This window comes from Geotrypetes seraphini, chromosome 6, assembly GCF_902459505.1.
Source record: "Geotrypetes seraphini chromosome 6, aGeoSer1.1, whole genome shotgun sequence".
NCBI lineage: Eukaryota > Metazoa > Chordata > Amphibia > Gymnophiona > Dermophiidae > Geotrypetes > Geotrypetes seraphini.
In genome coordinates, this window is record NC_047089.1 from 10000779 (window position 1) to 10144957 (window position 144179).

The 144179-nt window shown below is 44.4% G+C and overlaps 3 protein-coding genes across 5 annotated transcripts in view; 1 reads left to right on the forward strand and 2 right to left on the reverse strand.

Annotated features, from left to right (window-relative positions):
• Positions 1-546: 546 nt before the first annotated feature.
• Positions 547-88965, forward strand: P4HA3 (prolyl 4-hydroxylase subunit alpha 3). Its single transcript, XM_033947531.1, has 13 exons — positions 547-773; positions 7633-7775; positions 14616-14839; positions 23540-23689; positions 30858-30909; positions 35071-35225; positions 44797-44973; positions 56478-56542; positions 62497-62656; positions 73742-73804; positions 75960-76028; positions 82662-82758; positions 87736-88965. The coding sequence occupies exons 1-13, from the start codon at positions 601-603 to the stop codon at positions 87804-87806; spliced, it is 1599 nt and encodes a 532-aa protein (XP_033803422.1). The 5' UTR covers positions 547-600; the 3' UTR covers positions 87807-88965.
• A 7497-nt stretch (positions 88966-96462) lies between these two features.
• LOC117362113 lies at positions 96463-104893 on the reverse strand. Of its 2 annotated transcripts, none has more exons than XM_033947946.1 (3): positions 99541-104893; positions 99032-99175; positions 96463-98966 (listed from the first exon to the last, which is right to left on the reverse strand). In XM_033947946.1, the coding sequence occupies exons 1-3, from the start codon at positions 100253-100255 to the stop codon at positions 96571-96573; spliced, it is 3255 nt and encodes a 1084-aa protein (XP_033803837.1). In that variant the 5' UTR covers positions 100256-104893; the 3' UTR covers positions 96463-96570. The 2 variants fall into 2 exon arrangements, with proteins under 2 accessions (XP_033803837.1, XP_033803836.1); XM_033947945.1 differs by having other exon boundaries at positions 99008-99175.
• A 257-nt stretch (positions 104894-105150) lies between these two features.
• PPME1 (protein phosphatase methylesterase 1) overlaps positions 105151-144179 on the reverse strand; it is a 71185-nt gene continuing 32156 nt past the window's right edge. Inside the window, exons 7-14 of one of the 2 annotated variants that reach the window (XM_033947948.1) lie at positions 140627-140717; positions 138095-138160; positions 134648-134774; positions 121242-121365; positions 118288-118332; positions 115946-116010; positions 107312-107379; positions 105151-107096 (exon numbers count right to left, since the gene is read on the reverse strand). In XM_033947948.1, the coding sequence (XP_033803839.1) occupies positions 107078-107096; positions 107312-107379; positions 115946-116010; positions 118288-118332; positions 121242-121365; positions 134648-134774; positions 138095-138160; positions 140627-140717 (605 nt within the window). In that variant the 3' untranslated portion in view covers positions 105151-107077. Of the gene's footprint in view, positions 107097-107311; positions 107380-115945; positions 116011-118287; positions 118333-121241; positions 121372-134647; positions 134775-138094; positions 138161-140626; positions 140718-144179 lie in introns of both variants that reach the window. The other variant, XM_033947947.1, reaches the window with a different exon arrangement.

Here is a 144179-nt window from a genome sequence, read left to right on the forward strand (position 1 = left end):
GACGGGGACAGAGAGGATCCTGGCGGGGACGGAGAGGATCCTATGGGTCGGGTGGGGACAGAGAGGATCCTGGCGGGGATGGGTGGGGACGGAGAGAACCCTGATGGGGACGGGTGGGATCGGAGAGGATCCTGGCGGGGACGGAGAGGATCCTGGTGGGGACGGAGATGATCCTGGCAGGGACGGGTGGGGACGGAGAGCATCCTGGCGAGGACGGGTGGGGATAGAGAGGATCCTGGCGGGGACAGGTGGGGACGGAGAGGATCCTGGTGGGGATGGGTGGGATTTCTGTCCCCATGCAACTCTCTAGTTTGAAACCTAGGAACAGTTAATACCAATGGGCTTCTCCATTGCCATAGTGGCTATAACTGGAATGCCTTTCTAAAGCACTAGTTTTGCCGGTGTTTCTCCACTTTTCCCTGCTTAGAACTCCTTTTTCGAGCCCAGACGGAGTGTGCACTGCAGCCCTAGCAGCTTGTCTCTTCTTTCAAGGGAGGGGGAGGAGGAGGAGACCCGAGAGATGGGCCCTCCCAGAGCCAACCCTCCTCCAGCAGTCTGAGAGCCATCTGCATCGCCTGGTGGCCAAGTCCCCGCTCGGGGATGCCCCTGCTGCCCTCCCTGCTGGCCCTGGGCTTTCTGCTGAGGTGGAGCCGGGCCGACGTGTTCACCTCCATGGCCAGTGTCCGGCAGGCGCTGGCCACCGAGCGGGAGCTGCTGAACCACCTGCACGCCTACATCCAGGCGGAGAGCGTCCGGCTGGGCGACCTACACAGGTAACCGCGAGCCTTCCGGGCAGAGTTCTTTTCCTGAAGAAAACGATTTGCTCCGCTCTGCCCCCCTGTGGTGGTGGTGGGGGATGCGCGAATTCACCGCCTTTTGAACGTGCAAAGAACAAGGGTAAAAGCCCTGAGCTGTTAAAAGCTGCGATTTTTGCTTCTTTCTCCTAGTCCCAGGTCGCCTTTCTTTTTTGCATGCTTGCTGCCAAAATGGAATTTGATTTCTCACTTATTAACGCTTTCTTTTCAGGAGGGACTGGGTGAAATAACTGAGTTTTCTAATGGCATCAAAAAATCTTCCCGGAGGATCACTTTGGCATGTGATTTCCAACAGCCAGCTGGGCAGTGCCTTACTGTAGGGCAGGGGTGTCAAAGTCCCTCCTCCAGGGCCGCAATCCAGTTGGGTTTTCAGGATTTCCCCAATGAATATCCATGAAATCTATTTGCATGCACATTTAGTGGGGAAATCCTGAAAACCTGACTGGATTGCGGCCCTGGAGGAGGGACTTTGACACCCCTGCTGTAGGGCAAAATAAGATAACGGATTTTTAAAACTGCTGAGGGGCCCTTGTTCTAAGCCCTAATGTGGGTTTAGGTGCTGAGAAAGGCTTAGTGCGTGTGCAATTTTGCCCTCTAGGAACCAATCTGACCCATTTGAGCCCTTCAACATTGACCTGACTTCAGACAATGATGAAACCAAAATAGAAGACCCCAAAAGCAGCAGCAGTCGGTACCAGACCCTGTGTGTCAGTGTGCCCTCAGAAACTGTCTTGCCAGAGGCCACAGAGAGGGAGGGGGCAGGGCCTTTGCACATTCATTGACTCACAAATAGAGAATGACACGGGGGCAAATTTTTCCCCATCCCTGCGAGTTCTTTTCCTATGTCTGCCCCATTCCTACAAGCTCAGTCCTCATCTGCACAAACTTCAAATGCTGTAACATCATACATAGCGACATTCTATGTTTTTATTATTGAAACCGCGATTTCAGGGCTTGGAGCAGGCAAGCAGCGATTCCCAGTGATTTCTCCATGCATGTGGAGGAAGCCTTTCTCTCTATGGATGCTGGAAAGCAGCGATTTTCAGAGTGAATGGTAAGCGATAAACTTTTTTATCGGTATATGTTCTAAATTCTGGACAAAAGCCAGCCCCCTTATATAGGGAATTTGGCATCTTAAACACAAATGGATCAAATGAATACATAAAAATAGATTCATTATTACAGATACCTAGGTTAGTTTACTCTTCCACAATGCTCTCCTTCACCCCTTTGACCATCTGGAGGTCTAGTATTTATTAGGGTTGTAAACCAGCCACTACCCAAGATACAAGTGACTTATGTTTTTCCTCTCCAGAAGGACAGTGAAATGCAGATTCAGCAAAGAGGTCATACATAGTGTATGTAGTTAATGATCTTACTAGTTCCAGAAGCATCCTAGCTTAATACTAGAGATGTATTAATAAGAATATTTCAAAGGTGGGATTTTTCAAGTTCCACAGTTTCACCAAATAAAGCCGGTCCCTCTGGGTGGATAATTCTGAAATAAAATAATCTATAATTGGCTCACTGTTTTAATCCTCGGAAAGAATGTTAGGGCTTGAAGGAATAAGAACATAAGAGTTGCCTCCGCTGGGTCAGACCAGAGGTCCACCGCGCCCAGCAGTCCGCACCCGCGGCGGCCCATCAGGTCCACAACCTTTTAAGTGGTTCCTGCCTTTTCCTATAACCTATCTCTAAATCTATCTGTACCCTCTAATTCTATCTGTACCCCTCAATCCCCTTATCCTTCAGGAATTTATCTAAACCTTCCTTGAACCCCCATAGTGTGCCCTGCCCTATCACAACCTCCGGGAGCGCATTCCATGTGTCCACCACCCTCTGGGTAAAGAAGAACTTCCTAGCGTTTGTTCTAAACCTGTCCCCTCTCAATTTCTCCGAGTGCCCCCTTGTACTTGTTGTTCCCCACAGTCTGAAGAATCTGTCCCTGTCTACCTTCTCTATGCCCTTCAGGATTTTGAAGGTTTCTATCATGTCTCCTCTAAGTCTCCGCTTCTCCAGGGAGAAGAGCCCCAGCTTTTCTAACCTGTAGAATAAGAACCTATTCCAAATGCTGTGAATAGACGGACATCAGTATGAGCTCTCGAGATATGAATGTGAGATTTATGAGCTCAGGTAGCAACTCACAGGTGACCAGCACCAGACATAAGTCTAAATGAGAGCTGAAAGTGCAAACCATGCAAATCAAATGCTGAATAAGTTCAAGGTCAAACATTCGTGCCAGGGAGAAAAATTCTATTATTGAAACTAGTATTTTAGCCCGTTACATTAATGGATGCTAGAAGTCTGGTCGGCTCTCGTAGTCCCTTGCCGCCGCCCCCCCCTTCCCTTCCCGCGGTCCCGACTCCAAACCTGCCAACTCCAGCAGCATCTTCTACGGCCCCGAAGCAGTGTGTGTAGAGTGATGCAGACGCTGCTGGAGTCGGCAGGTTTGGAGTCGGGACCGCGTGAAGGGAAGGGGGGGGCGGCAAGGCGAAGAGCTTACTTTTAGCAGAGTAAGGAGTCCAGCGCTGGCGGCCAGTCATGCCGGCGAGTGTAGTTAGATGCGGTAAGGCTGGGGACCCACGCATGCGCACTCCTGCCACCAAGGACCTACATCTCACGGAACAGGGAAAATGGAACACGCAGGTGGGAGTGCGCATGCGCGGCTAGGGTTTTATTATATAGGATTACGTTCTATATCTGTTATCTATAACCATTCCAATCTAAAGTGCTAGTGCTATGAATGTAATGCAATTAACCGAGGATGTACAATAGTATAGAAAAGTATCAAAGAACCCCTCAAAATGCCCTAGAATTTATATATAATATCCAAAAATTCATAAAAATTGTGAACAGATAAATATCAGTGTTTACATAAGAAAGTGCATAGTGTATGAAGAAAAACTTCCAAAATATTTGTTGTGTTAAAAATTCATGAAAACTCCTATAAATAAATAAGTAATTCATGAAAACCACATATAGATAAATATTCAAAAGACACCTATCGCAGAAAGTTGAAAATGGTGCTAAAAAGAGTATAAAAGAGTATGAATAGAAAGAAAGTAGAAATCCTAATTAGGATCCATATTTCTACCAGACAAATTCATGTTGCTTCCTAACCCTTCCTATAATGTTCATAACAATTCAATGTAATAATTCTGAGCCAGTGCAAGTTACGATATATATTCATGTCATCTGATAATGCCTTATGGACATGGGGGAAGCTGAGGCCAGAACACGCTCTCCTGGCTGCTCCTCTATGATGAGGACACAGAGAAATCGCAGCCAGGTCTGAGCTCATATCTTTATTGCAGCAGCCTAGGGGTCAGCCGGAAGCGTCTATGAGCTGTGAGTTAGAAATGTCCAACTGGATGAAACGGAGCTCTCCTCGCCTCCAGCTCACTTAACCCAAGTGAAATGATAGTAAAGAAACGTGGAAAGACCTCCAAACTGCCTGTAGCTTCACTAGCTGCCTCATGAATATGATTTTGTAGGGGTTTTTTTTTTGTCTTAAAATCCAATAAAGATACTTGAAAAAAAAAAAAATTTCACATAACCAGCAAAAGCTGAATAGTTAGCAGCCACTCATTCAAGTCCTTTCTGGATTCTTAGGTAGCATATTGCCTGGTTTTCACACCAGCGGTCACTAGTTCCTCGGTAGGGAAGAAAGCCAAATATCACCAGTTGGCATCATTCTCCTCTGAATTTCCACACTTCCTCTCCTGTCCCCTCAAACAGCCTGTCCCAGTTCTTCAAAGCAATGTTTCTCAACCCGGTCTCGGAGGCGCAATGAACCTGTGAGATTTAGGCATGCATTTTCTTGTATGACGCAGTTAAGCTCTGGAATAGAGAATGACGTAGGAACAAAGCTTGTCCCTATTCTCGCAAGCTCTGTCCAGGGCAGGATTAACTAATAGGCCGAGTAGGCACGTGCCTAGGGCCCGAAATGGTCAGGGGGGCCCAATGAAGGAGGGCATCAACATTGTTTTTTCCAAACGGTGATGGGCCCCTCCAGCATCGATCAGCAACGCGGCCCCCCCGCCCCCATCGACGGAAAGTAAGACAAGCAAGTAATGCGGGTAAACCTTAGTTAGGACCAAGGCGGAACGTGATTTGGGGGTGATCATTAGCGAAGACATGAAGACTGCCAATCAAGTGGAGAAGGCTTCATCAAAGGCAAGACAAATGATGGGTTGCATCCGAAGAAGTTTTATCAGCCGGAAGCCCGAAGTTATAATGCCATTGTACAGATCCATGGTGAGGCCTCATCTGGAGTATTGTGTACAATTCTGGAGGCCACATTACCAAAAGGACGTACTGAGAGTTGAGTCGGTTCAGAGAATGGCCACCAGGATGGTCTCGGGACTCAAAGACCTCCCGTATGAGGGAAGGCTGAATAAATTGCAGCTATACTCACTCGAAGAACGTAGAGAGAGAGGAGACATGATAGAGACGTTTAAATATATCACCGGCCGTATTGAGGTGGAGGATGATATCTTCTTTTTTAAAGGCCCCTCTGCCACAAGAGGCCATCCGCTGAAAATCAGGGGTGGGAAATTTCATGGCGACACCAGGAAGTTCTTTCTTCACCGAAAGGGTGGTCGATCGTTGGAATGAACTTCCACCTCAGGTGATTCAGGCCAGCAACGTGAAGGATTTTAAAAGGAAATGGGATACACATGTGGGATCTCTAGGGGGGTAAATTCAAGGGGGTAGGGTTGTTGGAGTGGGCAGACTTGATGGGCTGTGGCCCTTTTCTGCCGTCATCTTCTATGTTTCTATGTAAGAAAGACAATGGAACTGTAATTGTACAAGCGGTGCTGCTTGCCCAAAGCTTCCCTCTGACGCAGTTTTCTGTTTCCGCCTGGGCGCATGGTGGGGTGGGGTGGGGAACGGGGCCCAGTGTACTTGTGTGCCTAGGGGCCCTCGAAGAATTAATCCTGCCCTGGCTCTGTCCCCGTCCTCACAGGCTCCATCTCTGTCTCCACCCTGTCCCCACGAGCTCTGTCCCTATTTGCACAAGCCTCAAACACTTATTATTTTATATCTAAATCTTTTTATTAAAGTATAAAAAGGGACAATATTCTCTACAAGTGTTTATAAATCACAAATAGAGCCTTCCATTTCTTTCTGGTTTTGGTACAACCTTCCCAAAGATTCAGTTGCCTATGTTTTTACATCATCTGGGAAGGGAAATTGGATTGTTTTTCGGACATGGGTGTAGAAGAGAACCTAAACTGTATGGTGGATGAACAGGAAAATAAGTGTCTATGAAATGCTCCTTGATGCCAGCAACAATGGATGAATCTGTTGCAGTAACAGTAAGATGCTTGAGCAGCTGGGTACATGATGGAAGGACCTTGCAGATAATAATAATAATAATAATAACAGTTTATATACCGCAATACCGTTAAGTTCTATGTGGTTTACAATAGATTAAGCGAGGTACAAATTGATTGAATTTAAGAGGGGGGAAGAGGAGAGTTAATAGGACCGGAAATGCGTTGTTGAGAAGAAAGAGATTAATAGGACAGAGGAATCACTATGGAGGAGAAAGAAGATGGCAGACAAGACACAAATGATGTCATTTAAAAGTCATTTATTGAAATCCAAAAACAGTTGTTTTTTTTAATCATTGAATTCAGTTGTCTAAGATGTGTTACGTTTTTACTTATTGATATTAGTCTCAAGTTTTTAGAGAATGAGATGGGGACAAAGTTTGTCCATGTCCTCGTGGGTCTCTGTCCCTGTCCCCATCCCCACGGGCTCTGTCACTGTTCTTGTCTCCACCTTGCGGGTACCCGTACCCGTGTCATTCTCTGCTCTGGAACTCTACCGTTAGAAGTAAAACTAGAGCCTTCATATCTTAGATTCCCAAAATTAGTAAAGACTTTCTAGAAAATGCACTATTTCATCATGACACAAGCAAACTCACTTGCAGACATTTTTCATATTGGGTTTTATTGGTTTTTGTTTTTGTTTCCATATGCTCACGCTGTTCCTCCAAGCGGTCTTCCGCGTCGCATACCCGCTGTCCCAGCTCTTCCATTTCACCTCGTAGGTCTGCCGCCAGGTTAATGAGCTCCTCTTGCACTGTTTTGATATCCGCTCTGATCTCACACATCATCACTCGGACCTCTCCCATTGGGTCCAGCGGGGGCTGCGGAGTGGAATTTATCTCTGGGCCTACCGCCAGCCCCTATGCTGCGTCCCGGTGGGCCTCAAGCTCCGCCTATGAGGAGCACACTTGAGTACTTGGAGAGTAAGCAAAGTCTCATAGCGTCATGCGCTTCCACATGAACCTCTGTTGCCGCCACTCACCATGTCTATAGCTGTGCCTGCCTATTGCTGTCTTTTGAGCAGAGTTTCACCACTGGTCCTGATATACAGATGGACTGGACCCAACAAGGTCCGTGTTTCGAAGAAACACTCCTTCCTCAGGGGTCCCTTCTGGTGGCACGTGATATGTCAGAAAACCAAATTGGATCAAAAAAACACAAGAAAGAACAGGCTTGAAATATCCTGTCTAAATCGATGCACTGTGAGCCATCTGTATATCAGGACCAGTTTTTTGGATGCGTTTATTCATGTTGTGTTGCATATGTTTTAAGACTTTTGTATTATAAATAAATTCCTGCATCCCGTACAATGTCCTGCAGCTTTGTTTTTGTTTTGTGTTTTTGGAGGGTTTTTTGTTTGGTTTTCCTTATTCTTATGTTTTTCAGGACATTATTTCTGCCCCACTTTCTTGCATTTATTTTGATATATAAGCAAGAGGGTTGGTGATGGCCATTTTTTCTCTTCTGATGGTTTTCAGGTTTTATGAAAAGGTAAACATCGCCCACCAAGAGGCTGGGACCAGCATGACAAACCCTATACTGGCATACACCCTGATAAAGAGGCTGCAGTCGGAGTGGATGAACATAGCATACAGCGTGGAGAGCAGTGAAAATGTCCAAGGTGAGGGTGTTAGAAAGGTTTATTCAGGGGGGGGGACGTTATCAAGTTACATTACAGCTGTAACTGATGTTATTTGCCTCTTAATGGGTGTTAAATCATCCCAACACTGGTTGTGACGCCATATTGTAGTTTTTTTTTTAAGGTTACCATGGAGCAAATTGTAATGAGATGCAAATACATATAAAATAGCTCATTGCTATTTAAATTCTATGCCAACAGGAGAGCCCCTCGCCTTGGGATTTAAACAAAACAACAAGGAAAGACCAGGGGGATGTCTTGACAACCCAAAAAAGTCTTTATTAGAAACAGTAGGTCCCAACAAGGATCCCAGTTTCGGCATGTGGAAGACGCCTTCTTCAGGGGACACTTTGCTGAAACGATGCAGGTTCAAAAAAGCTTGAGCAGCGTCAAGCATAGCACGGTTTTTACTGCTCAAGCTTTTTTGAACCTGCATCGTTTCAGCAAAGTGTCCCCTGAAGAAGGCGTCTTCCACATGCCGAAACTGGGATCCTTGTTGGGTCCTACTGTTTCTAATAAAGACTTTTGGGGGATGTCAAGAAAGACATCCCCCTGGTCTTTCCTTGTTGTTTTGTTTAAATTCTATAACACGGTTGAACATCGCAAGCCACGATATAGCCAGAAAAAAAAGGAAGTGTGTTTATTTTAATGTGCTGGAAGCATCACTCAGAAATGGCTGCCGGAAAAGATCAACGCTAAGCTTGATTCTATTCAGGACGCGTGCCCTTTACAGAATCACGCTTAGCAACAATTCCTTTGCCCTAATTTTGGACACCAGACTTACGCCTGCTGATACCCAATGTAAAAGCCAGCACACGAGTTGGACGCTGACCCATTATTCTGTGACATAGCATAACATAACCTTTTATTTATATACCGCGATGCACCATTAAGTTTGATGCGGTTTACAGGGTTATCCCAAGGCTGGTCATGGACCAGCATTTGTTACAAGTTGGGGGCACTAAGAGGAACAGGAGGCCAGGAACTGAGCATAGATGGCGGAGAAAGGGAGGAGCGGGTCAACGCGCAGCTTTTCGGAACACCCTGACACGCCCATGCTCTACTTGTGGTCACACCCCCTTTGGAGTTGCACACTTTGGGATTTGGGTGCCAAGCAGTACAGAATGGCATGCAGCCAGATGTGTGTGTGCGTAGATCCTAATTGGTGCAAATTAATGCAACTAATTGGCTGCCAATTGTTGCTCGTTAGCCAATTAGGTTGTGTGTGTATCTCGAGATCGCGTCCAAATCTGAGTGCCATATATAGACTCTGGGGGTTAGCACACAAAATTGCACACGTAGCTTATACAATATTGGAAGACACATGTGCAACTTATTTGGTAAATTAGGTGCTGACTGTTACTAATAACCAATTCCTGGTGATAAATGGCGTTATACTGGTGCTAATTGTTAGTAATTTGGAGTTAGTTCTATCCTATAAACCAGTGGTCTCAAAGTCGCGACCCAGGGGCCACATGCGGCCCGCCAGGTACTATTTTGAGGCCCTCGATATGTTTATCATAATCACAAAAGTAAAACAAAAGAGTTTCTTGATCATATGTCTCTTTAGCCGTAAATGACAATATTATTATTAAGACTTAGCCAAAAGGAAAGATTTATAAACTATAAAGAGTTTTACCTCATTTCTTTAATAAGACATGAGCTATTTTTTCTGAGGCCCTCCAAGTACCTACAAATCCCAAATGTGGCTCTGCAAAGGGTTGGAGTTGGAGACCACTGCTATAAACATGGCACTCAATGTCTATAGTGGGAGAGGCGTGGGCAGGATAGGGGAGTGCCAAACACTTATGCAGGTCCTAACCTACCCCTCCTTTACTAACCCATAGCATGGGTTTTAGCGCCAGCAGCAGAGGTAACTGCTCCGATGCTCATAGGAATTCCTATGCATAATACCCCGAACAAAATAACCCTGACCAAATGGTCTTGTACCAAAATAGCCCGTGTTGGGTCCTTATGTTGTACATTGTCTACATATGAGTACAGCTGCCCTACTTTTTTGGACTTTTTAGGACATACTTTTCTGTATTCATCCAGGTACCGTTCCAGGTATGCATTCTTCGTGTTGTGGTTTGTTTTCCCCTCTCTTTTGAATTTACAAATCAGCCCTTGACATTTCTTCTCTCTCCATGCCTGCCATCTAGCTTCTCTATCTGTCCTGTCCAGCATCTCTCCTCTTAATGTCCCTATCCGCCCCTTTTCCAGCATTACCCTGGGTCCCTGTCTCTATTCCTACTCCATGCCCAGTCTCTATTCCTATCCTGTCTCTATTCCTATATCCTGTCTCTATTCCTACTCTTGTCTGCGCCCTGTCCCTCCCCCTATCTCTTCTCTTCCTCCCACTCCCCAGGTCCAGCATTTTCCCTCTCTGTTCACTAACCTCCCCTCTCCCGTGGTACCTCTCTGGTTGCAGCAACTCTTCCTCGATTGCCCCTGCCTAAGGCCAGCCCTGAGCAAGTAGAGAATGACACGGTGACAAAATTCATCACCGTTCCCGTCCCCGCGGATAACCACGGGAAATAATCCCTTGTCATTTTCTAGTGTCTATTTCAACCTCAATCCTTCTACACCAGCATTCTTCAGAGAAAAGCTTGTGGGTCAGTGGTTGTGGCCATTCATACTCTGATTCTTTCCTCTCTCCTTAAAGAATGACATGAAGATGGTTTCCCGCGGTTATCCGCGGGGACGGGAACGGTGATGAATTTTGTCACCGTGTCATTCTCAGCTCACAGTGGCAGCATCATGGGTAAAAAGAGTCAGAGGGTCAAATTGAGGGCAAGTCCTTTTGCAGGGGCAGTGGCGTAGCTGGGGATATTGGTGCTCGGGGCGGTGGCACCCGGCATCACTGTGCCATGCGCCACCCCCATACTGTGTGCCCCCACCCTCGTGTACTTCTTGGAATATTCGCCTGTGCAAGCATCATTTTCCACCTTCTGCTTGCACTGGCCTTGGCTCCCTTCTGATGTCATGTCCTGGAACTCCCAGCTGCTTGCACTGGTGAACATTTTAACGGGGAGGGGGGCATAGGTCTTCCCTACCCCCACCTTTTACTGTGCCACTGGTCAGGGGCTCATTTGTCAGGGCTATTTTGACCTGTTATCACTTGATAGCTTCCCCGTAGAGATCCCGAGCGTTGCAAGAATATGCGTCCGTGTACTCCAAGAACATCAAACACGAAATGGAGATCCAGTGACCCAGCGGGAGTTAGCCCTGATCTTAAGTGGCAGCTCCCAGAGAGGAGCTGCAAAACCAGAGCTGCCAACGTACCCAGTTCCAAGTGGGGGAATCGCAGGCCAGCCCTGGATGTCCCAGTGCATTTTGAGACCTGCAGCACTGATTTCAGTTGGTAGAATTAGACACTGCTGTTTTGGGTTATAAATTCAAAACTCCAGACTAGCCCAAATAGCCTCCCTCTTAGAACTGTGTAACTTGGCAGCTCTACAAGACTAATGTTTGATGCGCTCTATTATCTTCAATATGGAATCGCTCAGATACTTGAACACTTCATTAATCACAGCTGAATGCTGAAGTAGTTCTAAAGAATGCCAGACTAGGTCACCTCGGAAGGTTTAGCTAGCCCGGCATCCTGTCTCGATCAGCGGCAAGCAGCATGCACTGAAATGAACTGTGCAAGAAACCAGGCATTTGTAGAATGATTCAGCCCGGTCTTTCCCCTCTTACTTCATTCGTGGGGATGGAGATCTGCATCCACTCCTTTTTCCCACTAATCCTGGCAGATACGAGAGAGGAAGTGGTTTAAATAGACGCTCTTATGAATAAAAATACAAGCGCTGCAGTTCCTGCTTTAAAGTGGGTTGGGTTAGGACTTAAAATCAGAAAATAATATTAAAAATTGAACTAAGGCCAGTACTAGGGAGACTTGCACGGTCTGTGTCTGTGTATGGCCGTTTGGTGGAGGATGGGCTGGGGAGGGCTTCAATGGCTGGGAGGGTGTAGATGGGCTGGAGTAAGTCTTAACAGAGATTTCGGCAGTTGGAACCCAAGCACAGTACCGGGTAAAGCTTTGGATTCTTGCCCAGAAATAGCTAAGAAAAAAAATTTAAATGGAATCAGGTTGGGCAGACTGGATGGACCATTTGGGTCTTTATCTGCCGTCATCGACTATATGTTACTATGAGAGAGAAAAAGAAAAAGACAGAGAAAGACAAAAAGAGAGAAAGACAAAGAAAGAGAGAGTGAGAGAAAGAAAGAGAGCTAGAAAGAGAGAGAGAGAAAGACAAAGAAAGAAAGAGTGAGAGAAAGACAGAGAGAGAAAGACAAAGAAAGAGAGAGAAAGACAAAGAAAGTGAGAAAGAAAGAGAGAGCTAGAAAGAGAGAAAGAGAGAAAGACAAAGAAAGAAAGAGTGAGAGAAAGAAAGAGAGAGAAAGACAAAGAATGAAAGAGTGAGAGAAAGAAAGAGAGAGAAAGACAAAGAATGAAAGAGTGAGAGAAAGAAAGAGAGAAAGACAAAGAAAGAGAGAGTGAGAGAAAGAAAGAGAGCTAGAAAGAGAGAGAGAGAAAGACAAAGAAAGAAAGAGTGAGAGAAAGACAGAGAGAGAAAGACGAAGAAAGAGAGAGTGAGAGAAAGAAAGAGAGCTAGAAAGAGAGAGAGAGAAAGACAAAGAAAGAAAGAGTGAGAGAAAGACAGAGAGAGAAAGACAAAGAAAGAGAGAGAAAGACAAAGAAAGTGAGAAAGAAAGAGAGAGCTAGAAAGAGAGAAAGAGAGAAAGACAAAGAAAGAAAGAGTGAGAGAAAGAAAGAGAGAGAAAGACAAAGAATGAAAGAGTGAGAGAAAGAAAGAGAGAGAAAGACAAAGAATGAAAGAGTGAGAGAAAGAAAGAGAGAAAGACAAAGAAAGAGAGAGTGAGAGAAAGAAAGAGAGCTAGAAAGAGAGAGAGAGAAAGACAAAGAAAGAAAGAGTGAGAGAAAGACAGAGAGAGAAAGACAAAGAAAGAGAGAGTGAGAGAAAGAAAGAGAGCTAGAAAGAGAGAGCTAGAAAGAGAGAAAGAGAGAAAGACAAAGAAAGAAAGAGTGAGAGAAAGAAAGAGAGAGAAAGACAAAGAAAGAGAGAGCTAGAAAGAGAGAAAGAGAGAAAGACAAAGAAAGAAAGAGTGAGAGAAAGAAAGAGAGAGAAAGACAAAGAAAGAAAGAGTGAGAGAAAGAAAGAGAGAGAAAGACAAAGAAAGAGAGAAAGAAAGAGAGAGCTAGAAAGAGAGAAAGACAAAGAAAGAAAGAGTGAGAGAAAGAAAGAGAGAGAAAGACAAAGAAAGAAAGAGTGAGAGAAAGAAAGAGAGAGAAAGACAAAGAAAGAGAGAAAGAAAGAGAGAGCTAGAAAGAGAGAAAGACAAAGAAAGAAAGAGTGAGAGAAAGAAAGAGAGAGAAAGACAAAGAAAGAAAGAGTGAGAGAAAGAAAGAGAGAGAGAGAAAGACAAAGAAAGAGAGAAAGAAAGAGAGAGCTAGAAAGAGAGAGAGAGAGAAAGACAAAGAAAGAAAGAGTGAGAGAAAGAAAGAGAGAGAAAGACAAAGAAAGAGAGAGAGAGGAAGAGAGCGAGAAAGGGAAAGAAAAAGATAGAGAAAGACAAAGAAAGAAAGAGAGAGGAGAGGAAAACGGTGACTGAGTTCAAAGAAGCGTGGGATGAACACAGAGGATCTAGAATCAGAAAAGAATAGTAAAAATTGAACTAAGGCTGGTACTGGGCAGACTTGCACGGTCCGTGTCTGTATATGGCCGTTTGGTGGGGGATGGGCTGTGGAGGGCTTCAGTGGCTGGGAGGGTGTAGATGGGCTGGAGTAGGTTTTAACAGAGATTTCAGCAGTTGGAACCCAAGCACAGTACCGGGTAAAGCTTTGGATTCTTGCCCAGAAATAGCTAAGAAGAAAAAATTAAAAAAAATTTAAATTGAATCAGGTTGGGCAGACTGGTTGGACCATTCGGGTCTTTATCTGCCGTCATCTACTATATGTTTTAGAAAAAACAAAAAACATACTATATGTTTTTTACTGGGTAGAGCAGGGAAGCCAGGCTTCAATTTCTGTGTCTGCCTCTAACACTAATGTTCTCGACGCTTTGTGCGTTGGAGCACTTACCTCACCGGCCTGCGCTAAAAACCTCTAGCGTAGCTTGATAAGGGGGGGGGGTGGAAGGGGTAAACGTTATGCCCTTTATTAATGGAAAAGACAAAATTCAACATTCAAACATAAAAGAAAAACTCTCAGGTGCATCACCATCCAAAGTTTTAAAAACCAAACGACAAAGTCCACCCGTGGCTATGCCACTGCTGAACATACCGTATTATCTCGTGTATAATGCGCACTTATTTTCCATCCAAAGATAACTGGGCTCGGTCAGAAGGTGTTGAATTACTTTAACGTTTGTAATTTATAGAATATAATGTCTAGAACTCGTATATAATACTTACAGTGTTCCGAATTTAAATTCCCTATCCAGTAATCGTAGCACTTGTCAAAGATTTAACATATATAGCTTATGCTGTGCCGCATTTACATTTAAGGGACATCGACAGTTATGCCTGCATATTATACATAGGTATACAGTTTTTTGTATTACGTTATTTTTTAAAAGTCTGGGTGCACATTATACATGAGATAATACGGTAATTGCCAATATAGAATTTGCACTTAGCGTGTATTATCCCTGTGCCCTGTGAGACACCCTCTGAGCACCTATATATCAGCATACAGTTATACAATTACCCTCACATGGCTGAATACATATCACAAAACTGCAGATATTCAGTTGCCCAATAAAAGTGATCCTTGCTCTTGCTCTTTTGACTTTGCAGTATTTCAGAATGGCTTCAAGAAAGTAGAAGGGGACCTGCTCACAGCTGAGGACCTGGCGGGAGCTGCTCTGGCTCTCATGAGGCTTCAGGATGTGTACTCTCTGAGCGTGAAGGGCCTGGCGCATGGACTGTTCCAAAGAGACCTACAGGCGGACCACCCTGACGTTTACAGACCAGACTGGCTCAGCTCCATGTCCGCCGATGACTGCTTCCATATTGGGAAGGTAATTCCAGATTCTAAAGAAGTCACAGAGAAATGAGCAGTGAAGGAGAGCAGAGCTGAACAACAGGAGCCAGGTGACAAATGTATTCTATAAATTCACAAGGACAAATGTATCTAAGGGACCCTACACAGTACTGTGTTTTGGCGAAAAATACAGCTGCCTCAGGGGTCAAAACACTCTGTAAAACAAATACCGGTAGTACAAATATATTCATAAAAGAGAAGCAAATATTAAAACATTAAATTAAAACAAGCAAATAAATGAATACTTTGGTTTTGGAATGGGACGATTCATTGTGGGACATTTCAACACGGCCGCGATGAATTGTGCCCCAGTGCCTCTATTCCTCTCCGCCCCCCTTTTCCTCCCATCCCGCTGATGCCTCTTCGCCTCTCTGCCCCCCCTCCTCCCCCACACATACCTCTTCAAAAGTTTACCGGTGCATCTTCCACCTCCTGCTCAATTACCACGCCGATTAAGCCAATTAAAAAAAATTAAATTTGGTGTGGATCCCGAACTTAGGTATTTCTAGGCAGCCGCGATCAGGACGCCATTCATAGAATATGAATGTAAGAACTTTCTATGAATAGTTTTACTATTTGTTCCATTCCACTGAAAGTTTTTAAGATCATTACAAGACCATCAAATGATCATGCCAACTGTTCCTGGTGCTCATTGGGATTCCAAGTTTTATTTAAAATTTGATATACCCCTTTAAAGAAATTGTCTAAGTGGTGTACAAGGTTATAACTATTAAAATCAAAGGGGAACACAATAAGACGTAAGTGACATATTGAAACAAAAGGGATTGGGGGAGAAGTACAATTGTGATAGGAGAGAGAGAGACAGAAAAGGTCAGCACAGAAGGAAGGGGATATGCTCTGCCTTCTTCCTAAGGTCTAGCGTCATTAAAGAGGAAAGTTTTTAGGTATTTCCTCCTGGAGACGTGAGGGCAAGGAGTTCCACAGTGTCGATGCTGTAATGGAGAAAATCTTCTTTCTGGTGGTATCGTAGAATAGATGTTGCGGGGAAGGAATAACCAGAAGGTGCTGGTTACCTGATCGAAGTGTTCTAGTTGGACAGTGTGGGATGAGAAGTCTGTCTATAATGTTAGTTTGGCTTTGTAGATGAGTAGTAGGATTTTATATGCAACTCGATGTGTAATCGGGAGACAATGTGATTTATAAGGAGTGGGGTAACGGTCAAATTTTTTTGCATTATGGATTAATTTCACCGCCGTGTGTTCAATAATTTGTAATATTCTTATTTATTTTTGAGTGATTCCTGGGTACAGGGAGTTGCAATAGTCAAGTTGTAGAATATTAAGAGACTAGTCTTTAAGCCTGTTAGAGTAGATGTGTGTGTGTGTCTGTCTGTCTTTCTTTCTCTCTCTATCTTTCCTCGGCTGTCCACCACTACCCCTTCCCTGCTCCCCCTGTCCAGCAATAGCCCTTCTCCCTTCGTTTTATCTCCCCCCTGTCCAACAGCACCTCTTCCCTGCTCCCTAATACCTGCTTCCAAACCGCTGTTCCTACCCTCCCTCCATCCTGGCTTCCTGGTCTCTTCTGGCCCACCGGCACGAACCGCTGCCGCCGCCGCTGCTCTTCATTCGTGTCTGCTCTCCTCTTCAAAGCCCGCCTCTATTTCTGTCTGTCTGTCAATGTCCCTGCCTGCTGTCTGTCTGTTTATCGTGCCCCTTCTCCCACCTCTTTTTTTTTTTAAATCACATCTATACAGAGAAGGGCAACCAGCGCACAGTAACCACCACAAGATAGAGGAAACCGCCACACGCGCACTCGTACCAAACTGTCATGCACGCACGTGCCGAACGCACGCGCACCGCACGCTCTAACATTTCTCTGTCGCAGGCTGTAACATTTCTCGGCCACGGAGCTACGGATCACAGAGGCAGGGATCACGCAGGTAGGAGTGTGCACATGCGCTTAGGGTTTTATTATTAGTGATGAGGGATCTAGTAAACTCGTAACTGATCTGATTCTTAATAGAGAATGACACGGTGACAAAATTCATCACCGTCCCCGTCCCCGCGGATAACCGCGGGAAACCATCTTCATGTCATTCTTTAAGGAGAGAGGGAAGAATCAGAGTACGAATGGCCACAACCACTGACCCACAAGCTTTGCTTTGAAGAATGCTGGTGTAGAAGGACAGAGGATGAAATAGACACTAGAAAATGACATGGGATTATTTCCCGCGGTTATCCGCGGGGACGGGAACGGTGATGAATTTTGTCACCGTGTCATTCTCTAATTCTTAATTTATAAAAACATTTCCTGACCACTGAACTTATCTGTTGATGGAAGGATAGTTCGTCATCGATAATAACTCCAAGAATCTTTGTAGGAAGAGGAATGGATTTAAGACAGATGGGGGAGCCAAGGGTTTTATTTTTATTGGCCGAGATTTGATTTAGAGGGGTTTAGGAAGAGTGTATTTGTGGTGAGCCATTGTGTGATCTGTTCTAATTTATTGTTTATGTTCTAAATGTCTTGAGGGTCTGTTTGGGTCTATTGGATATCATCGGCATAACTGAGTACTGTAAAACCGATTGATTGAGCATGGATCACTCCTACTAGGTGGAATTTTTTGGCCAAAATTATTTGGGCTGAGGTGGCATTGAAAATGTTTAAGATTTTGTTGAAGATGTATTTTTTGAATTGGCATTTAATATTCAGTCCAATATAGAATGGAAGCATGTAGAGATATACCTATATATATATTTTTTTTATTTTTCCCTTCCCCTTTGCATGAATGATGTAGGTCTTTGCTATTCTGTCTTATGGTGTTCTTTCCTGTTTATGAATTTTGTTTTTATTTTGTAAACCGCCTGTATTCTGGCGGGCTAGGCGGTATCAAATTTTAAATAAACTGGATCGGCAGCATGGAATGTTGCTACTTCTTGGGTTTTGGCCAGGTACTAGGGACCTGGATTGGCCACCGTGAGAACGTGTTACTGGGCTTGATGGACCATTGGTCTGACCCAGTATGGCTGTTCTTATGCTCTTACGTGAGCCAAGTATAGGACAATCAAGCCATTGTGACATCACTGCTGAGGTTGGCTCTGAGGCATTGTGGAATGAGGCATTATGACATCACAGTCTCAGCTCTGGAATGTTGCTCTCATTGGGGTTCCGGAATCTTATTATTCTTTGAGTTGCTGGAATGTTGCTACTCTTTGGGTTTTGGCCAGGTACTAGGGACCTAGATTGGCCACCGTGAGAACGGGCTACTGAGCTTGTTGGACCATTGGTCTGACCCAGTATGGCTGTTCTTATGCTCTTACGTGAGCCAAGTATAGGACAATCAAGCCATTGTGACATCACTGCTGAGGTTGGCTCTGAGGCACTGTGGAATGAGGCATTATGACATCACAATCTCAGCTCTTGAATGTTGCTCTTATTGGGGTTCTGGAATCTTGCTACTCCTTGGGTTTTGGCCAGGTACTAGTGACCTGGATTGGCCACCGTGAGAACGTGTTACTGGGCTTGATGGACCATTGGTCTGACTCAGTATGGCTGTTCTTATGCTCTTACGTGAGCCAAGTATAGGACAATCAAGCCATTGTGACATCACTGCTGAGGTTGGCTCTGAGGCACTGTGGAATGAGGCATTATGACATCACAATCTCAGCTCTGGAACATTGCTACTCCTTGGGTTTTGGTCAGGTACTAGGGGCCTGGATTGGCCACCGTGAGAACGGGCTATTGAGCTTGAGGGACCATTGGTCTGACCCACGAAGGCTATTCTTATATTCTTAACTGTACACTGTAGAGCATAGGTGTCGGAACGGGGGAGATCCAAAGATTGTCGGTCTCTGTTCGGTGCCCGCCCTCCCACCGGTTTCCCCGGCATTATACTTTAAATCTTCAGGCAGTTGCCATGTAGTGTCAACGAGCAGGCCTGCCCTGGAACCCTTCATTCTACTTCCGGGAGAAGGCCTGCTCACTGATGCTGTGTGGCAGCTGCCCTAAGATTTAAAAGTACAGCGCTGGGAAGGAGGTGGATAGGGGAGTTGGGAGCTGGGGAGAGGATGCGTCTTAGGACTCTGCTGGGGCTAAGGCGGAGCTCCTGGCCCCCCCACTCAACCAAATAGTGTTCTAAGACCTATGCTGTAGAGTATAAGGGAGGGGCTGCCCTAGAAGCCATTATAGAATGGGCTCTTGCCACATAGCATCCCCTGAAAGGGGGCCCTCGGTTATTAAATGGCTCCCTTTGTTTTCCCCATACAGAAGCCTAGAGTTTGAAGGCCACGTATACATGCTGGCATTGAGCAAGAAAAGTCATACCATCAGAAAGCAAAACTCTCCGAAAGCTCTGAGAATTATTGGCTTTACATTCCAGAAAGACTGAAATACGAGTCAAGTAGGGAGAGTTTTGGCAGGAATGTGCCTTGTCATTAATTTCTTGCAGCCTTCTTGGCATCGATTATGCTGCTATGACGTGTTTTCCCATCACAATCCTGGCTGTGAAGGGCTGGAAGACAGTAGCATATATGGGTGCAAAGATTCAAATTTGTGTGTGTGTGTGTGTGTGCGCGTGCTCGTGCAGTGGTGTAGTAAGGGGGATGGACCACCCCAGGTGCTATCTTTGGTGGGGGGGGGGGGCACCAGCACCTCTCCTCCTCGGTCCTTTCCCACCCCTCCCCCACTGCACACGCACCTTTCCTCCCCCACCCCGCGCCTCTGACTCTTCGCCAGCACGAGCAGAAGCGCCAAGCTGCTGCTCGCACCAGATTCGGCTCTCCCTCTGAAGTCACTTCCTGGTCGCGTGACTAGAAAGTGACATCACAGGGAAAGCCGAGGCCGGCACGGACAGCAGGATGGAGATGCTGCTGGTGCCGGTGAAGATAAAAAGGTACCGGGGGGGGGGGGGGGGAGAATGGGCGCATGGCAGAGAAGAGTGGAATGCTCTGCCACAGCAACTCCGATTCGAACATCAACTTGATAAATTCAAGATAAGCCTGAAGACTTTCTTATTTAGCGACGCCTTCTCCTGTATTTAGAGACACCTTTTTCTTACGTGTTTTATATATTTTATTTAAATTTTTTTTTTTTTCTTTTTTCTTTCTCTTTTTTCTCTTTCTTCTCATTCTTTTCTATCTTTTTCTTTCCTTATTCAGCAAACCGCTTTTATAAAGCGATCCCGCCCCATATGTTTTACCCTCTCCCCTCTTTCTCCATTCTTCTTTTAACATGTAACTCTCCCCCCCCATCTCCCTTTTTCCCACACTTTCATGTCTGTCCTGTTTATGTCCTTGGTGTGCACTTTCATTATTTTTTAATTATTTATCTTTTAAAATTTTTATTGTAAACCGTTCAGATACTTGCTGATGGTCGGTATATTAAAACTCAATAAACTTGAAACTAGTGTGGGGGCGCCACCACACCGGGTGTCTCCCACCCTCGCTGCACCACTGTGTGTGTGGGTACACCGACAATTGCGCCCAGGATAATCGCGCGCCAACAATTCTGCCTCGTCAAATGCGCACACCAAGAAGTGCGGCACATTAAAACATTCACTTGCTATCTGGTGCTAGGCTAAGGTTTACATGATGATTATGGGAACCCTTTTCGGGTAAACCTTACCCTAACACTAGATAGCAACTGAATGCTTTAAGTGTAGTGGGGGGGTCCCCCAACCCCCCCCTAAAGAGGTAAAAATGGTCGGGTCTCAGGCAGTGTGCGCTGGTACGCAAATGTCCTTCGCGCGATTGTCGGCGCACCATTGTCCTGTGTGCGTCTGACAGGTCACCTAAACATTTTAGGAACACATTTGAAGGTAATGCGTTACAAGGGGAAAACATTTAGGAACGTATGACTGCGGAAATCAATAAAGATATTGAAACAAACAAAAAAAAAAAATCCCGAATATACAGCTGCTCAGTATCTAAACAGCAAAGTAGATACTCCTGTATTTAGGGGATAATTTTATAAAAAGGCACCTAAGTCAATAACACATGTAATACGTTATGTTATTTGTAGTCTTATATCAAGTTTCAAGTTTATGTAAAATATTTGATTTAATCGCAAAATCCAAATCCAATGCGATTTACATTTAGTTAAAAATTAGGTTAAAATAAAAATAAAAAAAACCCCAGGACAATTAGTACTAATTTTAATAAAATAATACGTTTGAGAAAGGGAGGCGAAAAAAAAGTGGCCATACAAGAAGCAACAAACCGCTATGTAAAATCAGTAAGTAAACGGAGAAGGAACAATAAGCCACAGTGGTTTACTGCGGAGATCTCAGACCTGATCAAGGAGAAGAAAAAAGCATTCATCTCTTACAAACAATCAGGGAAGCAGGACTCTAGAGCAGACTACCTGGCCAAATCAAAAGCCGTCAAAACAGCAGTCAGGGAGGCTAAATTCCTCATGGAGGAGTCTCTAGCAAGATAAATCCTTCTTCAGGTATATCAGTGATAGAAGAAAAAACTCAGGCGGGATTGTACGTCTTAGGAATCCAGATGGAGACTATGTGGAAAAGGATTCGGAAAAAGCCCAACTATTAAATGAATACTTCTGCTCAGTCTTCACCCGAGAAGCGCCAGGGCTCGGCCCTCAGCTACACACAAGGGTTGGCTCAGTTGACCCGTTTAGTAACTTTGAGTTTACGCCCAGCAGTGTCTACGGTGAGCTGTCAAAGCTCAAGGTTAACAAAGCAATGGGGCCGGACAACCTGCACCCCAGGGTGCTTAGGGAGCTGAGTGATGTCTTGGCGGAGCCACTGTCCACGCTCTTCAACCTCTCCCTTAGTACAGGCAGCGTCCCGTTGGACTGGAGGACGGCTAACGTCATTCCACTGCACAAGAAAGGCTCAAAGATGGAGACAGCAAACTACAGACCAGTGAGTCTAACATCGATAGTGAGCAAACTAATGGAAACTCTAATCAAACACCAATTAGATAAGATCCTGGATGAGGAGAATCTACGGGATCCCCGACAACATGGATTTACTAAGGGGAGATCCTGCCAATCCAACCTGATCAGCTTCTTTGATTGGGTGACAGGGAAGCTGGATATTGGGGAGTCCCTGGACATCGTGTACCTGGACTTTAGCAAAGCATTCGATAGCGTACCACACCGCAGGTTACTGAGCAAGATGAGTTCTATAGGATTAGGTAACACATTGACGAAATGGGTTGGGAGCTGGCTTGGAGGTAGGCTCCAAAGGGTGGTGGTGAACGGCACCCCCTCCGAAATGACGGAGGTGATTAGTGGAGTACCACAGGGCTCAGTCTTGGGCCCAATCCTATTCAACATCTTTATAAGAGACTTGGCAGAAGGGCTTCGAGGTAAAATAACATTATTCGCCGATGACGCCAAACTGAGTAATGTAGTGGGCAAATGCACAACAGACGAAGATTCAATGCCCGACAACATGATGCACGACCTACTCCTACTGGAGCGATGGTCTAGGACATGGCAACTCAACTTCAATGCCAAAAAATGCAAAGTTATGCACCTGGGCAGCCAGAATCCATGCAAGTCTTATACCCTTAATGGCGAGATCCTAGCAAAAACGGTAGCAGAACGAGACTTGGGGGTAATCGTCAGTGAGGACATGAAGTCTGCCAATCAAGTGGAGCAGGCTTCGTCCAAGGCAAGACAAATCATGGGCTGCATACGAAGGGGTTTCGTCAGTCGTAAGGCGGAAGTCATTATGCCATTGTATAGATCCATAGTGAGGCCCCACCTGGAATACTGTGTGCAATTCTGGAGGCCGCATTATCGCAAGGATGTGCTGAGACTGGAGTCGGTGCAAAGAATGGCCACCCGGATGGTCTCGGGACTCAAGGATCTACCATACGAAAAACGGCTTGACAAATTACAGCTATACTCGCTCGAGGAGCGCAGAGAGAGGGGAGACATGATTGTGACGTTCAAGTATCTTACGGGCCGCATCGAGGCGGAGGAAGATATCTTCTTTTTCAAGGGTCCCACGACAACAAGAGGGCATCCGTTGAAAATCAGGGGCGGGAAACTACGAGGTGACACCAGGAAATTCTTTTTCACTGAAAGAGTGGTTGATCGTTGGAATAGTCTTCCACTACAGGTGATTGAGGCCAGCAGCGTGCCTGATTTTAAGGCCAAATGGGATCGGCACATGGGATCTATTCACAGGGCAAAGGTAGGGGAGGGACATTAAGGTGGGCAGACTAGATGGGCCGTGGGCCCTTATCTGCCGTCTATTTCTATGTTTCTAAATACAATTCAAAAACAAATAAAAAGGGATAGGTAATGAAACAAGAGGTTAGGGAACGTTGCCCACTTAATTTTCACTTGGCAGTGTCCCTAGTCCAATGTCAAATCATAAAATTTAAATGAATCAGTTCCATTCCAAGCCAACTTTTTAGGAGACTTTTAAACTTGCTGAGTAATTTTTCTTCTAAATTCTGTATTCTAAATTCGCCGGCTGTCCAGCCCTCTTCACCGTAACATGCTAATATTATGTTTCTCACTAATTGTACTCTGTAATCACTGTATTTCGCTGATTGTGCAGCTTAGAAGTCGCAAGATTGTGGCGGGATAGAAAAAATAAAGTTTTTGTTGTTGATCGGGAGCGAATTCTAAATTTGAGGGTCTGTAACAGAAAAAATCACATCCCTCCCTGAATAAATCCTCTGAGGTGGAGTTTTTTCCATTCACTTAAAACTAATTGGCTACTTGGTCTTCTCAGGTGGCCTATGAGAATGAGGACTATTACCATTCAATAGCGTGGCTAGAGGAGGCTGTCGGCCTTTTCCGAAGCTCCTATGGAAGCTGGCTTACAGAAAATGAGGGAAGCCTGGAAGATGCCCTGGACTATCTGGCCTTTTCTTACTTCAAAGTAAGTATGAAAATCATGAGGATGGGCAATGAATGGAATTAATAATAATAATTTTGTTTCTTGTATGCCGCCCTGCCATTAGTTCTAGGCGGTTCACAACAGTAGATAAATCGTATACACATTTCTATAGGCAGAATTATACATCATGGTTAAAATACAACTTAGGCAAACACAGGAAACGTAAAAAAAGTTCTTCTGAACCAGATATAAGAAGCACCTTTAACTTTGGACTATTTAAGCAACAGTTCACTAGCAGCGTAGCAGGTTCTCTGAAGCAGCCAGGATTGGCGAAACGCGTCAGAACCTCGCCGGGTCAACGCTACCTGAACCCACTTAGATAAGTTCTCATTATTATATTTTTTGAACTCAAACTCATAGAATTCATATAGTAGTTGGAGAATATCCACTTTATTGGACATTTAAGGACATTTAACTCGAGTGTTTCTCAACAAGCACTCTCTATTACCTTTTTACTCAAAATGGTGCAATGATTGATTCTATAAAAAACGCCTTTTAGGGGTTTGTACCCCAAATTGAAGTTTTTTTCCATCTTGGATTCTGAGCACATTTACTCGTTTAAAAAGGTATTTAAAGTAGCCTGTTCCTTTACTAGTTGTTTGCCTATTCAGATATTTTGGGAACAAACCTTTTTTTGAAATTTATCCCAGTTGTATATATTGGATAAAATACAACTTAAACATACAAGTATTAATATCTTGATTAAAATGCAACCTAATTGTAAAGAAAAATTTACAAACACGGCATGATAAAATCATTCAAAAGCTTGAAGATCAACATTCTTCATTGTCAAACAGAGGAGATTTTCATAATTTCCTAAATATAGGATAAGAATACGCCTGAGCAATCAACGGGCTTATCCAGGAATCCGCTATCCCCGCCTGATATTCTAAAGTCCTATCAAAGAATGTTTTCTAGCGACGACCCCGAAGGGTGAGGAAAATAAGCGTGCCCGAATTCCTGGTCTGCTTTTTTGAATGAAACAATTTCAGATATGATACCAAATAAGAGGGTAGTAGTCCGAAAAGGGCTTTATAACAAACACACCCGAATTTAAAAACACAGGAGTGGGACTTGTATACCACCTTTTGTGGTTACACATTCAAAGCAGAATCTTACCATGCAGAGCCAGATGGAGACTGTGGTCCGTAAGGGTTTCCGAGCACTCAGAAATTATTTTGATTTTTCAGCTTTCAAGATTCTGGTGCAGACTTTGGTTCTCAGTCATTTGGATTATTGCAATATCATCTACTTGGCAAATACCAAGAAAAATCGAATTAGGTTGCAAATAATCTCAAATACACTTCTCCCTCCGTATTCGCAGTTATAGGGGATTAACAGACTTGTGAATACAAAAAAAAACGTGAATAACTTTTTCATATGTTATTCGCTGTTTTCTATTAAAAACCATCGTGAATAGGGTGAAACCGCGAATAACATGGTGGGAGACCTGGCCTGTTCCTGAAGGAGAGGCAAAGTATGGTGAAGAAAGTGCCGGGCATCGGCGATTTTCTCAGTAAGCGCTTGGAATTGGCAATTTCTCTATGCAAGCTGACGTCATTTGGGGGGAGGAGCCAGCAAGCTAAAAACCGTGAATAATCGAAACCGCGATTGCTGAATCCGCGAATGCGGAGGGAGAAGTGTACTGCGGTTAGGCTCATTTATGGATTGAGGCAACATGACCATGTCACACATTGTTATCATGAATTGCATTAGTTGTTCATGGAGGCACGAATTCTTTTTAAATTGGGATGTCTTTAGCTTTATAACAAACACACCCTTGTGGTCTGTGGCTAATGTGGGCATTCCCTGGCTGAATTTGCTGTAATACAGTGTCTGGCATTGACTGGGATGGAGAGCATTTTGTTCCAACTGTCATTTTTTTTGACAGCTCGAAGTGTGTGCGAACCTTGGCAGACGCTGCGGCATTTGCTTAGGCTTTGAATAAATTGGTGAAAATTGTTTAATTTCTTCCACAAGGTACGATATATTTTTGCTTGACATGTCCTCTTGTGACGTGTCTTGTGGTTAAACCATTTTTTAATGTATAGTCAGGAACTGTCAGAGAATGACACGGGGACAAATTTTTCCCCTTCCCCGCAGGAACTCAATAATTTAATAATTTTTTTTTTTTTTTTTAATATTTTTTATTCTTTTTTTAAAATTCTTACATCAAGTGAAATACATGTAATACATTCAATTATGAAAAAACGCTTGAAATTATTATTAAATGTTCTTACAATGTGAATTAAATAAACCCTTTATCAGAATTTTATATCATATTAATATTACAATAGTTTTCCCTCCCTACCCCCTCTATATGTTCTATACATGTGTTATTATATCTGATCAATAGAATAATTTGTCAATGGTCCCCATATTTTATTAAATGTTATTAAATTAGTATAACAATACCTAGGAGATATAAAGATCATAGAATTCTAACAGATACATGGAAAACATTAAGATTTATAAGCAATTTATCAAAAGATCCATTGACTAAATCTTTAAATCAATCTATTTGGGTAAACTCCAGGATCAAAATTGGTGGATTTAAAATAGTATGGAAACAATGGATAAAAGCAGGTATACGTACTTTAAAAGATATAATAATAAATGGATCGCTGCTTAGTTTTTCACAATTGCAACAAAAATTTGGATTAGATAAAACACAATATTTTAAATGGATGCAATTGAAGCAGGCCATTCAGGAAGGGTTCCCTGAATGGAAGAATCTAAACTCTCAATATAATTTACCAATCCTTTGTTTTCAGGCGGATTTTCAAGGACACCAAGCCGCAAAATGGTATAAGAAAATAAACGAATTTTTAAACAAAAAAAAGAGATCAGGACTTAGGGATAGTTGGAGTATTGAGATAGGACAGATAATTTCTCCATCTCAATGGCAAAAATTTTGGTCCTGGAGAATACATACTACAAGATCAGCATCTATGAGTCAAACATGATTGTTTATATTACATAGAGTTTTATGGACCCCTACGAGATTACAAAATTTAGATAATAGTAGATCTAATAGATGCTGGCATTGTAGGATAGAAGTGGGGACATTGGACCATTTACTATTCTTTTGTCCCTGCATTAATTCCTTTTGGAAATTAATTTGGCCCCAAATTAATAATTTATTAGAAAATCATGTTGGACTATCATATGATACAATATTATTTGGAACAGCAATGAGAACACAAAGTCCGATTTCAGCTAATAATAATAAACTTTTATTAATTTTAACAGGGGTCGCTATACAGCAAATTACTCAGAACTGGAAGGATTACACTAAATTGAATTACACTTTTTGGTGGAATTCAATTTGTCATATATATAAAATGGAAAAAGTATTGGCATTACAACAAGGTTATATTAAAAAATTTAATAAAATATGGGGACCATTGACAAATTATTCTACTGATCAGATATAATAACACATGTATAGAACATATAGAGGGGGTAGGGAAGGGAAAAATATTGTAATATTAATATGATATAAAATTCTGATAAAGGGTTTATTTAATTCACATTGTAAGAACATTTAATAATAATTTCAAGTGTTTTTTCATAATTGAATGTATTACATGTATTTCACTTGATGTAAGAATTTAAAAAAAGAATAAAAAATATTAAAAAAAAAAAAAAAATCATTTTTATTTTTATATACCGCCAAAGCCATAATAGTTCGAGGCGGTTTACAATAAGAAGAGCTGGACAATCAGCGAAGATAGGCACAATTTCACCCATCCCCGCGTGTTTTGTCGCTCTCTCTGTCCCCTTCCTGTAAGCTCTGCCTTAACTGCACAAGCATTGAACACTTATGATTTGAAAGTGTTATAAGGCTTTGTGCAGATGAGGACGGAGCTTGCAGGAATGGGGGAGGGACAGGAAAAGAACTCACTGGGATGGGAAAATGAGTTCCCGAGGGGACGGGGAAAAATTTGTCCCCGTGTCATTCTCTACTGCACAGGGAAAGGAGCCTATGAAGCAGAGGGTGTGCTCTTTTGTAAGTGATGATCTCAGCCAACATCATTAGACAGGATTAGTCTGTTGTCTAATGCATAGGTGTCAAAGTCGGTCCTCGAGGGCTGCAATCCAGCCGGGTTTTTAGGATTTCCCCAATGAATATGCATGAGATCTATTAGCATACAATGAAAGCAGTGCAAGCAAATAGATCTCATTGGGGAAATCCTAAAACCCGACTGATTTGCGGCCCTCGAGGACCGACTTTGCCATAGAGCTTTATGATTATAGAAACATTGTAACATGATGGCAGATAAAGGCCAAGTGGCCCGTCCAGTGTGCCCATCTGCATTAACCATTCTCTATTCCTCTCTCTAAGGCAGGGGTGTCAAAGTCCCTCCTGGAGGGCCGCAATCCAGTCGGGTTTTCAGGATTTCCCCAATGAATATGCATGAGATCTATTAGCATACAATGAAAGCAGTGCATGCAAATAGAACTCATGCATATTCATGGGGGAAATCCTAAAACCCGACTGGATTGCGGCCCTCGAGGACCGACTTTGACACCCCTGGTCTAATGACATCAACTCCCAAAAAAACCATCCTGTGCATCAGACTCCATTTATATGGGCAATATATGCAAGGCTGGTTATAACAACTGCGGGGCACTGTGCAGACCAGTTCAGGGGGGCTCCTAGCCCCACCCCGCCCTTCACCTGCTGACAATAACTTTAAAATTTGTTTAAAAAATTTTTTATTTATTAAGGGTTTGTTTTACTAAGGCTCACTAACTGTTTTAGAGCGCACTAATTGATTTAGCGCATGACAAAGCCTAGTGTGCACTAAATGCTAAGGCACCCATAGAATATAAGGGGCACCTTAGTTTTAACGCGCACTAAATCGATTAATGCACTTTAGTAAAAGGACCCCTCAATTTCAAATAAAGACAATAAAATAAAGTAAAACTTGATTAGAAAAACTGATTCAAATAAACAACTAATATCAAGCACCCCCTTCCCCCCCAAATCACCATTTGGCTGTGCCACTAAATACAATCCCTCTACAATCTTCTCTTCCTTGAGTTAATCAGTTATGTTTGTGTTTCTGTTTATTTAAGATTTGATCTACCGCGCCTGCATTTTACTGACCTAAGCAGTTTACAAAGTCTCAAACTAAAATGAAATTAGGTACTTGAGAAAAACGACCCTATCTGTACCCCTCAATCCCATGATAGAAACCTTCAAGATCCTGAAGGGCATAGAAAAAGTAGACAGGGACAGATTTTTCAAATTATGGGGAAACCACAAGTACAAGGGGGCACTCGGAGAAATTGAAAGGGGACAGGTTTAGAACAAACGCTAGGAAGTACTTTTTCACCCAGAGGGCGGTGGATACATGGAACGCGCTTCCGGAGGCTGTGATTGGCAGGAGCACGTTACAGGGCTTCAAAGAAGGTTTGGATAGGTTCCTAGAGGATAAGGGGATTGAGGGGTACAGATAGGAGTTGACGTAGGATGTAGGGATAGGAGTAGAGGTAGGTTATAGAAATAGTCAAGGACCACTGCTTAGGCAATGGGCCTGATGGGCCGCCGCGGGAGCGGACCGCTGGGCGAGATGGACCTCTGGTCTGCCTCAGCGGAGGCAACTTCTTATCTGTCCCGAAGGCTCACAATCTGGCTAAAGTACCTGATTAAAATAAAAATAAGTAATAACAACATATAAAACATTTCCAAGATCAAAAATCAAAGAGATAGAAAATTAAAACTAAAAGAAAACAAATTGAAGAGATAGAAAAGTCTCTGAAGCGGCCTGATAACAAACAGTCCTATTTTAGTGCAGGTCTTGAAGAGCGTAGGGAGAGGGGAGACATGATTGAGACATTTAAGTACATCACAGGACGGGTCGAGGTGGAAGACGATATCTTTCTTCTCAGGGGACCCTCGACCACAAGAGGACATCCGCTCAAACTCAGGGGAGGGAAGTTTCGTGGAGACGCCAGGAAGTACATCTTCACGGAGAGAGTGATCGAGCATTGGAACAAGCTTCCAGTGCAGGTGGTCGAGGCACGCAGCATCCCAGACTTCAAGAACAAATGGGATACCCATGTGGGATCCCTACGAGGTCATGCCAAGGGATAGGGTCACTAGGACTTGAATGAGCGGGTCAGTAGAGTGACAGTATAATTACAATTATACTTAAGGGGTCAGAAGACTTAAGAGGGTGGGTAAATAGTGTGGGCAGACTTGATGGGCTATATGGCCCTTATCTGCCGTCATTTTTCTATGTTTTTCTATGTTGTTGTTTTTTTCTATGTTTCTATGTCTTAATACCACTCCCGGCACAGCCCACTTCACAGATCCATCACTGGCATCAAAGACATCAACATTTCTAAAACATATTCACTAAAACTTATAATCATTTATTTCTTCTATACCACCAAACCAGTAAAAGGTTCTAGGCGGTTCGCAGCAAGATAAGGCCGAACATCCAGCCAACTTACAATACAAGAAGAGCTATTTCTAGAAGATACTTAATGCCTATAGATTAAAAGCATTAACATTATAGTAAGATGGAACTTCTAGTATAATTTTGCCAAACCAGGTATTCAATTTAGCTGCCTGTAAAGCGAGAGTTCTCTCTAAAAATATCTTAAAAGGACATAATTTGACAGGAGGATTTGTAAATAACTGGACTTTACGTTTACGTGTTGGCTTGTTTGAGTAATTTAAAGAGACATGGGAAACAAGGTAAGCTGGAGACATACCGAAAATCGAAAATGAAAATTTGAATAAAACTCTGGCCTCTATCGGTAACCAATGTAATTTTTGGGAATAGGGAGTAACATGTTCCCATTTTTTCAAGTCATCTGATAAATCCAAATGCCTTTATTCATCCAAAGTTGTACGAATTCAAACAGTGACTCAATGACTTAGTTTTTTGACAGTTATAGACAGAAGGAGACACCTCTTTCAACAAAGCTGCCTCCTCTTTGATTCTCTAGCTTTCATTGCCATCGACTGATTTGCCTTGGCCTCCGACAGAGGACAGGTAAGGATGTGCAACTATGTTGTCCATAGGAGCCATTTCAGCGGGAAGTTATGACGTTTCCGTGCAATTTCCTTGGGAGCAGAGTAAAGCCACAAGGGAAAACCCACGTTTCTGTTTTTCTCTCTCCGTTTTAGGTGGGAAATATTTCTTACGCTCTGAGCCTCTCCAGAGATCTTCTCTTTTACGGTAGGTATTTCAGATTGTTAGAATTTTTGAATCATACACATATACATTTGGACATAAATCAGTTTTTCTTCAAGGCTCTTTAAACAATTTGCTAGGCAGACATAAGTTTGCAAAAACAAAATTTAATTCCGTTAGCTCAAAATGGTCCTAATTGGAACCAAAGGAAACCAGTGGACCGTCCCATATCTCTACATTATCACCAATGGTCGTAAAAACTATTATCTCTAGCAAGATGTATTTGAATTTTTCCATGTGTGACTTCTTTGGAAATTTTATTTGGCTCACACTTTTTTCAGGAGTAACTCAACGTTACATTCAGGTATTTCCCCATGCCTGGAGAGCTTACAAGCTAACTCCCCCCCCCCCCTTTTTTTTTTTTTTTTTACTAAGCCGTGATAGAGCTTTTTACCCTAGCTCGGGGCACTAAATGCTTCGATGCTACTTCAACACTCATTGAATTTCTATGAGCGACGGAGCATTTAGTGCCCCGGGCTGCGGTAAAAACCTCCATTGCGGCTTAGTAAAAGAAGGCCTAAGTTTGTACCTGAGGTAATAGAGGTTGAACTAACTTGCTCATGATCACATGAAGCCACAGTGGGATTCAAACTCTGGCTTCCCTGGGTTCTTTGCTTGCTGCTCTAACCATTAGACTATTCCTCCATGGTGAGATACAAACCAGCAGTCTGTCATTCTGGTGACGGAGAAAGCTAGAAGGATGCTTGGGTGTGATTGTATGTAATGATCTCAAGGTGGCCAAACAGGTTGAAAAGGTGACATAAGAACATAAAAACATAAGCAATGCCTCTGCTGGGTCAGACCTGAGGTCCATCGTGCCCAGCAGTCCGCTCACGTGGCGGCCCAACAGGTCCAGGACCTGTGTAGTAATCCTCTAACCCTCTATCCCTTTTTCCAGTAGGAAATTGTCCAATCCTTTCTTGAACCCCAGTACCGTGCTCTGCCCTATTATGTCCTCTGGAAGTGCATTGGCTAAGGCTCTTAACATTTGCATCTCCTCTTCCTATTGGCTAAGGCTCTTTCAACCTGCATTGTGATGTCACAGAACTTTAGTAACATAGAAACATGATGGCAGATAAAGGCCAAATGGCCCATCCACAGCATCCACTATCTCCTCCTCTCCCTATTGGCTAAGGCTCTTAACATTTGCATCTCCTCTTCCTATAGGCTAAGGCTCTTTCAACCTGCATTGTGATGTCACAGAACTTTAGTAACATAGAAACATGATGGCAGATAAAGGCCAAATGGCCCATCCACAGCATCCACTATCTCCTCCTCTCCCTATTGGCTAAGGCTCTTAACATTTGCATCTCCTCTTCCTATAGGCTAAGGCTCTTTCAACCTGCATTGTGATGTCACAGAACTTTAGTAACATAGAAACATGATGGCAGATAAAGGCCAAATGGCCCATCCAGAGCATCTATATCTTCTCCTCTCCCATAAGAACATAAGCAATGCCTTTGCTGGGTCAGACCTAAGGTCCATCGTGCCCAGCAGTCCGCTCACGTGGCGGCCCAACAGGTCCAGGACCTGTGTAGTAATCCTCTAACTATACCCCTCTATCCCTTTTTCCAGCAGGAAATTGTCCAGTCCTTTCTTGAACCCCAGTACCGTTCTCTGCTCTATTACACCCTCTGGAAGCGCATTCCAGGTGTCCACCACACGCTGGGTAAAGAAAAACTTCCTAGCATTCGTTTTGAAAGCGAAAGCTAGAAAAATGCTAGGTTGCATAGGGAGAGGTATGGACAGTAGGAAAAAGGTGGTATTGATGCCCCTGTATAAAACTTTTGTGAGACCTCATTTAGAATTCTGGAGGCCACACCTTCAGCAAGATATAAAAAGGATGGCGTCGGTCCAGAGGAAGGCTACTAAAATGGTGTGTTGTCTTCATCATAAGGCGTATGGGGACAGCCTTAATATGTATATTGTAGAGCAGTGGTTCCCAACCCTGTCCTGGAGGAACACCAGGCCAATTGGGTTTTCAGGCTAGCCCTAATGAATATGCATGAAGCAAATTTGCATGCCTATCACTTCCATCATATGCAAATCTCTCTCATGCATATTCATTAGGGCTAGCCTGAAAACCCGATTGGCCTGGTGTTCCTCCAGGACAGGGTTGGGAATCACTGTTGTAGAGGAACGGCAGGAGAGGGGAGATATGATAAAGATGTTTAAATACCTACGTGGCGTAAATGCGCATTAGTCGAGACACTTTCATTTGAAAGGAAACTCTGCAATGAGAGGGCATGGGATGAAGTTAAGAGGTGATAGACTCAGGAGTAATCTAAGGAAATCCTTTTTTACAGAAAGGGTGGTAGATGCGTGGAACAGTCTCCCGGAAGAAGTGGTGGAGACACTGTGTCTGAATTCAAGAAGGCATGGGACAGGCACGGATTTCCTCCCTGCCCGACGCGATTTGAGGAGGCTTTTCAAAACCCAGCACTTTGTCAAAAGGAGGACATGTCCAGGGGAAATCCAGATGTCTAGTAACCTTACGCTTTATGATGACCATTCACCATTTAGTAGCCGCCCTCTGGACTGTCCATAACTTTTGGAAGGTGCAGTCTCCAGAATAGTAGATATCCAAGGTAATTGAAAACTAATTACCCAAATATTTAGAAAACAAGTGTGTCTTTAAATGTCTCCTAAATTCCACATAGGAATTGGAGGACATGATCAAACGTTCCAAATCCTTGCCCCATAATGCCGCCTGGTATGACAAAAGGTGTTGATTTTTTTAAGTTTACAACCTATAACAGGCAGAAAGATGAAATTCAAGTGCGAACTTCTGTGTTTATTAGTTGCAAAAGAAAAGAGATCAACTAAATATTTAGGGGTGAGACCAAACAAAACCTTAAAACAGAAACCACCAAATTTGAACTTCACCCGAGCTTCCACCAATGCAATTTTCGAAAAGAAGGTGTTATGTGGTCATATTTCTTGAGCCCCAAAATCAATCTGAGCGCCGCATTTTGAACCATATGCGGTCGCTGTATGTTTCTCTGAGCTATTACCAAATAGGCAATATTACAGTAATCATGCTGACTGAGTATGAGGGACTGTACCAAAAGTCTAAACGATGAAGCATCATTCAGGGCACTGCCACTTGGCCAGCTCTGGCTTCCCTGGTTGCAAGTGGGATCTCACTCAGTGGTGTGGTAAGGTGGGGGGGGATGGGGGGAGCGGACCACCCTGGGCTCCGTCATGGCAGGGGCGCCAGCACCTCTCCTCCTCTCCGCCCCTGTATCTCTTGAAACATTCGCCGGCGTGATCAGCATCTTCCACCTCCCACTTGCGCCGGCCTCGGCTTCCTTCTGACACCACTTCTTGGTCACGGAACCAAAGCCAGCGCGAGCAGGAGGCGGAAGGTGCTGCTTGCGCTAGCAAACATTTCAAGAGGTAAGCGAGGGGACACTCGAGCGGCGGGAAAGAGATGGGGGACGCGCGGCGCAGCAATGCTGATCGCCTCCCTCTCTATGCCACTGATCTCACCCGAGAGACATACAGAGGTATTATCACTGCCTTTTTCCTGTTGGCCATTCCTCTCTCTATGCACCCAAGCATCCATCTGGCTTTCGCTGTCACCTTTCTACCTGTTTGGCCACCTTAAGTTCATCATCCCACCATGCCCCGCTCCTCTGTTGTGCACAGAAGTTCTTCACTCCCTAAACCAGACATGGGCAACTCTGGTCCTCGAGGGCCGGAATCCAATCGGGTTTTCCGGATTTCCCCAATGAATATGCATGAGATCTATTTGCATGCACTGCTTTTTCAATGTATATTCATTGAGGAAATCCTGAAACACCCGATTGGATTGCGGCCCTCAAGGACCGGAGTTGCCCATTACAGAATGATACGGTGACAAAATTCATCACCGTTCCCGTCCCCGTGGGAAATAATCCCATGTCATTTTCTAGTGTCTATTTCAACCTCGGTCTTTCTACACCAGCATTCTTCAAAGCAAAGCTTGTGGGTCAGTGGTTGTGGCCATTCATACTCTGATTCTTCCCTCTCTCCTTAAAGAATGACATGAAGATGGTTTCCCGCGGTTATCCACGGGGACGGGAACGGTGATGAATTTTGTCACCGTGTCATTCTCTATTGCCCATGTCTGCCCTAAACTTGCTTTTCATTAATTTCTATAAGATCCAGGCAATGAGAGGGTAGCAAGGAATGTGCAGAAATACGAGAAGCTGCTGGCTGAGAAGTTAGATGAAAAGGTGACACTTCAAAGGACCAACGTGATGCATCTGCAAACAAGAGTCGCCTACGAAGGATTGTGCCAGACTCTGGGCTCTCAGGTACTACTGTGTGAAGGGCCGATTTCGATATGATGTCCAGATCCGAGTTTGGACATTTTGTGGAAGACACACAAAAAAATCCATTACCAAACATACCCATTTTCAAAACTGCTAAATGTCTATCTCGTTTTTACGAAAATGATTTCACAAGAGAAAAGTCTTGAACCTCATAGAAAAAGACTATGGGGCTCATAATTGAAAGGAAAATACATCTAAAAACCCGCCCAAGTCGGCACTTGGATGACCCGAAAGACAGGTCGTCCAAGTGCTGATAATCGAAACGGGTTTTTAGACGTATCCAGAGATTTTTTAGGCCTCTGAATCCCGCAGTACGTCCAGAGCTAAAAGGGGCATTTTTGGAGGAGTGGTTACGGCGGGAGGTGGGTTGACCTAGACTTAGTCGTACTGCAGGGATAATTGAAAGTTTAACAAGGATGTCTGGATGGAACTTATATGTTGTGTCTTAAGCGATCTAAAACCAGGTCTAAGTGCCCAGAAGGCATCCAAAGTGACCAGATAACCACTGCAGGGACAAAGTAAAGATTCCCCCCACATCCCCCCAGTGATCACTAAACCCCTCACCCCCATAAAATCAGAATAAAAACGTACATACCTGCCTCCAGAACATCAGCAACTGGCATAGGAAAGCCTAGTAGAGCTGCACAGAGATCTCTTAAATAGCCTGTGGGGTGGGCTAGTGAACCATAGAGAGGAAGACCCAGGCCCATAAGACACTCTAACCACTGCATTCAGGGTGAAAAATGTGAGTCCACCAAAAAACCCCAAACCATACTCTACTGCCATATAGGTGGCACCTGCAGCCATAAGGGCTATTGGGGTTGTAGACAGGTGGGAGGTTTTGAGGGTATTTTGGTGGAGCTCACCATGACCTGCAAGGGAGTTGTTGTGTATGTGGCACCCTTTTTGTGAAGTTCAAAGCAGTGCCCTGTAAGGTGCCCCACTACTCTGTTGCCATGTCTGGGTGGCCAGTCTCTCACTTTGCTGGCCCCTACCAGGTCCAAAAGATCTTGTTCTGGGCGTTTGAGACTTGGACAAATTTTGGGACGAGAATGTGGAATAAAGATAGACGACTGATCTGAATGATCTGGATGATCTGAATGATCTGGATGATCTGGATCTGAATGACTGGTCTGAATGATCAAATGGCTGGATGTAGAAGCAGACAATTAAAAAGAAAAAAAAAATTTTGACATATTTTTTTGAGAATGGACTTTGGACACTGCCCAAAACAGACTTAGACATTTCTTTTGTTTATGCCCCTCTATTTGTATAGGAATACACAGTAACCCTTATAATCCTACCTTTCCCTAACTAAGGCCCAGTTACACAGCAGAGAGCAAGTTAATTCTAATAATAATAATAATAATAACTTTATTCTTGTATACCGCCATACCCAGTGAGTTCTAGGCGGTTCACATTAATTAAACATAGTTACATGCAGTAAGTATGAATTGAACAGATTTACATAGAGTTAAGTGTTAAATTGAACAGGGATGCAGGCAACGAAGTAGATGAAATTGGGGGGGCGGGATAGTGTGGATCGGGGGGGTGAGGGTGGGGCGTGATAAAAAAAAGGGGGGGAGGGGGGGTTCTTTGAGGAGGGGGCAATTAAGTGTTGTGGCGTTGGAAGAGGTGTGTTTTGAGTAATTTTCTAAAGCTGAGGTAGGTTGGAGCCTCGAGGATTAATTGGGCTATCCATGGGTTTAGTTTGGCGGCCTGGAAGGCGAAGGTTTTGTCGAAGAATTTATTGGAGTGACAGAGTTTTAGGGAGGGGAAGGCAAATAGCTGGATTCTGCGGGAGTTCTCGTTTCTGTGATTCAGGAAGAAGTGTGGGTTGATGTAGTTTGGGGATAGACCGAATACTGTTTTGTAGCAGAAACAGGCGAATTTAAATAGGATTATCGCAGGTCAAGCAGGCAGCATATTCTTAACGCATGGGTGACGTCACCGACGGAGCCCCGGTACGGACACTTTTAACTAGAAAGTTCTAGTTGGCCGCACCGCGCATGCGCGGGTGCCTTCCCGCTCGACGGAGGAGAGCGTGGTCCCCAGTTTCTTCGTTTCCGCGGAGCGAAGAAGACGCATGTATTTTTCAACGGCCGTTGAAATATCGGATTTTGCCTTCCCGCTCGCGTTTTTGTCTTCCTTTTTCTTCTTTTACCTTCGGGTTTCTTTTTCGTTTTAAATTCCAAAAAAAACCAACTTTGTTTTCTCTTTATTTTTCGAACCGGCCCCGGCGGGGCCTGTTGTCACCATACAGGCCTCCGGTTTTGATTTTGCGGAGGCCGTGTTTCCCTTCATGACCCTCAGCCGGGCTTTAAGAAGTGCCAGCGGTGTGCACGCCCGATATCTCTCACTGACCCGCACAATTGGTGCCTACAGTGCCTGGGTCCAGAGCATCGGGCTGACACCTGCACCCGCTGTGCTACTCTTAAAAAACGTACATTAAAAAATAGACAGATCCAATAAAATATTCTTTTCGGCACCGGATCTGCCATGGAATCAGCCGCGCCGTCAACGGCATCGCAAAAGTCGGCACCGACTACTTCGACACCGCCTGATCCTTCCTCGGGGTCGCTGGCACCAGGTAAGCCGGCTAAGAAGCCTTCCACTTCCCTTGAGCGCCCTCCTGCCACACCGGCGACGCCGGTCCTCCCGGCATCACGCCGACCCCGCAAACGCTCCGCCCCAATTTCGGTGAGTGCCTCGTCATCGGCCTCCTCATTGCCGGGGCATGGAGCGGCACCTATGATACCGAAAAAGAAAAAAGCGGTACCGGTGCCCCCTCTGGACGACCGCATTGCGGCCATACTCCAAACCCAACTGCAGGAGCAACTACAACAATTCCAGCACTTGTTGCCCACATTGTTGGCCCCACTCCTTTCGGTGCCGGACCGGCCCGAGCCTCGCACCACACCACCGGTGTCGACACCATCGGTACCGTTGAACACCTCCATGCCGGTACTCGCGGCTGAACCACTTCATCCTCCGGTGCAACCACGCTCTGATACCGACCCTCCCCAACATCGAGACCGATACCAGTCCCCCCGAGACCAGGACCGGCACCGATCTTCCTCCCCCGGTACCGTCTCGATGCGCTCTGGCAAATCCCTCTCTAAGACTCGCCATACTGAGCCATCTGCACCACCGTCCCGTCCCGCGCATACCGACGTCAGGGACCCGGACTTATGGGAAGAATCCCCACCCGGTACCGATGATGAGGCTTCATCAACGGACGAGGAACCATCGATGGTCGATACAAGTTCCAAACCTGAACAGTCCTCATTCACAAAATTTCTACGAGAAATGTCGGCAGCTCTGTCTATCCCTTTGGAGTCCGACTCTAAGAAGTCCCAGGCTTTCCTTGACGCCCTGGACTTCGAACAACCCCTCAAAGAATTTTTAAAGTTACCCGTCCACAACATCTTACGGGAAACTTTTTACAAAAATTGGGAAAACCCTCTCATGGTACCGGGTGCACCTCGAAAACTGGATAGTTTATATAGGGTCATTCCTATCCCGGGGTTCGACAAACCTCAACTACCCCATGAATCCCTTCTAGTGGAGTCCACTTTAAAGAAAACCCAGGGCTCCAGTGTTTATGCCTCTACTCCTCCTGGCAGAGAGGGCAGAACGATGGATAAATTTGGCAAGCGCCTTTATCAGAATTCCATGCTTGCCAACAGAGCTAATAATTACACCTTCCACTTCTCCTTCTATATGAAGCATTTGGTGCAACAACTCTCCTCCTTCCAAAAGTACATCCCTGAACGCAAGGTCCCGGTTTTTCAACAACAACTTTCCAGTTTGCTCCAACTCAGGAAATTTATGGTGCGCTCCATTTATGACTCTTTTGAGCTGACCTCTCGAGCATCTGCCATGGCTGTTGCCCTGAGGCGCTTGGCCTGGCTGAGAGTTTCTGACTTCGATATTAATCACCAAGACCGCCTAGCCAACGCACCTTGTCTTGGTGATGAACTCTTTGGGGAGTCCCTGGACTCAACTACCCAGAAACTCGGCACACGAGACCAGGTGGGATACCCTGATCAAACTTAAGAAGAAAACTCCTCCTGCTCGCCCCTACAAACAGCAGTCTTCCTATCAATGCAGGTTCTTGGCCAGACCTCTCAACCCGCCTCAACAACAACAGTCTCGCCGGCCTCGTCAGCAGCACCAGACTCAGGTTCGTTCATAGTCTCACCCACCGACCAAGCCTCTCCCGCAGTCAAAACCATCTCAGCCCTTTTGACTCTTTTCTCCAGGGCATAGCCAGTCTCCCACCATCCTTGCCTCTTCCTCAGCCGATAGGAAGACGTCTTCAACTCTTCCTCAACCGTTGGGAGGCCATCACATCAGACCTGTGGGTCCTCAACATCATTCGCCACGGCTACTCTCTCAATTTCCAGACTCTTCCACCGGACAATCCTCCCATAGAGTCTGTTTCTCACTCCTCTCAATCCCCCCTCCTTCTGAGGGAGGTCCAATCCCTCCTTCTTCTCAATGCCATCGAAGAGGTACCCCCAGACCAAAGGAGTCAGGGATTCTACTCCCGCTACTTCCTGGTTCCCAAGAAGACAGGAGACCTCCGTCCCATCCTCGATCTCCGGAACCTCAACAAGTGTCTGGTCAAGGAAAAGTTCAGAATGCTCTCCCTTGCCACGCTTTACCCGCTTCTCTCTCAACACGACTGGCTATGTTCCCTAGACCTCAAAGAGGCCTACACTCACATTCCAATCCATCTGACTTCACGTCGCTACCTCCGATTTCAGGTACAGCACCGCCACTATCAGTACAAAGTGCTACCCTTTGGCCTCGCATCATCGCCCAGGGTGTTCACCAAGTGCCTTATTGTGGTGGCGGCCTTCCTCAGGTCTCACAACCTCCAGGTGTTCCCCTACTTGGACGATTGGTTGGTGAAAGCACCTACATCTCCGCTTGTGCTACAAGCCACTCAACACACCATCTCTTTCCTCCATCTTCTGGGGTTCGAGATCAACTACCCCAAGTCGCATCTGCTTCCCACACAGCGACTTCAATTCATTGGAGCAGTTCTGGACACCACTCTGATGAGGGCGTTTCTTCCCGCCGACCGACAACGGACCCTGCTCCATCTCTGTCATCAGGTGCTCCTTCATCACTCCATCCCAGCTCGGCAGATGATGGTCCTCCTAGGCCACATGGCCTCGACGGTCCATGTACTTCCTCTGGCACGATTCCACCTCAGGACACCTCAGTGGACTCTAGCCAACCAATGGTTACAGACCTCGGATCCTCTTTCTCATCCTATCTCTGTGACATCGTCTCTTCAGCAATCTCTTCAATGGTGGTTGAACTCCTCAAATCTTTCCAGGGGTCTACTCTTTCATCTGCCCCCTCACTTTATGACCATCACCACGGATGCCTCCCCCTATGCGTGGGGAGCTCACCTGGGAGATCTTCGCACTCAGGGTCTCTGGACCCCTCAGGAGCGTCTACATCACATCAATTTCCTGAAACTCAGAGCCATGTTCTATGCTCTCAAAGCCTTCCAGCACCTTCTCTACCCTCAGGTCCTTCTTCTGTGCACAGACAACCAGGTCGCCATGTACTACATAAACAAGCAAGGCGGCACCGGATCTCCCCTCCTCTGTCAGGAGGCCATCCGCATCTGGTCCTGGGCCACGGCCCACAGTCTCTTCCTCAGGGCTGTATATATCCAGGGCGAACAGAACTCCTGGCCGACAATCTCAGCCGCATCCTTCGACCTCACGAGTGGACTCTGGATCCTCCCACACTCCGCTCCATCTTTGCGCGCTGGGGCACTCCGCAAGTGGTCCTCTTTGCAGCTCCTCACAACCATCAGCTGCCCCAGTTCTGTTCCAGACTCTTATCTCCTCACCGTCTGGCCACGGATGCATTCCTGCTCGACTGGACGGATCGGTTCCTCTATGCCTTTCCTCCACTACCTCTGATGTTGCGGACATTGTTCAAACTCCGCAGGGACAGAGCCACCATGATTCTCATCGCTCCTCGGTGGCCTCGCCAACACTGGTTCTCCCTCTTGCTCCAGCTCAGCTCCAGGGAGCCCATTCCTCTTCCTGTGTTTCCTACTCTACTTACACAGCAGCATCAGTCTCTACTGCATCCCAATCTGTCCTCGCTCCACCTGACAGCTTGGTTTCTCTCGGGCTGACCTCTCCAGAGAACCTGTCTCAGCCTGTCTGTCGTATTTTGGATGCCTCCAGGAAACCGGCCACCCTCCAATGTTACCATCAGAAATGGACCGGTTCTCCTCTTGGTGTCTACTTCATCATCACGATCCCGCCTCATTGGCGGTAGAAACTATACTGGACTATTTGCTTTCTCTCTCCGACGCTGGCCTCAAATCTACCTCAATCAGAGTCCACCTCAGTGCCATCACTGCGTTTCATGAGCCAGTCCTTGGAAAATCTCTCACGGCTCATCCCCTGGTTTCCCGGTTCATGAGAGGCCTCTTCAGTCAAACCACCGCTGAATCCTCCTCCAGTCGTCTGGGACCTGAACGTGGTTCTCTCAGCCCTCATGAAACCTCCATTTGAGCCTCTTGCCACAACTTCACTCAAATTTCTGACATGGAAGGTGTTTTTCCTCATTGCCATCACCTCTGCCAGGAGGGTTAGTGAGCTACATGCACTGGTCGCTGACCCACCTTTCACGGTTTTTCACCATGACAAGGTAGTTCTGCGTACCCATCCTAAATTTCTTCCCAAGGTGGTCTCGGACTTCCACCTCAACCAATCCATTGTGTTACCTGTCTTTTTCCCTAAGCCCCATTCTCATCCTGGGGAACAGGCATTACACACGCTGGACTGTAAGCGTGCCCTTGCATACTACCTTGACCGTACGAAGGCTCACCGCTCGTCCCCTCAGCTCTTTTTGTCCTTCGACCCTAACCGTCTAGGTCGCCCTGTCTCTAAACGGACGCTTTCTAACTGGCTTGCTGCCTGCATTGCGTTCTGTTATGCTCGGGCCGGTCTCTCACTGGAAGGTGCTGTCACGGCACACAGGGTCAGAGCTATGGCTGCTTCTGTGGCTTTCCTCCGCTCCACGCCCATCGAGGAGATCTGCAAAGCTGCCACTTGGTCCTCAGTTCACACATTCACTTCTCACTACTGTCTGGATGCCTTCTCCAGACGGGATGGGCACTTCGGCTAATCTGTGTTACAAAATTTGTTTTCCTAATGGCCAACCATCCCTCCTCCCTCTCTGTTAGCTTGGAGGTCACCCATGCGTTAAGAATATGCTGCCTGCTTGTCCTGGGATAAAGCACAGTTACTTACCGTAACAGGTGTTATCCAGGGACAGCAGGCAGATATTCTTACGTCCCACCCTCCTCCCCGGGTTGGCTTCTTAGCTGGCTTATCTTAACTGGGGACCACGCTCTCCTCCGTCGAGCGGGAAGGCACCCGCGCATGCGCGGTGCGGCCAACTAGAACTTTCTAGTTAAAAGTGTCCGTACCGGGGCTCCGTCGGTGACGTCACCCATGCGTTAAGAATATCTGCCTGCTGTCCCTGAATAACACCTGTTACGGTAAGTAACTGTGCTCTCTGGATTCCAATGGCAGCCAATGAAGTTTGTGGTAGAAAGGGGTAACATGTTCCCATTTTTTCAGGCCGAATATAAGGCGGACAATGGTGTTCTGGATCATTCTGAGTCTTCTGAGAATTATCTTATGCTATTGGTTCTTGAACACGATGGAGGGCTCCTTTTGCATGAGGAGATGCTGAAAGACAGCCCTTTTCCTCACTTCCTATAGAACGGTTTCCAGTGTCCATGTGTGATACAACCAGTACTTTAGAACTTGTTGAGAGCACGTTGATGGTGATTTTGAAGTCTTTATTTGTTTTCACACATAAAATCTTTTAAAAATGTCCCCCTGTGTATTGAACTGAATGTAATGGAGCCATATGGCAGCACAACTACTCCCAGTCATGCCAAAAAGAGGCAGAGCCGGAGATAGGGAAAATAAAGCATATGAGGGGATTTCATTTTGCCACAGGCATTTGCACCTGGTAAATACACGTGGTAGTCTCTGGCTATCTCAATCCAGGTTTTACTGCCATTGCTTTCAATGTCAAAAGGGTGACTGATAAAATGAGGAAAATGTTTAAAAAGAAGCTAAAAGTTACAAAGGTTAGGACTATAAACCAGGCGTGGATGTTATTTAAAAATTCCATTGTGGAAACCCAGACCAGATGTATTCCACATATCAGCAAAGGTGGAAATGAGAGCTGGTGTAGTTAAAAGGTGAAGTGAAAGAGGCTATTGGAGCCTAAAAAAATCCTTTAAAGAATGGAAAAAGGATCTGAATGAAGAAAATAGGAAGAGACACAAGCAATGGCAAGTTAGATGCAAAGCATTGATAAAGACAGCTAAGAAAGAATATGAAGAGAAACTTGAAAAAGGCAAAAACTCATAACAATGGTTTTAGGTATATCAAAAGCAGAAAACCCATGAGAGAATATGTGGGATTATTGAATGATCAAGGAGCAAAAGGAATGCTCAGGGAGGATAAGGCCATAGCGGAGAGACTGAATGAATTCTTTGCTTCAGTCTTGATGGAAGAAGATGTAAGAGATCGACCTGAACCAGAAATGGTTTTCAAGGGTGATGATGCAGAGGAACTGAAAGAAATCTCAGTGAATCTGGAAGATGTACTAAGACAAATCGATAAGTTAAAAAGTGATAAATCACCTGGACTGGATGGTATACATCCCAGGGTAATAAAAGAACTCAAACATTAAATTGCTGACCTGCTGTTAGTGATTTGTAACCTGTCACTAAAATTATCTGTAGTACTTGAAAATTGGAGGGTAGCCAGTGTTACGCCGAATTTTTAAAAGGGTTTCAGGAGAAATCTGGGAAATTACAGACTGGTAAGCCTGACTTCAGTGCCGGGTAAAATGGTGGAAACAATTATAAAAAAATAAAATTGTGGAACACTTAGCCAAACATGATTTAATGAGACGGAGTCAGCATGGATTCAGCCGAGGGAGATCTTGCCTCATCAATTTGCTGGACTTCTTTGAAGGTGTGAATAAACATGTGGATAATGGTGAGCCGGTTAATGTAAGCTTTTGATAAAGTTCCTCATGAGAGGCTCCTGAGAAAATTAGAGTCATGGGATAGGTGGCAAAGTTCAATTGTGGACCGCACCCCCCCATACCATGCCACTGTCCATAGCCTCTAGGGGAGAAAGTCACAGTCATCATGCAATGGTGACACCTAATGGTCAGACTTATTGTTCTTGATTTCAAGGTTCAAGAAGAATCCCTGATACATGCTTCCCCCCAGCCCCCCTCCACCAGCTCAGGGTTATCAATGCAAGGAAAAACCTTTGTGTTGGAAAGTTGTAAATAAAAGCTTGTGGTACTGGATCCCAGCTCTGATTCCTAGTGAACTAGAGGTCCAAAAAAGCAGAAGGAAACTTCTGGACAGTCCCCCCCCCCCCATTGTTTATAATGAAAATGTAAGCATAAAAGGTTTGGTTCATTCAACTCATATTAGAAATATTTTTCTTACTGATTCCAGCCATCTCTCTATCGGATCCCAAGTCTCCTCTGCTCCTATGAGACCAACAAGAGCCCTTACCTGATTCTCCAGCCCATGAAAAAAGAGATCGTCAGTCACCATCCTTATGTGGTGCTCTACCAAGATTTTCTCAGTGATCTGGAGGCCACAAGGATTAAGGAGTTAGCGGCTCCCTGGGTAAGTCGCTCAAGCCAGCGTTCCAGAATCTCAGAGTTGGCACATTTTGTAGAAGTTATGATTATTTGCTACCTTTCCTCTTTGTACAAAAGAGCAGGGGTTATTGATGACAATTTTAGAACAATTTACTGTAGTGAAAAGGTATTTACCCAGCTAGATTACCCTGTTTGAAAATTGCCCCTACCCTGTGGCTGAGAGTATACGCATTAGTTCATATCATCCACAGTTCTAGCTCATCATGTTTACAGCAAGTGGCAATTACATGAGTAGGTTGCCATTTTCAAATTGAGTGCATGCTCTTTTGCCCCTTCTCATTGGCTGCCTGCACAAAGCCATCATGTAGGAAATTTCTAGAAGGCATTACTCAGATAGTTTCCTTCTTGAAAGTTTGCTATCTTTGTAGGTGGAAGTGCCTCACTGTGTATTGGCATGCAGTGATGTCACTGCAGAAGTGTATCTCCTTGTATATAAGTGCAATGGTTAGGGTTACCAAAGGGCTCCAGAAAAAAGGAAGACGGATTGAGACATCCGGGTTTTACTTCCGTTGAAAGCAATGGAAGCAAAACCCGGAATTCTCAATCCATCCTGCTTTCTCTGGAGCCATAACCCTGGCAATGATGTCACAGTGGGAGTGCCTCGCTGTGTATTGGCATGCAATGATGTCAGAGCACAAGTATGAAAGTGATGGTGGAACTATGTCTCTGTATGGAAATGTGCTCCTGATATCATGACACTGGTGTCCTGGTGGGAGTGTCTCCGTGTATAGGACTGTGATGGTGTTCCAGTGCAGGGTTGATGGAGTGTGTTTCTTTGTGTGGGCATCCATGGTGTGATGGCAGGAGTGCCTTGAAGTGCTCTAAGGTCATGGTGCAAACGTGTCTCTGTCTTCATATCATAGCAGAGGTGTCACGGTGGGAGCATCTGCATTTATAGAACTGCGCCTGTCTCAAGTCAGGAGCGTGTCTTACTGCAGTGGTGTCACAATGGAAATATGTTTCTGTTTATGGGCAGAAGTATAAGAATAGCCATACTGGATTAGACTGATGCTCCATCTAGCCCTGTGTCCTGCTTTCATTGTGACCATTACTGCTCTCTGGACAATTTCATGTTCTTGCTTTTTCTGATCCAAAGAAAATATAACTTGGCATTGGACTATTGTAGATGCTAATAAAGCTTAATGCAAAATAATATATGAACATAAGAGTTGCCATACTGGGACAGACTGAAGGTCAATCAATCCCAGTCTCCTGTTTCCAACAGTGGCCAACCCAGGTCCCAAGTACCAGACAGAAACCCAAAGAGTAGCAACATTCCAGAGCTGAGATTGTGATGTCATAATGCCTCTTTCCACCAATGCCTAAGAGCCAACCTCATCAATGATTTCACAATGGCTTCACTGTCCTATACTTGGCTCACATAAGATCTTAAGGTAGCCAAACAGGTTGAAAAGGTGACGGTGAAAGCTAGAAGGATGCTAGGGTACATAGGGAGAGGTTTGGCCAGTAGGAAAAAGGAGGTATTGATGCCCCTGTATAAGACTTTGGTGAGACCTCATTTAGAATATTGTGTACAATTCTGGAGGTCACACCTTCAAAAAGATATAAAAAGGAAGGAGCCTGTCCAGAGGAAAGCTTCTAAAATGATGTGTAGTCTTCGTCATAAGGCATATGGGTTCAGACTTAAAGATCTCAATCTGTATGCTTTGGAGGAAAGGCGGGAGAGGGGAGATATGATAGACACGTTTAAATACATGATGTGAATGTGCATGAGTCGAGTCACTTTCATTTGAAATGAAGCTCTGGAATGAGAGGGCATAGGATGAAGTTAAGAGGTGATAGGCTCCGGAGTAATCTAAGGAAATACTATTTTACAGAAAGGGTGGTAGATGCGTGGAACAGTCTCCCGGAAGAGGTGGTGGAGACAGAGACTGTGTCTGAATTCAAGAGGGCCTGGGATAGGCCCGTGGGATCTCTCAGAGAAAGAGATCATGGTTACTGCGGATGGGCAGCTCTATGACCTCACAATGCAGGTGCACAGAGCCTTAGCCTATAGGAAGAGAAGATGCAAATGGTAAGAACCTTAGCCAATAGGGAGAGGGGAGATATGGTAAGAGACGTTTAAATGCCTACAAGGCATAAATGCACATGAGTCGAGTCTCTTTCATTTGAAAGGAAGCTCTGGAATGAGAGGGCACAGGATGAAGTTAAGAGGTGATAGGCTCCGGAGTAATCTAAGGAAATGCTTTTTTACAGAAAGGGTGGTAGATGCGTGGAACAGTCTCCTGGAAGAGGTAGTGGAGGCAGAGATTGTGTCTGAATTCAAGACGGCCTGGGATAGGCATGTGGGATCTCTCGGAGAGAGAAAGAGATAATGGTTACTGTGGATGGGGCAGACTGGATGGGCCATTTGGCCTTTATCTGCCATCTTGTTTCGATGGCTCCTTTTATCAAGTCGCGCTAGTGGTTTAACGCGTGTAATACCCCGCGCTAAACCGCCGGCTGCTCTAGCTGCTAACGCCTCCCTTGAGCAGGCGGTAGTTTTAAGGCCAACGCGGGGGTTAACACATGATGAAAAGTTGCACGTGTTAACCCCGCTAGGGCGGCTCGATAAAAGGAGCCCTATATTTCTATAAGAGCTGCCATGCTGGGACAGACTGAACATAAGAATTGCCGCTGCTGGGTCCATCATGCCCAGCAGTGCTCTAAATGAGTCCAGCCTCACCTGCGTACGTTCCAGTTTAGCAGGAACTTGGCTAACTTTGTCTTGAATCCCTGGAGGTTCATCAAGCCCAGTATCCTATTTTCAACCGTGGCCAACCCTGGTCCCAAGTCCCTAGCTAGATCCCAAGTAGTATAATAGATTTTATGCTGCTTATCCTAGGAATAAGCAGTGGCCTTCCCCAAACCATCTCAATAACAGCCTATGGACTTCCCTTTTAGGAATTTATCGAAACCTGCATGTGGGCATGCAGTGATGTGATGGCAGGTAGTGTCTCCGTGTATGGAGTGCTATGATGTCATGGTGCAAATGCATCTCTGCATCTGGGCATGCGCTTATTACATCACAGTGGGGCTGTGTCTCCACATAGTGATGTCACAGTAACGAGGAAGACAAGAACAAAAATGCAGGAGACGGAAGTGACGTCATCTCGCAAATGGCTGAGTAAAACAGGAGCTCCGTCGGGCTTCTGTGTATAATAGCGCTTGGCGCTTCCAAAGTGCGCGTTTTTGCCACCACCTTCGCCTGCACCGGCTCCCTTTTCTATGGCCACTCGAAAGCGCCTGGAAAAATTTAAGTTCTTCGGCGATCCGCCGGAGAAATCGGCTCCGGAGGCGGCGGGCAGCATGGGGGACAGAGAGAAAAAAAAAATGGCGACCGGACCAGCGACTCAATCGGAGTCGGAAGATGAGGGTATCCCCGATCAGAGGAGAGAGATTGGTGATGCGCCCCAGAAGTCTATAACAGAATGGTTTAAGGAGCTCAAGGCAGATATTAATGGGGTGCGGAGTGATGTGAGAGCGGCGATAGCGGAGCTGCGGGCAGAGGTCGGCGAGCTGGGAGCCAGAGTAACAGCAACAGAAGACCACGTGGCTACCCTGAATACGGTGGTGACAACTACCACAGAAGATTCGGCTCGCCTGTCCTCTGAACTGCGGGACCTCCAGACTCAAGTTGAAGATCTGGAAAATAGGTCACGGCACTGCAACCTACGCTTTAAGGGCATCCCTGAAACGGAGGAGTACAAGGATTGCAAGGCGGTGGTACGGGACTTCTGTGAGCATTTGTTGAGAGCTGATGGGGCTGACCTGCCTGATAATATGATTCTGGTGCGGGCCCACCGCAGTCTGGGAGCTGCACGAGCTCAGAACACGCGTGATATCATTGCGTGCTTTGGAGAATTCACATTGAAGGAACGGATCTTGCTGGCTGGCCGGCGACAGGCCACACTCCGGTGGAAGGATATGGCGGTGGGTGTATTTCAAGACCTAGCGTGGTCTACATTGCAGAAGCGCAGGGCATTCAAAGATGTCACCTCTGCCCTGCGCACTGGGGGCCATAAATACCGCTGGCTTTTCCCCTTTGGGATGTGGATGACTGTTAATGGGGCATCCCGGAGGGTGAGTACAGTGTCGGAAGCCTGGGCGGAGATGCGAGCCTTGGGATGCGGGACATCGCAAGTGGAAGATCGGCCCCCTGCAGTAGCATCTACATCAGCACAGGGTGCCTCATGGAGCACGGCATTGCGGTCCGGGAAGAAACCAGCGAAACCTCCCTCCTGACTGAGCTTGGACATTGCCCTGCTTTTGCAGGGAGGGAGTTGATCCCTTGGCTTTCGTGGAGCCTGCATACATATGTTCGGTGGTGTTGGAGATTCTGGGGGCTTTCTGAGCTCACACTGTTGTATGACTTTCTTTAACGCACTGTATTTTATTCCAGGAAATGTTGTACTGGTTCATAATTGTTTGATGTTGGGAGACAGGGGGGGTATTTGGCGGGGTTGAAAGGGGCTTGGTGAGTGTGGGGAATGTTTGAGATTTGAACGTAGGTGGGGGGGGGAAGGGTGGCGTTTGGAATATAAGTGTGTGGTATTACGCTTTGGGGGATTCAATGCTTCTGAAAGTGGGATACATGCCTTTGGGAGGGATAGCACTTTCTGTCAGCTGGCGAATCCTAATCTACAGGGTTCGAAGCAGCGTAGGGGTGGGGGGGCGGGGGGGGGGGGGGGGGGGGAGTTCAGGTGGGAGGGGGGGGAGGGGGAGGGTAGAGGAGAAGCTGTTTACTATAGGTTCGTGGAATGTTAATGGACTTAATAGTCATGGGAAGCGTAGTATTGTGGCTAAGGAATTGAATCGCATGCAATGGGATGTTTGTTTACTTCAGGAAACACATTTGAGGCCTCGAGATGTGGGGGTCTTAAAATCACGCTATTATGATCAGATTTGGACCCACCAGGGGTCGACCCCAGGGAGGAAGGTGGGGGGTTTGGCCATTCTGGTACGAAAGGGCTTGGGGTTGGTGGTCGATCATGTCTATAGGGATGGTGCAGGGAGATGTTTGGCTCTTGTGGCTACGTTGCAGGGTTGTACAATTACCCTTATCAATTTGTACGGCCCCAATAAGGGTCAAGCTAGCTATTTTGGGTCTATCAAAGAAGAACTGGTTAGTTTTGCAAAGGGGTCGGTGTATCTCGGGGGGGATTTTAATGTTACACCTGATGTTACTCTGGATCATTCTGGGGGTGGGACTAGGTCTCCGTCCAGGGCTGCTAGACGGGCTTTACTGTCTCTATTCTCTTCTCTGGGCTTGGTGGATAGCTGGAGGTTGTTGCATCCTACACAACGCACTTATACCCACTACTCACATGCACATAAATCATACGCACGCATAGATGGGTTGTTGGTCCACCGCAATTCGTGGGGAGGGATTCGCCAGGCGGAAATTGGACCTATTCAAATTTCTGATCATGCGCCTGTGTGGGTAACTAGTGTGGGGTACTGGACAGGGGAGGGATGCCGTTTCTGGAGACTTAATGAATCTCTATTGAAAGATCCAGCTGTGGTCCGGGAGGTGTATGATACTGTGGACCAATACCTTCAGATTAATGACAATGCTACGGTTACTGATGCAATATTGTGGGATGCCCTGAAGGTGGTAATACGGGGTATCTTTATCAAATGGGGTGCTCGTCGTAAGCGCTTCAGGGCTCAGCGCAACCTGAGGTTAAGGGAACAATTGGAACGGTTGGGGAGGCTGCACCAGAGACACCAGGACCCCTTAATATATGAACAATTAGTTAAGGCACGGGCGGAGCTCTCCCTACTGCAGATGGAGGAATATGAGTTTTTGAGGACACGTTTGCGGCAATCGGTCTATGAATATAATAATACACCTGGATCTCGCTTGGCTCGGTTGATTAAGCTCAAACAGGCGAGAGCGGCTATTACTCAGATACGGGATGCAGGAGGGACGGTGCATCGGACTGACTCAGATATTAGATCAGATTTTCTTAAATTTTATTCTGATTTATACAGACCCTCACAGGGGCGAGATCCGGCTGTTATGGAACAATACCTTTCACAGATGCGGCTTCCTCGACTTTCGGATGAGGACAGGGAATTGCTCAATGAGCCTATAGAGTTAGGGGAGGTCTTGGGAGTCATTGCTGAGTTGAAGTTAGGGAAATCGCCGGGCTTGGATGGCTATACTAATCAGTTTTATAAACTTTTCCGGGAGGTCCTGGCTCCATTGCTGGTTCGGGTTGCGAACGGGGTGAGGGATGGCTCTTCGTTGCCGTCCACCATGGGGGAGGCTGGGATTTCGGTCCTACTTAAACCAAACAAAGATCCGATGGGCTGCGGGTCTTACCGACCGATTTCGTTATTAAATACTGATGCGAAAATCCTTGCTAAAGTGTTGGCCCTTCGGTTGGGGAAGGTATTGCCGTCTTTGGTACACTTGGATCAATCTGGATTTGTGCATAATAGACGGGTAGGTGATAATATTAGACGCACTTTACACCTTATGTGGGCTGCTCAGCGGACATCTGCTAAAGTAGCTTTTCTGTCGATTGATGCCGAGAAGGCTTTCGATCAGGTTGATTGGACTTTTTTATGGCAGGTGATGTCGAAGATGGGGTTGGGAGTTTTCTTTTTGGCATGGGTACAGGCCTTTTATGCAGCTCCAAAAGCTACTGTGTGTATTAATGGGATTTATAGTGACTTTTTTTCCATTGCGAGGGGTACTCGACAGGGGTGCCCTTTATCTCCTCTGTTGTTTGCCCTTTCTATGGAACCTCTGGCCATTCGTATTCGGGAACATGGTGACTTGATGGGGTTACGAGTAGGAGATATTGAACATCGTATTGCACTCTTTGCTGATGATGTGTTATTGTATGTTAGGGACCCGGAAGACTCGTTACCACTCTTAGTTGATCTCTTTTTAGAATATGGCAGCTTTCGGGGTTCACGGTAAACATGGATAAATCTGAATTGTTGAATGTAACCCTGGGGGAGGAGGATCAGCGTCATTTAGCTGTCCGGTTTCCTTTTCGCTGGGCTCCTGGGGTCATTCGCTATCTGGGAATTCGTTTACCGACCGATCTAACTCAATTGTATACAACTAACTATGCTAGAATTATTCAACAAGTTAGGACTGATATTCAACGCTGGAATGGGTTTTGGTTGTCTTGGTGGGGTCGCATTGCAGTGTTGAAAATGAATGTCCTACCCCGGTTGCTCTTTCTCTTTCAAACGTTGCCGGTCGCAGTCCCACAATTGGTGTTGAAGCAATTACACGCTTTGTTTTTTCGCTTTATTTGGCAGGGGAAATCTCCTCGTATCTCTAGAGCTGCTTTGTGGGCAGCTAGGGATAGAGGGGGACGCGCGGTACCTAATTTATTGTGGTACTACCGAGCTGCACAGCTGCGGCTATTATTGGATTGGGAGATTGCTGATTTTAAGTTGGCGGTGCGTATTGAACAACATTTTGTGGGACGCCCATGTTTGAAACGTTGGCTTTGGTCCTCCTCTATTGATCTTGAGCGACTGGCGGTCCCAGGAAATCCATTTTTGGAACATCTTCTGAGAGTGTGGGGGGTTACTAAACGGCGTTGGGGGGCTGGGGTAGGCCCCTCGATTCTTGGTGCGGTGCGCGGTGAGCCTATGTTCCCGGCGGGTGGGGAGAGTTCTGTGTTTGTGCGGTGGGAACGGTTGGGGTTGTCTACCTTTCGAGATGTGCTTCAGAAGGGGGTCCTGGTGTCTTTTGAAACCTTCCAGATTAGTGCTGATTTGCCCAGGGGAGACTTTTTGGCTTATTCTCAGATACGTCATTTCCTTCACTCTCAAAAGTGGGATAGGGGACCCATTCAATCTCTAGATCCCTTCGCTCACTTGTGGGTCACTCTTCGGAACTTACCTAAACCCATTTCTGTTCTTTACCAATATATTCGGGGCTCCTTTTCCTTTCCGGCTCTCTATCAACGGGCTTGGGAGGTAGACTTGCACTGTACCTTTTCTGTTGAGGAGTGGTTTAGAATTCATATCGAAGTGGGAAAAGCCTCTTCTTGTGCACTTATTAAGGAAAATGCCTATAAAGTAACCATGCGCTGGTATTACACACCTGTCCGTCTCCATCGTATGTTTCCTACAGTATCTGCCTTATGTTGGAGATGTGGAGTGGATAGGGGGACCTTTTTACATATATGGTGGGATTGTCCAGTTCTAAAGCCCTTTTGGAGGACTGTTGTGGGATGTTTATCACAATTGTTACAGATTTTCTTGCCTTTTTCTCCACAGGGATGTTTATTAGGCCTTTATAATGTTAGTCTGTATTCTTGGCAGACAAAGCTCCGACGTTGGGGTTTGGCGGCAGCAAAATGCTTGATTGCTGCCCATTGGAAACAGGGACTGGCACCTACTCATTTGGATTGGACTTTGAAGCTTCAGTTTATTGTTCAAATGGAATTATCTATTGCAAAGCGACATGGGTATTATTATACTTACACCAGGACTTGGACGAGAATAATAGAAAAACTCGAATCTTTACACTGAGCTTTTTTCTGGGGGGGGGAGGGATTGTGTCCAGGGGGACTTCCCTGAAGAAACCACAGGGAGTCCCTCTCTGAGGGTAATACAGTTGGTAAGATGGGGCGGGGGGGGGGGGGGGGTATTGTGGAGTTCTGATTGATGATAAGTATTGGGGGCTGTTTGGGTTCTGTTGGGAGAGATTTCTGCTGTTTGTACTGCTGGGGGAGCATTCTGTGACTTGGGAACCTTTTATATGCTTGCTCTCCTATCTGTTGATGTCCCTGATATTTATATTCTGGTTTGTATAATTTTCTCAAAACTTTTTCAATAAACATTTATTGATTAAAAAAAAAAGAACAAAAATGCACAGCTACCTTGTACAACTATACAACAAACGACTGAAAATTGTCCACAATTTGATTTGTTAGGGGTGGGTGTAACGTTTTACAGAAATCCGAAACATGTGCATACCTTCCACCTACCCTTACCGATTCAGGAATTCACTCATTACCGTTTTACATAGGCCCCATTGTTGCAAGACCAGTTGGAAAGAGGAGGGGGAGGGAAGAGGAGGGGCCTCTTTTCCCATTCCAGAGCTGAGAAATGAATGCAGCATTGATTTCACAGGCATCCATATTGCTTAGGGATCTCAGTGTGAACTCAAGAAAGGTCTAACTGTCTCACATTGTTTATGCATGGCTTAATAAGAGACACATTGAACCTATAATTATCAGGTTCTTTCTCTGAGGAGACTTTCCTTTTTATTTGAGATCTGTTTATTGATATAAATGTGAAATCACATAGTGTTCACTATAGTGAATTTTATGAACCACACCAAAGAACCATGGTAAATGTATCAAACAACCAAATGTGCTAGGTAATATAGTGTTCATTTCCCTTCCTCCCCATCTCCTTGTAGAACTAACTATAAGCCCCCATTGTATGAATATACTCAAAAATTCATAAGAATAGCCTTACTGGGTCAGACCAATGGTCCATTATGGCCAGTAGCCCGTTCTCACGGTGGCCAATCCAGGTCTCTAGTACCTGGCCAAAACCCAAGGAGTAGCAACATTCCAGCATCTCAAAGAATAGCAAGATTCCGGAACCCCAATGAGAGCAACATTCCAGAGCTGAGATTGTGATGTCATAATGCTTCAGAGCCAACCTCAGCAGTGATGTCACAATGGCTTGATTGTCCTATACATGGCACACATAAGAGCATAAGAACAGCCATACTGGGTCAGACCAATGGTCCATCAAGCCCAGTAGCCTGTTCTCACGGTGGCCAATCCAGGTCACTAGTACCTGGCCAAAACCCATGGTGTAGCAACATTCCAGCATCCCAAAGAATAGCAAGATTCCGGAACCCCAATGAGAGCAACATTCCAGAGCTGAGATTGTGATGTCATAATGCCTCATTCCACAGAGCCTCAGAGCCAACCTTAGCAGTGATGTCACAATGGCTTGATTGTCTTATGCTTGGCACACGTTGGAACATAAGAATAGCCTTACTGGGTCAGACCAAAGGCCCATCAAGCCCAGTAGCCCGTTCTCACGGTGGCCAATCCAGGTCACTAGTACCTGGCCAAAACCCAAGGAGTAGCAACATTCCAGCATCTCAAAGGATAGCAAGATTCCGGAACCCCAATGACAGCAACATTCCAGAGCTGAGATTGTGATGTCATAATGCCTCAGAGACAACCTCATCAGTGATGTCACAATGGCTTGATTGTCCTATAGTTGGCTTATGTAAGAACATAAGAATAGCCTTACTGGGTCAGACCAATGGTCCATTATGGCCAGTAGCCCGTTCTCACGGTGGCCAATCCAGGTCACTAGTACCTGGCCAAAACACAAGGTGTAGCAATATTCCGTGCTACCAATACAGGGCAAGCAGTGGCTTTCCCCATGTCATTCTCAATAACAGACTATGGACTTTTCCTTCAGGAAATTGTCCAAACCTCTCTTAAAACCAGCTACGCTATCTGCTCTTACCACAACCTCTAGCAATCCATTCCAGAGCTTAACTATTCTCTGAGTGAAAAAAAATTTTCTCCTATTGGTTTTAAAAGTGTCTCCTAGTCTTTGTAATTTTTGACGGAGTGAAAAATCGATCCACTTGTACCCGTTCTACTTCACTCAGGATTCTGTAGACTTCAATCCTATCTCCCCCTCAGCCGTCTCTTCTCCAAGCTGAAGTGCCCTAACTGTTTTAGTCTTTCCTCATACGAGAGGAGTTCCATCCCCTTAACCATCTTGGTCGCTCTTCTTTGAACCTTTTCTACTGCCGCTGTGATGTGTCTGTGTTTTGTTTGAGAAAAGATATGTGTGGTGTGAATATGAATCTCTGAAAAAGTGTGTATTTTGGTTTGGTAAATAGAGGTGTGGTGGAATGTGTTGGGCTCACAGGAACAATGTACCTGTGAGCCCATCTCATGAATACAGCTTTCATTTTGCAGTTAGCTTAGCCCTCTCGGAGTCAGGTATTAAATTGTGTGCCATTGCTAAATAGTGTTCATTGAAAGCTTCAATACTGCTACTAATGACTGGGGAGTCAATTCAGAGCAGTTTACATGAGCTTCTGAAAAGGTGTTACAATGCATGATAATATAATAGATGGTACTGTTCAAATTACAATCAAAGCATAGCCATATAGACAATCTCCAGGTTAAGAACGTCCGGCTTACGTCGGACTTGTATTTACAAACCGGGGTCCTGCCTCACCCCTTCCTGTGCCAATGCACCCCCTCTTCCATCCCTTCCGTGTCCCAAGGTGCCCTTTGTCGTCCTTCCCAAATTTGTGGCTCCCTCCCTCCCTCCCTCCCTCCCTCCCGTGGGTGTTTACCTCCACTGGCTGGCTGCCTCCTCCCAGCTGCACTTCTCTTCTTAAAGCTGTGAGCAAAGGCTCCTGCACGCGGCCTGCAGCTGACCTGGAAGCCTTCCCTCTGATTCCTCTTGTTTGTTTTTTCCCTTTAGTTGCAGAGGTCAGTGGTTGCCTCAGAAGAGAAGCAGGTAGCAGCGGAGTACCGCATCAGCAAAAGGTAAGAAATACACAGAACTGTGACAAGGTTTATGTCTCATCACAGAGAGCAGAGGGCTCCCATAGAAATCTTCCTGGGAAGAGAGAATGTCAACAGACAACATGGGTTTGAGGGTAGTCTTTTCAACCTGCCTGTAAGGTTAGGGTAAATTCCCAAAGTTCCCTGGGAGGGAGGAAGTAGCTTGCCAATTATAAGGCTACATGGGAGGTGACAGCGGCTAGACAATCCCTCAAAGGCAAATGGAGAGAATTCCAGATGGGCCCGGAGGTCAGAAAAGAAAGACGAGGCTTTGTGGGGGTGAGGCAGGAGGTGGAAGGGGGTGGGACTGGAGGTGGAAGGGGGCGGGGCCATGTGTCCAGGTTTCTCCGTGGAAAAGTGAGACTTGGATCAGGGAACCAGCTCTGCAGCCTGCCAGGACAAAAGTAAGGGGAAACAGACTATCAAGATTAAGGCTGAAGAAACAAGACAGAGAACTTCAGTAGCTAGGTACCCATCAAGGAATGAACCACCCAGGGGGACTTTGTACCTGAAGGCTCAGAGAGCCCATCTAAAGGGCTCTTTTTCTAAGCTGCATAAGGGTTTGCATTTACTGTGCATTAGTTGCAGAAACTGGTGCACGGTACGATGGTATATGCAAAGCATGTGCAGGGGGGCATGTGTAGCCTCTGCCAGACCATTACTGCATGGCTCTGTGCTACATGCAGGGATTGTGGTGCAGGCCCAAGCATAATGAAGCAAAAATCTGCTGCAGTGTTCCCCCACCAAGTATAGTACAATCAAGTCATTATAACATCATTGCTGAGGTTGGCTCTGAGGCACCGTGGAATGAGGCATTATGACATCACAATCTCAGCTCTGGTACGAGGTGATTCAATTTTTGGATAATACGAAGTTGTTCAGAGTAGTGAAGACGCAGGGGGATTGCCAAGATCTGCAATGTGACTTAATCAGGCTCGAGGAATGGGCATCGATGTGGCAGATGAGGTTCAACGTGGATAAGTGTAAAGTGATGCATGTAGGTAACAAAAATCTCTTGCACGAATACAGGATGTCCAGGGCGGTACTTGGAGAGATCTCCCAGAAAAGAGACTTGGGAGTTCTGATCGACAATGTGCGGCGGCGGCAAACAGAATGCTAGGGGGATCATGAACAGATCGGAGAAGGTTATCATGCCGCTCTACCGGGCCATGGTGCGCCCTCACCTGGAGTACTACATCCAGCATTGGTCGCCGTACATGAAGAAGGACATGGTACTACTCGAAAGGGTCCAGAGAAGAGTGACTAAGATGGTTACGGGGCTGGAGGAGTTGCTGTACAGCAAAAGATTAGAGAACCTCGGCCTTTTCTCCCTCGAACAGAGGAGATTGAGAGGGGACATGATTGAAACTTTCAAGGTACTGAAGGGAATAGACTTGGTGGAAAAGGACAGGTTGTCCACTCTCTCCAAGGTAGGGAGAACGAGAGGGCACTCTCTAAAATTGAAAGGGGATAGATTCCGTATGAACATGAGGAAGTTCTTCTTCACCCAGAGAGTGGTAGAAAACTGGAATGCTCTTCCGGAGTCTGTCATAGGGGAAAACACCCTCCAGGGATTCAAGACCAAGCTCGACAAGTTCCTGCTGAACTGGAATGTATGCAGGTAGGGCTAGTCTCATGGCGCTGGTCTTTGACCAGAGGGCCGCCGCGTGAGCTGACTGCTGGGCATGATGGACCACTGGTCTGACCCAGCAGCAGCAATTCTTATGTTCTTGGAATGTTGCTCTCATTGGGGTTCCGAAATCTTGCTATTCTTTGAGATGCTGGAATGTTGCTACTGATTGGGTTTTGGCCAGGTACTAGGGACCTGGATTGGCCACCGTGGGAATGGGCTACTGGGCTTAATGGACCTTTGGTCTGACCCAGTAAGGCTATTTTTATGTTTTTTTAACATTCCCTGATTCCTCTGCCCCTGATTGCATCCTCCAGTCTCTCTCCTTCCCAGTTACCTTCCACCAATAAGCCCTTCCACTGATTCAAAGCCCCACCCACAAGGTGTCAAGGAAACCCTCCTCTGCTCCCCCCTACCATCACCGGGACTTGTGAGACCTATTGGTCTAGTGGGCCAGGATGGAGTAGCCTAGCTGGCTCTTGAGACTCAAAATGGCCGCCATGACCCCTAGCAATAGTCTTGCAGTGCTATCACTGGAGGGCATCCTTTGAAGTTGACAGTTTGAAAATTGTCACCTATGGGGCTAATAGGAGAGTCAGGAGCTTTGGCATAAGCAGGAAAACCTGTAGCGTCCAATGGCCTTTGTAGAATCCTGCATTTCCTTTCATTATGGTTACTTCTTGGTTTATTACTGGTGATCCTAAGCAAATAACAGGCCCTTTCCAGAAAGGGAGTGGTCCGTGCTGTTCCCGAGAATCAATGTTGCTTGAGTATAAGGCAGAGCTAGAGAGACGCAAGCCAGAGCCCAGTGATCCCGAGCAGAACAAAGATTTCATGAGAAGAGCAAAGAGGGAAGACAACCACAATAAGACCTAAGAATTAAAACCAAATGTATTTTTTTATTATTACAATTAATTTACTTATTCTCTTTTGGATCTCCCATATAAAACTAAGCCATAAGGCTGAAGGAACAGAAGGATTATACTGTATTATATTACTTGGGGAGAGGAGGGCTTTGAACGCAACATCTTGAAGTCATCAAGCTGGGTGCATTCACATTTCTCATTTGTGGTATCCCCTTAATGTTATGGGCATATTAATTGGCAACAGCCAGCTGTTTACTTTGGATTATGTTTCTGGAAGGAGGAATCTCCCATGATAGTCACAGCTGCAGGGTTGTTGACAGAGGAAGAAGAGCAAAGGTCCATCAAGTCAACCGTCTTCTGATTGTCTCATGGCTGCCTTTACATTGTAAGTCAGAAGAAGTGTAAAGAGTACAGTGTAGCAGTGGCCAAGTCACCTGCAAAACGAAGACAAAACAATTCCCCACCCCAAAGGAGGAGATCAGGACACTCTTCTGTATCAACACCTTGTTCTAGAGGCAAATTGCAGTCCATCTTCACATCCCATGATGGCTTGTAACAAACTCCTTAGAAAATTAAAAGGTGGTGGAAAAGGTAACTGGTTAAAAGATAGGAAAACCAAGTCTAAATGGGCAACTTTCCCAGTAAAGAAAGGTAAATACCATAATAAGGATGAGCAGCCAGAAAATGTTTAACATAAGAACATACTATACTCAAATCCCTTAGTGAGAATAATATTCACAATAATAAAGACCCCTAATTTCCCACTAAATATGAAAGAGTGCAACAAATATCATTAACTAACTGGAAGGGCCTCAGTAATAGAGCCTACGCAAGTCATAGACTCTGACCGTACAAGTCTGCGTGCTTCCCCGGCTCCTTAGCTCCAATCATCGGCAACCTTCCAGTCCCTTACCTCAACTAAAAGGATTTTAAATTTATTGCAAGTGAATTCCTAAAAAATTTTTTTATCTTTTTATTTAAATTTATTTCAAATAACTTATTCTAAAATATCAGCTTTCTAAAAATCTAAATTCTATAAATAGATGCACTATTTCCTTATGAGAGACTTAATTTAAACATCCAATATCCATTGAAATTACTTAGCTTTCAAATACTATATCCCCAGCAAACTGCTTCAGACCATGCCAACGTGGCCAGCGTTTCGTGGAAACTTATTTAAACCCACTGCTTCAGGGCCAGTTAGTCAAGCATGCTACTGAAATATATTGACTCGGATCCCCACGTTGGCATGGTCTGAAGCAGATTGCTGGGGATATAGTATTTGAAAGCTAAGTAATGTCCATGGATATTGGATGTTTAAATTAAGTCTCTCATAAGGAAATAGTGCATCTATTTATAGAATTTAGATTTTTAGAAAGCTGATATTTTAGAATAAGTTATTCGAAATAAATTTAAATAAAAAGATAAAAAATTTTTTTAGGAATTCACTTGCAATAAATTTAAAATCCTTTTAGTTGAGGTAAGGGACTGGAAGGTTGCCGATGATTGGAGCTAAGGAGCCGGGGAAGCACGCAGACTTGTACGGTCAGAGTCTATGACTTGCGTAGGCTCTATTACTGAGGCCCTTCCAGTTAGTTAATGATATTTGTTGCACTCTTTCATATTTAGTGGGAAATTAGGGGTCTTTATTATTGTAACATAAGAACATGCCATACTGGGTCAGACCAATAGTCCATCTAGCCCAGTATCCCGTTTCCAGCAGTGATGAGCTGGTTCCCTGTTCCAATTTAGAGTAAGTCCAGAATCCTCTTCAACCCTGTCACTTCTCATTGCTTCCTTATTCTTCCTGGCACTGTCAGGCTCACAATCAATAAACACAGATGTCCAAAAAGCATCCTAAATCGGCACTTGGACGTCCAAGTGCCGATAGTCGAAACCATCTTTCTGTACATCTAGCGAGTTGTTCCAGCCTCTGTTTATCCAGAGCAAGAGATGGGCATGGTGGAGGCATGCTTTGTGCGGGCTTTGGGTATTCCCAAGGGCAGGTAAGACATGGACATCTTGCAGCGATGATTGAACATTTTGCAAGACATCCTGGATGGAACTTAGATGTTCCGGTATGGTGAAGCCTAGTAGAGCATCACACAGGTTTCTTAAGTAGCCTAGTGTGTGGGCTAGTGAACCCTAGAGAGGAGGACCCAGGCCCATAATCTATTCTAACCACTACATTTAACCTACTATACTGTCATATAGGTGCCACCTGCATCCATAAGTGCTATCGAGGTGGTACACAAGAGGGTATAGTAGGTTTTGGGAGTTTTGGGGGACTCTCCATAAATTCTGAGAGGGTTATGGTGAGATATACAGCTGGCACCCTTTACGTAAAGTTTACAGCATTGCCCTCTAAGGTGTCCCATTGCTCTGTCAGGATATATATGTGGCCAGTCCATTATTATGCTGGCCCCACCCATGTCCAAATGGTCAGGATTAGGACGTTTTCAACATGGGTGTTTTTCTGATTGAAAATAGGGTATAAAGCTATATGTCCTGGTGGCCAAGACGTCTAAGTAGATTATTTAAAAAATATATTCATATTTAGACATCCAGCAGTTTGACATTCAAAAATAACTTTGGACGTTCAGCTGAAAATGTCCAAGTTAGACTTAGATGTTTTTTTCAAAAATGGCCCTCCACAACTGGGCAAGCCAAAGTCCTTGATTTCCTCCAGAAACTCGGTAGAATGGCTGGGGTATCAGAGCCAAAGACTCTTCCCCAGTCTATGATATGGTAACGAACGAAGCAGGAGCTGAAGCCAAAGAATCCAAACAGGGCTGGGGTTTAGACCAATCACAATTCTGCTCCAAAGACTTTATTGGTCAGAAGAGCATTTCTCTTGTTCCAGAAGCCGAGAAAGTCAAAGACCAGTAGTTTATTAGAGACTCTACTAGTCTTTACTAACTAAACTAAACTAACTAAACTAAACCTTAGGTTTGTATACCGCGCCATCTCTGCAAGCGCAGAGCTCAGCACGGTTTACAGAGTTAAGAGGAAAGGAACTACAATGAAAGGATATAGGAGAGGGGACTAAGAAGATGGAGAGGGACAGGATACTAGAGAATGGGAGGTGATTAGATTTTTGAAAAGAGCCAAGTTTTCAAGTGTTTGTGGAAGGATTGGAAGGAGCTTGAATTTCTGAGTGGGGATGAGAGGTTGTTCCAGAGTTCTGTGGTTCTAAAGGGGAGGGATGTTCCGAGTTTTCCTGCGCGGGATATACCTTTTATAGAGGCGAATGATAGTTTCAGTTTTTGGGAGGGTCTGGTGGAGTGTGGGTTTGAGGAATTCAAATCCTCACTGGAGCAGAACCTTTGCTGTTTCTACCTTTGCACAGACGAGGCTTCCTCCAAAATTTATAGGGCAGGATCTTCACCTCCCTGTCATGTTGAAGCTTTGGGTGAAGCTGTTCTTCGTGTGTTTTTTAGTGCTTGGCTGAAGAACACAGCAGACCCTCTGATCAGGAAACTGGACATCCGGATTGCAGCACTCACCGGTTTGAACCTCCAACTGCCATATGCTGAGCATCTGCAGGTAGTGAATTATGGGATAGGAGGACACTATGAACCCCACTTTGACCATGCCACAGTAAGTAGGAACAGAAAATGCTCTCTGGGATGACGTTGTTATTGTGTTCAGGCAGTGATGTAGTGAGAAAGGTTGGTGCCCAGGGTGGTAATGCCTGGCATCGCCGTGCTGTGCCCCCTCCCACTTTTCCCTGCCGCATGGGCACTCCTGCATGTCTTTTGGAAAGTTCACTGGAGCGAGCTGATGCCTGCCTAGGCTCCCTTCCAACATCACGTCTTGGTCCCGTGACCAGGAAGTGACTTCAGAAGGAAGCCAGAGCCGGCGCGAGCAGCAAGGGGAAGATGCTGCTCGTGACGGTGAGCATTTAAAGATGTACACAGGGGGATGGAGAGGAGAGGCACTGGCGCACCCGCAAAGACGTTTCATAGTCTGAAGCGCACGAGACAATCGCGCACAGGACATCAGCTTAATTTTAAAGTTTCCGGGGGAGGGGGGACATGGGGGGGGATCACCGTTAGTAGGGTTGGCACTGCCATTGGAAGTTTTTTGGGAGGAGGAAAAACCCCCATTATAGAGGAAACAGGCTTTTCCGCTATTTTTTTAGGGAAAAGTTCAGTTTCCTCTGTAATGTGGGAGGTTCCCTACCCCACACATCCCCAACACCCCCCAACGGCAGCGGCAATACTACTAACTTAAGTGGGGGGGTTCCCCTCCACACACCCCCTCGGAACACTTTAAAATTAAGTTTAAATCCGGCGTGCTGATGTCCTGCGCGCGATTATCCACCTGCCTTTGTCCGCGCGCAATTTTGATGCATCACGGCAAAGACGGAGCCTGGGGTGTTCCCCCCCCCCCCCCCCCCCCCTTGATGTGCCATTGTCTTCAGGTCATGCTTCATGAACTTGTTCAGTACAACAGCAATGCACGCTAACTGACCTTGACATGACTCTCTGTGATTGGGTTGCTATGATGTAACACAACTTAATATCACACAGAAAACAGTGGGAACGGACAATGAACACTGCACTAATGTAAAAAAGTATAAGAAAAACTTTATTCCAAAACAAAAGGACAAACATTGACTGTGGACCCGACACAGTACTGTGTTTCGGCGAATCAAAACGCCTGCATCAGGGGTCACTGTAAAGTGTTGTAATCCACAGGTGAACAAGTCAAAAGGAAACCAACGCAGAAAAAAAAATCAAACGCTGAAAAGCTATCAAGCTGCTTCTTACTGTGGCTCTTGCCCCAGATAAAAACTGGTTGCTTAGATTGTTCTTTAGAAACAAAATGAAAGAATTTCTTGGACAAAAAATATTAATGTTTCCAGACTTGGCACGGGAAACCCAGAGAAGAAGGCGAGAGTTTCTTTTGTTGAAACCAGGAGTTATATCTCTTGGTGGGACTTTTTTACTTCGACACCCTTATAAATGTGTAATACAATACCATATGAAGAAATATGTATTCTTTGAACCATTCCAGTTGACAGCCTTTTTGGTAGGAACTCGGCTGGATGAAGGAAAATCAAAATCAAAGTGAAGTGCATTTGAATAATGATATCCTTCCTCAGCCAAGGGATCTTGTTTTCCTAATATTTAAATTGATAGTTGTTAGTATTTGTTACTAAGTCCGCCTTATCCTTCTTGGATCTAATTTTGAGGACTTGAGCTGAATTTAAGCTAAAAAAAATTTTTATTTTATTTTACTTGATTACCATGTATTTTACTTTTGAGTATTATTTTCCTACTTTTCTTCAACTTTCTGTACAAGTGGATACTTGATTTATAACATGTAAATATTTGATAAATAAATAATTAAAAAAGAAAAAAAAGAAAAGCTATCAAGCAGTTCAAAACTTAATATCATCAGAAAATATCCAGAGAAAAAAATGGTGTCAGGTCAAAAGCGCGCCGGGACAAAGGCGCGCCCAGACAATTGAACGCAGCGCGCGCCGCCACACCGCTCTAAATTACTGTTTTTAGCGCTCCGATGAGGGGTGTGGGGGGGCGTGGGGGGGAACCCCCCACTTTACTTAATAGACATTGCGCTGCGTTGTGGGGGGCGTTGTGGGGGGTTGTAACCAGTGTTCCCTCTAAGCGGGCGGGTGTTGTGAGCAAACTTTTTTCACTGTGAGCTAAAAATATCGGGCGCCAGCAAGTTATGAGCCAAATAAATATGTTGCTTTCTACCACAGAACTTCCTTACGTTTGTATGGAATCTATCCCCTTTCAACTTTAGAGAGTGCCCTCTCGTTCTCCCTGCCTTAGCTACTAAGTCTATTCCCTTCAGTACCTTGAATGTTTCTATCATGTCCCCTCTCAATCTCCTCTGCTCAAGGGAGAAGAGGCCCAGTTTCTCTAATCTTTCGCTGTACGGCAACTCCTCCAGCCCCTTAACCATTTTAGTTGCTCTTCTCTGGATCCTTTCGAGTAGTACCGTGTCCTTCTTAAAGTACCAGTGCTGGACGCAGTACTCCAGGTGAGGGCGTACCATGGCCCGGTACAGCAGCATGATAACCTTCTCTGTCTCTTCAGTCCAGCATCTGCCCCTTCCATTCACTGTCTGTCTTTCCCTGCCATCTCTCCTCCTGCCCCCCCCCACCCCCCAATTTGGTCTAGCATCCATCATCTTCCTTCTGTTCCCCTCATGGTCTGGCATCTCTATCCTTCCCTCCCCCCTGTGGTTTTTAGCATATCTGTCTTCTCATTTCCTCCACTCAGATCTGATCATTCTCTGCTCTCTCTTCCCTTTTCTTCTCTGGTCTTCCTTCTCTATTTTCTGCCTCCATCTAAATTAAATTCTTTCTTACTATTTAGTCCCGTTTCCCTCTTTTCACTGTGTCTACACACAGCTTGTCACCCCTTTCCCTCACCCCTCCATTATCTTACTATTTTCTTCCCCCTTTATTTATCTCCTCCTTCCATCCAGTATGTGTTCTTTCCCCACTTCCATTCAGCATCTGCTCTCCCTTCTCAACTGACATCCATCTGCCTTCTGCTCTCTCTCCCTTCTTCTCACTTCCATCATCTGTCCCCTTCTCTCTCTCTCTCATCTCCTCCATTCCCTCATCTGCCCCTTCTCTCTCTCTCTCTCTCTCTCTCCCCCCCCCCAACTTCCATCATCTGCCCCCCTTCCCCTCACCTTTGTGGGTCACTTTCTTTCCCCTGAGGGTGGCTCATGTCACAGGGGAAGCTTTGGCCGAGCAGAACCGCTTGATTGACAGTGGAACTTACTTGATTGATGTCGATGCTGGGGCCCGTTGCCGTTTGAAGGAAAAAAAAAAAGGTGGAAAAAAGGAACCTGTAAAGGCGAGAGGAAGGGAAACCTCCAGGACAGCTGCTTTTTGCCCTCCTTCAGCGGCCCAAGAGTTCAGACCAGCAGCGGCAGCTCTGTATGCTTTTAACTTCGGCACAGAGCTGCCCCTAATCAATAGTTTAGCGCGGTTTCATGAGGCAGCCTCGGGGCCTTTGATAGCCGGCCCGCTTCGATGATGCGATGTGGGCCGGCCTAGCAAAGGCCCCGAGGCTGCCTTATGAAACCGCGCTAAACTATTGATTAGGGGCAGCTCTGTGCCGAAGTTAAAAGCATACACAGCTGCCGCTGCTGGTCTGGAGGTGCGGAGACAAGGCAGGAGGCAAACGCGGTGGAAGGCAGGAGTCCCGGCGAAGGCAGGAGTCCCGGCACAGCGACTGCAACAGGAAGTTGCAAGTCAGCTGACGCCGGCCTTTCGTTGCGGCGGGGACCGAATCCTTCGCGGACCGGCAAGATTTTGTTTGCGGACCGGCGGTTGAAGAACTGTGCTCTACACTGTGTGCGCTGTGACGAGAAACTTGTGCGCTGCGAGGTAATATTTTGTGCGTGAGCGCACCCCAGCGCAGCTTAGCGGGAACACTGTTAACCCCCCACATTTTACTGAAAACTTAACTTTTTCCCTGTTTTTAGGGAAAAAGTTCAGTTTACAGTAAAATGTGGAGGGTTACAAACCCCCTGTAACGCCGGCGCGATGTCTATTAAGTAAACTGGGGGTGTTCCCCAACAAAAACCCCCGTCGGAGCCCCTAAAAACTGTAATTTAGAGCGGCGCGGCGGCGCGCACTGCGCTCAATTGTCGGCGCGCGCTTTTGTGTTTCGCGCCATTGTCTATGAACCAAAAAAATACATGATATGCAAATCATGTTGCAATTCAATTACTGGTAGTGGTTTTGATGTATATTGAATTAGGTCTTTTGTGGTGTTCTTAGATGTACAGTATCTGCAGCGTTTGATACCTACGACCACAATATACTGTCGAGTAGATTGCATGTGGTCATGGTTGAGGCCTTTTCTTAAAGGTAGACTGCAAGAAGTATGGTTGGGTGGATGTTTTTCTGAGCGGCATCCCTTGAGAACAGGTGCACCACAAGGGTCTACCCTTTCGGCAGTTTTGTTTAATTTTTATTTGCTTCCTGTATATAAGATGCTGCAAAAATTGAATGTTTCATATAGGAAATATACAGACAATATTCAAGTTTTCAAATATCTTATACAGACACCGTGAATCGGCTTAATGATATGAGAGCGATACAAGGTTGGATATCTTAAAATAAGTTGATGTTGAATATCAAAGACCAACATAATGTTGGTGTGAAAGGAATGTGGCTCTGTTTTTGATTCTGTAATTACCATTCTTGACATTCCAATACAACTGTCCACTCAGGTGAAGAGCCTGGGTGTGATAGTGGATTCACAGCTGACATTCGTCCATATTTGTATCAGGTAATACAAAAAAATAACTTTAAATTGAGAATGCTTAGCAAACTTTCCCCCCCTTTTACGAAGTCGCATTAGGCTTTTTTTTTTTTTTTCGCTGGCTGCGGCGGTATTGAGCGTTGGAGCTAATGCTGCTGCGGTCGGTGATAAAAAAGCCTAACGTGGCTTTGTAAAAGGGGGGGGGGGGGGGCGGGGTTGTTCGTATCTTTTTGGTTATGACTTTAAACGGGTTTTGCAAACCCTAGTACTGTCGGGGATTGATTATTGCAACATTGCTTTGTAGGGGTGTGATTCCTGCTTTGCTTATTGGAAGCTGCAGGGCTGAAACTTAGGTCAAGAATCACTTGTGCTGTTCTGAAGCATTCTGGATGTGTGTACAAGATCTGTGTGTGTACAGCCAAGGATATTTACTATCTCTGCCATATGAATGTGAAGGAGAGCTAGCTTTCTCATCTATGGCTATGAAACATGCCTTGTGCTGTTATTATCTTGGCACGTCTTGCTGTCTTCCGAGGACCTTGCACAAGAACACTATTCATTATTCTTCTGTGTGACCAAAAAGCCCCTGCTGGACTGGGTCTGATTGGTCCTCTGTGGGTCCTGTGCACACCCTTTGAATGCAGAGAGGAATGGAACAGGCTTTAAACTAAGAAGAAGGGGAAAGCCGACAGTCGACCAAGTGTCGACGATTCGGAAGAAGGTATCCCGCGAAGATACTAAGGGGGAAAAATGCTGGGAAGAAACAACGGGCAAAAAAAAAGGAGTTGACTAACCCAGAAGAGAAGGGTTGCAGCACAGGAGAAGAAAATAAAGTTTGAAGCACACCGAAAGGAAATGAAGACAAAAAAATACCAGGACCTAAATTGCATATATACTAATGCAAGGAGCCTAAGGAACAAAATGGGGGAATTAGAAGTCATGGCCAAAACTGAGAACACAGACATCATTGGGGTCTCCGAAACATGGTGGAATGAAGAAAACAAATGGGATACAGCACTGCCGGGGTATAAACTCTATCACCAGGACAGGTCAGATCAGAAAGGAGGAGGAATAGCCCTATACATAAAAGAAAGCATACACTCGACCAGAGTGGACACAGCAGCGACAACCAACAATTTGGAATGCTATGGGTTAAAATACCGGGAAGGAAAGGACCCGAGATAAAGATGGGCCTGTACTATCGTCCACCTGGGCAAACCGAAGCTATCGATGAAGAAATGGAAGCTGAGCTGAAGCGAGAATGCAAAAGTGGTAACACGATTATTATGGGAGACTTGGACGATTATTATGGGAGACTTGGAAGCTCAAAATGCGCCAGAGAGACCGGATTACTGGAGGCTATACAGGACTGCTTCATGGATCAACTTTTTAGAGAACTGACGAGAGGGAATTCCACTCTGGATCTAATCCTAAATGGCCTAAAAGGACCTACGAAGGAAGTAGAAGTAGTGGGACCGTTGGGAAACAGCGATCACAATATGATCAAGTTCAAAGTTGAAGTAGGAATACCTAAGGGAAAGAGAACCAGAGCGACAACTTTTAACTTCAAAAAAGGAAACTACAAAGCGATGAGAGTAATGGTAAGGAAGAAACTTAGGAACACCTCAAAGAAATGGCAGACTGTAGAGCAAGCATGGTCATTATTCAAGGACACAGTGATCGAGGCGCAAAATCTGCATATCCCAAGATTCAGAAAAGGGTGCAAAAAGAATCGAACAAAAGACCCGGCATGGATAACCAAAGAAATGAAGAAAGCGATAGGCGATAAGAAGAATTCATTCAGGAAATGGAAAAGGGGCAAAACTGAGAACTGGAACGAGCACAGGAAGTATCAAAAAGAATGTCACCGTGTGGTTAGAAAAGCCAAAAGAGAATATGAAGAAAGGCTAGCCAAGGAAGCACGAAATTTCAAACCGTTCTTCAGGTATGTTAAAGGGAAGCAGTCAGCTAGGGAGGAGGTGGGACTGATGGATGACAGAGACAGGAAGGGAGTGGTGAAGGAGGAGAAAGAAGTGGTGGAAAGACTAAACATGTTCTTTTCATCTGTATTTACAAAAGAGGAAACATCCAACATACCGGAACCTGAGCAAATCTTCAAAGGAGACCAAATAGATAAACTAACATCCATGGAAGTAAGCCTTGAAGACGTACGCAGGCAGTTAGAAAAATTAAAAAACTAACAAATCGCCGGGCCCAGACGGAATCCACCCAAGGGTTCTGAAAGAACTAAAGAAGGCAATAGCGGACCTACTACAGCAAGTTTGCAATCTATCCCTGAAAACAGCCGTAATCCAGGAGGATTGGAAGATAGCCAATGTTGCGCCCATCTTTAAAAAGGGATCAAGAGGTGACCCGGGGAACTATAGACCGGTGAGTCTGACCTTGGTTCCGGGGAAATGATGGAAGCGCTGATAAAAGACAGCATCAATGAGCATTTTGAAAGAAATAAACTTCTAATCACAAGCCAACATGGCTTCTGCAAGGGGAGATCGTGCCTAACGAACTTACTTCACTTCTTCGAAGGAATTAACAAACGGATGGACAAAGGGGACCCCATAGACATCGTATATTTAGATTTCCAAAAAGCCTTTGACAAGGTACCCCATGAACGCCTACTTCGGATACTGAAGAACCATGGGGTGGAAGGAGACGTACACAGATAGATCAGAAATTGGTTGGCGGGGAGGAAGCAGAGGGTAGGAGTGAAAGGCCACTACTCAGACTGGAGGAGGGTCACGAGTGGTGTTCCACAGGGGTCGGTGCTTGGACCGCTGCTTTTCAATATATTTATAAATGATATAGAAACAGGGACGAAGTGTGAAATAATATAATTTGCAGACAACACCAAACTATTTAGTGGTGCTCGGACTAAAGAGGACTGCGAAGAATTACAAAGGGACCTGAACAAGCTAGGGGAATGGGCGATGAGATGGCAGTTGAAGTTCAATGTAGAGAAATGTAAAGTATTGCATGTAGGAAGCAGAAACCCGAGGTACAGCTATACGATGGGAGGGATGTTATTGACTGAGAGTACCCAAGAAAGGGACTTGGGGGTAATAGTGGATAAGACAATGAAGCCATCGGCACAGTGCGCAGAGGCCGCTAAGAGAGCGAATAGAATGCTAGGTATAATCAAGAAGGGTATTACAAGCAGAACGAAAGAAGTTATCCTGCTGTTGTATCGGGCGATGGTGCGTCTGCATCTGGAGTACTGCGTCCAATATTGGTTGCCATACCTTAAGAAGGATATGGCGATACTTGAGAGGGTTCAGAGGAAAGCGACACGTTTGATAAAAGGTATGGAAAACCTTTCATACACTGAGAGACTGGAGAAACTGGGGCTCTTTTCCCTGGAGAAGAGGAGAATTAGAGGGGATATGATAGAGACTTACAAGATCATGAAGGGCATAGAGAGAGTGGAGAGGGACAGATTCTTCAAACTTTCGAAAACTACAAGAACGAGAGGGTATTCGGAAAAGTTGAAAGGGGACCAATGCTAAGAAGTTTTTCTTCACCCAACGGGTGGTGGACACCTGGGATGCATTTCCAGAGGGCGTGATAGGACAGAATACAATATTAGGGTTCAAGAAGGGAATGGACAATTTTCTGAAGCAAAAGGGGATAGAGGGGTATAGATAGAGGACTACTACACAGGTCCTGGACCTGTTGGGTCGCCGCGCGAGCGGACTGCTGGGCATGATGGACCCCTGGTCTGACCCAGCAGAGGCACTTCTTATGTTCTTATGAGTTTGGCTCCGTTGTACTGTACAGGACTATAAGAACTGATCAGAAAGAATCTCCCTGGTGTGTCTCACTGATCGTCTAAGTGCCGATTTAAGCCGATTTTTAGACGTATTTCCGGAGTGTGTGGCGCTACAGCCTCGGCACCCTGGGGTTGTGGGTTCAAACCCCGCCCTGTTCCTTGTGACCCTGGGCAAGTCACTCAGTCCTCCATAGCCTCAGGTACGTTAGATAGATTGTGAGCCCACCGGGACAGAGAGGGAAAATGCTTGAGTACCTGATTGTAAAACCGCTTAGATAATCTTGATAGGCGGTATATAAAAACCTAATAAACTTGAAACTTTCAATTATGAGCCCCATATTGTATAAAATGGGGCTTTGAGGCTTTTTCCTTCCCACACTTCAATTTTTAACATGTAGGACTGAACATTAATCTGTATATTTATTTTATTTAAGTATTTATATACCACTTATAGCCTAAGTCTATAAATCTATTGTAAACCGCATAGAACTTAACGGTATATAAACTGTTATTATTATTAACATTCAGGTACTTAAGTGTGAGACTTTAAAACAAAGAAGAGTTTGTAGTTTGAGTTTTCTTTACAATTGTTTGTTTTAGCCATCCTCTATGTATTTATCTTATACGTTCTTGAATTCCGTCACCATTTTTGTCTTCACAATCTCCACCAGGAGGCCATTCCAGGCATCCACCACCCTTTCTGTGTAAACGTATTTCCTGATCTTGCGTCTGTCTTCCACCCTGTAACCTCAACTCGTGACCTCTAGCTCTGTATGGAGGTATTGATGCCCCTGTTTAAGACTCTGGTGAGACCTCGTTTAGAATATTGTGTACAATTCTGGAGGCCACACCTTCAAAAAGATATAAAAAGGATGGAGTCGCTCCAGCGGAAGGCTAGTAAAATGGTGCAGGGTCTTCGTCATAAGGCGTATGGGGACAGACTTAAAGATCTGAATATGTATACTTTGGAGGAAAGGTGGGAGAGGGGAGATATGACAGAGACATTTAAATTCAATCAACAATCAAACTGTTATTAGCCAAGTGGTGGTGGAGATACCCCATGAAAAACCATTTATACTCAGTGGAGAAAAAGCCTCAACTTATCAATATACGGACGGCAACTCAATGAGTTTTAAAGCCAGTCCTGCTCTGTATCATAGGCCAAAAAAAAAACTCCACAACTTTTCAAATGTAATTTTTCAAAATGGGACCAAAGCCACCACTGTGCACAAGGAGCCAAGAGCAAGAACAAAAATCAGTTCACTTATCTTCATAGATGGCACCAGGAACCAATCATGCTCTTTACATGAGTAGATCTTCCTGCTATAGCTCTTCTCACGCTGGGTGTAACCAACAAGGCTCTTGTGTGTGGACGGAGCAGGAGAGAATGTGAATTTCCCTGACGCAGCATTGATTGGCGAAACAAAGCATTTTTTTTATAGTCTTTAATTTCCATATCGCAAAAAAGCATTTTTTAAATCACTGAATCAGTATGTTCTATCATGGTTAGATGACAGTCTAATGTGACTTTGGATGTCCTTAGTGAGATACAGCCAGGGCCGGATTTTCCTATAGGCTAACTAGGCTAACTAGGCTTCAGCCTAGGGCCTCAAGATCCGTGTCACATTTTTTATAAAGGTTAGTACCAATAACAACATGTTTCATTTAACATATTGATATATATCACAGTAATGATGTATTTTATTATCTCTCATGTAATTTAAAAACTTAAAAATGGGAGGTGAAAGGGCCTCATAAGTGGAATAGCCTAGGGCCTCTTTTCATCTCAATCTGGCCCTGGTTACAGCCTCCAAAATTTAACTCAGTATGCTGTGGGGGCCTTATCATTGACTTGTACAAGGGTATTTCTTCTGCTAAATATGGCCACCACCTTGTCACATTGTTTTCTTACCTTAAGATCCTCCAAAATTATTATCCCAAGGTCCCTCCTGGTCCATACTTATCAGTACATGCAGTTTCTTTGCTTTTTTTATACCCCAAGTGCATCACTTTGCAATTCCTTGAACTGTAGATTAGTGGATAAATGTAATGTATTTTTGGCCAGATTCCGAGTTATTCTTTCTTCATCAAGTCAGTTACTGTACCCTGAATACAAATAGTACAACTCAGGCAACCTAAAACCTAGATGAGTTTGTGCTATTTAAAGCATTAGAAACATAGAAAATGACGGCAGAAAAGGGCCACAGCCTATCAAGTCTGCCCACCCTAATGACCCATTCTCATAACTTCACCCCGCTAGAGATCCCACATGCGTATCCCATTTTTTCTTAAAATCTGGCACGCTGCTGGCCTTAATCACCTGCAGTGGAAGTTCATTCCAATGATCGACCACCCTTTTGGTGAAGAAATACTTCCTGGTGTCGCCATTATAACTGCATTGTTTCTCCATTGACCCGATGAAGAGAGGATAACTCTCAAAATCTGGTCAAAGATACATTAGGTTAGTCCGATTAAAAAAAAAGGATCACCTGCAGCTTGGCTGTTGACCCTTATTTCCACAGCAACCACAATGCCTTGCATGACAGAAATTTACAGGGTATCAACGGTGGAAAGGTTTTTATGGTTTTCACAAGACTAACCAGATCTTTCTCTATTGTTTTTGTTTTGATGCAGTCCAGAAAGAGTCCTCTGTACAGGATGAATGCAGGAAACAGGGTAGCCACGTTTATGATCTATGTAAGTATCAAATGGTGGTGCAGCGGTTCCCCTCAAAAAACAACAACCCAAAAACCCAAGATAAGTAATTCATTTCTGCCAATGTTCTATCTATAACTGATCGACACGTAAACTGAATGCATTGCACAAGGCCAGTCAATAGATTACAGTTTGTATCTTGAAGAGTAGGAGGTTTTTTTTATGCCAATGACATGCTCTCGACCCCAAATATACATTGCCAATCTTTATGCCAGGTTCTGGTGGGCAGTGGAGAGGCTCCTAGGCCTTTTCCTCTCAACTTCAATGATGCAAAGCTAGGTGTTTTTGTCGATGGCCCTTTGCACGCAAGTACTGCATAATATAAATAGCATTTGGAGCTCTATTATGTTTCTCATTGACGACAAAGCTCAGTATTGTTCACACAACTTCAGTATTTACTTCATGGTAAGTGCATGTGTAATTTGATTTTCTGCTTACTATCGTTCTGAGTTAGAATATATTATGTAAGTATCACATAATTAAATACATTATTGTCCAATTAAATAGCGGGGTGGCTAGAATCTGCTGGTATATGTGCTTGGACCACCAGTGAACCTTGGACTTCCAGGTAACCTTTTTCCAACATTTACAACATGACCCTTAACTAGAAGAAGGACACTGTGGGAAGCAGAAGAGCTTCCTACGTGACCAAATCCTACATGCCCTTCTGACCTGCTTCCATTCAGTGGCGATGATGATGTTATGCTAAGAGACTGAGAAGGCCCTCCAAAGGAGAATTCAAGAAGGTGAAGTGGAGGGGTCGAGGCTCAAGGACTGGTGGCGGGCTGTGATGTGGGGGTCGATGACATCAGCCAACTGCCATGAATTGATGGTATCTCTGCATTCTCCTTTTTCCATTATTTTTAATCAGTATCAATGCAGAATAAATATTCATACCATAGTAATATAGTAGATGACGGCAGATAAAGACCCAAATGGTCCATCCAGTCTGCCCAACCTGATTCAATCTTTAAAAAAAATTTTTTTTTCTTCTTAGCTATTTCTGGGCAAGAATCCAAAGCTCTGCCCAGTTGCTCAATATTAATTTTCAAAAGTTAAATTTGTATGTATATATGATAGTGGAGGGGGGGGGCAGAACACTAGGTTGAAGGTGTACCTGAGGCACTTAATGCTCTTACACAGCCTGTGGCATAATAAGGGGGAGGCAGTCTGCCCCAGGCGCCGTCGTGGTGAGGACGCCCCCCCACTGCTGTGCATGCACACCGATTCCATTCCACCATACTTCTGTAACATTCCTGGCGCCAGCAGCAACCTCCAACTTGCTGTTGAGCGAGCATCGATTCTTCCTCTGATATCACTTCCTGGACTCGTGCCTAAGAAGTAGAGTCAGAGGAAGAGCCGGAGCTGGCACAACGGCAGGTTGGAGGTTGCTGCTCACATCAGGAAAGTTACAGAGGTACGGGGGAAGGGAAATGGTGCGCACGCGGCAGGAGGGGGCGGGGAACGAGTGTGTGGAGGTGCGCCAACACCCCGGGCACCTCTCACCCTCACTACGCCACTGTATTTAGCCATGAAAGTGAACTGGTGACTGAGTTTAACTGTACCCAGAGAGCACCAGTGAAATGCTGTCAGCGTAGTGTAGCGTAGCTGGTTTTAAGAAAGGTTTGGACAAGTTCCTGGAGGAAAAGTCCATAGTCTGTTATTGAGAAAGACACAGGGGAAGCCACTGCTTGCCCTGGATCAGTAGCATGAAATGTTGCTACTCTGGGGATTCCAGAATCTTGCAATTCTTTGGGGATTCTGCATGGAATGTTGCTCCTATTTGAGGTTCTGGAATTTTGCTAATCTTTCAGATTCTGGAATGTTGCTACTCTTTGGGATTCCAGAATCTTGCAATTCTTTGGGGATTCTGCATGGAATGTTGCTCCTATTTGGGGTTCTGGAATTTTGCTAATCTTTCAGATTCTGGAATGTTGCTACTCCTTGGGTTTTGGCCAGGTACTAGGGACCTGGAATGGCCACCATGAGAACTGGCTTGATGGACCATTGGTCTGATGACGTATGGCTATTCTTATGTTCTTAGGTTCATATATCCCTCAGCTGAAACCCAGCTTTTAACCTGGACCCTTTTTTTCTAAGCTTTACTGAAGTGTGCGGTGATCTTATTCTCTTTCAGCTGAGTTCTGTAGAAGCCGGTGGATCGACAGCCTTTATCTACGCCAATTTCAGTGTGCCTGTCCTTAAGGTAAGCCTCTTTCTTGTCCCCAATCTTATTTATACTCGTAAGATTTATAAGAAGCTGACCGGTAAGAAAGTGCCATTAGAGTCTTCATGAGGGTGATACAGGGGCAATGGTTACCATTTTAGTTTAAACACTAGTGCCAGTGCTTAAATTAATATATACGGCAAGCTCAGAACTACTGAATGTAGAGAAAAAGGTGCTAACATATATAGTAGAGAATGATGCAGTGGGTGGGGGAAAATTTGTCCCTGTTGCTACTCCATCCCTGAGAGTTCGGTCCCCGTCCCATCCCGGCAAACCATCTGATCCCATCCGCGCAAGCCTCGAATAATTATGGTTTTATACTGAACTTATTTTATTAAAGTATAAAAAGAAACAATATTCTGTACAATTGTTATTTTATAAATCACAAATAATGTAGAGCAAGGATCAACAAAACCCCTGTCTCCCCTCTCCTCCCTCTCACAAATATCCCCTCCATTATCCAGAAAACTGAAGTAAAATTACTACAGAATGCTACACAGAAAAATCAAGCTAACAAAATAGTCACACATGACAGGAATAGTGTTAGGGGAGAGCAACTAGGGCAACTACCCCTGGTCAGAGAGAGAGCCCTAAGCCAGCTGGAAGCTTAAGAAGCACAGCCTGGGCTTTGCGGTCCCCAGTTATGTCTAACACCAGATCTAGCCGGATACATATTTCAAATCTGAAATATTCTAATCATTAAATATAAAATATTTTTTTTTCTTCCTTTTGTTGTCTGGTCAATTTATTCTTCACATCTCATTGGTCTCAGGCTCTGGTTTCTGTTTCCTTCCGTCTACTCTTCTCACTTGCCAGGGTCTCCTGACCGTTTGACATATCTTCTTTCTGAATGTTCACCATTCATTTTCCATCTCTGTGTATGGTTTTCCCCATGTTCAACAAGCATCTCCTTTCTCTGTCTCCTATACTTCTCTTTCTAGTGTTTTCCCTGTGCCCATCTCCCTGCCTTCATCATCAACACTATTCTGTATACCTATCCCCTCCGTGCCCAGTGTCACTCTTCTGTGTCCCTATGTCCCCCCCTCCCAAGTTCAACCTCTCTCTTCTGCATTCCTCTTCTCCCTCATGTCTAGCCATCTTCTGTGTCCTTACACCCTCTTATGTCTGGCCTTGCCCCATCTACCACCCCCATAAAGCGTTCCCCTTTGTGGACCTGTTCCTTTGCTCCCATCCATTCCCACCATTTCCCCTCTTTTTGTATTCCTCCCTGTGTCCAGCTTCTCCCCTCTCTTACTCCTTTACACCAATGTGTCTCTCACACTCTCTCTTTCCTCCCTCACCTCCACTATGTTCAATATTTCATTCACTCTTCCTTCATCCCCTTGGTTCAGCTTTTCTCTTTCCTTTTCCTTCTCTCTCTTCCTCTCTGCAGGTCCTGCACCTCTCTCCCTTCCCTCCAGCTCCACTCCACCCACCACATCAGCCCATCCAATCAAATCTAAGACTCTTTTATCACTCTCAATGATGCTCACAAATTTGCTGCCCCTATAGTCCCATAAGGGTCATCCATCAAAGTACTAGGGTTCACATTAGATAATAAATTAAATTACCAAAAACAAACTTCACAAGTCACTCAACTCAGCTTTTACAAACAAAACATTATTTGTTTTATTACAGCCCTGCTTGATCCTTCATCTCTCAACATAAGAACATAAAAATAGAGCCATCTAGCCCAGTAGCCTGTCTTCATGGTAGCCAGTCCAGGTCACTAGTACCTAGCAAAAACCCAAATATTAGCAACATTCCATTCTACCGATCCCGGGCAAGCAGTAACTTTTTCTATGTCTGTCTCAATAACACTATGGACTTACCCTCTAGGAAATTGTCCAAACCTTTCTTAAAACCAGCTACTTTAACCACTCTTACCACATCCTCTGGCAACACGTTCCAGAGGTTAACTATTCTCTGAGTGAAAAAACATTTCCTCCTATTGGTTTTAAAAGTATTTCCCTGTAACATCATCGAGTGTCCTCCAGTTTTTGTAATTTTTCACAGAGTAAAAAATCAACCCAGTTGTACCCGTTCTACACCACTCGGGATTTTGTAGACTTCAATCCTATCTCCCCCTCAGCCGACTCTTCTATGCTGAAGAGCCCTAACCGTTTTAGTCTTTCCTCATACAAGAGGAGTTCCATCCCCTTTATCATCTTGGTCGCTCTTCTTTGAACCTTTTCTAGTTTCTCTATATTTTCCTTGAGAATAGGTGACCAGAACTGAATGCAATACTCAAGGTGAGGTCACACCATGGAGCGCTACAGAGGTATAAGATTTTTAGACTTTTTAACCATCTTGTTTTTTTATTTTTATTTTTGTTTTTTTTTTATTCTTTATTTATCATTTTAAAAATTTTAACAAAATCAAAACATTTTGTACAGAAAGATTGTCAGGTCGAACACAAAATAATAAGTAAATCATTAACATAATATGGACAAAATTCTAATCGGACAATCTCAAGTCCTCAATAATTATATGATCCAAGATATATATAAGAGTGAACTTTTAAGGAAATCAATTTTAAATTCTATATAAAAGAATAGTATCATGTGTCTGACTTAAGGAATTATTCTAATACCAAGTCCAATTAGTTGTTATTACAGTTACATAGTTGTTATTGTGGTAGTTGTTGTTATACCCTCTTTTTCCAGACGTTTCAGTATCAGAAAAGCAGTAAGTTGAGATGGCTCAAAAAACACATACTTATTATCTCGATATCTTACTATACATTTACATGGGAAACGTAAAAAGAAAATGCCACCCAGCTGTGTAACTCCTGCTTTCAACAAAAGAAACTGACGTCTACGATTCTGAGTTTCTCTACTAACATCTGGAAACATTTGAATTTTCAAACCCAGAAACTCCTTGCTCTTGTTCCTAAAGAACATTTTCACCATGGAGCGCTACAGAGGTATAAGATTTTTAGACTTTTTAACCATCTTGTTTTTAATGATTCCTAACATCTTGTTTGTTTTTTTGGCCACCACTCACATTGGGCAGAAGGTTTCAGCCTATCTCGATTCATTTTTTGGTCATATCCTAACTTGACTACTGTAATGTGTTACACAATAGCATCTATCAGAGAGAATTACAGTACCCCAAACTTATCCAAAACATGGCCATAAAACTAATTATAGGATCACACAAATACATCTACGTTACTTTCCTGCTTAGAGCTGCCCATTGGTTACCTATAATACACTCAATCAAAAAATTGGGAGTGCAATCTTTAAACTATTCAATCTTCGCAAATACAACCCAGATTTCTTAATATAGAGAATTGATTTATCAATAAATAAAACAATAAAATTTTAAAAATCCAGCAGCCCGGACTTCATAACATCATAGCACCCTTCCTACCTCCCGTGCATCCACATCACAATTTCAAAACAGGTTAAGTGAAAGGGTGTTATTGGCGAATATTTGCAAAGATGGTAGCACGTAAGCAAAATGAAAAGATTTTGACTTATCTTTCACCGGCTGGATTTTACTCTGTCTGCTGCTTGCAATAACGTCTCTTATGAGCTCCCAGTGCCATGTGATATTCAAAACAAGTTCTTTAAACTCAAAAACCCAAAAAATGTCCATACAAAAATATCAAACGATAAATTAAAATAGACCATTTTACTTAAGACCTTTGAACTAATACATATGAGATCACTTATTGATATAACCATCACTCATTTATTTGTTTTACTTCTTTGCACTATCATTGATATCTCTATCTGATGTATCTTAGGAATCAATATGACCCTCTCCACGTTTATAATATTGGATTTTACTAAGCTTTTATATTCTCTATGGCTTTATATAATCGCCTGCATTATGGCATTATACTTTTTTCATGGCCCTGCCACTCTATCTTGCAATGTACTCTGGCCAGAAGATAGTATTAATATTAGATTTATTATTATTATATGTTGATTCTATGTTTAATACCGATATAATATCTTATTGTGATATGATGTACCGGAAAGGAGCTGTCACTTGTTTTTTCTTGTTGGGCTTTCTCGGAAGCCTCTTGTTGTCTTTTTTATATCTATAAAATCAATAAAAATATTTTGAACAACAACAACAAAAAAAGATAAATTAAAATCGATACAACAGTTCACTGATGTTTTGCGGATTTTAATTTATCGTTTGATATTTTTGTATGGACATTTTTTGGGTTTTTGAGTTTAAAGAACTTGTTTTGAATATCACATGGCACTGGGAGCTCATAAGAGACGTTATTGCAAACAGCAGACAGTGTAAAATCCAGCCGGTGAAAGATAAGTCAAAATCTTTTCATTTTGCTTACGTGCTACCATCTTTGCAAATATTCGCCAATAACACCCTTTCACTTAACCTGTTGGGAAATTGTGATGTGGATGCAAGGGAGGTAGGAAGGGTGCTATGATGTTATCAAGTCCGGGCTGCTGGAGTCTGCACATTTTTTTAATTTTATTGTTTTATTTATTGATAAATCAATTCTCTAAATTAAAATACATCATTACTTATAAAATTTTCCTCCTTGTCTTCAAAATCCATAAATCACTTGTTCCCCTATGCTTAGATCGCCTACTTACCGTATTTTCACGCATATAACACGCGCGTTATACACGGTTTTTACAAAAAGTGCATAACCTTGCGCGTTATACACGTGAGCGCGTTTTACAAATTTTTTTTTACATAGTTCCCCCCCGACGTCCGATTCACCCCCCCCCCGCAGGACCGCTCGCACCCCCACCCCGAAGGACCGCTCGCACGCACTCCCACCCGCACCCGCATCCCCACCCTGAAGGACCACTCGCACCCCCACAGCCTCCCGACCCCCCCCCCCAGCTCATCATATAGAAGCTCCTACCGGTGTCCTGCTGCTTCCTCTTGGCGGTCCCGGCCCTTCTGTGAGCCCTGCGTCTGCGCTGCTTTGTCTTCCGGCGGTCCCGCGGGGGGGGTGAATCGGATGTCGGGGGGGGCATCAGGCTTTCAGGGTGGGGACAGGACTTCAAGGGAGAGAGGAGAGTCGGGGCGGGGGAAAGGAGAGTCGGGGTGGCCAGAGGAGAGTCGGGGCAGGCGAAAGGAGAGTCGGGGCAGCATGCGCGGTATACGGGTGTGCGCGGTATATAAAATCTTTTATACATATATGTCGGTTTCCCGCGCGCTACACCCGTGTGCGCGTTTTACACAGGTGCGCGTTATCTACGTGAAAATACGGTACTTCTTACACACGCTCTCATATGCTCTGCTCGTCCCAACAGAACCTTCTAGTCATACCACATTTGCGTCTAATTACCTACGATACGACATGTCATACTATATTCTCGGTCTCAGGCCTGACATCTTTGGAATGCCCTTCCTTCCTATCTAAAAACAAACACGATTCTTGATAAATTTAAAGAGTCCTTAAAAACATTCCTTTTTATTGGCGCAATTAGTTGTCTTCCAGGCCTTGGAACAACCTGTGCAGTCTGCCTCCTCCTTGCTTTCCTATCTATAATTGCAGTTCCATCTTCACCCTCATTCCCATTTCTTCTAGTATAATTCACTTTCATTCCCCCCTTTTAAGATTATTATTGTAAACCGTCCATTTTCCTATGCGTGGTATATCAAGTCTTGAATACAAGGGGGGGGGGGGAGTGCTGAAAAGTTCTCAGCCCAGCCAAGAAGAGAATGACGCGGATACGGTTCAATCCGTGATCGGAAACAATGTCAAACAGAGAATTTTGTTTCTGCAGATTGGCACTTGACGAAATAAAAGAACGCTCTTTTCAGCTCCAGTGGCAAAATAACGCTCAGAGTTTAGGAAGTTGCACCTCCTCGTAAGCCTGATTTTAGACCCTCATAGCAAACTAATACTTAACCTGCAGTAATGCATAACAAGTATTTTTAGTGGTGACCTAGAAAGTTTCTGCAGTAATTGTATGAGGCATTTCTGAAAATTAGATGAAGGCTGCTGTGTTAGCCTATATTAAACTTCAGGGTGAACCCTCCCCCCCCTCCTGACCCCTAAAATGAAATTCTAAACGTGTTTAAACCTGTTGTGGTTTAGTAAAATAGGTCATGTTAGCATCAAAACCTGGTATCTGAATTTGTAAGCGGTTCCTGCCAATTCTTTTAAAAACATCCAGAAGGAAAGATTCCCCCGCCTGTCATTCTTTTTTTTTTTTTTTTTAATCTTTATTCATTTTTCAAAATTAATACAAAGTGCCAGGAATTATACATACATTAAAAAACAAAATAACCACTTAAATTCAATCAATAACAATGCAGAAGAAAAATATCCCTCCCCTCCCATCCAATACATTTAATCAAAGAATAAACCAACAAGATATTCCCCCCCCACACACTATCCTGAATGTGTATAGAAATAAACAAAAATTAAAAACAAAAGATACCTATAATGAAGTTACAAAGGATGTCAGCGGGCCCCAAACCAGTTTGAATAAATTGCTATGCCCCAACATATCAGCATTCATCTTCTCATATCTGTAGCATAGACATAAACCAGAAACACGGCAGCAGGACATAGCGGCCAGTCAAGCACTCCGATCAGCGGGACGGAGATGACGGTGTATGTCATGGGTAATGCTGGTGTTTCCTATATATTGTCTTTAGAATGCGGCACTTTTCTGGTGGAATTTGCACAGAAACGGAGAAGGCAATGAGGAAACGCTGCACGCTGGCTGCCCTGTGCTCATCGGGGACAAGTGGGGTAAGATTTCAGGACATTCGGATTCCTACCCTAGACAGAATAAGTAGAAACAGACCATAAGAGCAGAGTCAGAAGCATATGGACTATCCAATCCACTAAGCTCTACAGTCCTTGCTCTCCCTCTATGCTTGTCCCATGCTTTCTTTGTCTCCATCGTCTCTACTCGGAGGCTGTTTCGCCACCAGCTTCTCTGTGAAGGAAGGTTTCCTTAGATTAGTGGTTCCCAACCCTGTCCTGGAGGACCAGTTCAGGCTAGCCCTAATGAATATGCATGGAGCAGATTTGCATGCTTGTCACTTCCATGACATGCAAATCTCTCTCATGCAAATTCGTTAGGGCTAGCCTGAAAACCCAATTGGCCTGCTGGTCCTCCAGGACAGGGTTGGGAACCAGTGCCTCAGATTACTTCTGAATCTTTCCTTTTGCCCTCATTCCGAAATTTCCTTTCCAGAGAGAGGCCCAGCTCCTGTGTATTTATATCTTGGAGTTATTTCTTTCCTTTCTCATCTTTCCTCCGGGCAACACATCTTAAGATCTTTGAGTCTCTTCTCATACAGGGGGGGGGGGGGCAGTCCGCCCCGGGTGCCATCTTGCTTGGGGCACCTGCACCCCTGCTCTCTGCCCCCTTCCCACTCCTCCCACCCGAGGCGCCCCTTCCCTTCCCCCCCTACCTTTTTCACTTCGGAGCACGCAGCAACCAACTTACCGGGGCCCGCGCTTAGGAAGTTACGTCGGAGAGAGCACTAAAGCCAACGCAGTCCGTAAGTTGGTGGCTGCTCACGACGAAGTTAAAAAGCTACGGGGAAGGAGCGTACGCATGTGATAGGGGGGGCGGGGAAGAGGGTGGGGGAGGGGCACCATCACTCCGGGTGCCGCTTACTCTCGCTACACCACCGTTGATTAAGACCGTGTTGATCACTTTCATAGCTGCCTTCTGGATCTACAGTGTTCCCCTGCGAATTTGCGGTTCGCGAATCACGGACTCACTCATTCGCGGTCTGCTCCGACCACCTCTTCCTGTAGTAAAGTCAGGCTACACCAATCAGGAGCTGTCTGTCAACGCAGCTCCTGATTGGTGTAGCCCGACTTTACTACAGGAAGAGGTGGTTGGAGCAAGCCGCGAGTGATTTTCTTCACCCGCCGGCGCTCCAGCTGCCCTCTCCTGCCTCCCCTGCCTTTTGACAGTTAAAAAACCGCATTTGTGGTTTTTCAAAATTTGCGGGGGTTCCTAAAATGGAACCCCCCTGAATTTCAGGGGAGTACTGTATTCCATTCTCTTCATGTCCTCATGAAGGCGTGATCTCAAGAAGTGCACCCAACATTCCAAATGAGGTCTCTACAGTGGCATTATCTCCTTGTTTTTCCCCGTTGGCCATGCCTCACCTAAGCACCCTTCTGGCTTTTGCTGTCATCGTATCTACCTGTTTTACCAACGTGAAACAATTATACTCATATCATCATCTCCAGATTCTACATGGCTGCCATTGTACAGCTGGAGCCGCCAGAGCAGAGTAAGGGGTTCACTCCTGCCCCAATAATCCACATCATTGGGGGGACCTACTGGGACATGGAGGGGCTTATGTTAGGAGGAGGGGTCTGAGTGGGTGATCGTAACTTGTTGGGGTTTGGGAGGGAAGGGAGAGGAGTGAGAGATGAGACCACTGCCTGAAGTCAGGCGGGTACTGGCCAATATTTATTGCCAGCACTAAGCAACTGACTTTAGGACAGCCTGTGCAGTCCTCTGTGGTTACTTAGCTATTAGGCACCAGCCTTACATATAGCTGGCACCCATGTAACTGCCGGATCCTCCCCAGCTCTGTCCTCAAAATGCCCCTCTCTGCCCCCGATTTGAGATGAACAATGGGCCAATATTCAGTGGCTCGATGTAGGAACAACACAGATGCAGACTTAAGGGACAGCGTGAAGCATGGGCAATAAATATTATTAGAGCACTCTGGAATTGTTTATACCCCTCCCCGACTGGACAGAACCAAGTCTTAAGCTCCTGAATTCACTGCCAAAACACAAATCCCAGAATTTATTAACAAGCCAATATAGCCACTTAAGTGAAAAGTGCAACTTGGAATGTCAGTTTTATGAGCGTAAAAAAAAGAAGACTTAATTAAAAGTCACTGGTCAAAGATAACAGTGAGTCAGAACGAACATACAATATATACCCAGGGGAGCCAACTTTTCAAATTTATTGGGGGTGCTAAACCAAATGAAGGAGTTTGTTCAATATTGAGGGTTCTCAAGCACCCACAGCACTGGCTCCTATGTATGTGCCCTAGATCCAAAGTGGACCTCCTGCCTACTCCCCATGAGTCCTATAGAGCTTGTATTTATATCCCATAGAAGAAAGTCTCTACTTTCCCTGAGGTTGGTCAACAGCTGTTGGACCTAGCAAGGGAGGCTGGAGGTGTCCAAAGGATGAAGAAAGATGAGCAGAGATATTTTACAACTTCAGACTATACAAAACACCGCCCTCAAATTGATCTACTCCCTGAGAAAATATGATCATATTACAACTGCCTTCCTAGACTCTCACTGGCTACCTAGGCAAGCACGAATTCAATTCAAATTCTACTGTCTATTATTCAAAGCATTAAACGGCTCCGCCCCCTCCTACCTAAACAACCGCTTAAACCAGATCCTCACCTCAAGACAAAGAAGAACTCCGAACCCTTTTGCCTTCCCTCCACTCAAGGGCACTCAGCGCAAGAAGATGTTTGACAACCTTCTGGCGACGCAAGCAGCAAAACTCAACCGTTCTATCTCCAACCTGCTGATGGCAACGGGCGACCTCAAAACATTCCGAAAAGAAATCAAAACCCTGCTTTTCAAAAAAATTCATCCAAATATCTTCCCCCTCCTCCCAGATAAATTCTCCTCCAAAACCTCCACTTAGAAAATCTCTTCCTCCCCAAAACACCCACCAAGTAAACAGATCCCTGAAATGTACAGTCAATTTACTATCCAATCTGTAAGTTCCTCTGGAATTTATCCAGTTATCTATCCTCTTTGGTAACCAAAAAAAAACCACGTTGTATGATATCTTCACTGGAAATGTCCAGTCAGCTCTTTTGTAATCCGCCTTGAACTGCAAGATATAGGCGGAATAGAAATCCCTAATGTAATGTAATGTAATGAAGCCACACAAGGCAATTGGATTATCAGATCACCTGGTCCTCAGGAAGGCCACTGACCCTGAAGATAAGAGAAATAGCCCATTCTGCTCTGGACATTTATTTATTTATTTATTTTTCAGTTTCAAAATTTTATTGAGAAAAATCCAACATGAAAACTAGGCATTCCCAAGAACCCCAATTCCACTCACCCACGCCTACAGTCTTGCAGCAAAACCACACAAAGATGTTATTCTGAGTGAAACAATACAAGTTACCCCTGTTGGGTCCTCCATGCCGTATAAACATCCCAGATCTTACTATAAGCCGGCATGTCTGATTGCAGTCAATTTGGACATTAATTGGAGATTGTCCAATTTAGCGTAAAACGAGAGTCCGGAGCAGTTGGGTCGCTTCCGTTTCGCGGCCACCCCCAAACATCCAGCTGTGAAAATAAAAGCCACCAAACGCTGCTCAGCCCTGGTATAACCCGGGACAGGAACATTCAATAGGCAACAAGCTGGAATCGAAGGGCAATGTTTCTGTAGCACTCACACCACCACCTGCCCCACATGACACTTAGTAGCGCTGATTCACAGGGCATGTCCACCACATGTGGAAGAAGCCCCCCCTGTTCAGAAAAGGTGCTGGCGAACCGGTGAAGCCTGACAGGTGTGAGATACCAGTGGTAGTACCCATTATACCCATTTTCTATGGCTGTGTACAATACAGATAGTTGAACTGCTCTGGACATCCCTCTTGAATGTTTTCTGCAAATACTAGGCCAACTTGACCGGGAGTCTGTTCCAAAGCAATAAGAACATTTTGCCACAATTGTTCACCATTGTTAGAGGGACACAGGGCTTTCCTGCTGACGTTGCAGTCCTTGGCAATTGGTAACAAAATTCATGCGATATTAAAGCATCTTTTGAATTATGATTGTGAGTGGTATATCAACAAGCTATATAGGGAGTACAATCTTCTCCAAACCCTCATCCCATACAGTCCTTCCCATATACCAGTACCTCCAACACAATTCTCTCCTCTCCATGTTGAGATTATTCTTCACATGACTTTTTGAGATCCCTTGTGCTTTTGTTTCCTGAATTAGTATATTGCAAACAAATGTTTAATATATTTATGATCATAAGAATTGTCATACTGGATCAGAATGAAGTTCCATGAAGTCCAGTATCCTGTTTCCAACAGTGGCCAACCCAGGTCCCAAGATCCTGGCAGAAACCCAAAGAGTAGCAACATTCCAGAGCTGAGACTGTGATGTCATAATGCCTCATTCCACCAATGCCTAAGAGCCAACCTCAGCAGTGATGTCACAATGGCTTGATTGTCCTAGACTTGGCACACATAAGAGCATAAAAATAGCCATACTGGATCAGATCAATGGTCCATCAAGCCCATTATCCAGTGGCCAACCCAGGTCCCAAGTTAGATCCCAAGTAGTAAAACAGATTTTATGCTGTTTAACCTAGGAATAAGCAGTGAGTTTTCCCAAACCATCTCAATAATGGTCTATGGACTTCTCTTTTAGGAAATTATTAAAACTTTTTTTTAAACCCTGCTAACCATAATTCGAGATACTTGTGCTGTGTTGCCCAAGATCTATTACATTAACTATTAAACCCCACCTAACACAATTTAGTAAATAGGGCTCTTTAGCTTATCTCAATTCCCAGGCACAATCTCCACTGTAGCCTTAGAGGCATTCCCCTATTTTTCAGTCCAGAATTTGGAGATGATGTGTAAAGATGCGATAGAGGTGGCCACAGAATCCTGTCGTGGCCATACTGAACTGCAATGAAAAATACGCCTCAGCCTATCTTTTTTCTTACAGTGGCCAACAAGTGGATCCATGAACATGGTCAGGAGTTCAGACGGCAGTGCGGCTCCAGCCCTGAAGACTAATGGATTGCATTAAGTGGACACAGGGAAAGCTGGCGGTGATAAGAGGAGATGCAAAGCGGTTGTATCTGGTACAGTGGGTCCACTTAGCAACTTAGGCAGGAAGATATAGCCAGACAGAGCCCCCCTCCTTCCCCAGTGCTCCCATCAAGGAAGGACCAAAGAGAAGTACGAGCAAGAAAGAGTGGTGTGGGTGGGCTGGGGGCCGACCTAGACTTAGTTGTCCTGCAGAGATAATCGGAGGTTATACTAGGTATCCTGGATGAAACTTAAAGGTTGTGAGTTAAATGATGTAAAAGCAGGTATAAATGCCAAAATGACCAAAAAAACACTGCAGAGACAAAGTAAAGACCCTCCCCCACTGTTCACTGATCCCCTCATCCCTCCCCCAAAGATCAGAATAAAAAAAGCACATACCTGTCTCCAGAACATCAGCACCTGGTTTAGGAAAGCCTAGTAGAGCTGCACAGAGGTGTCTTAAATAGCCTGGAGGTGGGCTATGAGCCCACCAAACCTTCCTGACCCTACTCTACTGCCATATAGGTGCCACCTGCAGCCATAAGGGCTACTGGGGTTGTAGACAGGTGGGTATAGTAGGTTTTTTTTTTGGGGGGAGGGGGTTCACCATAACTTTTAAGGGAGTTCTGGTGAGATGTTTTTCTGGCACTCTTTTTGTGAAGTTCACAGCAGTGCCCTGTCAGGTGCCCCACTGCTCTGTTGCCATGTCTGGGTGGCCAGCCTATTACAAGATTGGTCCCTCCTATGCCTAAATGGGCTTGTTCTGGGTGTTAGGGACTTGGACAAAATTTTGGTCAAAAATGTGATATAAACATAGACGTACTGGTGGTCTGAATGATCGAATGCCTGGACATCCAGAGAGATGATTTTTGAAAAAAAAAAAAAATTCTAGACGTATTTTTCGAGATTAGGCATTTTCCTGCTGCTGACTTTGGGCTTCCAGTGCCATATGATCAAATCGGAGTTAGACGTATGTTTTGATTATGCCCCTCCACGTATGTAAAAATCTTTTGTAGACGGTTTATATAAGTAGTAAATAAATATATTACATAGTAGATGACGGCAGATAAAGACCATGCAGTCTGTTCAACCTGATTCAATCTAAAAAAAAAAAATTTATTTTTCTTCTTAGCTATTTCTGGGCAAGAATCCAAAGCTCTGCCCGGTACTGTTCTTAGGTTCCAACTACTGAAGTCTGTCAAAGCTCACTCCAGCCCATCTACACCCTCCCAGCCATTGAAGCCCTCCCCAATCAAACGGCCATATACAGACACAGACCGTGCAAGTTTGCCCAGTACTGGCCTTAGTTCTTCAATTTTTACTATTCTGTTCTGATTCTAGATCCTCTGTGTTCATCCCACCATCCCTGTCTCTACTCAATAAACATTTCGTATATCTCACCTGCAAGCTTATCAAAGCAGTGGTACAGTGGGAAGGGTGGGGTGGGGGGTTATATCCTTGGAGGGCTCACAATCTGAATTTGTACCTGAAGCAATGAAGGGTTGTGACTAACTCAAGATCACATGGTACCACAGTGGGATTTGAACTCGGCTCCCCAGGTTCTCAACCCCACAACTCTATTAGACTACCAGCCAAAATGCCCTTTTTTTAAATTAGAAAAGAATTAAAGTGGTTATTTTTTTAACGAGTTAGATCCTATGATCTTTGATTTAGATTGAGGGATCTTTGTTAATGAAATAATTTATTGACTGTTTTCTTACCCCCTCAATGTGTTTAAGTTCCTCTATTTCCTTTTATTTAGTGGTCTTATAGACTGTTATATTAATTCTATATTGTACGATTGTCTTTTTGAGATGCAAATTTGAAATTAAAAGTTTTAATTGTGCCAACAGTTTCTCACCTCTGTTGCTAAAGTAACTGAGTCGGGCTCAAAATGTTAATTTCTTCTATTTAGTCCCCTTGCCTGTTTTCTTATATAGGTTCTTGGGATCGAAGTGGGTCAAGGAGTCAGAAGTCTCTGCTTTCTAAGAATCCGTACAACAGCCTGTGGGGTGGGTTGTCTACTTCAGCAGATAGGCTTCTTCAATCCCGTCTAGAAACCCACCAAGTCCTCAGCTCTGGCTGCTCATCTTAGAAACATAGAAACATAGAAATTGACGGCAGAAAAGGGCTATAGCCCATCGAGTCTGCCCATACCAATGACCCACTCCCTGATTCTTACTCTCCTAGAGATCCCACATGAATATCCCATTTCCTCTTGAAATCTAACACGCTGCTGGCCTCAATCACCCGCTTAGGCAGCTCGTTCCAATGATCGACCACCCTTTCGGTGAAGAAGTACTTCCTAGCATCACCCTGAAATTTCCCTCCCCTGATTTTCTTAGGCCCTCTTCTAACAAACTGCCTGGAGGTGCTGAATGTGCCTGGGTGCAGTTTTTAGCGCGGTGAGCTGTGCTGGATGGCCTGTGCTGCTCCCAACTCTCATAGAGTTCCTATGGGCGTCAGGAGCAGCACGGGTCATTAAGCACGGCTCCCCACGCTAAAAACTGCTAGCGCAGTTTGACAGAAGAGGGCCTTAATGTCACAGTCTTCCTCACTTGGTCGCATCTGGTCTGTATATTTTGGCCAGAGTATAAGCTCCTGGGAGTAGGAAATGTTTGTTAGGTCTCCATAAAGGAACCGTTTGCACTTGGTAGCACTACACAAATAAGAACAGTTTCATTATAAATTCCAGCGGTTTCTGTGCTACTCACAATAGGGGTCATCAGCTAGAAATGTGGTACAAGGCAGTGCCTTATTTTATATAAAGATAAGCCAACAATTTATTTATTCAATTTTCTATACCATTCTCCCAGGGGAGCTCACAAATTTATTCAGGTACTCAAGCATTTTTCCCTGTCCTGGTGGGCTCACAATCTATCTAATGTACCTGGGGCAATGGGGGGCTTAAGTGACTTGCCCAGGGTCACAGAGAGCAGCACGGGTTTGAACCCACAGTCTGCGTGCTGAGGCTGTAGCTTTAACCACTGCGCCACACTCGCCTCCTGGAATATTTTTAAAATCAGTTAGACCTGCAGTTTTCTTTCCAGTAGGTGCTCAGGAAATGGATTCAAAGGGAAGTCACAATCTATCATCCTCTAGAATTCACACAACAGCTTATTTGACCATCAGCCAAACTGAGGCCCCTGTCTCCGGAAGGTACGTCTCAGCTCACAGCCAGACATCAGCTGACACTGGCTAACTGGAGCCTGAGTATGTGGAGAAGCACAAGCAGTGAATGCTGAAGACGGGCCTCTCCCACCCCTGTGGCCTCCATCTGCAGTCCATACTCTTCGTCACACATACATGTTGCAGCCTCCGACCTCGCTTCTGGCTTCAGGCCCATTCGGCTTCAGCTGAATGTACACTTAAGTATTCAAGCCCTGCAAACACAAGCCGATTTTACACACAGGCACATTCAGCACCTCCAGACAGATGGTATAAGGAAGGCTTGGGTGGGGTTCAGGATAGACCAGGGCACTTTGTTTTAGAGAGTTGCGCGGGGACAGAAATCCCACCCGTCCCCACCAAAGTCCCACCCGTCCCCGCGAGGAATCCCTTCGTCCCCACCTGTCCCCGCGAGGAATCCTCTCCGTCCCCTACGTCCCCGCGAGGAATCCCCTACGTCCCTATAAACTACAGAAATAGTTCTTTCATTTAATTATGCTACTGAATTAAAGGCTCTGGTAGAAACCCATTTAAAAATAAGCAAAAAGACTTTATTAATTTGGAAATATTAATTGGGAAGAATGCATACTTTGTAAACGGGTTTCTACCAGAGCCTCTAATGTTTATAAATTTTTATCAACACAACTAATATACTACTTTATCCTTAAGCAAAAAAAAAAAAAGAATTTTTTTCCTACCTTTATTGCCTGGTTTCTGCTTTCTTCATGTTCTCATTCAATTCCTTCCATCCACTGCCTCTCTTCTCTCTGTGTCTTCCATTTGCTCTGTTACTGTGCCTCTCCCTTTCTCCCCCCTCCCAAATTGGTCTGGCACCCATCTTTTTCCCTCCGCTCCCCCATAGTCTGGCACCTCTGTCTTCTTCCCTGCCAGCGTCTTCTTCCCATTCCCTTTCAGTGTCCTTCTCCCCCACCATCTTCCCCATGTCCTGTCAGGCAGCATCCTTCTCCCCCCTCTGCCTTCCCCATGTCCTTTCAGCGTCCTTCTCCCCCCCTCTGTCTTCCCCATGTCCTTTCAGCGTCCTTCTCCCCCCTCTGTCTTCCCCATGTCCTTTCAGCGGCCTTCTCCACCCGTTTTCCCCATGTCCTTTCAGTGGCATTCTCCACCCCTTTGTCTTCCCCAGTGCTTTCAGGGTCCTTCCCCCCGTTTACCCCATGTCCTTTCAGCGTTCTTTTCCACCCCTTTGTCTTCCCCAGTGCTTTCAGCGGCCTTCTCCCCCCTTAAGCGTCTTTTCTTCTCCACTCCACCTTTCCTCCCTCACTGCCTCCACCTTTGTGGCGCTTTTGCACCCGACCGACAACAGAACAGGCCCGGTCGGACAAATCTCCCTGTCCTGTAGCCGCGAATCTAAATTACCTTCTTACAGCAGCTGGAGTAGTGAAGCTGCTGTAAGAGGTAATTTAGATTCGCGGCTACAGGGCAGGGAGATTTGTCGGCCGGGCCTGTTGTCGGTCGATCGGGGGACCTGACCGGCTGTGCACATTCTCCGGGGCGGACCGCCCCTTCCCCCCTCTTTCGTACGCCATTGCCTTCTCCCTACCAGCCCTGCCGCACACAGCCGACCGGAAGTCTTCCTGATGTCAGCGCTGACGTCGGAGGAAGGGAGGGCTTTGCTTAAGCCCTCCCTCCGACGTCAGCGCTGACATCGGGAAGATTTCCGGTCGGCTGTGTGCTGCGACAGGGCAGGTAAGGAGAAGGAGACTACCCTTGCGGCTCGAGTGCACTGCGATCCAACCCCGCAGGAACCCCGCGACCCTCGGAGGCGTCCCCACGGGATCCCCGTGACCCTAGGGGGCGTCTCCATGGGATCCCCGCGACCCTAGGGGGCGTCCCCACGGGATCCCCGTGACCCAAAGGGGGAACCCGCGGGATTCCCGTCATCCCCATTCCCGTGCAGCTCTCTACTTTGTTTGGAACCTCACACTATTATTATTTTTTAGCATAGTTATAAAGTGAGCACAGATACATGAGGTCAACTAATAAAAAGTTTTGTGTCTACCTACCTGGTAAAGGCAATTAGCCATCTGCAAGAATTGATTCAGTTTGGGAAAATTGGTAGAAAACCCATTGCATTCTGATATCCCCCCCACCAGGCTAGTAGGACATTATAATTCACAATGACACAAATTATTTTAAATAAATAAAAGTCCTGGGAAGAAGCAAAAAAATAAATACTAAAATGTTTCTGTCTTTGATAAGTTATAGTGTAAAACTTGAGGTAGCCCCTGTCCACATGCATATTTCAATCAATGCTATTCACTCAGTCCTTGAGAGACATCTATGGGTCAGGTGTTAAGGCATGAGAGAAATTTGCATTTTTAACACTCTTTATTGTATGAAACTCTCTCATGCCTATTCATTCGATATCTAAAAACCAAACCTCTTGGCAATGCACAAGGACTGGGAATAAATGCCACTGACTTAAATGGATATGGTGGGCTCAGGTTATACTGTATGTTTGTTCTACTTTCGACAAATTGATGAAGCCGTCCACGCAATGCGTGGCAGTGGCAAACAGAATGATAAAGGGGATCATGAACAGATCGGAGGTTATCATGCCGCTGTACCTGGCCATGGTGCGCCCTCACCTGGAATACTGCGGCCAGCACTGGTCACCATACATGAAGGACATGGTACTACTTGAAAGGGTCCAGAGAAGAGCGACTAAGATGGTTAAGGGGCTGGAGGAGTTGCCGTACAGTGAGAGATTGGAGAAACTGGGCCTCTTCTCCCTTGAAAAGAGGAATCTGAGAGGGGACATGATCAAAACATTCAAAATACTGAAGGGAATAGACTTAGTAGATAGATTGTTCACCCTCTCCAAGGTAGAGAGAACGAGAGGGCACTCTCTAAAGTTGAAAGGGGATAGATTCCACACAAACGTAAGGAAGTTCTTCTTCACCCAGAGAGTGGTAGAAAACTGGAACGCTCTTCCGGAGTCTGTTATAGGGGAAAACACCCTCCAGGGATTCAAGACAAAGTAGATAAAGACAGGTTGTTCACCCTCTCCAAGGTAGAGAGAACGAGAGGGCACTCTCTAAAGTTGAAAGGGGATAGATTCCACACAAACGTAAGGAAGTTCTTCTTCACCCAGAGAATGGTGGAAAACTGGAATGCTCTTCCGGAGGCTGTTATAGGGGAAAACACCCTCCAGGGATTCAAGACAAAGTTAGGTTCCTGCTGAACCAGAACGTACCAGGTAGGGCTGGTTTCAGTTAGGGTACTGGTCTTTGACCTAAGGGCTGCCGCGTGAGCGGACTGCTGGGCACGATGGACCACTGGTCTGACCCAGCAGCAGCGGCAATCCTTATGTTCACACAGGCTCTTTCAAGTAACTGAACATTGAAAATGAAAATACTGTAACTCACTCTTACAAAGCAGGAGTAGGTTATTAAAAAAAAAAAAATTAATAAGAAATAGAAGAGACATGGAATTTTTGAAGTCAAACTAAGATTTGGAAGACCAATAAAAATCTTAGAACTGTTTATAAACTGATCAGATCTGCCAAACAGCAGAGAAAAGAAGGAAAGATGAAGAATGGGGAAGTAAGAGGAGAGCCAAGGCCAGAATGAGCAGCTCGAGGAGATGCCACTCACAGCCACCGAAGATTTTGAAAAGGGAGGGAGGTGGGTGGGCATAGACGAGGTGAAGAGAGGTGCTGGTACTAGCAGCCCCACCCCCTCCTTGATATGCCACTGGTCCAGTGGCGTACCAAGGGGGGGGCGGGAGGGGCGGTCCGCCCCGGGTGCCAGCCCTGAAGGGGTGCTCCCGGCCTTGCCGTTCAGACCCCCACACCCCCGAAGGAACGCTCGCCCCACTGACCTTCCTGCACCACCTGTGAAGCAGCAAGCAGCAGGATCGCGAGGTCAGCTATCCCTGAGCTGCTTGGGCGCTGCTTCCTGCGCCGCGGTCCCGCCCCTCCTTGATATGCCACTGGTCCTGACACTACTATTATTTCTAGAGCACTACCAGACGTACGCAGCGTCGCGGCAGCAATCTAAACGGGCTGCTTTGGGCCTTCTCATCTCAGGGCGTTCCTCTGCCGCATCACTGATGTCATCAGCAACGCGGCAGTGGAACGTCCCGTGAGAAGGCTCGAAGCAGCCCATTTAGATTGCTGCTGCGACGCTGCCTTTTGGAAGTAGGTAATATATCATGTCAGTCTCGCGGTCGGCATGGTGAGGGAGCGATGGAAGGGTCTGCTGTAGCATTTAGGAAGATCCCGGTACAGCAGGGGACTTTTACTTTGCTTTCCCCTACCCCAAAATTAAGCGCTTCAACTAGGGCTTATTTTCGGGGTTGGTCTTATTTTCGGGGGAACATGGTATTTACTGGGATCAGTGAAACAAAATGCTACAAGTAGGATTTCAAATATTTTTATTTGCATTTCTCAAAGTAGAAGGTCAAGGTGCAAAATAATTAAAACTGTTTCCAGATGCCTAATGACAAAGTACGGTAATTGAAAGTGGAAAGTAGCTAGTTACCAAAAGTGGAGGTTTCCTAGGGCGCCCTCTATCTGTGCACGTAGGTAGCAGCAGCATCTCCTCTCCCCCTGCATTCTGCAGGAAGGTAGCAGGCTACAGGTGAATGCAGGGCCAGATATCACCATTTTACATCCCAAGACAACACATGGAAAAGTCAACGGCCAGGGTTGAACTTTTCTGAATCAATCTATATATTATACCCAAGCTGCTCGGTAAAATATAGCAAAGCCATCTTTTTTTGTTCATAGTAGTTCACCAACACGACATCTTTATTTGATTTTTATGTAAAATGTTGGTCTCCAGTGTTCCCTCATTTTAATACAGGGGCTGAATTCTATTACAAAGAAAGCTTGCTGCAGCTTTACTTGAGGGACATGACTTCAAGGTTGCAAATGCCATATCCAGTGCCATATAGGGTCTGTTTAACGAAGCCTGCGCTGCGGTAACGGCCCCAAAGCCCATAGAGATTTAAAGGGCTTCGGGGCCGTTGTCACACGGCTTCATAAAACAGGGGAATAGGTAACCCTGTCACTTCTATTATAAGTCAGGTCATGTAGGACAGATACAGCCAGTCCAGGTTTTACTTCCATTGTTTTCAATCTAGTAACCCTAATTATAACAGTTCTTATTACAGAATATTGAATGTTATCTAAAAGGCTAGCTGTTTACTCCAAGGAACCAGATGAACCTTGAGAATGCTGGCCATCCCACGTGACATTTGGACATAAGGAGATACTCCGAATTATGAGTTAAGTACCCACAACCACAGAAGTATACACCAAAAGCACAGACCTTCAAACGAACTCTGAAGTAGAGAATGACACGGGGACAAATTTCTCCCCATCCTCCCGGGAACTCATTTTCCCGTCCCGCAAGTTCTTTTGCTGTCCCTGCCCCATTCCTACAAGCTCCGTCCTCATCTGCACAAATCTCAAACACTTTAAAATCATAAGTGTTCGAGGCTTGTGCAGTTAAGGCAGAGCTTTCAGGAATGGGGCAGGGACAGCGACAAAACTCATGGGAACGGGATGGGGAAATTGAGTTCCTGCGGAGATGGGGGAAAAAAATGTGTCCCCGTGTCATTCTCTACTCTGAAGCAGCCAGAATAGGGCTGTGCCCAGGGATGTTGCATCTAGTAAACTGGAATGACGACTACAAAGACTCATCTCAGCTGTCAGGGAACCAGCAGTCACTTCAGTGCCAAATTCAAAAGTCACAGTAACATGAGCACTGCCACTCAATATTATGGAGCCTTGTCTGTTCTTCTGACTGCTAGACCTCAGCATATCACAAACCCTGCAGCCATGTTTCTGAGCCTTAGGTAGATGAAGAGAAAATACAATGGATGCCAGAAGGCCAGAAGACCAGATAATGCAGAAGACCAGAGGCCAGATAATGCAGAAGACCAGATGCCAGATAATGCAGAAGGCCAGAAGCGAGATAATGCAGAAGACCAGAGGCCAGATAATGCAGAAGGCCAGAAGCGAGATAATGCAGAAGGCCAGAAGCGAGATAATGCAGAAGACCAGAGGCCAGATAATGCAGAAGGCCAGAAGCGAGATAATGCAGAAGACCAGAGGCCAGATAATGCAGAAGACCAAAAGCCAGATAATGCAGAAGACCAAAAGCCAGATAATGCAGAAGACCAAAAGCCAGATAATGCAGAAGACCAAAAGCCAGATAATGCAGAAGACCAGATGCCAGATAATGCAGAAGGCCAGAAGCCAGATAATGCAGAAGACCAGAAGCCAGATAATGCAGAAGACCAGAAGCCAGATAATGCAGAAGACCAGAAGCCAGATAATGCAGAAGGCCAGAAGCCAGATAATGCAGAAGGCCAGAAGCCAGATAATGCAGAAGGCCAGAAGCCAGATAATGCAGAAGACCAAAAGCCAGATAATGCAGAAGACCAAAAGCCAGATAATGCAGAAGGCCAGATAATGCAGAAGGCCAGAAGCCAGATAATGCAGAAGGCCAGATGCCAGATAATGCAGAAGGCCAGATGCCAGATAATGCAGAAGGCCAGATGCCAGATAATGCAGAAGGCCAGATGCCAGATAATGCAGAAGGCCAGATGCCAGATAATGCAGAAGGCCAGATGTCAGATAATGCAGAAGACCAGAAGCCAGATGCAGAAGGCCAGATAATGCAGACACGCAGAACTGTAAGTTCCAGGGTTTTGCAGCTGCTACTAAGATAAAACCAGATGCCAGATAATGCAGAAGACCAGAAGCCAGATAATGCAGAAGACCAGAAGCCAGATAATGCAGAAGGCCAGAAGCCAGATAATGCAGAAGACCAGATGCCAGATAATGCAGAAGGCCAGAAGCCAGATAATGCAGAAGGCCAGAAGCCAGATAATGCAGAAGGCCAGAAGCCAGATAATGCAGAAGGCCAGAAGCCAGATAATTCAGAAGACCAGAAGCCAGATAATGCAGAAGACCAAAAGCCAGATAATGCAGAAGACCAGAAGTCAGATAATGCAGAAGACCAGAAGCCAGATAATGCAGAAGACCAGAAGCCAGATAATGCAGAAGACCAGAAGCCAGATAATGCAGAAGGTCAGAAGCCAGATAATGCAGAAGGCCAGAAGCCAGATAATGCAGAAGGCCAGAAGCCAGATAATGCAGAAGACCAGAAGCCAGATAATGCAGAAGACCAGAAGCCAGATAATGCAGAAGACCAGAAGCCAGATAATGCAGAAGGCCAGAAGCCAGATAATGCAGAAGACCAAAAGCCAGATAATGCAGAAGACCAAAAGCCAGATAATGCAGAAGGCCAGATGCCAGATAATGCAGAAGACCAGATGCCAGATAATGCAGAAGACCAGAGGCCAGATAATGCAGAAGACCAGAGGCCAGATAATGCAGAAGACCAGAGGCCAGATAATGCAGAAGACCAGAAGCCAGATAATGCAGAAGACCAAAAGCCAGATAATGCAGAAGACCAAAAGCCAGATAATGCATAAGACCAGAAGCCAGATAATGCATAAGACCAGAAGCCAGATAATGCAGAAGACCAAAAGCCAGATAATGCAGAAGACCAGATGCCAGATAATTCAGAAGGCCAGAAGCCAGATAATGCAGAAGACCAGAAGCCAGATAATGCAGAAGGCCAGAAGCCAGATAATGCAGAAGACCAGAAGCCAGATAATGCAGAAGGCCAGAAGCCAGATAATGCAGAAGACCAGAAGCCAGATAATGCAGAAGGCCAGAAGCCAGATAATGCAGAAGGCCAGAAGCCAGATAATGCAGAAGGCCAAAAGCCAGATAATGCAGAAGACCAGATGCCAGATAATGCAGAAGGCCAGAAGCCAGATAATGCAGAAGACCAGAAGCCAGATAATGCAGAAGGCCAGAAGCCAGATAATGCAGAAGACCAGAAGCCAGATAATGCAGAAGGCCAGAAGCCAGATAATGCAGAAGGCCAGAAGCCAGATAATGCAGAAGACCAAAAGCCAGATAATGCAGAAGACCAAAAGCCAGATAATGCAGAAGGCCAGATAATGCAGAAGACCAAAAGCCAGATAATGCAGAAGACCAGATGCCAGATAATGCAGAAGGCCAGAAGCCAGATAATGCAGAAGGCCAGAAGCCAGATAATGCAGAAGACCAGAAGCCAGATAATGCAGAAGACCAGAAGCCAGATAATGCAGAAGGCCAGAAGCCAGATAATGCAGAAGGCCAGAAGCCAGATAATGCAGAAGACCAAAAGCCAGATAATGCAGAAGGCCAGATAATGCAGAAGGCCAGAAGCCAGATAATGCAGAAGGCCAGATGCCAGATAATGCAGAAGGCCAGATGCCAGATAATGCAGAAGGCCAGATGCCAGATAATGCAGAAGGCCAGATGCCAGATAATGCAGAAGGCCAGATGCCAGATAATGCAGAAGGCCAGATGCCAGATAATGCAGAAGGCCAGATGTCAGATAATGCAGAAGACCAGAAGCCAGATGCAGAAGGCCAGATAATGCAGACACGCAGAACTGTAAGTTCCAGGGTTTTGCAGCTGCTACTAAGATAAAACCAGATGCCAGATAATGCAGAAGACCAGAAGCCAGATAATGCAGAAGGCCAGAAGCCAGATAATGCAGAAGGCCAGAAGCCAGATAATGCAGAAGACCAGATGCCAGATAATGCAGAAGGCCAGAAGCCAGATAATGCAGAAGGCCAGAAGCCAGATAATGCAGAAGGCCAGAAGCCAGATAATGCAGAAGGCCAGAAGCCAGATAATTCAGAAGACCAGAAGCCAGATAATGCAGAAGACCAGAAGCCAGATAATGCAGAAGACCAAAAGCCAGATAATGCAGAAGACCAGAAGTCAGATAATGCAGAAGACCAGAAGCCAGATAATGCAGAAGACCAGAAGCCAGATAATGCAGAAGGTCAGAAGCCAGATAATGCAGAAGGTCAGAAGCCAGATAATGCAGAAGGCCAGAAGCCAGATAATGCAGAAGACCAGAGGCCAGATAATGCAGAAGACCAGAAGCCAGATAATGCAGAAGACCAGAAGCCAGATAATGCAGAAGACCAGAAGCCAGATAATGCAGAAGACCAGAAGCCAGATAATGCAGAAGACCAAAAGCCAGATAATGCAGAAGACCAAAAGCCAGATAATGCAGAAGACCAGATGCCAGATAATGCAGAAGACCAGAGGCCAGATAATGCAGAAGACCAGAGGCCAGATAATGCAGAAGACCAGAAGCCAGATAATGCAGAAGACCAAAAGCCAGATAATGCAGAAGACCAAAAGCCAGATAATGCATAAGACCAGAAGCCAGATAATGCAGAAGACCAAAAGCCAGATAATGCAGAAGACCAGATGCCAGATAATTCAGAAGGCCAGAAGCCAGATAATGCAGAAGACCAGAAGCCAGATAATGCAGAAGGCCAGAAGCCAGATAATGCAGAAGACCAGAAGCCAGATAATGCAGAAGACCAAAAGCCAGATAATGCAGAAGGCCAGATAATGCAGAAGGCCAGAAGCCAGATAATGCAGAAGGCCAGATGCCAGATAATGCAGAAGGCCAGATGCCAGATAATGCAGAAGGCCAGATGCCAGATAATGCAGAAGGCCAGATGTCAGATAATGCAGAAGACCAGAAGCCAGATGCAGAAGGCCAGATAATGCAGACACGCAGAACTGTAAGTTCCAGGGTTTTGCAGCTGCTACTAAGATAAAACCAGATGGCAGCACCTTGAAACAGAAAAAACCATAGACATGAGACTTCAACCCCACCAGTTATTGCAAACTTTTTTTGAGCACCTTGACCCCCCCCTTCATCTTCCTTTAGTAACACCTGCTGCAAGAAAACAGAGCAATGAGCAAGATATGCTCAACAAGGGCTCATCAACTTTGGATTCACATTTTATACAAATTGCCGATAAACCAATTTAAAATTCTCAACCATTTTACACACTGGTCAATGTCCACAAAGGGATGGATTAGATCAATCAAGTTGTTTTATTTTTATAGACTCCTGTTAGATTGCATTCAGGGCTTAATAATAACAAACTGCAAATGTTACATTTCTAATGCATTTTGGGTTTCTTTTGGGTTTTTTGTGGTTACTTTACATTTTTTCTTTAATTTGTTGCAGTTGTGCTTTGGAGCAAAGAAAAATAATTGAAAAAAACCTCACAACCAACCAAAAGGGGGAAAGGATAAATTAGATCCTACCTGCTAATTCATACGCCCTTCAGCGCTATAAGTGATAAATAGTAGTAGTAATTTGCTTTCCTTTAACCTCTCCAGACCAGCACAGATGGGTATGTGCACCCTGATCAGCAGGTGGAGACTGAGAATAAACTGAACTGAGAATCCTGTTTATATACCAGCTGTGAAGTCCCTGAGCCAGCCAACAGATGAAGAGCCAAGCAGCCAACTCCAAAGATGGCACCAGCCACGTTTCCCTTCTAAGAACAGAGTAGGCCCAAAGGCCGAACAAGGCAGACTTAGGAAATACGCCCTGCCATGGGTTGCTGCTCTGCACCAACCTCAGAAGCAATCTGACCAAAACCAGGAACACCTCTGTTCTGCAACCCATTACAGTCTCTAGAGGGTTGCTGAAACCTAGTTGTCTCAAATTTGGTACCCTTCTGAAATTTTAAACTATATTCTTTATAATTCTGGTATTTTTTAAAATTCTTCAGATGAAAATCAAAGCTGAGTGAAACCCCAACCCCCCACCCCCCAGCACAAAATAACCAGATTAGGGCAGGTTCTGTGCCATCTGGAGGGACTAAAGGAAAGATCTAGTTTATCCTTCCATGGTGTCTCTCCAGACTGGCACAGATGAGAAGTACCAAAGCAGGACCCCTGCAAAACCAACTTCCAATACCCACAAATCTCACATCCTAACATAACAGATCCAAACAGTAAAGCCTGTCAAAGGAGTGGACTGAAGACCACACTGTTGCCTTACAAATATCCACTGGTGGAATCAATGCACTCTTCGCAAAAGAAGCTGCCTGATCTCTAGTTGAATGAGCTCCGAGACCAAAAGGAATTGGCTGACCTTGGAGAGTGTAAGTTGATTCAATAGCACCCTTGATCCAACTGAGCCAGAGTTGCCTTAAGACGCAGCTTTCCCTTTCCTGGAACCACCTATCAAAGCAAAGTCTGTCAGAAACACAAAAGTCTTTTGTGTGTCGAAGATAAATCCGAAACGCTCTCAACAGGTCCAAGAAAACAAGAAGCGCTACTCTTGATCCACCCCCCTTGTCTCCCAAAACCAGCAACACTACAGGCTGATAAAAATGGAAGGACAAGGTCACCTTGGGAATAAAGGATGGAACTGTATGTAGCACTAATTTCTCCTGAGAAAATACAAAAATGGCTCCCTACAAGATAACGCCTAAAACTCTGAACTCCTAAAAGCAGAAGTCATAGTGTCCAAAAAGATGGGGAGAACAGCCTGACAGAGGTTCAAAGGGACTTGCCAACAAGGCCTCAAGCACGTGATTTAAATCCGACAAAGGACACGAAGACCTGAACAGAGGTCGGAAGAGAGATGCACCTTTGAGAAAACAGACCACATTTGCGTATGAGGCTAAAGACTTTCCCTTGACTAGACCACGAAAGCAAGACAAAGCTGCCACCTGAACCTTAAGCAATGAAAAGGAAAGCCCCTCCTCCGCTCCATCCTGAAGAAACTCCAAAAGTTCAGGAAGGGTTGGCTCTGAGAGGCAATACAGCTCGATCCAAACCCCACGCTTATGCGAATGCAGAAGAGTCCCCCACGATTCAGCAAACATGACTTCTCAAGAGCCATGCCGTGAGACAAAATGGAGCTGGATCTGACTTTATGACCAGACCCCCTGCACTAGAAGCTTCCCCAACAAAGGAAGTCATTGGTTGCCTTTTGAGGCACGGGTCCTTTTTAAATTTGGGTGTTTTTGTTTTAAGGCTCTCTTTGGTTTGTCCCCAAACTCTCATTTCAAGTTTTATAGTTCAGTAAAGAATACTCATAATGAATTCATGTTTATGTATCCTACTATTAAGTCATGTCGTTTTAAGAGATTTCTTAGCAAAACAATTGCCTTTCAATTAGGCAAACAGAATTCCTGGTTGAGTCCTTTGATTTTTCAAAATCATTTGTATATTGCTTTTAGAAAGGTTTTAAAAACACATTTGTTTGATAAATTCATTACATAATCATTTTTTTATTAACTTAACTGTATTACCTTTTTCATGCTATTTTGTAAAATCTCATTGTTTTAATGCTAATGTATAATCTTATTTTATGTAAACATCACTGATTGTCCAGCTCTTCTTCTTTGTGAACTTCCCGGATCCTCTTTGGGTGGGCGGTATACAAGAATAAGTTATATTATGTAAGACAGAAGAGGCTATCTATCCCGACACACAAAATCCCCGTATCAATGTCTTAGCGGCCAATCCAGCACCATCACCAACACTCGACCACCGTGATGCTCTATCCACTGAATAACTCTGTCTAACAGAGGCCATGGTGGAAACACATAAAGGAGACCAGACTGAGGCTACGGCTGAGACAGAGCAACTATGCCCTCTGCTATCCTTTCTGCGATTGAAGAAATGAGGGACCTAGGCATTTGAGCCGATGCCATTAAATCCATCTCTGGCCAATCCCCCGGGTTCAGAACTGTCCTGCTGAGAAAATCTGCTTGCACATCTTGGACTCCTAGAACGTGCGCCATGAACAGATCCACAAGATGGGCTTAAGCCCACTCCAGAAGAGGCGTTGACTCCTCCATGAGTGATCAACTCCTGGTGCCACCTTGCTATGGCGTTGTCTCATACGACTCGCACCACCTTTCAATGAAGACCCCGAAACGCCAATAATGTCAAGCAGATCATCTTTGTGTCCAGGCAACTGATCAACCATAGCGCTTCCTCCAAGGACCCTGTGCTACTCATCCCAGGCAATGGACCCACCATTCCCTGAGACTGGCATCTGGTGAGATCACTGTCCACTGAGGTGGATCCAGACTGCACCCCTGGGAAAGACTGCTCTGAAGGAACCACCAATGCCTGACCTCCCAAGTGTTCTCGGACCTCTATGGACTGAGACTGAGGTGACCGCCGCAAAAGTAGAGCTGTTTAAAGAGGCTGCATATGAGCCTTTGCCCAATGGACTACCTCTATCGAAGCTTGCAGAAATTCCCTGGCCCGAGGACACCTGACCTGAAGGAAGCACCGAATCTTCCTCTGCAGCCTCTGAATCCACACCTCGGTCAGAAAGACACGTCCCCGGCTGGTGTCGAAAACATCTCCAAGTATTCTAACTGCTAGGATGGGAGTAGCTGACTCTTCTGTAGACTGACCACCCAGCCCAGAGACTGCAGCAAACTGACCACTCATTCCACGGCCTCGACTTTGCCCAACCACAACCAGTCATCCAAGTACGAATGCGCCAAGATTCCCTCCCTTTACAGTGCCTCCGCCACTACCACCATCACTTTGGAAAGCTGCAAGGGGTTGTAGCCAGCCCAAAGGGAAGCACACAAAACTGATAGTGCCTCCCCAAGACTGCAAAGCAAAGGAATTTTTAATGACTGAGATACATGGAAACTTGGAGAAACAGCTCCGTGAGATCCAGAGGAGAGAGGAATTCCTCTGGTCCCACAGCCACCATCATGGAACGCAAGGTCTTTCTGCAAAACGAAGGCACTGTGACCGCACGATTGCAATCCTTGAGATTTAGGAATCTTCTTTCTTGGGCACCACAAAATAGATGGAATACCACCAACCTGCTCCGATCTTGTCGGGAGAAACCAGCACAACCACAAAAAGCTGAATCAGCCATTCTACAGTCAAGTGCAAGTCTCCAAAAGAGAAGCCGAGGTTGGTAATGGCAAAACAAAAAGGAATTCCTCATTTGGGGCACAACCCCCCTCCCCCCCCCCCCCCCCCGAGACTGCATAGATATATCTAGCACCTGCTGGAGAATGAGAACAACTGCCTGACTCAGAGACTGCACAGCTGGTACATAGACAGGATTCTCAGTTCACTTTATTCTCAGTCTACACCTTCTGATCAGGGTGCAAAGATCCATCTGTGCCGTTCCGGAGGGATGCTATGTACGCTGGTAGGACTAGTCTCGGATAGGGCGCTGGTCTTTGACCAGAGAGCGTGATGGACCACTGGTCTGACCCAGCAGCGGCAATTCTTATGTTCTTATGGAACAGCAATTTAATAAGCCTCAAGAATTTCAGGCTTTGTTTTGCCTGTTTAGACTTGGGGGGGGGGGCACAGATACCCTTGGGTGGCTTCTTAGTCTCATTTCAGCTGAGATTAAACATCAGGACTGAACCAAGACCAAGACTAAGAACATGCACAACCAGGCAGGGCAGGACTTAGTGCCTTGTCACCCAATACCACTGGACCCTGACCAAACCAGGAGAATTAAGCTGCTAGTTAAAAGAAAACAAAAATAAAAACAACAGGACAAGGCATATTTAGCCTTAAAGTAAATAAATTCCAGAAAAAGAGCGCTCAAACATATCCCGGCAACTTTTGCAAGCGTTCAGAGTTATAGCAACTGTATTGGTCCTGTAAAAAACTAGATACTCTACAGGGCTGTGACATCATTTCTTGGATCAATGTAAGAACTCGGAAGGCAATTTTGGTCACCTCTTCTACCTCTATCACACTGTACATAAGTGCCACCTTGAGATCATTCTTAGATTGGCTCAAGAAGAGTGACAACCTGAAGGAATGCAAAATCTCATTACTACAAAGTCCCAAAAAGCATAGCTCCATGAGCTCAAAAGCAAGATTCAAACCCAAACCCCTCTGAAATATATGCCCACAGCAGGATCTCTCTTCCTCTGCTAAAACATAACATGCCCTTGAATGCTGCTTCTCTAAATCAGTGCATCGCAAACTGTGTGCCGCGAGATGCTAGGGAAGAGGAGAGGCGTCGGTTGACTGCCTACAGGTCGTGCCTCTCCTTCTCTCCATGTATCTTCCCGTCTGGAGGGCAACGCGTCGATGCCCGCACACTTCCGGATGCCTCGAACCTCGGCTCGACAAAGTTTGCGAGACACTGCTCCAGATCAATTTGCTTAAGCCAGTCAACACCTACAATTTACTATGCCCAGGCAATGAAACTGATCCGACATCCAGCCCTGGTTCAACCCAGCTAAACTGTGCTTCATAAGCAACTTAACCAGCTGGCAGATCAGTTCAAAAGGCAATATCGAAACCAGCATAGTCTCCACACCAGTTTTTTTTGTAAACTGAAAAATAAAACCACTTCCACACATTTGTAAATTAGGACTTTCAGGTGCATCTGCCCTAAAGTCCTGAGGAGACATCAAGCCCTTCTTGGAAAAAAAAACATTTTTGAAGTATAATTGCTAAACTCAAAATGCGTGCACAAATATACACACCTCACCTATTCCTTTTGCCTTGTAAAACTGTAAAACTAATACAGCTTCTCCACACCTCCCCCTCCCAAAAAAAAGACCCTAAAAGAAATCAAATAAACTAAAAACCTAGAAGTTATTCAAAATTCTGTGAGGAGGCTTAATGTGCTAGTTTAAACAGAAGAAAAATTAAAATGCATAAGAGAAAGAAGAAGCCAACATCACACAAGAAAACCTCTCTCCAATCTGTAAATTGCTCAGAAATGGGTAAGGGAGGGCGGCAAGGCCCTGCAATGGAAGGGGGGACCCAACAAGGGCCAACAATAAAGGGGAGAAGGAGGCAGAAGCAGTCAGGTCTTGTACTGGAGACAAGGCTGAGAGAAAGCCTGCCGTGGAGGTGCGGAGGGATTGCTCTGTAGTCCTCAGACTAGTTTCAACCATGCCTGAGTGTATAAACCATCTTGACGCCATGTGCATTTCTTTGCATCCCCTTAGGGCATCTGATAAAACTAACATCAGGAGAATGACAGGTCTTAGAGATTTCCAGCACAAAGGCTGTTTGCCTTCTCAGTACATTTCTTGCCAATTGACAACTTCAGTTTTGGAGAAACTAGTTCTACGGTGTTGATTTCTTGTTGTTCGTCTGCGGGTTGATGAGTGGATATGACTACATCACAGTGGCCTCTGGTGCAATTTATTTGCAATGGAACTCAGTGCAGTGAGATGCCAAGACATTAACAGGCAGGAAACACACTGTAAAGGGGAGAAAGCAGAGTTAAAACATTGCACTGATGCTGCAGATCTCGTTAGCAAGGCTTTTCGATACACAACTCTTGCAAAATGTCACTATATTCTATAGCCTATAGCCAACATATGGACATAAGAAGTGTACCATGAAAGAAAAGGTTAAAATGAGAAAGGGGACAGTCCTGAAAAGGATCTTCTAACCCTCCCCCTTACACACTCACCACTGGAATCCACCAACTGGCTCTGTAAACTTATTACGAATTAAGAAAGTTGCAACGGCTTCAGCAACCTAACAGGAAGCAAGAAAGAAGAGTTTACCAGTGGAGCCTGAACCCCCCCAAAAGTTCCTATGCAGAAATATGAGTTGGATATATAATGCAGAAAGGCATTACATGGGGAGGGGAGGGGCGGGGACGATGGATTCTTGCACAACTTCTACCATGAAACTAAATCCAAAAACTCCTGCAGCAATGCAGAAAGCAATAAACATGCATAAAAACCTAAGAACAGCCTTACTGGGTCAGACCAATAGCCCATTCATGCTGTGTTAAATACGTGGCAATAATCTGCATCTGCCTTCGAAAATGTCCCCCTTCTTGTTAGTGCATAAGCCCGCAGTCTGCATCAGCCCAAACCCTGAGAGTCTTGTGGCCTAACCCAGGGATAGGCAATTCCGGTCCTCGAGAGTGGGCATGAGATGGATTTGCATGCACTGCCTCCTTGAGATGCAAATCTATCTCATGCATATTTATTATGGAAATCCTGAAAACCTGACCTGCCTGTGGCTCTCGAGGACCGGAATTGCCTACCCCTGGCCTAATCCAATGCCCCCAACAATAAAAAATAAAATCTCTGATGTCTAGCAGCACCCATGCCCACTCTCTCATGACTGGGTCCCCCTCAAAAGTGTCAGTACCCTGAACTCCCCCACTCTTAAGATAACCCCCCTGCCCCCACTGGTAGACCAATCTGATCTGACTCCCTCCATTACCTGTCATCCTCCCAATTATGTCTGTATTTTTGTAAATCGCTTAGGTCTAAGTGGGTTAGAAATTTTCTTAAATAAATAAAAAAAAAATACTCTTCTTGCTTTCTAGAACACTCACTACCCCATTGAAAAAAATTCCTGGCCATATGGTTTGGACGTGTCCCCTCATCAGAGCCTTTTGGGACAAAATATTTCTCCTTGTGGAGCACATTTGCAATATTACTATACAACGTTCCCCTCTGTTTCTCTTTGGAGCTTCTCCTCATTATTAGCCTCGTCAAAGGGGAGCTGCTACTTTTCTCAAGTGGACAGTTTGAGTTGCTCTGAAATGCATTTTGCTCCTGATTTCTCCCTTTAGAGGTGCCATCTGATTACTCTTCTGATGTGGGAGAGAAGAGACATTCGGAATTTTTCTTCCCTACCTGGGTGCGCTTTTCAGCGAATATGGGAGCCCTTCTGGAATACCATGACTCCCATGGCCTTTTGAACTGTTGACCTGCATTTCATTGGGCTCCCTTGAGTTTTCATGTGTATAATTTAATCAAATTGCTGTTCTTGATTTGAAGGAGGACTGGAGGGGGAGGGGTTGAATTTGGTAGGGTTCTTTGGTGTTTGTTGAAATTTGAGCTTCTCTGTGTTAGGTTGTGATTAATTGACAATACAAAAAATGCCTGGTTTCTAGGGCCCCTCAAACCCTCCCACTGTATATCTTCAAAGATGCAGGAGCAATACCCACTCACTCCAGCCTCTGCACCACCAGAATTTGTATGGGATGCACTATCCAGCGTCAGTTTGCCAAATAAGGGCATTTTTCTATCCACACTACCAAACAAGGCAACGATTCTCTTATTTGGTAAATAGACCCTGCTCAGTGCATTCCAGGATGCATTGTGTGGGATTAGATACCAATTTTCAAGATATGGTAGATGTTATTCAGCACTCATGGGGACTGATGGATGCTTGATAATTGAAGTTTCTGGTTGCTTGAGATTTACTGTAAAAATAGTTTTGTCTCCCTTCCCACCTCACTATCATCCCCCACCACTACTTGTAGGTCCAGCATCTGTTCTTCCCTTCTTTCTTAGTCACTTTCTCTCTCCCCCTCCCTCCCATACCAGAAGTAGAGCCAGTCCTGACAACCGTCCCTCTCTCCATCCTCGAAGCAGCAGAGCCAGTCTGTCAACTTCTCCTTTCTCCCTCCATTCTCTGAAGCAACAAAGCCGGTCTGATAACCCCCACTTCCTCCCTCCTTCTGTTCCCCGAAAGCAGCAGAGTCGGTCTGACAACCCCTCCCCCTCCTTTCTCCCTCCCTCCTTTCTTCAAAGCAGCAGAGCCGGCCTGACAATCTCCTCCCTTCCTCCATTCCCTGAAGCAGCATAGCTGGTCGGACAACCCCCTGCCCCCCTTTCTCTGTTCCTCAAAGCAGCAGAGCTGGTCGGACAGCCTTTCCACTTCCTCCCCCCTTTTGTTCCCCGAAGCAGCAGTCAGTCGGACACCACTCCCTCCCCTCATTCACTCGCTCACCCACCCAAAGCAGTAGCAGCAGCTGGTGAGCAGAGGAAACGCTGGTAAACAGGCTGCTTCCGGCCAGCCCCAGCAGAACCTTTCCTCTGCCGCGTTGAAAGGTCCTGCCGGGACTGGCCAGCAACAGCCTGTTTACCAGCGTTTCCTCTGCTCACTGGCTGCCGCTACTACTTTGGGTGGGTGAGCGAGTGAATGAGGCGAGGGAGTGTTGTCCGACTGGCTCTGCTGCTTCGGGGAACAAAAGGGGGGAGGAAGTGGGAAGGCTGTCCAACCAGCTCTGCTGCTTTGGGGAACAGAGAAAGGGGGTCAGGGGGTTGTCCGACCAGCTATGCTGCTTCAGGGAATGGAGGAAGGGAGGAGATTGTCAGACCGGCTCTGCTGCTTTGGAGAAAAGGAGGAAGGGGGGTGGTTGTCAGGACCAGCTGCCTGCTACTTTGAGAAAGGAGGAAGGGAGATTTATGCATCTGTCACTTCAGAAGCTGAAAGGAGAGAGATTTGTGGCTGCCGCTGAAGCCTCTGGGGCAGGAGGGTTGTTGTTTTGAGAAAGGAGGAAAGGAGATTTTTGTGGCTGTCGCTTCGGGAGCTAGAGGAAGAGAGAGGAGATCTGTGGCTGCCACAATGCTTCGGGAGATGGAGGGAGGGAGGGAAGGAGATCTTTGGCTGCCGTGATGCTTCGGGAGCTGGAGGGAGGGAGGGAAGGCTGCCGTAATGCTTTAGGAGCTGGAGGGAGGGAAAGAGATCTGTGGCTGCTGCGATGCTTTGGGAGACGGAGGGAGGGAGATTTGTGGCTGCCCCTGATGCTTCTGGGATTGGAGAGAGGAAGGTTGTCAGGTCAGGAGCACCACTTTGGACGTTGTCTGAGGAGCACAGGAAACAATTTTTTTGCCAGTTGGTTGAGAGTGCCGGTTAATTGAATACTGGTTAACTACTGTACAATGCTTCTTAAAGTACAAAATGCCTTCTACTTAATGCCTACTCCACAGCCTACCATCACGCTTTGTTTCCTTTAGATCAAAGTAGAATTCTCCCATGTCAGCCGACTATATAAATCGACTAAATTATTCTTCTTCTTTTGCTGAAATTGAACAATTTCTGGAAACGGTCTCTTTGCTTTCTTTATCGTTTTCAGCACTAGAAGATCTTTCTTGTCCTATAGACCTGGATGAGATTATGGACGCTATAAAAGGCTTGCCATTGGGTAAATCGCTTGGCCCTGATGGCTTTTCTAATCGATATTATAAATGATTCAGTGCAATTTTGGCCCCTTTACTCCTTCGGGTTTTTCGTTCTTTGGACCAGATGGAAACTCTATTAGAGCTTTTGAAGAGATTTGGGACCTTTCCTGGGCAGATTTCACTAGAGAGCTGCACGGGAACGGGGACGACGGGAATCCCGCGGGTTCCCCCTTCGGGTCACGGGGATCCCGTGGGGACGCCCCCTAGGGTCGTGGGGATCCCATGGGGACGCCTCCGAGGGTCGCGAGGTTCCTGCGGGGCTGGATGTACTCAGTCACGCGGCTCTTCTTCTCCCTACCTGCTCTGCTTGCAGCACAGAGCCGAACGGAAGTCTTCCCGACGTCAGCGCTGACGTCGGGAAGACTTCTGTTCGGCTCTGTGCTGCAGGCTGGGCAGGTAAGGAGAAGGAGAGTAGCCTCGCGGTTCGAGTGGCTACCAAGGGAGGGGGGCAGTCCGCCCCGCCCCGGTTGCAGCACAGCCGGCCAGGTCCCCTTACTTTTGTGGCACTTCCCCGACCGACCGACAACAGCCCTGGTCCGACAATCCTCCCTGCCCTGTAGTCGCGAATCTAAATTACCTTCTTACAGCAGCTGTAAGAAGGTAATTTAGATCCGCGGCTACAGGGCAGGGAGGTTTGTCGGACCGGGGCTGTTGTCGGTCGGTCGGTCGGTCGGGGAAGTGCCACAAAAGTAAGGGGACCTGGCCGGCTGTGCTGCACCTGGGGCGGTAGAGAAGGAGGGGGGAGAAAGATGCTGAAAGGCCATGGGGAAGATGGAAGGGGGGGAAGGACTCTGAAAGCACTTGAAGACAGAGGAGGGAGAAGGACGCTGAAAGCACATGGGGAATACAAAGGGGTGGAGAAGGACGCTGAAAGGCCATGGGAAGGGCGGGGGGGAAGGACTCTGAAAGCACTTGTGGAAGACAGAGGGGGGAGAAGGATGCTGAAAGCACATGGGGAAGACAGAGAGGGAGAAGGACGCTGAAAGGACATGGGGAAGCAGAGGGGGGAGAAGGACACTGAAAGCACATGTGGAAGACAGAGGGGGGAGAAGGACGCTGACAGGACATGGGGAAGATGGGGGGGAGAAGGACGCTGAAAGGAAATGTGGAAGAGAGAGTAGGGAGAAGACGCTGGCAGGGAAGAAGACAGATGCCAGACTATGGGGGGAGCGGAGAGAAGAAGATGGGTGCCAGACCAATTTGGAAGGGGGAAGAAAGGGAGAGGCACAGTAACAGAGCAAATGGAAGATGCAGAAGGAAGAGAGACAGTGGATGGAAGGAATTGAATGAGAACATGAGGAAAGCAGAAACCAGGCAACAAAGGTAGGAAAAGAATTCTATTTCTTTTTTTTTTTTGCTTCAGGATAAAGTAGTATATTAGTTGTGTTGATAAAAATTTATAAACTTTAGAGGCTCTGGTAGAAACCCGTTTACAAAGTATGTATTCTTCCCAATTAATATTTTCAAATTAATAAAGTCTTTTTGCTTATTTGTAAATGGGTTTCTACCAGAGCCTTTAATTCAGTAGCATAATTAAATGAAATAACTATTTCTGAAGTTTATAGGGACGGGCGGGGATGGAGGGGATTCCTCGCGGGGACGGGTGGGACTTTGGCGGAGACGGGTGGGATTTCTGTCCCCGCGCAACTCTCTAGATTTCACTTGAAAGTGACCCTATTTGCCAATGATGTCTTATTGACTTACGCAACCGGAGAAGTCCCTGCCTCCCCTTATGAATCTTTTACACACCTACGGTCAGCTCTCTGGATTAAAAGGTGAATCTTATCAAATCTGAGATTCTTAATGTTACGCTTTCACTGGCCATTGTGGCACATATTAAGCCTAGTTATACTTTTCGTTGGGCAAAAAAAAGCATAAAATATTTAGGAATTAATATTACCCAGCGAGTGGATACTCTTTATACTGCTAATCTCCCTATTTCAGCTTCTGGATCAATGGGAAGGATTGACGGTTTCTTGGAGTGGTAGGATTCAGGCTATTAAGATGATTCTTTTGCCAAAATTGTTGTTTTTGTTTATGGCCATTCCGCTTCCATATCCTAGCTTGTTTTTCCAACACCTCAAGCATTGGGTTTATCGATATATCTAGAACAAAAGGCCTCCACAAGTTCGAGCTTCGGTAGCATGGAATATTGCTACTCCTTGGGTCTTGGCCAGGTACTAGTGACCTGGATTGGCCACCATGAGAACGGGCTACTGGACTTGATGGACCATTGGTCTGACCCAGTAAGGCTATTCTTATGTTCTTATGATGCAACACCCTAGGTGGAAGGGTGGGATGGGGGTTCCGGACTTTTTTCTCTATTACAAAGCAGCACACCTAAGGATTGGTTTTGATTGGATAACTCATTCTTCTGCATTGATGTTGAGATGTTTAGTGACCTTTTCTAAAATATGGGACCCCTATATTTCTTGGAAAACAGCTGCTTAGTTTCCTCTTTGGTTATTTCTTTATAGCTTTCTTTGACCCCCGAGAGTCCCCTGGAGGGGAGGGGAGGAGGGTTGGGTGAGTTTGGGTTTTCAATATATTAAATGTTATTGTATGTGTACACTTCTTGCTGTCTGATATAGATATTTGTACTTTATATTCTTCCTTGGAGATTTATTGCGATGGTTGTGTACAGTTTTGTTATATATTAATAAAGAATTTCATGGAGCAGCTTGTTAGAGAACCAACGAGAGGAAATGCCACTCTGGATCTAATCCTAAATGGGTTAATGGGCCCTGCAAAGGAAGTGGAAGTAGTGGGACCGTTGGGAAACAGCGATCATAATATGATCAAGTTCAAAGTTGAAGTAGGAATACCGAAAGGAAAGAGAACCATAGCAACAACTTTCAACTTCAGGAAAGGAAACTATGAAGCAATGAGGGAAATGGTAAGGAAGAAACTTAGGAACACTTCCAAGAAATGGCAAACGGTAGAACATGCCTGGCTTTTTTTCAGGGACACGGTGAGCGAGGCGCAAAATTTGTACATACCCAGATTCAGAAAGGGGAGCAAAAAGAGTCGAACAAAAGACCCGGTATGGCTGACTAAAATAGTGAAGGAAGCGATAGGCAATAAGAAAAATTCATTCAGGAAATGGAAAAAGGACAAAACTGAGGGGAACTGGATGGAGCACAGGAAGTATCAAAAAGAATGTCACCGAGTGGTTCGAAAAGCCAAAAGAGAGTATGAAGAGAAGCTAGCCAGGGAGGCACGAAATTTCAAACCATTCTTCAGATATGTTAAAGGGAAACAGCCAGCTAGGGAGGAGGTGGGACCGCTGGATGATGGAGACAGGAAGGGGGTAGTGAAGGAGGAGAAAGAAGTCGCAGAAAGACTTAACATGTTCTTTTCGTCTGTATTTACGAACGAAGACACAACCAACTTATCGGAACCTGAGCAATTCTTCAATGGAAATGAAGCAGAAAAATTAACATCCATGGAAGTGAGCCTTGAAGATGTGCGCAGGCAGATAGAAAAACTAAAAACTGACAAATCCCCGGGTCCAGACGGAATCCATCCAAGGGTTCTGAAGGAATTAAAGGAGGAGATAGCAGAACTACTGCAGCAAGTTTGCAACCTATCCCTGAAAACAGGTGTGATACCAGAGGATTGGAAGATAGCCAACGTCACGCCCATCTTCAAAAAGGGATCAAGAGGTGACCCGGGAAACTACAGACCTGTGAGTCTGACCTCGGTTCCGGGGAAAATGGCAGAAGCGCTGATAAAAGAAAACATCGATGAACATTTGGAAAGAAATGAACTTCTGATACCAAGCCAACATGGTTTCTGCAGGGGGAGATCGTGCTTAACTAACTTATTGCACTTCTTCGAAGGAATCAACAAACGGACGGACAAAGGAGACATCGTATACCTAGATTTCCAAAAAGCCTTTGACAAGGTGCCTCACGAGCGTCTACTCCGGAAACTGAAGAACCATGGGGTGGACGGAGATGTGCATAGATGGATCAGAAACTGGTTGGCGGGTAGGAAACAGAGGGTAGGGGTGAAGGGCCACTACTCGGACTGGAAGAGGGTCACAAGTGGTGTTCCGCAGGGCTCGGTGCTCGGGCCACTACTATTTAATATATTCATAAATGATCTAGAAATAGGGACGACGTGTGAGATAATAAAATTTGCAGATGACACCAAACTATTCAGTGGAGCTCGGACTAAAGAGGACTGCGAAGAATTGCAAAGGGACCTGAATAAACTAGGGGAATGGGCGACGAGATGGCAGATGAAGTTCAACGTTGAGAAATGTAAAGTACTGCATGTGGGAAGCAGGAACCTGAGGTACAACTATACGATGGGAGGGATGTTATTGAATGAGAGTACCCAGGAAAGGGACTTAGGGGTAATGGTGGACATGACAATGAAGCCGACGGCACAGTGCGCAGCGGCCGCTAAGAGAGCGAATAGAATGCTAGGTATAATCAAGAAGGGTATTACAACCAGGACGAAAGAAGTTATCCTGCCGTTGTATCGGGCGATGGTGCGCCCGCATCTGGAATACTGCGTCCAATATTGGTCGCCGTACCTTAAGAAGGATATGGCGATACTCGAGAGGGTTCAGAGGAGAGCGACACGTCTGATAAAAGGGATGGAAAACCTTCCATATGCTGAGAGATTGGAGAAACTGGGTCTCTTTTCCCTGGAGAAGAGGAGACTTAGAGGGGATATGATAGAGACTTATAAGATCATGAAGGGCATAGAGAGAGTAGAGAGGGACAGATTCTTCACACTTTCAAAAAATAAAAGAACAAGAGGGCATCTGGAAAAGTTGAAAGGGGACAGATTCAAAACAAATGCTAGGAAGTTCTTCTTTACCCAACGTGTGGTGGACACCTGGAATGCGCTTCCAGAGAATGTAATAGGGCAGAGTACGGTACTGGGATTTAAGAAAGGATTGGACGGTTTCCTGCTGGAAAAGAGGATAGAGGGGTATAAATAGAGGATTTCTGCACAGGTCCTGGACCTGTTGGGCCGCCGCGTGAGCGGACTGCTGGGCATGATGGACCTCAGGTCTGACCCAGCAGAGGCATTGCTTATGTTCTTATGTAATTTTGGGAAAAAATAAATGCAATAGGTTTCCAACTCACTTTATCTGGTGCATCTTCGTGGACAGCATGGCCACACTGTGGAAGCACTTGCATCTGAAACTTCCCTGAAACATAGCGCAAAATTAACACATTAAATCCTATTAGAAAGATTTTTGCTATACATATCTGCAAGGCTCAAGTGGTACTCAGGTGCCAGGGAATTATGATCTAACCAAGGGCCTCTTACGCACTAAAGCCAGGAATCCCCTTTGAGGTGCACTAGAAACATATTCTCATTTTCAGAAAAGAGAGAGAGCCTTTTTTTTCCTTGAGGTGTTAAGTAATGAAACTGGATGCTGTGACCTCTATGGGGTTTGTGGTATCTGTTTACGTGGTTTTGTTTTAATGCTTTAGGTTACATTTTGTTTGTGAATAATCTTTGGTTTTGTAAGGTGGTATACAGAATTCTTATAAATATAAATGGCATGATCCAATGCAAAGATTTGGCTTTATCTGCCATCATGTTTCTATGTTTATTAAAGTAAACTAAACTAATACCGCGTAGAGTTTATATCTTTGGGCGGGTCTGGTGGAGTCAGGACTCGAGGAGTTAAAGGATAGTGGGATTAGGGGAAAGCATCTGAAAACCTGGCTTTTCTCCAAAGCGTAAAGCTATCTATTTAAAATGTAAAGCTAGCTATCCTCTTCATAGCCTCTAATTTCTTATGATGTCCTTCCCTCATTTATTGAATTACCTGTAAACCGTGTCGAGCTCTATCTTTATGGAGATGATGCGGTATACAAACTTAAGGTTTAGTTTAGTGAATGATCTTAAAAGCCAGGCAGGAGCATTTGAAATGGATTCTGGAAATCACTGGGAGCCAGTGAAGATTGGACAGGAGTGGGGAGACATGGTCAGATTTGCGTTTTGCAAAGATCAACTTGGCTGCAGTATTCTGGATAAGCTGGAGTCTTTGAAGACTTTTTTTTTGTTAGGCATAAGTAAATGGCATTGCAGTAGTCAAGTTTGGAGAGGATGATGGATTGGATGAGGACGGCAAAATGTTTTTGGCGAAAGTAGGATCTTACTTTCCTCAGCATGTGGAGGCTGAAAAAGCATGATTTTGCCAAGGAGTTGAGGTGGTCATTGAGGGAGAGAGAAGAATCGATAATGATGCCAAGGACCTTGCTTGAGAACTCAAGGTGCAGAGCAGCGCCTGTGGGTAGTGCGAAGATGGTGGGCAGATGTTCTAACTTTGGGCCGAGCCAGAGTAATTTTGTTTTTGATTCATTCAGTTTCATCTGTACCGAGAGGGACCAGGAGTGGAGTCTCATTATGCAAGCTGTAATGTTCTCGTGGAGGTTGGTGAGGTTCTGGTCTGTCTCAAGGAGGACAAGGATGTCATCAGCGTATGTGTAGATTGTTTCAAGGGGGGAAAGTTGGAGGAGCTTCAGGGAGGACATGTAGATGTTAAAGAGGATTAAGACTTGATATACCACTTAGGCTGTTGAGATTAAAGATGCTGAAACTCTCCAATGTAGAATACTGTTCACTCTTCCTTAGTCTAACATAAAATTCCAGGCAGTGCTGAATTTGTCTCTCACAATATATGCTGCACCTTCTTCACCGTCTGAGCAAAGAGATGAGTATTTTGTCTCTGAATGACTGGAACTTATTCTTTTACTTTCAATTTAATTTTAAATTTTCCACTTTAATTTTACTATTTTCCTTCTCCTTTGGTTTTATTTTCCTTTCTTTTGTGTTAATACTGGATTTTGTATTTCCCTGCTCTTTCTTTCTCACGACCTTGCTACACGCCTCTTGTATCTACACTTCTCCCTCCATATTCACGGTTTCAGCATTCATGGTTTTTCAGCTTGCATAGAGAAATCGCCGATTCCCAGCACTTTCTTCACCGTGTTTTGCCTCTCCTTCAGGAACAGGCCAGGTCTCCCACCATTCACGGTTTCACCCTATTCACAATGGTTTTTAATAGAAAATGTAATGTAATGTAATGTAATTTATTTCTTATATACCGCTATATCCGTTAGGTTCTAAGCGGTTTACAGAAAATATACATTAAGATTAGAAATAAGAAAGGTACTTGAAAAATTCCCTTACTGTCCCGAAGGCTCACAATCTAACTAAAGAAAACAGCGAACAACCTATGAAAAAGTTATTCGCGGGTCGGTTAATCCCCTATCACTGCGAATACGGAGGGAGAAGTGTATATTACTCCTCTTTAGCTTCCTTCTTCCTTCCAAACTTATTACAGTTAAGTTTGTGAGCCCTTTGGGACAGAGGATTATCTCATTTTAATGTATTAGTATTGTAAACTGCTTAATACTAATGTGCAAGCGGTGTATCCAATTTAATATATCAAATCAAACCAAACCATTACCTTGCATCTGTCCAATGGTTAGATCTTTATCCAGCCTGTCAACACCTAGGACAACACAAATAGAAGCAAACATCAATGATCTGAGGAGAGAAAATCTTTAGATTTTGGAAAAATGAGCTGCACACTGATTTGTTTCAAGCCAAGTTCACGCACAGACAAGATCAAGTTTCAAGTTTATTTACATTTGATGTATCGCTTATTACAAATTTCTAAGCGATGTACAATTAAAAACCAGCAGATTGTGGTAATACATAAAATATTACAAAATTAGACAATTGACAAGACAAATTGGACAAACATGATTGAAAAGGAAGGAAGGGGAAAGTTACAATTGTATTATTTGTTAAAATTTACATGGAGGGGAGAATACAATAGGTATAATTAGAAAAAAACAGGAAAAGAGAATCTTAAAAACATATGAGATTATAAAAAAAGATCATTTCATAAGTCAAATGCATCTTGAAACAAGTAGGTTTTTAACAATTTTTTAAAAGAGATAAGATCTTTTTCATTTTTAATAAAGTTTGGGAGAGAGTTCCACAATGAGGGGGCCACCACTGAAAACATATCTTTACGTCTAGTGCCAATTATTCTTAATGAAGGGACTGAAAGCTGGTTAGATAAAGATGATCTTAAGGATCGCGGAGTCCAAAAAGAAAGACCCAATTACATGTTCATATCATCAAGAAAGTTTGGGATCTTCAATAGTGCCCCAAACTGAAACTAATGTTTATTCGTATTTATAGACCGCTCTGCTATAATAATTGTTCAGTGTATTCAACTGGAATGCTTAGCAGGGTATGTCAAAGATAAACTACACCGACAAGTGACAGGACACACCACAGCTCATAGTCATTCCGAGATATCTATCCTTGGGCCAGTCATCCATCTGCTGCATGGACAACTTTGACCCACAAAAGGCAGGTAGATATGGCTCAACAGGATCAAAAGTCAGGGAGGGGCAGATGAAGCCCTTTTTAACATTTTTCTTGAAAAGCTATAATATACTAGGTATTTAAAAATTTATATACCACATAATAACTATGTGGCTTATAAAAAGACATACATACATATTTAACAAATGCTAAACATGTTTCAACAAGACAAACACAGGAAGACATTAAGAAACAGTATCATTATCAAAATCTTCTTTAAATTCATCTTACAAGATGGAAAAACAAGATCCCTTAAAATCATTTACAGGACAGGAAGGCATGAACAGAGGATAGTTCAGTCTCCCATCACAGAATACCAGGCAGCGCATTCCAGAGCTTGCCCCGATCTTAACACGAGAGACTAACATCTGACCCTCCAAACTCAGTTTCATACTATTTTCAGATCTCAAACATTTCCTGGGTTGATAGATTTCAAAAAAACCCTTTAGTACCATTGCAGAAACATGATATAAGATTTGCTGTTTGATTGAAAGTATCTTAAACTGGACCCTCTGCTGCATAGGTAACCAATGCAATTGTTTCAACACTGGGGTCATTCTTGAAACCCCGGTAATCAATCTTGCAGCTGAGTTAATTAACATCTGCATTGCCCTCATCTTCACTTTAGTAACTCCCAAATAAAGAGAATTGCAAGAGTCCATTCTACTCGGGATCTTGCGCTATTTTTTAAAAAGAATTACGGGCTTAGAATTCAAGAGTGTTTTGTTGCCCAAACAGGCCAAAGATCTTCCCTGAGGAAATAATTTAACTCAAATAGCCTTGAATGGCAAACTTATCCTGAAAAAAATTCTTGCTTGCTGTTACCAGTCCAGTCCAGAGTTCTGTTCAAGTTTGTCTGCATTTGTTACAAAGCAGTTTTTGGGATGCTACCAGATTATCTTGATTCTCAGTTTTCTTTGAACTATTTTAATAAGAGCACACGTAGAATAAATTTATTTAATTACCCTTCATGTCAATATAAGAAGTTTTTTGACGGAATGTTACCATTCCAGGCCGCTAAATTGAATACACTTCTCCTTCGTCATTCGCGGGGGATACGGGCAGAGCCGGACCGCGAATGCTGAAAAACCACGATTATCTGGCTCTGACCCACCCCCACCTCCCTGCTGCCTTCCCGGCCTTATCTGGTGGTCTAGAAGGCTTTCGGGGCAGGAGCGATCTTCCTACGCTCCTGCCCCATGCAGATTGCCATCAGGAAATGGCTGTAGGGAGTTCCTGACGTAGTCTCGAGAGACTACGGGAACTCCCAGCAGCCATTTCCTCTACAAGAACGAGAGGGCATTTGGCAAAATTAAAAGGGGACAGATTCAGAACCAATGCTAGGAAGTTCTTCTTCACCCAACGGGTGGTGGACACCTGGAATGTGCTTCCAGAGGGCGTGATACGACAAGGCACGGTATTGAAGTTCAAGAAGGGATTAGATGATTTCCTGAAGGAAAAGGGGATAGAAGGGTATGGATAGAGGATTACTATACAGGTCCTGGACCTGATGGGCCGCCATGTGAGTGGACTGCTGGGCATGATGGACCTCTGGTCTGACCCAGCAGAGGCACAGCTTATGTTCTTATGCTTGCTAAGTCTGACTGTTTTCGATATTATAAATATGCAAATTTATTACAAGCTTTTTTTTCTGAGTTAAAAATCTAAAAAGAGGGTAGACTGACGATATGTAGTGACAGGTAGCATGTGAAATATCTGTGATACACAGCATAGCCGGTTCTTTATACTGCTGACATTCCTGCACCTTTGAAGATCCTTCTCCTTAAAAAAAAAAAAAATATATATATATATATATATATATTTTTTTTTTTTTTTTTAATTTTTTTCTTAAATAAGCTGCACCTTGAGGATACTGTTATGCATTATTTTGCGTATTTTTACAATTTCTTTTAGAAAAATAAATGAAACAGATTTCTCCCCCATCAAAGTCATTTAAAGGAATTACTTAAAACCAATTCTAATGCTTCTTTGAAGGGGGAAAGAGTTTTTGACACCCACCTGCCAAGAGCAGCTGTTTTGGAATTGGGCAGCTCAGGAAGAGGTTGGACAGGCCTCGAAACCAGCCTTCCCAATACTTCTCGGTCTTGGCCAGCTCGATTCTCCAGGTGTACGGGCGCTCCTTCTTTGTCTCGCAAAGGATTAAAAACATTTTAGGCATTAACATTCAACAATACAAAAAGCTCAGCAGAGAGAAATGGTGTGGCAGCCATGTCAGTCAACTCAAAGATAAAATGTAGAAAGGTCTCCTTTTTTATTGGACTAACTAGAGTAGGGTTAGATTAGCTTTTTAAGGAAATCCTTATTCGGATCAGAAAATATAGAAAAAGGAAAAGAAAAGACAAGGCATGCAATACAGGCAGTGCGTAGTGGGGGAGGGGGCGGTCTAGATGGGGTAAGACATAACCCTGCGTAACCAGTCTAAAGTTCGTAGCTGACAGCAAATCCCGTAGTTTTAACAATGCGGAAATTGGTGGGGGGGGGGGGTGGAGGCTAAGTTATGAAGAGCAGAGAAGCTTAAAGACAATTCTCTGTTCAATTAGAAGCCAGTGAAGTGAGATTAAAATCAGAGTTATATCCTCAAATTTCCCAGAACTACTGTTGGGCTGTTGTGAAAAAGGGTGTCAGGTCAAAAGCGCGCCGGGACAAAGGCGCGCCCAGACAATTGAGCGCAGCGTGAAGGGTACGCCGCTCTAAATTACTGTTTTTAGGGCTCCGACGGGGGGGCGTGGGGGGAACTCCACACCCCACTTTACTTAATAGATATCGCGCTGCGTTGTGGGGCATTGTGGGGGGGTTTGGGGGGTTGTAACCCCCCACATTTTACTGAAAACTTCACTTTTTCCCTGTTTTTAGGGAAAAAGTTAAGTTTACAGTAAAATGTGGAGGGTTACAACCCCCCAAACCCACCATAACGCCGCGCGATGTCTATTAAGACAAGTGGGGGGGTTCCCCCCCACGCCCCCCTGGTCGGAGCCCTAAAAACAGTAATTTAGAGCGGCGCGCGCCTCCGTGCTACGCTCAATTGTCCGGGTGCGCCTTTGTCTTTCGCGCCGTTGTCTATGAACCGTGAAAAAGTATGTCCTCAAGATGTCTTGCTGTTGACTTATACTGTTTATGTGGATCTGTAACCTGTTCTGGGCTCTTTTGGAAGGATGGGTTAAAAAAATGGAATAAAGATTTAAAGTGACAGTGTCTGTACCTAATTCTGTGGATGACATCATCCACATGTGGGAATATCATGCCTGCTTGTCCTCGGAGAGATATATTATATATAGAGTAAAACCTTGGTTTGCGAGCATAATTGGTTCCAGAAGCATGCTTGTAATCCAAAACACTCGTATATCAAAGCGAATTTCCCCATAGGAAATAATGGAAACTCAGACAATTTGTTCCACAACCCAACAACTTTAATACAAAATACTATGCGTACTCGTATTGCAAGACTTTGCTTCTTTAGAACAGTCACTGCACTCTCGCAGCGTCAGAGAGAGAAGAACCATCGGCTCAGTTGTGATGTGTGTATACTGTATGTACTTGTATTGCAAGACATTGCTTGTTTATCAAGTTAAAATTTAATAAAATGATTTTTCCTTGTCTTGCAAAACATTTGCAAATCAAAATACTTGCAATCCAAGGTTTTACTGTAGATAGATACATAGAGAAAAACCCAAAAGTCATGGATGTGGAGATAATATTTCAATTGTGCCAAAAACCCTGTAACTGATCAAACCTTTATAACTTATGTTTCAGAATAGAGAATGACACGGGGTTTTATTAAGAGATTTCTTTCCTAACTTTCCTGTTTCCAAGTTTCAATCTCCTAGGGATCTATTTCAGTCCTTTTTGAATACCGTCCTGAAATTTCCTGAAAATAATATGCCACCATTACAAAAGATATATTACCTAAATTTACCAAAGGAGGATAAAGATAAAGGGAATGCTATACCAGGAGAATTGGATCTCACTGGTATGCTGGAGACATCTCAAGAAGATATAACGAATAGAGCTACTTTATTGGTAACTTTTGTCTTTCTTCAAGATAAAGAAGCAATTCTTCGCCTATTCTATAGGACTGATAAGGTGGAATTTCATGGATTAAAAATGTGTATATTTCCTGATGTATCTAAATGGACACAAGCCAGACGTAAGAAGTTTCTGGCTTGTCGTCAGTCTGTTTTGAGTTTAGGGGCAACCTTTCAATTACGTTTCCCCTGTAAATGCTGTATTACCTATCAGAGTAATAGATATATTTTCTATGAACCCGATCAATTGCAGTTTTTTCTTGAAGGTAAAGTAACTACAAGAATTCCAGACACCTCCATGGAACTAGCCCAGCAGGCCATTAGTTAAATTTTTTTTTTTTTAAATTTTTATTTATAAAATTTTCATTCTTACAATAAATGAATAGCATAATATTTAGTTTATAATAATTATAGTTGTATGTACAATATCATATGATATATATTGAATCCCTTTCCCCTGTTATTTGTTTTTTCATTTTTCCTCATATTAATTTCTATATTTCCCTCCCTAACCCTATATTATTATTATCAATGTGTTAAGATATCTGATCTTTAGAATATTTTGTCAATGGATCCCATATTTTCTTAAAATTTTTTATATTTCCTTGTTGTAATGCCAATATTTTCTCCATTTTGTAAATGTGACACACCGAGTTCCACCAGAATGTATAATTTAGCTTGGTATAATCCTTCCAATTTTGTGTGATTTGCTGCATGGCAACTCCTGTCAATATTAAAAGCAATTTGTTATTGTTTGCTGATATTGGACTTTGTGTTCTCATTGCAGTACCAAATAATATGGTATCATATGAGAGACCAATATGATTTTCTAGTAATATGTTAATTTGGGGCCAAATTAAATTCCAAAAGGCTTTTATGCAAGGACAAAAAAAAATTAAATGATCTAATGTCCCTACTTCTATTTTACAATGCCAGCATCTATTAGATCTAGTATTATCTATTTTTTGCAAGCGCGTCGGGGTCCATAACACTCTATGTAATAAAAATATCCATGTTTGACTCATAGATGCTGACTTTATTAATCTTAATCTCCAGGACCAGAATCTTGGCCATTGAGATGCAGAAATTGTCTGTCCAATCTCAATGCTCCAAATATCCCTAAGTCCAGTTTTCTTTTTTTTATTTAGAAATCCATATATTAATTTATACCATTTTGCGGCTTGGTGTCCCAAGAAATCCGCCTGGAAACATAAAACTTGCAAACTATATTGGGTATTAAGATCTTTCCATTCAGGGAACCCTACCTGAATGGCTTGCTTCAATTGCATCCATTTAAAATATTGTGTTTTATTTAGTCCAAATTTATTTTGCAATTGTGAAAAACTAAGCAAGGAACCTTCTGATATGACATCATTCAATGTTTGTATACCTGCAACTATCCATTGTTTCCAGACGATCTTAAATCCGCCAATCTTGATCCTGGAGTTTACCCATATTGATTGATTTAGAGATTTAGCTATTGGTTCTGGTGATAGGTTACTCGTGTATCTCAATGTTTTCCAAGTATCTAAAAAGATTCTGTTATCTTTATATCTTCTAGGCATTGTTATGGTAATTAGATGTTCTGGATATAAAGGGAACAGGAGCTGCCATTCTAAATACAGCCAATCTGGTACATTTTCCATGAGATCTGGGAGGATCCAATACATACCCTGTCTTAAAATATAGGCTTGATGATACCTATAAAAATTTGGAAAATTTACCCCCCCTTCCACAATTGGTCTTTGTAATGATACTAAAGCGATTCTTGGTCTTTTCCCAAACCAAACAAATTTTGTAAGAATATTGTTAAGTTTTTTATAAAATGACCCCTGAAAAAATATTGGTATCATACTCATTTGATAACAAACCACAGGCAATACCATCATTTTAATTGTTTGAATTCTTCCCCACCAAGAAAGATGTAATGGATTCCATTGCTCACACATTTCTGTTATTTTTTTCAATAAAAGTTTTTCATTCTCTTTGACTGTGTCTTCAATTGTATTTTTGATCATAATTCCTAAGTATTTTATTCCATCTTCTTTCCAAATAAATGAATATGGGTCAAATAGTCCTTTCGTACAATGAACATTAATTGGGAGGACTTCAGATTTGCTCCAATTAATTTTATATCCAGAAAAAGTGCCGAATTTCTCTAATAAATTAAGTATACATGGAATAGTAGTATCCGGTTCTCTTAAATATAATAAAATATCATCTGCATATGCAGAAAGTTTAAATTCCCAGTTGGAAAACGTGATTCCCTTTATCTCCTTAGTCTTATTTATTGCAATTAATAAAGGTTCTAGGACAATATCAAAAAGTAATGGAGACAAAGGGCATCCTTGTCTAACTCCCCTATGCAAATTAAATCTAGTTGATAAATTATTATTAATATATAATCTTGCACCAGGAGAGCTATACAATGTCTGGATCATTTTAATAAAACCGGAGCCTATACCAAACCATTGTAAAGCTTGATACATAAAATTCCATTCCACTCTATCAAAAGCTTTTTCTGCATCTAAAGATATTAGAAAAGCTGGATCATTTATATTTTTTGCTAAATTTAATGAGTGGAATGCTAGTCTAGTATTATTTGATGAATGTCTTTTAGCAATAAATCCTGTTTGATGTACATCTATAATGAAAGGAAGAGCTTTTGCCAATCTAAGTGCTAATACTTTAGCCATTAACTTATTATCCACATTTAATAACGAAATAGGCCTGTAATTTGAAACCAGAGTAGGATCTTTGTTTGGTTTTGGTAAGACTATAATTATCGATTCTGCCATAGTACCTGAAATATTTTCATTCTTTATTTGATATTGATATAAATTTAACAGATGTGGTAAAATGATATTTTGAAATGATTTATAAAATTCAACAGTATACCCATCTCCACCTGGAGCGGATCCAACTCTAAGAAACTTCAATGCTGTTTCTATTTCTTTTAAAGATATAGGATCTTCTAAACTTCCTTTTATATGATCCGGAATATTAGGTCCAAGAAAGGAATTTAAGAATGTTAATCCTTCTTGTTCTTTATTTTTATAAGAATTAGAAGTGTATAATTCTTTATAAAAATCAAGAAATTGTGTTATAATATCTTTTGTGCTGGTATGTGTGTTACCTTGTATATCTTTTATTGCAATAATCTTAGATTTTCTTTTCTTTAAGAAAATTTGCTAATAATTTTCCCGCTTTATTTGAATTGCCATAATATTGTACTTGTTTATTGAAAATGTCTTTTCTCACATATTGAGAAGAAATCTCATTATATTTAACTTTTACTTTTAACAACTCTTGTAATGTATTGTTTTCCCATTTTTTAATTAATTTATTTTCTAATAATTTAATTTGTTTTTCCATATCTTCATATTGTTTTTTAAGTTGTTTTTTAATAAAAGCTGAATAAGAAATAATATTTCCTCTCATTGTTGCTTTAAAAGCATCCCATAAAATTTCTATATTAATGTCATCTGAAGAATTAAGTTGAAAGAATTCTTGCATTTTTACTTTAAGATCTTCTAAGAATTTCGAATCTGCTAATAAATCATTATTAAATCTCCATATTGAATTAAATTGATCAATATTATAATTCTTAAGGTTAATCCACACACCAGCATGATCTGAAATTATAATTGGATCTATAACTGCTTTTGATACACGCTGCGCTATGTTATTAGTTACAAATATATAATCAATTCTTGAAAAAGATTTATGGACCTGAGAACAAAAAGAATATTCTCGATCATTAAAATGAAGGATACGCCATATATCTATTAAATTACAAGATTGTATTAAATTATCTAGTCCTAAAGATTTTATGATTTTACTTGGTTTCTTGTCCACAATTGGATCCATTACAGCATTGAAATCTCCAGCTACTACTAAGTTAGAAGTAGCCAGTGGTAGTAATATCTGTTGAATTTGATTAAAAAACTCCATTTGGTTCGAATTAGGAGCATAAAGATTAAATAAATCCAGGGTTGTATTTCCCAGATCCATTTTAATATATATCCATCTTCCTGAAGAGTCAGAATTTATTAATTTAAAATCAGCTTTGCATTTCTTATTTATTATCGCTACCCCTGCTTTCTTCCCTATTGCCGGTGAATAAAAACATTTTGATATCCATCCTTCTGTTAGCTTCCTAGATTCAGTGTCCGAAAGGTGTGTCTCTTGTAGGAAATAAATATCTGCGTTTTGCTTATGGAGAAAACCTAATTATTTTTTTCTTTTTATAGGATGATTTAAGCCATTGACATTAATTGAAAAAATTTTAATATCCATTTACTTTTGTAATTAAAATTTGACATGAAATCATATGATTATTATTTTCAGATATCCACACATTGTAATAATATATTTTCCCCATTCTCTTTCTTCCCCTCTTCCCTCCCTCCCCTCCCTTCCCCCCCAATATTAACTGTGTATGCTTGGCAAAACGCATCTTAGGTCAGGTATCAAAACACTCCACAAAAGTCCATTTCCTGTTAAGATTCAGATATAAGTCACAAATATATCAAATATTACTAAATAACATTAACAATCCATATAATATTTAAACATTTTGCCTTTTTTTTTTTCCAATGTTAAATTTAATCTTTTCAAATATTATTTTCTGTATCATTTTCATATTTTATAACTATTAGTATATCTTATTAATTCAAATAATATGAAAAATACTGTAAATTTTTTTTTAAATAAAATTCATATATATCACCTTTATATTTTCTAATTCTATTTCTTTATAATATTTTTAAGTAATATATAAGTTTATGAATATATTCTAGATCCTTATATTTCTTTTAAACTTATATATTATATAATGAGATGTTTCATTTCTTTGGAAAATAAACAATGTTTCACATATGTGTGCTACTTGTACTATGTGATTTTTTTTTTTCCCGTTCCAGAGCTTCCTTCCTTCATTATACAGAGTCATACCTCATTCATATAACATACTTCCTAGTTTCATTTTTAAGATATATCAAAGTTAAAGATGTGTCATTCCATTATCTTTATTCATCCAAGTAAATATTATTTTTTCTTCCTTTCTTCTTCTTCGTATTTTTTATATCCAGAGTATTATTCATTTCTTTTCAATAGTTTGTTAATTCCGAATAAGTTCCGGTTCCAGCGACGATCTAATTTTAGTTTATTTTGTGATCTTTCATCCGATGTAATCCTTTATCCTTTATTATCAAGTCTAGTAGTTTATTTATTCATATTTGTTCATAGTTCATCCGGTTTTAAGAGTTATTCTTTACATGTATTTCCTTTTGCAAGGACTTCTGGGATTTGTAGTTCCATTGAATCCGAGAAAGGATTTTTAATAGGTTTATTCTTCCTGTATTGTCTTCTGAGAAGTGGGTTATATATACATACATCTTCATTCATTCTTACATACATTCCATAGGAAGAAAGCTCTGGACCATGATTCAATCACATAATAGTACAGTGGTGCCTCGCATAAAGAACGCCTCGCACAGCGAACGCTGCACACAACGAACTTCATGTCATGATTCATACAACGAACTTCGTTTCACACAACGAAGTCGCCCGAGCTTCCACGATCGCTGCCGATGTATTGCATCCTTCCGCGCAGGCACTACAGGCAGTCGTTAGTCACTGCGCTTAACGCGTTTCACATAACGAACTTTTCGCATAACAAACTTGCTCCTGGAACGAATTAAGTTCGTTGTGTGAGGCACCACTGTATTTAGGATCTGCTCATTACAGCATCTGTTATTATTAATATCAATAGTTAATTTATTTATTAACTTTCTAAAACCAATTAAGGGCTTATATCTCGTTTTTATATTTAAGTTCTTATTTATTATCTAATAAATATTATATTCTTCCTTGTTTAAAAACTATATTACTTTTATCTAAGATCTTGTATACTTATATGTTAATTTATCATTTGAAGAATCATTCCATTCTAGAATGTATAATCTATCCATATTTCTAGTAAAAAGATCGTTGAAGGAATTTTTTGAACAGAGTCAAAAACATTCTATACCGTTTTTCATCTGCTAAATACTTATTATATTCAATCAATAATTTCAAAAAATACAAGGTGATATTAGCTCTTCTTAATACAATGAAAAACATATCATTTCCCCTACCTGTTTATATTATAAGACATTCAAACTTGACATTCAAATTATTTGAATTATAATAAAATAAAGAAAATTAAGATGACATTGGCATTTCCTGGTTTAGTATATATTTTTGTAGCTCTTCAGCATTATCAAAGGTTAAAGTTTTGTTTGCTATGGTTACTTTCATATTTGCTGGGTATACAAGACCAAATTTTGCTCCCAGTTCACGTAGTTGTGGTCTCAAATCCAGCAGTTTCTTTCTTTTAATTGCTGTGCTTTTTGCAAAATCCGGGACAAAGTGAATACAGGCATCTTGATATTGTAAACCTTTATTCTGTTTTGCAAGATGAAAAATTTCCATAACCTGTTGGTGGCGTAGTAGTTTAAATATCAGTGGCCTCGGTCCTTGATGCTTTTCTGACCTCTTTGTTGGCACTCTATGTGCTCTTTCAATCTCTATGGGATATTTACCGTATTTTCGCGGATATAACGCGCGCGTTATACGTGATTTTACGTACCGCGCATACCCCTCGCGCGTTATATGCCTGAGCGCGGTATACAAAAGTTTTTAAACATAGTTCCCACCCCGCCCGACGCCCGATTCACCCCCCCAGCAGGACCGCTCGCACCCCCACCCCGAACGACCGCTCGCACGCGCTCCCACCCGCACCCGCATCCACGATCGGAGCAAGAGGGAGCCCAAGCCCTCTTGCCCGGCCGACTCCCCGACGTCCGATACATCCCCCCCCCGGCAGGACCACTCGCACCCTCACCCCGAAGGACCGCCGACTCCCCAACAATATCGGGCCAGGAGGGAGCCCAAACCCTCCTGGCCACGGCGACCCCCTAACCCCACCCCGCACTACATTACGGGCAGGAGGGATCCCAGGCCCTCCTGCCCTCGACGCAAACCCCCTCCCCCCAACGACCGCCCCCCCCCAAGAACCTCCGCCCGTCCCCCAGCCGACCCGCGACCCCCCTGGCCGACCCCCACGACACCCCCACCCCGCCTTCCCCGTACCTTTGGAAGTTGGCCGGACAGACGGGAGCCAAACCCGCCTGTCCGGCAGGCAGCCAACGAAGGAATGAGGCCGGATTGGCCCATCCGTCCTAAAGCTCCGCCTACTGGTGGGGCCTAAGGCGCGTGGGCCAATCAGAATAGGCCCTGGAGCCTTAGGTCCCACCTGGGGGCGCGGCCTGAGGCACATGGGCCAAACCCGACCATGTGTCTCAGGCCGCGCCCCCAGGTGGGACCTAAGGCTCCAGGGCCTATTCTGATTGGCCCACGCGCCTTAGGCCCCACCAGTAGGCGGAGCTTTAGGACGGATGGGCCAATCCGGCCTCATTCCTTCGTTGGCTGCCTGCCGGACAGGCGGGTTTGGCTCCCGTCTGTCTGGCCAACTTCCAAAGGTACGGGGAAGGGGGGTGGGGGGGTCGGCCAGGGGGGTCGCGGGTCGGTAGGAGGTTCTTGGGGGGGGGCGGTCGTTGGAGGGAGGGGGGTTTGCGTCGAGGGCAGGAGGGCCTGGGATCCCTCCTGCCCGTAATGTAGTGCGGGGTGGGGTTAGGGGGTCGCCGTGGCCAGGAGGGTTTGGGCTCCCTTCTGGCCCAACTACACAAAGTACGGGGAAGGCGGGTGGGGGTGTCGTGGGGGTCGGCCAGGGGGGTCGCGGGTCGGCTGGGGGACGGGCGGAGGTTCTTGGGGGGGGGGCGGTCGTTGGGGGGGGGGGGTTTGCGTCGAGGGCAGGAGGGCCTGGGATCCCTCCTGCCCGTAATGTAGTGCGGGGTGGGGTTAGGGGGTCGCCGTGGCCAGGAGGATTTGGGCTCCCTCCTGGCCCAATATTGTCGGGGAGTCGGCGGTCCTTCGGGGTGGGGGTGCGAGTGGTCCTGCCGAGGGGGGAGAAGAATCGGACGTCGAGGGGGGGCATCAGGCTTTCAGGATGGGGACAGGACTTCAAGGGGGGACAGGCAGATCTTCAAGGGGGACAGGCAGACCTTCAAGGGGGACAGGACTTCAAGGGGGGACAGGCAGACCTTCAAGGGGGGACAGGCAGACCTTCAAGGGGGGACAGGACTTCAAGGGGGACAGGCACTGAGAGGCGGGGCAGTGCACCGAAAGTCAGGGCGGGTGAACGGTGAGTCGGGGCAACCAGAGGAGAGTCGGGGCAGTGCACCGAAAGTCAGGGTGAGTCGGGGCAACCAGATGAGAGTCGGGGAGGGCGAAAGGAGAGTCGGGGTGGCCAGAGGAGAGTCGGGGAGAGCGAAAGGAGAGTCGGGCAGCATGCGCGTTATATGCCTGAGCGCGGTATAGAAAAGTTTTTGTACATATCATCGTGATTTCTGCGCGCTATACCCCTGTGCGCGTTTTACAATGGTGCGCGTTATATCCGCGAAAATACGGTAGTTTGTAGAGGAAGTAGTTTTGGTAATAAGTTTTCTATAAAGGTCACCGGATTCCCCTTTTCTGCTCCTTCCGGTAAACCTATCAGACGAACATTGCTTCTTCTCTCACGATTCGAGTAATCCTCCAGTTCTTTAGTAAGTGTTTCAATTTTCTTTTTTTCAGTTTTTGTGTTGAGAATTTCCTCTTCCACAGTTATCATTCTTTCTTCTAAATCGTTAGATTTTAATTCAATTAGATCCATCTTTTTATTTAATGTTGAAACATCATCTGTTAATTCTGTAACTTTTTTTGTGAGAATTGAAAGCATTTGTTTGATTTCTTTAAGTTCTTTCATTACTTCTGGATCTGCGGTTTTGGATCCTGTCTCTTGTTCGGGCTTTGCTCTCTTGCTGCTTCCAGAGACTGCAAAGTCGTTTTTATTTTGCTTTCCTGACGCCATCGAGTTTATTTTTATCATAAATTTAATCTTAATTCTTCAAATTTTTGCGACTTTTTTATTCTTTCAAGGACTTTTTATACGGAGCTCTTCTGTTAACCGACCTCCTTCATGCGTGTCCAAGCCACGCCCCCGGCCATTAGTTAAATAACTCCAACTGCACTCTGTTATTTGTATTAATTTAGTTTATTTCTTGAAACCAACTACCCTTGGAAGTGATTGATTCCTTCTCCTCCCAGATTGTGGACTTTACTCATAGTTACTATGTGGTATTATTTTATAATTAATATTTGTTTTTCCTATTGGATTGTTATATTTCCTTCAAGTATTGATTGAATGTTAACTGTAAAAGTATAAATAAAAAATTATAAAAAAAAAAAAAAAAAAGAGAATGATACGGGGACACATTTTTCCCCTGTCCTTGTGGGAACTCATTTTCCCGTCCCGTCCCTGCAAGTTATTTTCCTGTCACTGCCCTATTCCTGCCAGTTCTGTCCTCATCTGCACAAGCCTCGAACACTTTCAAATCATAAGTAGCAACATTCTAGAGCTGAGATTGTGATGTCATAATGCCTCATTCCACCAATGCCTAAGCTCCGTCCTCATCCGCACAAGCCTCAAAAGCTTTAAAATCCTAAGTAGCAACATTCTAGAGCTGAGATTGTGATGTCATAATGCCTCATTCCACCAATGCCTAAGCTCCGTCCTCATCTGCAAAAGCCTCGATCACTTTCAAATCATAAGCAGCAACATTCTAGAGCTGAGACTGTGATGTCATAATGCCTCATTCCACCAATGCCTAAGCTCCGTCCTCATCTCCAGAAGCCTCAAAATGCTTTAAAATCATAAGTAGCAACATTCTACAGCTCAGCTTGTGATGTCATAATGCCTCATTCTACCAATGCCTCAGCTCCGCCCTCATCTGCACAAGCCTCGAACACTTTCAAATCCTAAGTAGCAACATTCTAGAGCTCAGATTGTGATGTCATAATGCCTCATTCCACCAATGCCTAAGCTCCGTCCTCATCTGCACAAGCCTCAAACGCTTTCAAATCATAAGTAGCAACATTCTAGAGCTGAGATTGTGATGTCATAATGCCTCATTCCACCAATGCCTAAGCTCCGTCCTCATCTCCAGAAGCCTCAAAATGCTTTCAAATCATAAGTAGCAACATTCTAGAGCTGAGATTGTGATGTCATAATGCCTCATTCTACCAATGCCTCAGCTCCGTCCTCATCTGCACAAGCCTCAAACGCTTTCAAATCCTAAGTAGCAACATTCTAGAGCTCAGATTGTGATGTCATAATGCCTCATTCCACCAATGCCTAAGCTCCGTCCTCATCTGCACAAGCCTCAAACGCTTTCAAATCCTAAGTAGCAACATTCTAGAGCTCAGATTGTGATGTCATAATGCCTCATTCCACCAATGCCTAAGCTCCGTCCTCATCTCCAGAAGCCTCAAAATGCTTTAAAATCATAAGTAGCAACATTCTACAGCTCAGCTTGTGATGTCATAATGCCTCATTCTACCAATGCCTCAGCTCCGCCCTCATCTGCACAAGCCTCGAACACTTTCAAATCCTAAGTAGCAACATTCTAGAGCTCAGATTGTGATGTCATAATGCCTCATTCCACCAATGCCTAAGCTCCGTCCTCATCTGCACAAGCCTCAAACGCTTTCAAATCATAAGTAGCAACATTCTAGAGCTGAGATTGTGATGTCATAATGCCTCATTCCACCAATGCCTAAGCTCCGTCCTCATCTCCAGAAGCCTCAAAATGCTTTCAAATCATAAGTAGCAACATTCTAGAGCTGAGATTGTGATGTCATAATGCCTCATTCTACCAATGCCTCAGCTCCGTCCTCATCTGCACAAGCCTCAAACGCTTTCAAATCCTAAGTAGCAACATTCTAGAGCTCAGATTGTGATGTCATAATGCCTCATTCCACCAATGCCTAAGCTCCGTCCTCATCTGCACAAGCCTCAAACGCTTTCAAATCCTAAGTAGCAACATTCTAGAGCTCAGATTGTGATGTCATAATGCCTCATTCCACCAATGCCTAAGCTCCGTCCTCATCTGCACAAGCCTCAAACGCTTTCAAATCATAAGTTTTCGAGGTTTGTGCGGTTAAGGCAGAGCTTACAGGAATGAGGCAAGGACAGGGACCGTGACAAAACATGTGGGTAGGACAGGGAAATTGAGTTCCTGCAGGGACGGAGAAAAATTTGTCCCCTTGTCATTCTCTATTTCAGAATCAGTAGAGCAGAACTCAGCATTACTTCCAATTTGTGTCTTGAGGTGACCATGGACCCACATAAAAGAATATGAACAAAGTTTAGGACTAAGATAAAATAAATGTAAGCACAGATGGTTAATAGTTCTTCTCATGTTCCCTCTAACATTAAGTCACTAGGAACTCCCCTACCTCTGTATCATCTTCTTTCTTCCGCTTATTAATGGATTGCCCTCCTTCCTCCTCCTCTTCTTCCTCCTCCTCAATAACCCCCTCTATGATGGTTTTGCAGCCCTCAGGGCTCGCAACTTCCTCACACCTGTAAATCATGCCCATAGGTTATTTGCCTGTATTATCACAATAGCTTTGAGAAAAAAGACAAAGAGGTAATTAAACCACATCAAAATATAAGTGGAAGAAGCCACAAAGTATCAGGACAATGTCAGGAGGCCACACCATTTAACATGGTGGCTGCTACCTCGCTTTTTTGGTATTTAGAACATAAGAATAGCCTTAGTGGGTCAGACCAATGGCCCATCAAGCCCAGTAGCCCGTTCTCACAGTGGCCAATCCAGGTCACTAGCACCTGGCCAAAACCCAAGGGGTAGCAACATTCTATGCTACCGATCTAGGGCAAGCAGTGGCTTCCCCCATGTCTCTCTCAATAACAAACTATGGACTTTTCCTCCAGGAACTTGGCCAAACCTTTCTTAAAACCAGCTACGCTATCCGCTCTTACCACAACCTCTGGCAACACATTTCAGAGCTTAACTATTCTCCAAGTGAAAAAATATTTCCTCCTATTGGTTTTAAAAGTATTTCCCCGTAATTTCATCGAGTGTCCCCTAGTCTTTGTCATTTTTGACAGTGAAAAATCGATTTTGTAGACTTCAGTCCTCCCCTCAGCCATCTCTTTTCCAAGCTGAAGAGCCCTAACCTTTATAGTCTTTCCTCATACGAGAGGAGTTCCATCCCTTTTACCATCTTGGTCGCTCTTCTTTGAACCTTTTCTAGCACCACTATATGTTTCTTGAGATAAGGAGACCAGAACTGAACGCAATACTCCAGATGAGTTCGCACCATGCAGTGAAACAGGGGCATTATAACATCCCTTTTTTAAAATAATTCCTAGCATCCTGTTTGCTTTTTTGGTCGCCGCCATACATTGGGCGGAAGGTTTCATCGTATTGTCTACAATGACACCCAGATCCTTTTCTTGGGCACTAACCCCCAGCGTGGACCCTAGCATCCGGTAACTGTGATTCAGGTTATTCTTCCCAATGTGCATCACTTTGCATTTGTCCACATTAAATTTCATCTGCCATTTGGACGCCCAGTCTTCCAATTTCCTAAGATCTGCCTGCAATTTTTCACTTTCTGCCTGTGTTTAACAACTTTGAACAGTTTAGTGTCATCTGCAAATTTAATCACCTCACTCATCGTTCCAATTTCCAGATCATTTATAAATAAGTTAAATAGCACTGGTCCCAGTACAGACCCCTGTGGCACTCCACTGTTTACTCTCCTCCATTGAGAAAAATGATCATTTAACCCTACCCTCTGTTTTCTATCCAATAACCATTTCCTAATCCACAACTGAACTATCGCACGACTCTTTAATGTTCTCAGGAGCTTCTCATGAGGAACTTTGTCAAAAGCTTTCTGAAAATGTAGATACACTATATCAACCGGCTCACCTTTATCACATCTTCAAAGTAGTGAAGCAAAATGGTGAGGCAAGATCCCTTGGCTGAACCCATGCTGACTGTCTCTTTAAATCATGTTTGTCTACATGTTCCACAATTTTATTATTTATAATTGTTCCCACCGTTTTGCCTGGCACTGAAGTTAGGCTTACTGGTCTGTAATTTCCCAGATCTCCTCCTTTTAAAATATTTAATAAATATGTTTAATACTTTTAACTGTGGATTCCTGGTATTATCCTTATACTGTGTGGCTTCTTCCACTTTTTTTTTTTGTTGACCAGAATAGCTTTGACATCAGGGTTTGGCAACCCCCAAAAACACTTATACTTTTTGACTTGCCATTACTCATTTCATGAGTCTTCCTATTTGCTGTGAAAACTCTATACTGCTCACAAGCATTTTCAAAATTAAACTGTCACAATTTCAGACTGCTGATCTTACAAAGGATGATAGCAAAGGGGAACCTCACCCTTTCTCATACACATACAACAATACTATTCAATGTACAGCTCCCTCCCCACTGATTCGCGGTTTTAGCCTTGATTTTTAATTGAGAAACGCTGCCCAGGACATCCCCCAGACCTTACCTGGTGGTCTAGTAGTGACACGAGGCAGGAGCGATCTTCCTATGCTCCTGCCCCTTACAGGGCTGTGGCTTTCCGTGGTCTCACGAGACTACAATGGGAGTTTCCGTGGTAGTCTCACGAGACCAAGGGAACTCAAAGCACGGTTCTTCATGGGGCAGGAGCGTAGGAAGAACGCTGCCCTGCGTCACCACTAGACCACCAGGTAAGATTGGGGACGCAGGAGAGAGCTGGCCTAAAAAATTATTTGCGATTTTCCCTTTTTGCAGGCCGGCTCTGCCCCTAACCCCCACAAATACTGAGGGTCTGCTGTAGTGCTATCCTTTAATTGCACTTAGTTGAAAAAAAAAAAAAAAAAGCCTGCTAGCCCCCACTTTAGATCCTTAACATATGCATGCAATATTTAAAGACTCATCCAGTCCTTCTGCTTCTACTTGGAGTTGAAATGGGTTCATCTTTGCAACAGATTAAAACCTTCCCGATGTACCTTTGTGGGCAGAATCCTGAGGTGCACTTAAAAGCATGAGTCTTACCCGTTTGAACAATTTTATTGATGACTTCACAACTGTACAACCACAAAAGGTACAAAACTTGTCATCCAGGTTCATAGTTCGCCTCCCTCACATTTAACGAAAACATGATGGGTGTCCAAACATTCACTTCATAAACAACCTCCAAACTCTGTACGTTACTTTGTACATCGCTTAGATTGTAAGCGGTTTAGAAATCTTTTAAATAAATAAATAAAAATAAATACTACGTGTCACAAAAAGGAAAGGACACCATTATAAGTGGTAACAAACACCCCTTCCCCCCGAACACCCATCCCCCCAAAACAAACTGCAAGCCTCCTCACCATATAACTTTGGTATCTGGGAATTTGTTTCTTATTCCACCCTAAAACAGAGAAAGGAACACCCCCAACCCACAGCAGCACCAACGTCTACTCTTCCTACCCTGCCATCACCCCTCTAAAGGAACAGAGAATGGCGTAACCACCTTAACTAAGACCTAAGGCCAAACTACGGGCTTTGAGAGACAAACTTTTGCTTACTGTGGTCTCTAATGCTCAAGCAATACAAGTTGGCTAGATTATTCTTAGGTTGTTTGAGCGATGAGTATCATAACCTGATATAAGGATTTTAATCATCAAAATACAACAAAGAAAATGTATTAAAAGACAGGTGCCTTTTGAACTTCATTTAGTTCGGCTGCTACTCACACTAGGGAAAAGCCCCAGCAAAAGAGAAAGCTTAACTATAACCTGGCAATCATTTGCTCCATTAAGAAAGAGCGGAAAGCATTTCTGCTACTATGGCTTGCTTTGAAAAAGAAAAATCGGAACCTACTGCTTTACTTGGCCAGCCATAGAAACTCGGGCAGATTCCAGGTTCCTTATTTGACCGCTTTTTACACTGGAGAAAAAGAAATGGAAACCAAGACTTTAGAAGGATGTACAAAGGTTCCACATTACTAGAGATTGGACAAAATAAAGAAGATTATCACACAGATCTGAAATACTGATTTAAGAGGCATTTAATATGGGAAATTTTTATTCTGTTCCTTAGAATTCAAAATGAAAAAGCAAACGCAGGAAGTAAGAGGCAAGTACAGAGAAGCATGGGTGGCAAGGAAAGGAGATCAAATACCATCGTATTTCCCAATATATAGGTTGAGGCCTATATATGGGTTTTGCAGTCCAAACAGTGGATGCGGCTTCCGTATATGGGGAGGCCTATCTAACAACATTGTAGATAAGCCGTCCCATTAGTAGATCCCCCCGTACCTTTTGAAATAATGTAGCCCCCCTTGCTGGCCTCCTGCAATGTCGCAGCCGCGGTGCAGGGCAGGAGCGATCTTTACAGTGTCCAGCCCACCCCGCGCTGCTTCCTCAATGCCTGCGTCAATTCTCGTGGGACTCAAGAGTGCCGCGAGAACTGACGCAGGCATTGAGGAAGCAGCGCGGGGCAGGCTGGACTTTGAAAAGATCGCTCCTGCCCTGCACCCCTACATTGCAGGAGGCAGCTGGCGGAGCTAGGGGGGGGGGAGAAGGATGTATAGGCCATGTGGTTTTAAAGTTCTTAGATAAGCCGTGTCTTGTAACATGAGGCAGCTTATCTAAGAGTTTTAAAACATGTATAGACATTTTTTGCAGCCTATACACTGTGGTGGTTTATATGCGGGGAAATACGGTATATGCGGGAAGGAAAATCTGTACAGACTGGATGGGCCTGGCTCTTTCTTCTTTCCAAGGAATTTTCAGTTCCTAAAAAAGTTGGCCTGTTTGATACAAGACTCCAGGGAATGACCACCTAGAGCAGGGATCTCAAAGTCCCTCCTTGAGGGCCGCAATCCAGGCAGGTTTTCAGGATTTACATTACATTACATTAGGGACTTCTATTCCGCCTATACCTTGCAGTTCAAGGCGGATTACAAAAGAGCTAACTGGACATTTCCAGTGAAGATACAACAGTATTGGTTGGGTTTTTTTTTTTTGGTTACAAGGGAGGAGAGGTACCTGGATTAATTCCGGAAGAACTTGCAAATTGGATATTAAATTGACTGTACGTTACTGTGTGATATAACAAATAGATTACAGTTAGAGTACAAATAAGATTACGTTACATTTCAGGGATCTGAATACTTGGTTGGTGTTTTGGGGAGGAAGAGATTATTTAAGTGGAGGTTTTGGGGGAGAATTTATCTAGGAGGAGGGGGAAGGGTTGGGTTAAGATATCTGGATAAATTTTTTGAAAAGTAGGGTTTTGATTTCCCCAATTAATTTGCATTGAAAGTAGTGCATGCACATAGATCTCATGCATATTCATTGGGGAAATCCTGAAAATCCCAACTGGATTGTGGCCCTCAAGGAGGGACTTTGAGACCCCTGACCTAGAGCTATCATGTGCCACAGGTATGCCACAGCCCCCAACAGGAGAAGTGCTTCAGTAGCAAACCCACATTTAGATTTAAATCCAATTCACTCTGAGAAATCTTATGAATATAGGAATAGCCATACCAGGTCAGACCAATGGTCCATCTAGCCCACTATCCTCTTTCCACAGTGGCCAATCCATGTCACAAGTATCAGGCAAAGCCTAGCGCTGCATAAATATCTGACTAGACAGATATTTGGCTTGTGGAATCTCTTCTCATGTTGCAATTAATGGTGTGACAGCTGTGTTAGTTTACTCTTAAAGATAAGTACCTGGAAGACTGAGCTTTGCTCAGAGAGGTAGGATGAGTGGGTTGCAGGGGGAGGCAAAAGCAGTAGCTACAGAGACACTGCCTTTGCAATCGTCTGTACTGCTTTTCCCTGCAGCCTGTTGTGTGGCTAAGCTATCATCGGTCCTTTAAACTCTTTGATTATTATAATATCCAATTGACTGGAAAGATTTTTCTTTTTATACCATTTGCTATAGTTATTCTGCTATGGTTATCTCCTTATAGATGGCCGGGTAGCAAATCTACTACATTAATGATATAAGGAGATAACCATAGCAGAATAACTATAGCAAATGGTATAAAAAGAAAAAGAAAAATCTTTCCAGTAAATTGGATATTATAATAATAAAAGAGTTTAAAGGACTGATGATAGCTCACAAGAAAGCTATACGCCGTGACGTGTTCTAGTGGCAGTACAACTCCGAGCGCTTGAGATCCATAATAAACTTCTTTGATTTAATTTTAAGGATGGTGCATAGAGGGCTCTGGCAGTGGCCTACATGCATTTTGGCGATAGGAGTTACAGTTAGACCATCTTAATGTGATACAAATATTACAGAACTCTCATTATTTAGAACTTTTTCTAAACTCGAAAGCTCAAATATCCTTATCGGTAATCATTCAAGTCCCAAGAATTTGATTCCTATCAACATTACCTCCACTCTATGGCATTCTCCAGTGAGGTGAACGTTTTTGGACGGCTGCGTAAGAAATTCTGCATGCTATTCAGTGCATCCATGGCTGTTCCTAAAAATAAAGGCATTAAAAATAAATTCCTACTAAACTCTGTGGCAAGCCAGAGTGAATCAAAGCATCTGACAGCCTGCACAGTGACACCTTGTTCAGACTCAGGCTGATGACTCAGGCGTTCTTTTATACACTGACATCCCACATTGTAGGCAAAAACAGCACATCGAGAAAAGCTGCCAACCTTCAGCCTTTTATTATGGTGATCTGAAGACTCCCCCAGCAGCAGACAAGGAATAAGAGTCCTTCAGTGAATATGCTCGTTGTACAAAAGGGCTTTCTCCTCATAAGACCACCCCTGCCCCCAAGAGCTACAACGTTCAGAGGAGAACACAACCACTAAGAAGTAAAAATTGTTAACTACCGTATATACTTGAATATAAACCAGGAGCCATTCAGGAAGCTAAGCAGCGCCAAAGCGCGCTGCTGCTCGGTACCGCTCAGAGGCTGAAGCAGGAACTCGCTGCAACAAGCAGGTTAGCAGCGGGGCAGGATAGTGGAAAGCTCACTCCTGAACGCTACACCTCTGAACCACCAGGGATTCCAGTGGCATAGAAGGTACGATGGATAGGGCAGGGAGGGGGGAAGAAGGTACAGAGCCTGGGTAAGAGTGAGGGGGCTGGTGTAGAGCCTGACAGAGGGAGGGAGGGAAGGGGGTTGAGTGCAGAGCCTGGCAGGGGAGGGAAGGGGCACTGGGTGCAGAGCCTGGCTGGACAGGGCACCTGAATATTAAGCCGCCCGACTTATATTCGAGCCAACCATTTTTCCTCCTTTTAGGGGGGGAAATGGGGGTCTCGACTTATATGCAGATTGACTTATATTTGTGTATATACTTTTTCATAGCAGATTATGTTAAAATCAGTTCCAGATGATTTGTACATAGGTCTGGCAGAGAAACAGGAGGGTGATGAATAATGCTTATATTGCAATGTATTGCTGCTTCCCAAGTTAAGGTTCACAAGTAGAAAAAACAAACAAACAAACTTACTTTTCTGGCCATACGAGTAATTTTCATTTTAGAAGGCCCCCTCCCCCCATTTCTTTTCCTAGTTCAGATAGGTTTGGCTCCTTTTCTGTGCAGAAAGCATTTGCAAGTGCCTTCTACCCTCCCTATTGCTAAGTACCTGTCCTGCCAATGTATTTATTTTCTTATCAGACATTAAATCACTATGTAAAAATAGAAACCATGATACCCAAAGGAGTACATTCAAAACAACAATGTTAGGCAGGCTGAGATCTGAACTCTAGTCCTCAGAATGAGTCAGTTCTGCTCACTTTAGCATCTGGAGCTGACGACACTGCAGAAGCAGCAGTCACAGCTCAAGGGTGGGAGAAAGGCCTAGTCATCTTTTAACAGTGACAACCGAAGGTTGTTTTTAGGGTCCATCATTCCAGAGTTCTGGAGAGTTTTCTGGTGTGAAATTCACTGGCTGAGTGAGGGCTGTTGCTACCATGAACGGGCTAACTGAGCTTGGACCAGATACAAACTGTAGCTGCAAATGAAGGTTCATGGATCTCTCTTTGACCTCATTGGATACACCCAAGGGACGTTTGTATTGCTCTATTTGGGAGCCTTTTTGGCTCACATTGACTCATAAAGCTCGTAGTAATTTGTTGAACCAATGATTCTGTCTGTACTCTGGAAGATGGATTGTTTGTTACTGTGGGATATTTGGGTGGGGGGTGGGAGGGGAACAGTTGTATTTATTTTGCATACTAAGGTTGTATTTACGCTGTTTGTTTTTTCTTGGAAAACCTCAATAAACATATTCAAACATGAAGGTTCATGGCATTCTTCTCCTCCCCTCGCTCAAAAGACCCCTCCCTATATACCTTCAAACTCCTTGAGGGTGTCAGCAAAGGCAATGATTCACACATGCTGCCAGCACCCATCCTGTAGCCGACCCCTCTGCCATAAAACACCTCCTTGGATGCTATGTTCCATTTCTGACAGGATGGCACAGTTTTGTTTTCAGTCTCCACCTGCTGGTCATGATTGGATATATACCCAATCGTAAAAATTAACCTCTACTGGTCTGGAGAGTGCTAAAGAATGCATTTTCACCTGAAAAGCTCATGTTCAAGTGTAGATGGACGTCTTGCCCTCGCACATAAGAATTTGCCTCCGCTGGGTCAGACCAGAGGTCCATCGTGCCCAGCAGTCCGCACCCGCGGCGGCCCATCAGGTCCATGACCTGTCATGTTATCTTGATTTAGCCCTATAGCCCCCTTGTTTTTATCTATACTCTTTCCATACTCTTATCTACCCTTATCTGTATCCCTCAATCCCCCTATCCTTCAGGAATCCATCCAATCCCTCTTTGAATCCCCGTAGCGTCCTCTGCCCGACCACTTCCTCCGGGAGCGCGTTCCATGTGTCCACAACCCTCTGTGTGAAGAAGAACCTCCTGGCATTTGTTCTAAACTTCTCCCCTTCCAGTTTCTCTGAGTGCCCTCTTGTGCCTGTGGTTCCCCGTAGTTTGAAGAATCTATCCTTGTCTACCTTCTCCATGCCCTTCATGATCTTGAAAGTTTCTATCATGTCCCCCCTAAGCCTCCTCTTTTCCAGGGAGAAGAGCCCCAGCTTGTCCAGCCTGTCAGCGTATGAACAGTCCTCCATACCATTTATCATTTTCCTAGCTCTTCTCTGGACCTTCTCAAGTATCGCCATGTCTTTCTTGAAGTACGGCGACCAATATTGGACGCAGTACTCTAGATGCGGGCGCACCATTGCACGATACAGTGGCATGATGACTTCATTCTCACTATCAGCGTTTATAGGCTGCATGGGCTTCCTTCTGCTTCTAAAAGATGACAAAACTGGCAGTCTGAAGTGAGCAATTCTGAAGAAATGACCTCTTCAGAACCTTCAATGCCATCTCCGAGTTGGTGGAAAGTTTCCAGTGTTAAGGGCAGCATTTGTTTTTTGCACTGTTCTTGGAGCATTGGATGGGAATACAAAACGAGCCCATTAACATCTGCTTAAGTACATTTAAATACAATTTGCAGCCATCTTTTGTGAGCACCTCGTTTTCCATTAGAGCACTTTGAACATCCTGCGCATATTAACATGCAGACTAGTCAAACGCTAATTATCTCTTCACACCAGCGTTAGGTTTTCAGCATCCCCTTTCAGCTCATCCACTTCAACAGTTCTTGGCTGGTGGCTACACAACAGAGACCTCTCCAGAATGGAGCAACAAGGAACTCCAGTCTGATCTCCAGGTGCCATTGCTGGGTGATGACCTGGAGATTCTCTTGTTCTCTCCCCCTACCCACTCTCCTAGGGGTTACGAGTACTGCCGCCGCAGTCTTCCAAAACTGGCCTGAGGTGCAAAATGTCCCTGGGAAACAAATCTAAGCACGCTACTGAGCTGATCCAACAATTCTTATGGTAGAAAATGCTTTACATGAAAATACTGATCAAGTGGAGCAAGCTTCATCCAAGGCAAGGCAAATCAT

Bases quoted from the DNA above. Each gene is read 5' to 3' on its own strand.
- P4HA3 (XM_033947531.1), top strand. From the start codon at position 601: ATGCCCCTGCTGCCCTCCCTGCTGGCCCTGGGCTTTCTGCTGAGGTGG. The intron at 774-7,632 runs GTAACCGCGAGC...GATGGTTTTCAG, and splicing joins CGGCTGGGCGACCTACACAG to GTTTTATGAAAAGGTAAACA. The intron at 14,840-23,539 runs GTAATTCCAGAT...TGGTCTTCTCAG, and splicing joins ACTGCTTCCATATTGGGAAG to GTGGCCTATGAGAATGAGGA.
- LOC117362113 (XM_033947945.1), bottom strand. From the start codon at position 100,255: ATGCATTATCTGGCTTTTGGTCTTCTGCATTATCTGGCTTTTGGTCTT. The intron at 99,176-99,540 runs GTCTTCTGCATT...ATCTGGCTTCTG, and splicing joins TCTGCATTATCTGGCTTCTG to GCCTTCTGCATTATCTGGCT. The intron at 98,967-99,007 runs GTCTTCTGCATT...ATCTGGCTTTTG, and splicing joins TCTGCATTATCTGGCTTTTG to GTCTTCTGCATTATCTGGCT.